The sequence below is a fragment of the Cervus elaphus genome, chromosome 15 (genome assembly GCF_910594005.1).
Source record: "Cervus elaphus chromosome 15, mCerEla1.1, whole genome shotgun sequence".
Lineage (NCBI taxonomy): Eukaryota > Metazoa > Chordata > Mammalia > Artiodactyla > Cervidae > Cervus > Cervus elaphus.
Genome location: NC_057829.1, coordinates 18837703 through 18981881, shown reverse-complemented (window position 1 = coordinate 18981881; position 144179 = coordinate 18837703). Strand labels below are relative to the sequence as shown.

Genomic DNA, 144179 nt, shown 5'->3' with positions numbered 1-144179 from the left:
ACGTCTAGAATTTGGGAAATAATTTCTCCACTTGGTTCCATGGTTTTGATCTTGGAATAGAAGAGGGAAGGGAAAAACGAGTGTGGTCATCTCCGGGAAAAAAATCCACTCGCGCTTATGCTTCAACCTTATGTTTTAAACACCTGATGCAGCAGATGTTGATGTCTGCCTCCTCACTCTGGCTTTTAGAGTCTGTGCAACAGGGAGCAAAACTGGAGTCACCTCTGTGATAGGATTATAGAAATACCAAGAGTTACTTCTTTGCCCTCAGATGTAGCCTCCCCTAAAATGCCACAGTGCTTGTAATCTCCTCTTCTGTAGGCATCTCTTTTTTGTATTAAGTATTGCCCTCTTCCCACAGATCTTTTGTAAAAATAATATCTCATTCCTTCCCAGGGGTTTGCAACTACTAACTTCTTAGTGCATCTTAGTGCAAGCTTATCATCTCTATGGCATGTGCTCCATTACTCACTCCACTGAGTTCAGAGCAGACACTACTAATCGATTGCTGGGCTCTTTTCTGTTAAACCCAGAATCTCTCTCAATTCAGGGCTTTAGACAGGCACTCCAGTTGATTGGAATTATTAATTGATCCTGTTTATCACCCCGAGCTTAGTGTTAATTATCAGACCTTTTCCTTTTGGATAGGAAAATCCTGGGAGAGGATGGAAGAGGGAGTTATGGGGGATCATGAAAACTGGGAAGAGGAAGAAAAGAGGGAGATAAGAGAACTGGGTGAAGACACGTTCTTCTGGGTGAAGACCAAATAATGTTTGTTATTAGTATTATTTGTTTTATCTTTTTTGAAACTCCCCCTTCAGTTTCTCATAGCTTTCATTATCCTTGAATTCTGTCATTCTGGGTCTTTTCCCACAGAAAAGAATTTTAGGAGAGAATTGTTCAGGATACTATAGACTGAGGTGCTGGAAGAACTGGAAAGCAGAGCAACAGCTCTTTCCTTTGCCCTGAGGAAGCTGGTTTCTGTCCATGCTTATAGGATACCTGAAGATGTCTCTCTCTTCAGGATAGTCTTTGCAAGATCCTTGAAAGTCCACACCCTTCTCTGTAACCTCTTCGGTGATGGGAACCTCATTACTTCATGAGACAGCTCATTTCATTGTTGAATGACCTAAGTGGTTAGAAAGTGGTCAGCTCACAGTAAGTCGAAATCTCTCTGCTTGACAAGTCCACCCATTAGTGCTGGTTCACAGAGCATGTCTGCTTCCTCTTCCCCCAGGTTAGCCTTTCAAGTTGTTTAAGATGGCTATCATGGACCTCCTGAGTGTTCTCTTCTCTAGGCTAAAATATCTCAGTTTTTTGACTCTGCCTCAAGTGACTAGCACTACAGCTTTTATGATCCTGAGTAACCCCCAGGTTGTCAGTGACTGTCTTATAACCACTGCTCTAAACAGAAACATGTGTAGTCTGACTTGTACAAGTCTATGGAAAGGATGTTTGTTGAATGACATTAATTACCCTTCTGTTTATGTAACCAGAGTTGTTGTCTCTAAGGCAGCTTCATCTTACCTTGTAATAAGCTTGTAATCAGCTAAGACCCTTAGATTGTTTTCACATAAGCTACTACCCATCCTGTATTCAGCTGATAGGAATTTGTAAAACTGGCTACCATACTTGCCAAACAGGAATGTGTGCTGACTACCTGCTTGGTATGATCTTGTGCCGGGCACTGGACCAGAGAGAGAATTCCTTTAGAGAATTATAATTTAAAACTTATTTATTCAACACATGCTTATCGTTACTACTGGATTTTTAGTGGACATTTTGTCAGCATCAAAATTTTATATGTTCTTAGCCTTTGTCCAATATTCTACTCTTATTTTACAGATCACTCATATAATTAACATAGATATATGCATAAGGACATTGATTACAGCATTAATTTTTTTTCATTTATTTTTATTAATGGAGGCTATTTTTATTAATTGGAGGCTAATTACTTCACAACATTGCAGTGGGTTTTGTCATACATTGACATGAATCAGCCATGGAGTTACATGTGTTTGCCATCCCGATCGCCCCTCCCACCTCCCTCTCCACCCGATTCCTCTGGGTCTTCCCAGTGCACCAGGCCCGAGCACTTGTCTCATGCATCCCACCTGGGCTGGTGATCTGTTTCCCTATAGATAATATACATGCTGTTCTCTCGAAACATCCCACCCTCGCCTTCTCCCTCAGAGTCCAAAAGTCTGTTCTGTACATCTGTGTCTCTTTTTCTGTTTTGCGTATAGGGTTATCATTACCATCTTTCTAAATTCCATATATATGTGTTAGTATACTGTATTGGTCTTTATCTTTCTGGCTTACTTCACTCTGTATAATGGGCTCCAGTTTCATCCATCTCATTAGAACTGATTCAAATGAAATCTTTTTAATGGCTGAGTAATATTCCATGGTGTATATGTACCACAGCTTCCTTATCCATTCATCTGCTGATGGGCATCTAGGTTGCTTCCATGTCCTGGCTATTATAAACAGTACAGCATTAATTTTAATTATAAAAAATAAGCAAACTGAATTTCCAAAGGAATCAGTATAGTACAGTACCTCTATAAATGGAATGTTGTGAAGTCATTAGTATTATGAGTTAGATCCATCCATAATGACACAGGAAGATCTCCAAGATCTATTGTAAAGTAAAAAGTGCAAGTCACAGCAGAGTGGGTATACTATAATCTCATTTGTGTTCTAATAGACTAAATTGCATTCAAAAAGTATTTGTATTCAAATATATATTAAAAGGTAAATATGGGTTTGAAATACACACTGTCAACTATTAATGAAAGCTTCCTGTTAGAAGAGTTAGAAAGGAAGGAAAAGAATAGAGAATGGATTGTGTTCCCCCCCACACACACATATATTGAAAGTGAAAGTGTGTGTTGCTCAATCGTGTCTGACTCTTTCTCGACCCCATGGACTGCAGCCCACCAGGCATCTCTGTCCAGGGGATTTCCCAGGCAAGAATACTGGAGTGGGTTGCCATTTCCTTCTCCACCCACATATATAGGTAGTATCTGAATTTTTACAAGCATGTATTCATTTTTTTACTTGTGTGATTTTTGAAAAGTTTTCTAGAAGACAGAGGAAACAAACCCTAAACAAATATTAGGAAAGACAAAGAATTCAAAGATGGAGAAGGTATTGTTTCCTTCTCACAAAATAAAATTCAATAGGAGGGATAATGCAGCATATAGAAAATGATAGTCTGATGCCATGGAAAGTGGTGTGGAATTTGTATGAAGGAGAGAGTCCCTTTGCTTGGAGAGAGGAGAGAAGGTCAAAAGGTAGACTGCAGTGGATGACAGGGTTTTGACAGGGTATGGCATGAGGGGGTTTTATGAAAAGGTGGGAGACACTGCACCAACTTTGCGTGGAACATTCAGTCCAGTTTGTTGAAAGTGTAAGGTTTGTGTGAGGCACAGGCAGTAAAAAGTCTAGAAAGATAAGTTGAGCCTAAAACTCTGACGCCTTTCTTTTGGTAGCTTATAGGAAATACCTCTGCGACACTTCAGGTTGATTAATTCAACTGTGATGGGATCAGAAGGTTGAGTGATTGTCATATATTGGCATTTTTCTAGGTCCTATTCAAGGTTCATAGTGCTTCCCCTGCACTTCCCCTGAACATTTGTAAATGTGTTCAGCAGCTAAATAATCTTGGAATACCAGCATGCTAAATCTCTTTTTGAAGATTTGCAGTACTGTTTGCAACTCCTTATTGCCAAATTCAGACTTAAATTGAAGAAAGTAGGGAAAACCACTAGACCATTCAGGTATGCCCTAAATCAAATCCCTAATGATTATACAGTGGAAATGAGAAATAGATTTAAGGGACTAGATCTGATAGACAGAGAGCCTGATGAACTAAGGACGGAGGTTTGTGACATTGTACAGGAGACAGGGAGCAAGACTATCCCCAAGAAAAAGAAATGCAAAAAAGCAAAAATGGCTGTCTGAGGAGGTCTTACAAATAGCTGTGAAAACAAGAGAAGCAAAAAGCAAAGGAGAAAAGGAAAGATATACCCATTTGAATGCAGAGTTCCAAAGAATAGCAAGGAGAGATAAGAAAGCCTTCCTCAATGATCAGTGCAAAGAAATAGAGGAAAACAATAGAATGGGAAAGACTAGAGATCTCTTCAAGAAAATTAGAGATACCAAGGGAACATTTCATGAAAAGATGGGCTCAATAAAGGACAGAAATGGTATGGACCTAACAGAAGCAGAAGATATTAAGAAGAGGTGGCAAGAATACACAGAAAAACTGTACAAAAAAGATCTTCGCGACCCAGATAATCACAATGGTGTGATCACTCACCTAGAGCCAAACATTCTGGAATGTGAAGTCAAGTGGGCCTTTAGGAAGCATCACTACGAACAAAGCTAGTGGAGGTGATGGAATTCCAGTGGAGCTAGTTCAAATCCTCAAAGATGATGCTCTGAAAGTGTTGCACTCAATATGCCAGCAAATTTGGAAAACTCAGCAGTGGCCACAGGACTGGAAGAGGTCAGTTTTCATTCCAATCCCAAAGAAAGGCAATGCCAAAGAATGCTCGAACTACTGCACAATTGCACTCCTCTCACATGCTAGTAAAGTAATGCTCAAAATTCTCCAAGCCAGGCTTCAACAATACGTGAACCCTAATTTCCAGATGTTCAAGCTGGTTTCAGAAAAGGCAGAGGAACCAGAGATCAAATCGCCAACATCTGCTGCATCATCAAAAAAAGCAAGAGAGTCCCCAAAAAACATCTTCTGCTTTATTGACTATGCCAAAGCCTTTGACTGTGTGGATCACAATAAACTGTGGAAAATTCTGAAGGAGATGGGAATACCAGGCCACCTGACCTGCCTCCTGAGAAATCTGTATGCAGGTCAGGAAGCAACAGTTAGAACTGGACATGGAACAACAGACTGGTTCGAAATAGGAAAAGGAGTACGTCAAGACTGTGTATTATCACCCTGCTTATTTAACTTATATGCAGAGTACATCATGAGAAACACTGGGCTGGATGAATCACAAGCTGGAATCAAGATTGCCTGGAGAAATATCAATAACCTCAGATATGAAGATGATATCACCCTTATGGCAAAAAGCAAAGAACTAAAGAGCCTCTTGATGAAAGTGAAAGAGGAGAGTGAAAAAGTTGGCTTAAAGCTCAACATTCAGAAAACTAAGATCATGGCATCCGGTCTCATCACTTCATGGCAAATAGATGGAGAAACAGTGAGAACAGTGACAGATATTTTTTTGGGGGGCTCCAAAATCCCTGCAGATTGTGTCTACAGCAATGAAATTAAAAGACGCTTGCTCCTTGAAAGGAAAGTTTTGACCAACATAGACAGCATATTAAAAAGCAGACACATGACTTTGCCAACAAAGGTGTGTCTAGTCAAGGCTATGGTTTTTCCAGTAGTCATGTATGGATGTGAGAGTTGGACTGTAAAGAAAGCTGAGCACCGAAGAATTGATGCTTTTGAACTATGGTGTTGGAGAAGACTCTTAAGAGTCCCTTGGACAGCTAGGAGATCCAACCAGTCCATCCTAAAGGAGATCAGCCCTGAATATTCATTGGAAGGACTGATGCTGAAGCTGAAACTCCAGTACTTTGGCCACCTGATGCAAAGAGCTGACTCATTTGAAAAGACCCTCATGCTGGGAAAGATTGAAGGTGGGAAGAGAAGGGTTCAACAGAGGATGAGATGGTTGGATGGCATCACTGACTCAATGGGCATGAGTTTGAGTAAACTCTGGGAGTTGGTGATGGACAGGGAGGCCTGGTGTGCTGCAGTCCATGGGGTTGCAAAGAGTTGGACACAACTGAGTGACTGAACTGAATTGAAGTTGCATAGTATATGCTCTGAGAAGTCCTGCAAGAAAAAAAAAATGTGTTTAAGTATTTAAAAAATTTTTTATTCTAGTTATAGTTTACATATCATACAATTTGCTAGCTTTCCTTACAAAATGCAATATTTCATTTATTTACAGAGTTGTGTGACTATCACCACAGGCATAGAGTTTTTGTTTTGTTTTTTGGCTGCACTGCATGTGGGATCTTAATTCCCCAATCAGGGATCAAACTTGCCCCCCTGCATTGGAAGCACAGAGTTTTAAACACTGGACCACCTGGGAAGTCCTGTGTTTGTTAACCCAGCATTTCTCAAATTCGTTGGAACATGGAGTATTTAATTTGCAGCCTGTATTTTTCACAGGGGCATTCTGAACAACAGCAAGCCCTTGGGAAATCTACGGTAGAATCGTAGATGTCTAAATGAGGGTGGCAGTGGAACGATGGAAAGGAAGGATGAATTCAACCATGCTGGAGAAAGAATAGAGAAGGCTTGGCATGCCATTTGGTTGTGGGGTCAAGACGAAGATGTGCCAAAGACTAGTCTGAGATTTTCTTACTTCTGTTATCTTCATTCATACCAAAAACCTTAAACACCAGATTTAGCTCTCTGAATGCTTGGTCACACACACTGAGGCCATCCTTGTTTCAGTGAAAGTGAAAGTCACTCAATCATGTCCAACTATTTGCAACCCCATGACTATACAGTCCATGGAATTCTCCAGGCCAGAATACTGGAGTGGGTAGCCTTTCCCTACTCCAGGGGATATTCCCAACCCAGGGATCGAACCCAGGTCTCCTGCATTGCAGGCAGATTCTTGACCAGCTGAACCACAAGGGAAGCCCAAGAATACTGGACTGGGTAGCCTACCCCTCTTCCAGCAGATCTTCCCAACTCAGGAATTGAATCGGGGTCGTCTGCATTGTAGGAAGATTCTTTACCAACTGAGCTATGAGGGAAGCATAGCTTCAGTGGGCCAGTGCAAATTGCTGGCCTGGAAAAAAAATTCCAGTTCCCTTCATACCCCTAGCCCTCATGAAATTATTTAATTAAAAATGGGATATAACACAATCAACAGAATGAAAAGGCAACCCATCAAATGGGAGAAAATATTTGCAAATAATATATCTGATAATAGATTCATATTCAGAATATAAAAAACTATATAACTAAACAGACACATAAAAAAATAATTGGTAAAGAACTTGAACAAACATTTCTCCAAAGAAGGTGTACAAATGGCCCACAAGCACATGAAAGGATGTTCAACATCACTAATCATCAGAGAAATGCAAATCAAAACCACAAGGAGATATTGTCTCACACCCATCATGGTGGCTATTATCAACAAACAAAAAATAACAAGTGTTGGTGAGGATGTGGAAAATGGTAAGGCAGTTTCTGAAAAAATTAAATATAGAATTATGATATGGTCTAGCAGTTCCATAACTCAGTTGGTAAAGAATCTGCCTGCCATGCGGGAGACCAGACTTCGATCCCTGGGTGGGGAAGATCCCTTGGAGAAGGAAATTGCAGCCCAACCCGGTATTCTTGCCTGGAGAATACCATGGACAGAGGAGCCTGGCCGGCCACAGTCCATGGGGTCGCAAGAGTCAGACCTGACTTAGCAACTGAACCACCACCATCACCACCAGGAGTTCCACTTTGGGTATATATCCAAAAGACCTGAAAGCAGAAACTCAGAGAGGTATTTGTACACCCATGTTCATAACAGCATTATTCACAATAGGCAAGAGATGGAAGCAACCCAACTGCTCACTGAATCATAAATGGATAAACAGAATATAGTGTATGCATCCAAGGGAATATTATTCAGCTTTAAAAAGGAAGGAAATTTAGACACATGCTACAATGTGGATAAAGATTAAAGGCATGCTAATTGAAATAAGCCAGTCACAAAAGAATGAATACTGTATGAAGTACCACTTGCATGAGGTACATAGATTAGTAAAATTCAGAGATAGAAAATAGAATAATGGGTGCCAGAGGCTTCAGGAAGGGGAATAGGAAATAAATGGGTACAGAGTTTTGGTTTGGGGAGATGAAAAGTGTTTTGGAAGAGATGGAAGTGGTGATAGTTGCACAACAATGTGAGCTGTTATACATAATGCCACTGAACTGTACACTTACACATGATTAAGATGGTACATTTTATATTACATGTATTTACCACAATTTTGGACTTCCCAGGTAGAACTAGTGGTAAAGAACCCACCCACCAATGCACAAGACTTAAGAGATGTGGGTTCGATTCCTGGATTGGGAAGATCCCCTGGAGAAGGAAATGGCAACCCACTCCAGTATTCTTGCCTGGAGAATCCCATGGACAGAGGAGCTTGGAGAGCTGTGGTCCATAAGGTCACAAATAGTCATACATGACTAATGTGACTTCACACACACACACCACAATTTTTAAGAAAAAACTGGATGTAGTATCTTGGTTCCTGTACTCAGAAAGATTCTAAATCTCTTTAACTGATTAGTTTATCTTTTCTACAAGTTGCTATCATTATCCAATTGGTCTGGAATTTCAAAACCTACTATATGCGAAACATTAACAAGTACAGAAAATTTGTAAAATGCAAATGTAACACATTATCCACTGTGGAAAATGTGAAAAATATAAAAACTCAAAAACAAAATAACATCACCTATCTCTATGTGAATTTAAGCAATCAAGTTACCTGGAGGTGGCGTTTTGGTGGATTTCCTTTAAGTCTTTTTTTCTAGAGTATTTCTATTTGAATCCTCAGCTCCATTTCCCACTCTTTTTCTCTCTCAGGGTACCAAGGACATGACAATCACTGCATAAGACAGATACTTTTGGTAGGTCCTCGTCCAGTTTGTTGCCAGGCTATCTGGTTAAGACAACCACTGAATAAGAATCAACTAGAGATAGTTTCTCTCATGAGGGGGATATGTGGAATGCTCATTGATCATCCAAACTCTGCCCTACTCTAACATATAAACACAAGAGGATTTGGAAGGGATTTGCCATGCCAGGAATTAATTAGATTACTGATTCCTGAAGTACCCTGGAAATTCCTGTGTCTTAGTGCTCATTAAACTTTATTGTGAGGAGTGATTTGATGTCTATTTTCCACTAGAAAATAACATGGTTTTTTACAAGATAAATGCAAGTCTTTTGTTAGATATATGTATGACAGGTATCTTCTCCCACTTTGTGGCCCCATCTTTTCCTTCTCTTAAAGTGTCCTTGAGAAACACAAATTTTATTGACTATGCCAAAGCCTTTGAATATGTGGATCACAATAAACTGTGGAAAATTCTTAAAGAGATGATAATACCATCATTTTAACAGAGTCAAAATAATCAATATTTTTCCTTTGAGGTTAGTGTTTTTATGGATTATATAAAAATTCTGTGCCCACCCCAAGTTCATTGAAAAATTGCTTGTTACCTTTATTGTTTTACCCTTCACATTTAGTTCTAAATATCCATTTTGAATTGACCTTTGTATATGGTGTGAAATAGAGTCACTGTTCCTTTTTGACATATGATAACTAATTGATCTAGCACCACTAATTGAAGACTATCATTTTCCCATTACATTGCAGTGATGCCTTAGTCATATGTGAATCTGTTTTTAGATCCTATTCTGTTCCTTTGGTCTGTTTGCTTATCTTTCTACCAATACCACTGGTTTTCCTTTTTTTTTAACATAGTGCAATTTTATTAATGTAATAAATATTGCTATCTGGAAGTGCAGGTTCTCAAAGTAAATTTTTCTTCAAAATTGTCTTTTATGGAATGCATCTTTTATTGTTATTTTAATTAAAGTATGTAAATAGTAAATACTGTGTTGAAAATGGCTTAATTTTTCCCATTCTCTGATAATGACTTATATGGGTATAAAATTTTAAGTTGACCATTATTTTGTTTTCCATCAGCACTTTTAAGATTTATCTCCATGGTTGTGTGGCTTCTGTTACTGTTGATTAAAGTAAGTTTCATTGTAACTCACTTACAGGTATAGGTATCTTTTTACTTTGGTTGCTGTTGGGGTGGTCTCATCATCCTTGATCTACAAGTTTTATTTCATGGGAACTTATCCTTGTACTTGGCCACTATTACTTAAAAAGAAAAACTTTAAATTTTAAAACAGTTTTTTATTTACAGAGTTATTGAGAAGATAATATAGTTTCCATATACTCCATATCCAGTATAACCTATTATGAATACCTTACATTGTTAGGGTTCATTTGTCCCCAGCGATAAATCAGTATTGGCATATTATTAGTATTATCTAAAATCCATACTTTATTCAGATTTTCTCAAATTTCCCCCAATATCCTTTTTTCTCTATTCCAGGATACCACATTACATTTAGTCAGCTGGCTCGTTGGATTTCTTTTGGTTGTGACAATCTCAGATTTGTCTCATTTTTGATAACTTTGACAGTTCTGAAGATTACTTGTCAAGTATGTTGTAGAGTGGACCTCATAAAGGATTAATCTGATGTTTTCTTCATAATTAGCCTGGAGTAATGTATTTTTTTGGAAGAAGATCACACAAATAAAGTGCTATTCTCATCATATCATATCAAAGGCACAAACCATCAACATGACTTATCACTGTTGATACAGTAACCTTGATCACCTGACTTGAAGAAGTGTTTGCAGGTTCCTCCAAGGTTACTCTTTCTTCCTCCTTCCCTTCCACACTGTTCTCTGTGGAAGGAAGCCACTATGTGCAGCCCACATTTTAAGTAATGAGTTAAGTTCCACCTCCCGGGGCGAAGTATCCACCTAAAGTTTTTGGAATTCTTCTGCATGTGAGATTTGTCTATTCCCCCCCATCTGTTTATTTATTCAATAATTTATTCAACTCACATATACTTTAAAACTTTGCATTATAAATCAATCATTTATTTTGTTCTTTAAGCTGTTCCAGCTTTGGCCCTTGGAAGTGGCTCTTTCAGTTGACTCCCTGCATATCCCTTTGATATACCTCCATCAATATATTTTTGTTGCTGTTGTTGTTTTATGATTTTCTTACTTTCTCAAACTACAAGATACTCCATGCTTATCTTGTATCTTTCCTGCTGCAGTCTTGGAATCAGCAATTTCATTAAGGAGTCCTGGTTCCTTTTATTGGAGAATGGCAACAGAAACCAAGATCTGGGTGTTACCGGTACTCTGCAATACACTTTTTATCTTATGTTGTCTTGCTAAAATTTGTTAATATTATCTCTTCATATAATGCTTCTCCATTATTCTTTTCATTCTTTTCTAATGGGACTTATGAACATTTTGTTGAAGAGTCTCAAACTATCCTTCATGTGAGCTTCCTTTTTTCTTCTGTTTTGTCCTCTCTTTTTCTATATCTTCTTCATTTTTTTTATCTGTGCTATGTTCTGCTGAGTTCTTCAGTAGCATTGGGTTAGCCAAAAAGTTCATTCAGGATTTTCCATAAGGTGTTATGAAAAACATGAATGAACGTTGTGGCCAACCCAACATGTTCCCCTTTATTTTTTTTTTTTTAATTTTTTAAACGACTTGCCTTTATGTTTTTATCGCCCTGCGTTCTAAACCTCTGTTCTCTGATGTCTAAGCTACTTTCAGTCCAATAGCGGGGCTGAGTTTCTTCACTCTTCAGCAGGTCAGGAAACAACTTGGGGGAAAAAAACACGAACGTTTGTAAAAGTCACATGTTCCCCTTTAATAACACTCTCTCTGATGATGTCTAGCCCTAATTTTTATTTTATTGTTTTATAACTTTCACTAGCATATTTTTCATTTCTAAGACTTCTGATCAGTTATTTTTTTCTCTCTTCCTATTGTATTTCATTCACGAATTGGCTGGTGGCTTCATTAAAGTCCTATTTCTTAAGCTGTATCTATCTTTACATACTTAAGTATGTGGGTCAGACAGTGGGTCAGCAATTTTTTTAAAAAAGATAAACATTATATAAAATGATAGTGAAGAGCCTTTCTCAGCCCTGGGTTTTAAGCAGAGAGCCAGTTCCTGTTCCCCATATTTAATCTTTTATACTCCCAGAAGCTGAACTTCAAAAGCCACTTTACTGTGTTGGCTGGAAACCCCAATATATTTGTTCTTATGATTTCTAAAAAAAATTTATACTAAATAATACAAGTTTCTGTTTCGCAATAGTAATATAAGGTTTTCTTTTAACAATATATATATATTTATTAAAGTAAATCATTTAACGAAAAGTAAAAGTAAATAATAGTGCAGAATAAAATAAAAATGACTAAAATTTGAGTGACCTAGCACTGAGCCACTGAGATTCCGTGACTTAAATGCTATTGGCAGAGCAAAGACTACAAGTAGGATCTCCTAATGCTCCAAGCCCTTACACTGGGCATTTTTGGCACAGTAACCTATACAGATTTTCCTGTGCAGCTGATGAATGTCTGTCATGGTTTGGCAGTAGGACATAGGTTTGGGGCATCATGTGTCCAGTGATGCTGAGGTAGTGAACACAGAAGTTACTGGTTTAAGGAACATGAAAATTAGAAACTTCTCAGAGGCTTGCTTGAAGGGACACAGCCACTCACACTGACTAGCCAAGGAGAGCCATCCCACATGGTGAGGGGTCATGGTTTTAAAGGTGGGGAATCCTGGATCCCCTTCCTGGCACAACGTCTGAGTCTGAGGTTTGGGGATAAATGACTTGTCTGCTCCAGAGGTGACTCATAGCAATTTGGAAATTCTCGGCTGCAGCCTGCACTTTAAGAAAAATTATTATTATCATCTCTGACTAATAACTAGCAAACTCAAAGTGAAAAATAACTCAGTGCAGATGAAGAGAAAGTTCTTTCTCTTAATCTTCATATTGAACTACAATGTAAAATAAAGCAAAAGCAAAGAAATGTAGATAACAACTCTTAAAATATTAACTGGGTAATTATGCCAGTTAACATGTAATTTTATTTGTGCCCATCACATTTTTATCTACAATAGCATCATGGGTAACTTTTATTGCTATAGACTTCTGAAAGTTAATTAAAATCACTGAAACAGAACCAACAAAAGTCCCTGCTTTTTAAAAAAATTCATTGATATTTAAATAATCAATTTTCCATTCTGAAAATTTACTCCAAATGGAAACTTTGAGATCCACGGCCTCTGTTTTTTTTTCTTTCCTGTCAACTGCCTTATCATGAGACTCTCATTGCTAAACATCCCCTAGTTCTCACTGAGGCAGAGTAAAAGGCAGGGTAGAATAGAGGCCAAGTCACTGTGTCCCCTAAGTTTCTGATTTCTGGTCCCTCAGCCTCATGCCAAGGACCACTTGTCACAACATCGGGTTTCTCCTGGCTCTCCAAACTCAGCGACTGTAGCTCAAGTGATTTCTAGATTCCTATTCCAACCAGGAGCCCTGTGGAGGTGCAAGCAGAGGTGACAAACTAGAGTGCACATGTTGAAGATTCCTCATGGTTCCTTTCTAACGGGGCATCTGGATCCCAGGGGAGCTGTCTGCACAGTGCGTGTAGGTCAAAACTGATCAGCTGATGGGGGAGCAACTGTGGAGAGTCCAGGGACCAGGGCTTGGGATGGGTGGGGAAACCCTGTCTTTTCCTTCCTAAGGGAAACCCTAGGGGGCTGGTGTATCCTTTGGGGGAAGGATCTTCTAGACTGCCAGCCCTGGGCATGAAGCTCAACTTTTACTACTATCTATCCACTTTATAAGGGCTTCCCTTATGGCTCAGCTGGTAAAGAATCTGCCTGCAATGTGGGAGACCTGGGTTCGATCCCTGGGTTGGGAAGATCCCCTGGAGAAGGGAAAGGCTACCCACTCCAGTATTCTGGCTTGGAGAATTCCATGAACTGTGTAGTCCATGGGGTTGCAAAGAGTTGGATATGACTGAGTGACTTTCACTTTCGCATCCACTTTATAAAACCAAGCCAGCACATTTCAGGACCCACCTTCTCCCCTCACAGAGCCACATAACCACTTTTTGATGAAGTATCTATGAAGTAATTCTCAGTGTATTTTGATGGAAAAGAAAGTTTAGCTGCTGCTAAATGCAACCTCCTTCATCTTTAGTAGGCTGCACAAATGCATATTTTTTTCCTTCCTTGATTTGGTTCAATCATCTTTGCTCAGAAAACTGAAGATGATAAATATGTACAGAACTTCTGTTTATAGGTCTACAACTACAGTAGCCAAATATTATATTCATCTTGAGTAAGTCCCCAGGACCCACTAATTCTACCAATTGACTGCTAGAGCAAATGTTTGGAATATGTTTCCTTTGTTTTTTATTGAGTATCAATCAATTGATCGATCTGTAAGTGTTTATTAGTCATTCCTCACAGCCATGACACAGTGCTAGGTGTAGGGTAGAAAGGTGTACCAAGCTATGAAGGACAGGGTTTAGTCTGGAAAATGAGTGATCTTCAAGTGTTCTGCCTCATCTGATGCCCAGTACCACACCCATGACTGTCATTCCTCTTCTTACGACCCGAGAGCAACATTTTTCAACATTTAGAATATTTGTTTGATAATACCTACCATGACCACCTTGCATCCTTTTGCTTTGTGCACTTGCCTTCCCTCTTTTCTTGGACTAACTGTTTCAAGAGATAGGATACCATCTAATTCATATTCCATTCTCTGTAACCTCTGGTACAGGGTCGAGCACCCATTAGGTCTCAAAAATATCTAGTGGATTATTTTGCCAGCACTGCCCCCCCCCCCAATTCTTTTTTTCTCCCTCTCTTCGCCCCCGCCCCCGAATTCTTTTTTTTTTCTTTAAGATTTTTTGATGTGGATCTTTTTTTTTTTTTCAAGTCTTTGTTGAATTTGTTACAATGTTTCTTCTGCTGTATGTTTTGGCCCCAAGGTATGTGGGATTTCTAGCTCCCTGACCAGGGATAAAACCAGCACCCCGTGCACTGGGGAGCAAAGTCTTAACCATTGGACTGTCATGGAAGTCCCTGGCCCCCCAGTTCTAACAGATGACATTTGTAAAACTGTCTGGTATTGTTCATTTCTAACATTTCTGATTCTTTTGGAACATGGTGATAAAAAAAAATTGACTTCTTTCTTTGCACATTCATTTTTAAAAATTTGTGGTGTGTTTAAATAACCAGGCCCCAATTAGGCCAACCTATTCTTGATTGACTTATTCTTGATTTTAAAGAAAAGTATGTAAACTGTAGTTTCATTTCTACAGCCCAAATTAAAATATGTCATTGAAATGAAAGTAATCCGACAAGAGTGCCATTAGTGAATTCAAAGCCAAATGTTGATAATAATGGTATTTACTTACTGAAATTTAGCAGTATTCATTCAAAAACAATACGCAGCCCTAAGTACCTTAGACCAAAGAACACAAGTAGCTTTAAGTTTCTGGACTCTAATTGGGTAGAAAATAATTTCTTTTCCTCTTATTAACTGTCTCCTTTCCATTTTATTCTATATCATTTTACGCAGGACAGCCATTTGAAAGAGTTCATGGAATCCTAAGGTCTTACCTGAAGACTGCAAAAAGATAAATCACCATTATTTACAAAAGTAAAAAATGATCCCAGTAGCTGCAACTCAGTTAAGCCTACTTCTAAGCATATCTCATGTATATATCTGAAAAATGATTTGCTCCATCCATTTGCAAATGTCTTGGCATGAGCAAGGCAATAAGATTCAGTCAAAAAGATTTTATAGAGGAAAAGCCCTGGCAGTCCAGTGGTTAGGACTGGTAGGACTCTGAGCTTTCAGGGCTGGGGTCATGGGTTCCATCCCTGGTTGGGGAACTAAGAGTCCACAAGCCAAGTATCATAACCAGAAAAACAAATGAGAAAACAGGTTTCATGGGAAACAATTCCTATCAGAATTATCTGACCTTTTCCTAGGAAGAGCAGAACCTGATTTTTTTCTCTGTAGAAAGAGGGAGGCCTCTTCTATGGGCCTAATCTGCTTTGCTCTATCATGATTTGAGATGCTGCGTTACCTAGAAAAGCACAGTCCAGTATGGAGTGACGTTGAGGCTGCAGCCCTTGGGCTCCCCATATAGCCAAAACTGCATGGGGCCTTAGACGTCACATAAGCTAATACCCTCTTTTTACAAATGAGGCAATTGGCACTCAGGGAGGGAAAGCAACCATTCTAGGCAGTGGATCCCAAAACTTACTGATCGTTGCTTATATATGCCATTCATTCAGCAAGTGCTTATTTCACATTCTGCTATGCTGGCACTGTTCTTGGTTTGGTTCTGGGCACACAGTGATGGTCAAAATATGTGTGGTTTTTACCCTTATGTGTGTTCAGCACCAAGAACAGTGCACAGTAATGGACAGGATGACTTGGGGAGGGTGGGGAAGGCCAGGAAGGGAAGGCTTGTGCTGAGATCTGAATAAGATGCCTTTTGGGCACCTTAACAGAATACCATAAACTGTGTAGTTGATAAACAACAGAAATTTTTTTCTCACAGTACTAGAGGCTAGGAAGTGCATGATCAAGGTGCCAACATATTCAGTCTCTGGTGAAAGCCCACTTTCTTTTATTATTAATTTGTATTGGAATATAGTTGCTTTACAATCTTGCGTTAGTTTCTGCCGTACAGTGAAATGAGTCAGTTACATATATGCATATATCCACTGTTTCTTAGATTTCTTGCCTATTTAGGTCCCCACAGATCATTGAGCAGGGTCCCTGTGGTAAACTGTAGGTCCTTATTATTTATCTGCTTTATATATAGTAGTGTGTATATGTCAATTCCAATCTCCCAATTTGTCCCACCCCAAAAGCCCACTTTTCTGGCTTACAGATGCTTTATCTTTTCATTGTGTCCTTACAAGGTGGAAGTGGGGCAAGGGAGCTCTCTGGGGTTTCTTTTATAAGAGCACTAATTTCATTCATGACTTTGCCTTCATGACCTAAGCCCCACTCAAAGCCCCCGCCTCTTAATACCATCACTTTGAGTATTGAGTTTCAACATTTGAATTTGGATGGGGGGACACAAAAATTTATTTTATAGCAGAAGAACTAGATGTGGGGTGATCAAAGGGTCAGGGCAGGAACCATTCTAGATGAAGAGAGGAGAACACAGGTTCTTGAGATGGGAAGGAGCCTAAGCTGCTGAAGAGGGGACTGAATTTAGTGAGCCTGGGGCAAGAGGAAGGAGCTGTGATTAAAGGGGAGGTCAAGGCCAAGTCATGTATGGGCATATAGCGGGTGGTAAGGAGTACGGATTTTTAAAAATTGTAACAGGCAATCAGATTCTTATCAAATTTAGCTTTTTGAAAAGGCATTTTCTTTGTTGTTGTCATTGTTTTAGTGCAGATTCTTAGAACTAGGATTCTGATGAGCCAGATCCAAAGATGGACTAGCACAGTTACTGGCCAGTTTCTGGGTCTTCAAGTCAGCTCCTTCCAATATATTGATTCCCTTGCAACCCTTCAGGGCAAGAAATGAGAGGAGAGAGCAGTGTCACCCATTGGACAAACAAGTTAAAATGGGCCAAATTTTAGCCACAAATACAAAAGATTTTACCTAAAAATACTATTGCAATCATCTCTGAGCAGACTGTGACACAGGTTAGCTAAGCTTGGGAAAAAAAAAAAAAAAACAAACCATCAAAGTCTTCTGTTGATGAAGCTGGTAAATTTGTCTCCTCCCCTGGTCAGGCTGGTCACCCCAGTAAGACATACCCAACCACACTTAGCCATCCCACAGAGATGAGAATCTCTTCTGATTGCACCACAGGCTGATAATCCAGAGAGTGGTAATCAGTGAGTCAGTTGCCAATCTCACAGAAATGAGACAGATGAGGACTACAGGGGCTGGACCCAAAACTGCCTTCCGTGACCTGGAAGCCTAGGATCTGGTTGTTGATGTTGAACTTCATGATACCAGTCTTCACCTACTGGGGATAAAATTGCATGGAGGAAGAGAACAGGGTCAGTATGACCTAAATGTTACCTGGCCACCGGCCATAAAAGTGTCTCAGGGATTTCACAAGTGTTCACATGCCTGGGCCTTCCCAACCAGGAGCTGAGGCTTGCAATAGACAGACAGAGCTCCCAACATCAGCACCAGGAGACTTGGCTAGGAATGCTGGCTCTGCTTCCTTATTACCTGTGTGACCTTAGGTAAGTCACTTAGCCTCTCTGGGTCTCACTTGGCTTCTGTGGACAATAGAGAAGAGAATGTGGCCTTGCCAACATCATGGGGTTGTAGTTCAAGGCCCAAAGGAAGCAAAATTTATGAAAAGGACTTGGAAAGGGTAGAGTACCAAAAAAAAAAGTCTTATTAGGCTTTATGATCACTGGGAAGTTTGAGGAATTAGGAAATTTATCAGAGTTGAGGTGGATGGTGAAAGGATGAAAAGGCTAAAATTCTAAGGATAGGCTATAGAAATGGAGATTTTTCCATGTGAAACAGAAAAGGTTGAGAGCTATAGTTGAGCCTGTGACTGGTTCTTGCTCAGACTATCATGACTAATTTCTTTCATGCCTCCAGAGGAGAAAATAAAATAAAATACATAATTAAAAGGGGGTGTTTTCTATTTCTGAAAAATGTCTTTCAAGGATATTAAACACCGGAATGTGTTACTAAAGCATGTTTGGTATTCTTTCTCCAGTGACTTTAGGAGAGATTTGTACCGGGGTATGGATGGCCTAAACATGTTTCTGGCTGAAGACAGGGAAGAAACTACAGAGGTTTCCTTTCCTTTTTTTTTTTTTCTTAGTTCATGGAATTAAATTCATAGGAATTTTTAGGCTGTAAGCTACATAAAGACAGGGAATTCTGTTCACTGATACATCCTAAGCACTTAGCATAGTACCTGGTATATACTAAGTACTTAATCAATATTCACTGAATGGATTAACAAAACACCATGAACTTGTCCCGATATTTGAAAGCAAGACAGGCCCATCCCTAGACATTCATTTGCTCTCTGCTTCACCTGTCTAAACCAGCCCCAGCCACAGAACATTGTGGGCTGGCTCTATACATCATAGCAGGGGCTTCCAACCCCAGGGACTTTGCACAGAGTGGATGACATCAAGCCCACTCTGGGTCAACTGGAACCACCCAGCTTTTATCTAGGATATCTACATATTGGGGTTCCAGATACTGTTTTTCATTTCAGGGGTAACATTCCATCCAAGTTGCCATTATAGGAGAGAGTTTTTGATGGCAAGCCCGAAATGCAGGAAAAGCAAGGAAATAGGCCTCCTTTTAAAGCAGCTTCCATTCCCAAGATTTCTTTTTTTTTTCCCCCCCCCCAAGATTTCTGAGTAACAGAAGAAGGGACTAAAGTGGTCACCCTGGTCATGTCTTTGGTGTCATCTGTTTCATAAAAACCAAACAGAGAGAAGAAAGGATCTAAATTGTTTTCATTTTCCTCCTTTTGAAGTTTCCATGGGCTGTTGATTAAATAATCATATTTTAAAAAAGCAATCTTTCAAATTTGAAAAGGCTGGGAGTCGCCAGGTCTCTGGGGAGGCTCTGATTGTATGCTTACAAGGCCATTATTGGAATTGTTCTGTTACCCAGTGGTGAATGCATTGTGACCACAATATACTCTCAGGTACAACAGCTCTTGAGCAGAAACACACTTTCTAGTTAATTATTAGGATCCAGGAAGGAGTGTGACCCCTGTGTCTAGGCCTGTTATTTGCATCAGGAGAAGCAGAAGCAGAACTGCCAAGCAAGGACTTTTTCCAAAGGCCCCAAGGTGCCAATAGACCCTTCTCCAACCCCATCTCCAGATGAAAAGGAGAACACAGGTCTGGACCACCCTTCAATGTGAGGAGGGATAAAGAGACCTCTTTGAAGGGCTTTAGGACTGGCCAGCAAGCAAACAGGTTAGAAATTCAGTTCAATACCTGGAATCACAAACGTCACCTTCTATCACATTCTGATCTACATTCACCTCTGACAATTGAAGCTCCAGCATCACAAACCATCACCCTGGGAGACAACAATTAGATGTGAAGTGAATGTCCTGCTTTTGAGAACACATCTTTAGTCCTTTCCCTTTGATTCACCACCATTCTCTGGCTGAGGGCAGCTGAGGTAGACATGTTCAGTCCCAGTGTAAAGAGGTGCAGAGAGGTTAAGTGGCTTGCTTAGTTCATGGGCTAAGGTAGGTACTAGGAGTCCAAGCGTTGGAGTGATTGCTTGGGGTCACGTCTTAGCACTTTTACTTAATTAGCTCTGTGGTGTGGGCTTTGGTGACTGAGTTTCCTCATTTGCAAAGTGAAGAGAGTAATGATATCTGCTTTATGGGGCAGTTGGTAGACTAATAGATAAGGGAAGATAGTCAGCAGAGTGCTGAGTACCCGTAAAAGTGAAAAGTGAGAGTGTTAGTCACCCAGTCATGTCTGACTCTTTACCACCCCGTGGACTGTAGCCCAGAGGATCCTCTGTCCAAGGGATTTCCCAGGCAAGAATACTGGAGTGGGTAGCCATTCCCTCCTCCAGGGAGTCTTCCCAATTCAGGGATCAGACTCATGTCTCCTGCATTGCGGACAGATTCTTTACCATCTGAGCGACCAAATGCTCAATAAGTACTAAGCATTATTATTATTACTATTGAGAACATTATTATTTTGGAGAGACACATTGAGCCCACCCTAGTCTGGTGCTTTTCCCTCTACAGTCCTCCAGTCAGCGCAGCTGCTGGCATTCCCCTTTAACCAATGCTTTCCCTCCACCCCTACCACTTATCTCACTCAAAACAGTGAAACGTACTCTTTTTAAACATTGTGGACTTTTTTGACTGCTGTTTAACATTCTGGGCAGGAATGAGGGGACCTGATGGCTCTACATCTTTGTGGCACGTAGTTAAGACATATCATCAGATACGGGGAAAGGCTGCCGCCAGAGGCTTGGGCAGGAGAGTGGAACACACATGGCTGGTTTCTCCTAGCATCAACCACCAGCCATCAGTCAAGTGGCAAGGGCAGAACTGGTAAGGGAGTCTTGGGGCTCCTTGCCCTTAGTCCTTTCCATTCACCAGCGACTTGTATCACCTTGCATCTGTGATCAGTTGTATGAGGAAGGGAGGAGTCAGGAAGGAGGGCCAGATGCTTTGAACAGGGCTCAGGGTAGACGTCTCTGAAGTGGTTCTCATTGCTGGCCGGCTGCCACCACATCAGTGCCACCTCCTAAGCTTGCATTAGAGCGTGGTGCTCAGAACTGTATGATTTAAATCTCCAACAAAGAGCATACGTGAAGACAAACCCTTCAGAGGATGTTTTCTGGGGTCCATATCTTTGCAATCCAACATCTTCTGGGGAAAACATCTGTGGACTGGGTAGAAATAGTTACTGAGTTCTTGTACAAGACAGCATATGAAAATCTCAGGAGGCCAGGTTTCATTCTCTTTCCCTGCTGCGAAGGTATACTTTGGGTTTCTCTCCAGAACTCTGCTTACTGGAGCACAGACAGGGAGAACATCATTCAAGGTCCCTGCCTTCAGGGAATTTATAAAGGATTTGAAAAAGTAACAGCATAGAAAATAAGTGAGACAACAGCATGAGGCAGGTCCCCTACATGGGTGACACCAAGGCTAAGAATGTCTCTTTTCGAGTCCTATCTCCAGATTTTGGAGGTCATTTACTAACCCACTCTTCCAAAAATTAAAATTTCTATTCTACATTTCCAAACTTCCTTGAAAAAGCAACACTGTTACTGTTATGTATTTTGATCTTTCTGGGAAAAAACTGGTGGGTATTGTGTCAATTCAATTATTGGGAAGTGGAACTTGGCTTTCCAAGTTTAGATGATGTTTTCCAGAAGGGTAGAGGTTGTTATGAGTTCCATGCAAATCTGTGCTGCTTTCTGGGTTAGCTTTTCTCTTTACAACCCACACCTGGATCTCCTCAGTAACACTAGCATCATTATTCTTGGAAGTGGAAACTCAGAATTTAAGAATAAATACTGCCAATACCTCACATATCAATATTTGTAGTATAGCTACTCGTATGCTTTATCAGCTTTATCTTAGTCAGCTGTAGGCTGCTCTGCACCACATGATGTATCAATATTTGAAAGATGTGGGCTCTGGCAATGGAGAGAACAGAGTTCATATTCTGGCTCTGCCACATCCTTACTTGGTGAATTTGGGTATCTCCTCTGAGCCTTAGTTCCCTCATCTGTAAAACACCTTAATTTTCAAGGTGGTTGTGAGGAATAAAGCAGTGAACTGAGAAAAACATAGTACAGTGTCTGTCTGCCAAATGGGTGTTCCATAATAGTAATAATTTAATAGCTAACAGTATGCTCTGTGCTTTGTGTATATCACTGTATTTAATCCTTAGTACACTCATGAGGTGGCACCAGTGGCAAAGAACCCACCTGCCAATGCAGGAGACATAAGAGGCATGGCTTCGATCCTGGGGTTGGGAAGATCCCCTGGAAGAGGGCAAGGCAACCCACTCCAGGATTCTTGCCTGGAGGATCCCCATGGACAGAGGAACCTGGGGGGGGCTATAGTTCATAGGGTCTCACAGAGTCAGACATGACTGAAGTGACTTAGCACACAGCATGCACACACACTCATGATATATATAGATATTTTATATGTGTATATATGCATATATACATAATCATTTTGTCCACTTTATAGTTGAGGAAACTGAGGCACAGAGAAATTAAATAACTTAGTTAAGATCAAAGAGCCAGGTACTGTCAGAGTTAGACTTTGGGTCCAGGATCTATGATTTGAACCCAGACCAGATGGGTCTTCAGAGCTCGTAATATCAATCACAGGAAATGGTGACCATTCTTATCAAGATTATTCAGTTGAAATATGAAATGTTTGGGGCTTTCTCTCTTTTTTTCCTTTTAGGAATTAAAAATAAATTTATTTGGTTGCTCCAGGTCTTTATTGCAGCATGTAGAATCTTTAATTGTAGCCTGCAAACTCTTAGCTGCAGCATGTGAGACCTAGTTCCCTGGCCAGATCGAATCCTGGCTCCCTGCGTTGGGAGTGCAGAGTCTTAGCCACTGGACCACCAGGGAAGTCCTTTTTTATTTAAATACTGAGAAAACTGCTCTGACGACTAGATGCACTGATTTGCTCTGTCCTTTTCTCAATGCAGAAAGAAAGCTTCCACAGTACATCTGGCATCATTTGGAAAAACAAAACTTGCTTCCTATAACTCGGTAATGTAAGCAGGCTAGTTATATGTGCTTAAAAAATCCAGGAATTTCCCTTCCAAGGGTTTTAGAAGCTGTGAGTCAGAAATTATAGATGAAGATTAAACATAAATTTCTCTTTAAAAATTCCAGGAATTTCCTAGAGTGAACTTCATTTTTTTGTACAATTAGATACATAAGTTGAAAGATTTTAAACTTAAAGACATAAAAAAGTGTGACTTGGAATGGAGATTTTGCTTTGAGCCTTAATGACCAGGTTGACAGACTATCACTTATTAACCTGGAACCTAGGTTGACATGCACCTTGTCATAACGGTGATAAATAATGCACTGATTTACCTATTATTCTTTGCCAGCAATGGTAAAGTGATCTATAGATTTGACATGATGTGTTTCTACTAGAAAGGCTGCACTTCTTCACTCTATTCATTTTAAATGGGACAAAATTCACATTGTCTGTCATTTCAGTTTGGAGAAATAGACAACTAAGGAACGTTATTTCATTAAGACTGTCACTGAAACAGAATGCTGATGCCAATAAGTATTTCTGTATATATTCTCTCTTCTTGATGAAATCTTGTTGGCATGCTGTAGAAGCTGAGTGGTAAAAAAAAAATCTTGAATATAAAAATGATAATGCCATTGTCATTATCTGGAAAAGATAATGGCAGAGAAAAAGGAGAGTCATAGAAGTTAAAGTCTTTTGAAGGGTGGGAGAAGGGTAGGGGCTTTCAAGGAGCCTGGATGGATTGGCCACCCTCCGCTCCAGTGCACTAGGCAAGGAAGGCAGCCTGGAGGTTTCCACCTACGTTAAACTTTCTTTATTCCACAAATGCACTTTGCTTCCCTGCACCTCTGGGTCTTTTTCATGCTGACTCTTTCTCCCTGAAATACTCTATCCATGGACCTTCCCCTAAGCCTCACATATTCTTCAGATCTCTGCTTAGAGAAGTCGACCTAGATTCAATTGGATCCTTTGTCCTTTTTTCTTCACTGGGGTCAAACATTGTCATTGTTTACAATTGTATATTTGTGTGATTGACTGCAAGCTCCAAGGGCCTCGGAACTAGGCTTAGTTTTAGGGATCTGTAGCCTTTGGCATAGCACCTGACACACAGTAGATGCTAGAGAAATATCTGTTGACTTCTGACATGAGTGCGTGCTAAATTGCTTCGGTCTAAAGTTCACCTTAAAGGAACCTCTGCTTAGGGCAGTGCTGCTGCTACTACAAAATAAGATCATAGGGATCTTACTTCCCCATCCAGATTGTCTGTACCAATGACACATGAATTTGGCTAGACGTTGGACTGGTGTGAAGCAATGATTCTCTCAGGCTTCACAATTTTGGCATAATCTCAGTTTGGTTTACAGTCCCTGAGATGACCAGATTCATAGTGAGATGCTGAATGCAGGAAGGCACTCAGCAGTTTTCTCAGCACAGAGGGGCACCTTTAAAAAAGGCTTGGCTGGATGGAAGAGTTGGCAAATGGTCTGTTCATCACTGAGGTTCACAGAGCTATGCTTTTTGAGTTTAGGATTCACACCCTTGTGTGTGTCCATAGTTAAAGGCAATTCTGACACTTCTTTTTCACTCCAGTGTCAGTGTTAGAATGGAAGTGAGTGAAAATGACATGACAATAGGGATAGTCTATAAAAATGTTTAAAAATATTTCTTAGTAAATCAAAATACAAATGTTAACAAGTTATTGTGACATGCCTCATGGCTGATTGATTCTCAAGTCCACAGGGTGGAAAAAAGCTGAAAACCACTCGGCTCGGTGCGTAGACCTCGAGGGCCAGCCAAAGACCCTCAGGCTGTCTCCCTTCCTTCTCACCCCCATCACAGGGCAGGCCTAAAGGGCCACTCTCCTTCCTTCCTCTTGTACTCTCCCGGTGGAGAATCAGGACAAAGCAAATCAGAATTTGGCATCAATTTGCTACTCTTTTTTAATAACACTGATCCATCTTGGAACTTTCCATTTACTTGAGCATTTTGACAATTATATTTTAAAGAAAAGAATTTATTTGTTCAGCTTTTGATCAGAATAAGCTCAACTGCCTAAAAGTAGAGACCACAGTACATCTTTGTATTCAACTGCCACCTTCCCCCTTCTTCCTCTCCCAGGCACAGTATCTTACTCTGTAAACACCTTTAGGATTTTTATTTATCTCTACCTTTTTTTTTTCTCCTCTCTCTCACTTCTTCTTCTCTCCAGGAAGGATATTGTGGGATTGGCTTCTCTTATTACAGGGCCTATTAGTATGCTAGCTTTGTGGGAACCTGATCACTCCATCCATAACACAGCCTAGGAAAGTCCAAGAACTCAAAATTCTTTCTTCAATCTGGGGAGAGGGGTATGTCCATGACAGTACCTTGTCCCATCTTCTTGAAATCCCTGACTTCAGCTTTCCTCTTTTCCTCAGAAATGCCAAAGGAAAAAGATTAAGCTGTCGAAGGTGACCTGTTTCTTTCCTAATGGGCTGAGCTAGGCTCCCAGTCCTCGAAGAGCCGTTCTTTTTCTGGAATTGGGTTTTCCCATATGAACAATGTAGCATCCAGAGCATTGTACTTGGAGTCGGAAGACCCGGTTGCAAGTTTGGACACCACCACTTATCAGCTGCGCGACCTAGGCAAGTTACTTCAGCTTCCGAATTTATTACCCATCCTCAGGATGGCTGCCTTGAAATGAGTATGCCTGGACTTTATTCCATTATTACTCTTAAAAGGGGCTGAGGGAGGCAGAGCGAGAGAGAGGAAGAGGACAGAGGGAGAGAAGGAGGGAGAGAGAGAATCTACTGACCCGTTTCCAGCGGAGGTTCAGGGAAGGCCTCCCAGGACTGGCCCCAGGCACCTTTCCCCGGAGCCTGCAAAGCCTCCTTGCCGCTGTTGTTTGCCCCTGCCCCCAACCCACCCCTGGCGCAAGGCTGGCTTGACGTGGCGCAGCTCAAAAGGAGGTGTGAGTTGTTGGAAAACTGCGAATAATTCCAGTGTCGGTCACTCCCATTTACTCTAACGAGCTTCTCTGACGGGCCGGGCAAGCCCGCCTCTCCTCGTTGGGGTCCCATCCCCCATCTGATCCCCACTCAGCCTCCTCCTTCGGGAAGGGTAGCCGCGGCAGACTGCGCGGCTCACCCCTTCCCGGGCAGCCCCCGGCCTGCGTCCTGCCCTCTGCGCCCAGCTCGCCCGGCACTCGCACTCGGACGTCCAGGAGCTCCCCCTCGGGGCGGCGCGCGGTGGCCGCCCGCGGGGTTGGCAGCGGCGCCCACCGCGGGGCGGCCCCGGTGACTCGCTCGCCCGCCCGCCCGCCCACGTGCGTGGAGAGGAGCGAAGCGCAACCAGTCGCGGCGCCCGCGCTTGCCGCCGGTGGGTGCCTCACCTCGGAGGCCGGCGGGGGCCGTAACCCGAGCCCCGCTGCCACGACCCATATTTGCATAATTCGGTCCCCCCCCCCCCCAACTCTTTCGGACTCAGGGCTGGAGATGCGAGTCGGGCTCCCCTCCGAGGCGTCGTCTTGCCGGTGGTCAGCGCGGGGGCCGCAGGACTGGCCGGAGCGCAGGCGGAGCGGGCTGGCGCACGTGGTAAGAGTGCAGCTTTCTTTTATTCTTCCTTTTTAAAGAAACGGGAACTTTTCACGTTTTTGCCGAGGGTGGGGGTACCTACAAGAGTGCTAATCTTGCCGCGACTTCCTGCCTTTCCCCTTTTATTTTCATCTCCAATTGGAAAAGAGCGCGCAGCGCCAGCAAGAAACTTTCCCAACATTTCTCTGGGTGTTTGAAGTCAGGAAGATGGCCGGCCAATTTCGAGGCGGGCAGAGGGAGAAGCAGAGCGCGGGAAGAGGAGCGGAGGCCGCTCACCGCCGCCCCGGGGCCCTGACCACCGCGCGCGCGGGGCCGGGCGGGAGCGGGCTCGCCGCGGCAGGTGAGCGGCGGGAGAGCCGCCTGCAGCGCCGCGCTGCCTCCACGGCGTGGCGCCGTGGCTCTCGGTCGCCCGCGCCCCCACGAGGCTGGGGCTGTCCTGGCTGGCCGCGGGCTAGGGCAGGGCCGGGCCCTAGAGGCAGCCCCGCTCACGGTCGCAGGCCTCGGCTGCTTTGGGGGCGGGAAAGGGGTGGCAGGCGTCCGCTTTCCAGGCTTGAGCGATTGAGACCAGCCTCCTACGAGACCCCGGCCAGGCTCTGAGCGCTCCTAAGGCGGGCCAGGGCGCGCCGGGAGATAGGAGAGGTCAGAATAGCCGACCAGAGTCTGGACCTCTGAAAAGTTTAAAAATTGTTTTGAGAACTAAGCATAAAGGTTCTTGTCGGGGCCAGTTTTTTGTTTTGTTTTTTTAACTCTCAAAGGTAAAAGTGTGTACGGTGATGGCGACTCGAAACTGGCGTTAGCGTCACCGTTTGCTATCACTCTGGTCCTCGCTGGGCTCTCCGCGGTGGCTCTTGGCCAGGGAAAGGAAGAATATTCCTCTTAATGTGTGTGTTTTGGAGTAGGGCTCGGGTGCGGGCAGAGCGCCCTTCCGGAGGGTTTTGGGGTTGGGGGACTGTGGTGGGGGCCGGTCCAGGCAGTGTGAAGGTGACGATGGGTGTTTTCGCAGAGCACCCTGTCGAGCAAACCCAGGCGCCCGCTCTTGCCGACCAGTCACTCTGTTGGCGAGGCGGACGCACGGGCGCGCTGTCAACAGGGAGGTGTGTAGCGTAAGGTGTGCGAGTGGGTGTGTGAAGAAGGCGGCGGGGGCTGGAGTGTGTGTAGCGGAAGTGGAGCGCGTGTAAGAGTGTGTGTGCGTGTGTGGCGGGGCAGGGTGAGTGTCCAAACCTCCATCTGGACGCCCCCACACAGCCGACCGCCCAGACGCGCCGGGAAGGGCGCCCGCTAAGCGCAGCAGCTGAAGGGGGGCGGGGAGCGCGCGGGCAGAGGAAGGGGGGTGTCTCCGGCTGAGGATTTCTTTCGAAGCTCCCCGCAGTTATCTGCTCCTCCGAGGGTCTACCCCCCCACCAAGGTGCCCAAAATACTTAAACAAACAAACAACCCCAAACCTGTTCCGTTTTCGCTCCTGTATAAATAGAACAGACTTTCCAAAAAAGCAATACCGCATTCACTCTTATCACCAGCCACTTCTTTCCACCAAGTAATTCAGAAAAAAGCAGTCAGCTTCCGTGAATGCATGCAGCTTTTTTTTTTTTCTTTTCTGCCTCCTTTTGCTTGCGGTTTTGAGCTGCCAAGAAAGTGAGTAGGGGTTTGACTGTAGTGTCTCGGCTCCGTTCGGTTTCTTTCCGAAGTTTAATTTTCCGGAATGGCTCCCAAACAAGGGCTGGGGAGGCGGAGCTGCCGGCACCGGATCTTCGCCTTTTTTGGAAAGTCCCGGAGAACCGGAATTCCTCCCCGCCCCGGAGGCCGCGCCGCAGCCGGGACCCGATCGCTCTCCCACAGTGGCCTAAGCCGGACCGGTGGCACGCCCCATTCCTGCCGGGCTCTGAGCCCTGCACCCGGGCTGCGGCTCGGGCCACCTGCCCCAGACCCCTGCAGGCTGCAAGCTGGGAGTCTCGAGCCCGGAGGAGCCCGCGCAGCCGAGCCCCTATGCAAATAGGCCATGTGACGGCAAAAGCCGCCAGGCCCAGCCCTGTTCCTCAGTCCATATATGGGCAGTGACGTCACGGGCATTGAGGACCTGCCCATAAATACTTAGAGCAACACTTTCCGTCTAACCGAGAGAGCAGCAATTGATTAATAGCTCGGCGAGGGGACACACTGACTGTTATAATAACACTACACCAGCGACTCCTGGCTTCCCAGCCGGAGCCCAGGAGAGAGTCAGTGGCAAATAGCCATCTTTCTTCTTAAAAAACCAGCAACTTGTTTGCTAGTTTTAGATCTGTTAGATTTTTTTTTTTTTTTTTTGAGGGGGGTAGTTGCTTTTAAGTGTGGAGGGCTCAAGGAGATACCAACCTAGGCTCAGTCCAATCCCTCTCCAAAACGGCTTCTCTGACACTCCAGGTAGCGAGGGAGTTGGGTCTCCAGGTTGTGCGAGGAGCAAATGATGACCGCCAAGGCCGTAGACAAAATCCCAGTAACTCTCAGTGGTTTTGTGCACCAGCTGTCTGACAACATCTACCCGGTGGAGGACCTCGCCCCCACGTCGGTGACCATTTTCCCCAATGCCGAACTGGGAGGCCCCTTTGACCAGATGAACGGAGTGGCCGGAGGTAAGCCGCGTGCCCCCTTCGCGAACCGGGACCCACGCAGCTCGGAGGTGGTGGGTGGGTTTTCGTGCGTGTGCGGGACTTGGAGGAGAGGTGGAAGGTGTTGACTGAACCGGATTTGAAGAATAGAAGGGGGTGCAGGAGGAAAGCGGGAGCGGGAACCCGGGCGTTGGAGCTGAGCGCGCGGGCAGATGCACCAGGTTGCCAGCGAACCGGCGTGCGTGCGCCGCGGCGCGCCCAGCCCCGGGCGGGCTCAGGGATAAGAGTATGAGGTGGTGCCCCACCAGGCTTCGGGGCTTATGCGAGCCTTCTGCCGGCGGCACCCCAGCCTCCTCAATCCCGGAGTAGGGGCAAAGTGATGGGGAAGTTCGGGGCTCTGGCGGAAAGCTGAGCGTCTGGAGAGCGGAGCGGCGGAGATGCCCGAGGAAGGCGTCCGCCTCTTCCTCCTGGGTAGAGGAGACCCGGGGAAAATCTCGGAGCGCGCACCTCCTTCGGTCTGAAGGAGCGCCCCCACCTGCGCGCTGCCCGCGAAGTTGAGGGGGTTGGCCCGGCTGGGAGGAGGAGGTGGAGGGCGGGCAACGGCGGGAAGCGGCCCCGTGGCTGCCAAGGGAGGGCCGTAGGGCACCGGCGCCGCGAGTTTCCTTGGCGGTGGCAAGTGGTCTCCTGAAGCGCGCGTACCTTCTCCGAAGCCCTGCCGCTGCCTTTGGGCTGAGGCGAGGCCGCGCAGGTGTGGGACAAGGCTGAAAAGATTGGGAAAGGAAACCTATAGACTCCTTCCATGGCAGAGCCCGATTCCCTCCAGCAGCGGGAGAGGGAGGGAAGGAAGGAACCTGGGGTGGGGAGCAGCCGGGAAATCACTGGCCCCCTTCTTTGGCTCACCTCTCAGGCTGACACCTTCGCTGCAATGACTGGGGTCAGTCTCCTGGGTAGTGCCTGCCCTAGCCGTGGGACCTCAGGCAAAGCAGAGAGAGAAGTTCCAGGCAGATGGGGAATTTTTAATACTGCTGCTTCTATTATTGGGTGTTTTCATTGGGGACTGGAGCCACAGATGGCTGTACGTGGGGGGTTGGGAGTAGCTCATCCTGCTTTCCTGGAGGTAGTTTGAATCCTAGACTGTGGCCGGCTGCCACAGTAGGATCCTGGGCTAGCCTCTTTTCACTGTCTTTGGGCCAGTTTCCCCACCTGTTGAATTCTGCCCTGGCTTTACAGTGCTGGGATCCTTGGGGTGGGACTCAAGTGAGACAGAAGGATGAGGAGGGATTCCTGGCTTCATTCTCAATGCCCCACCTCCATTCTTCTTTTCCCCTCCCCAGATGGCATGATCAACATTGACATGACTGGAGAGAAGAGGTCCTTGGATCTTCCGTATCCCAGCAGCTTTGCTCCGGTCTCTGCACCCCGAAACCAGACCTTCACTTACATGGGCAAGTTCTCCATTGACCCCCAGTACCCTGGTGCCGGCTGCTACCCAGAAGGTATCATCAACATTGTGAGTGCAGGCATCCTGCAGGGGGTCACCTCCCCAGCTTCCACCACAGCCTCCTCCAGCGTCACCTCTGCCTCCCCCAACCCACTGGCCACTGGACCCTTGGGTGTGTGCACCATGTCCCAGACCCAGCCTGACCTGGACCACCTCTACACTCCGCCGCCGCCGCCTCCCTACGCGGGCTGTGGAGGCGACCTCTACCAGGACCCCTCTGCGTTCCTATCAGCGGCCACCACGTCCACCTCCTCCTCTCTGGCCTACCCACCGCCTCCTTCCTATCCGTCCCCCAAGCCAGCCACGGACCCAAGTCTCTTCCCCATGATCCCAGACTATCCTGGATTTTTCCCATCACAGTGCCAGAGAGACCTACACGGTACAGCTGGCCCAGACCGCAAGCCTTTTCCCTGCCCCCTGGACTCCCTGCGAGTCCCCCCTCCACTCACTCCGCTCTCCACCATCCGCAACTTTACCCTGGGAGGGCCCAGTGCTGGGGCCACAGGGCCGGGGGCCGGCGGAGGCAGCGAGGGACCCCGGCTACCTGGCACTGGCTCGGCAGCGGCTGCCGCGGCCGCCTACAACCCACACCATCTGCCACTGCGGCCCATTCTGAGGCCTCGAAAGTACCCTAACAGGCCGAGCAAGACCCCAGTGCACGAGAGGCCCTACCCATGCCCAGCGGAGGGCTGTGACCGGCGCTTCTCCCGCTCGGACGAGCTAACCAGGCACATCCGAATCCACACGGGGCACAAGCCCTTCCAGTGTCGGATCTGCATGCGCAACTTCAGCCGCAGCGACCACCTCACTACCCACATCCGCACCCACACTGGCGAGAAGCCCTTTGCCTGTGATTACTGCGGCCGCAAGTTTGCCCGCAGTGATGAGAGGAAGCGCCACACCAAGATCCACCTGCGACAGAAGGAGCGTAAGAGCAGCGCCCCGTCCTCGGCGGGGCCGGCCGCCTCCAGCGCCTCGTGCAGCGGGGGCGCGCAGGCCGGGGGGACCCTGTGCAGCGGCAACAGCAGCGCTATTGGTGGAGGGTCCCTCGGCCCTTGCTCGTCTCGGACCCGGACGCCCTGAGATGAGACTCACATTGACACACCAGCTCTTTGAGGCCCCGGAGGCCCTTCGTCCATTGGAGCTGCACGACAAACACTACCACCCATTCCTGCCCTTCCCTCATTGCGTTGGGCAAAGGGCCTTGAAGGAGCCTAGCACTGCCCCCCCCCCACCCCGCCCCCTCCTTTCCACTTAGAAGCAGGTCTTAGCCTACTTCTAAAACTTAGCCCACCTTAGTCTGTCTTAGGTGGGTTGACCGTCACCCCAAAGTTATGGGGAGGCTCAGAAGGGAGTTGGGTGGGGGGGCCTCTGGTCTAGAGGGCTGAGGCCTGACCCTACTTTAAAGGGTTGTTTGACTAGGTTTTGTTGCCCCTCTCTTATTTTGACTGGTTAGTTTTTTGACTCTGGATGCCAGAACTGATTTGAGACTTTTTCTACAGTAGTTTGGGAGACGCTGATCCCTTCAGATGGGGACAGCAAAAAGGCAGAAGCAAAGCTGATGTGCACTTTAATGGCCTGGGACTGATTTGGGGGATGTTGTACAGTGGGCGAAGCATGGCCTTTACGCTGCATTCTGTTGCCCTAGAAGTGAATCAAAGCTTATCTAGTCATCTCAACCCTTTAAGCAATATGTATTATAAACTTAGAGAACAGAAGTGCAATGTGATGGGAGGGACATAGCAATACCTGCTTCTTTTTGAGTGGTTTGAGAAACATAAAGACTATTTTTTCAGTGTATATCCATTCAGATTTTGTGTATTTTTGATGTGCACTGTTCTCCAAGTTCTGAACCTTTGGGAAAAGAAAAAGTAAAACATTTATGATCTCTTGCAATGAGTCAGAGGTTAACTTATTTAAAGGGGGATGTACATATGTTCTCTGAAACTAGGATGCATGCAATTGTGTTGGACGTGTCCTTGGTGCCTTGTGTGATGTAGACAATGTTACAGGGTCTGCATGTAAATGGGTTGCCTTACTATGGAGAAAAAAAATCACTCTCTGGGTTTAGTATGGCTGTATATTTCTGCCTATTAATATTTGGAATTTTTTTTAGAAAGTATATTTTTGTATGCTCTGTTTTGTGAATTAAAAGTGTTACCTTTGTAGTCAAATTGCAGATAGGAATGTAAATAATGTTACTGGAGCTGACTTGTTTGGTTATTAGCTCTTAATAGTTGTGGAAATATAAATGATTTATTCTAACACAAAACCACTAACTAAAATTCAGATAATGAATGGTTTATGACTATAGTGTAAATAAATACTTTTCAACAATATTTTTGCTGCAGAGATTATTTATGTAAGATTTATTGGGTGTGACTTCAACAGTACCCAGTGGGTTTTAGTACTTTGACCAAGCCATGATCTCCAAGTTTTCTCTGCTAGTCTTTCCACACTGGCCCTCTTGCCACAAAGCAATCTCCATTCATAATCAAACGCGAGCATTCACTAGCATTCGGGGATTTCCCCCATGCATTAGTGTAAAAGTGGGGAGGCGTTGTTTTGACTCATTGTTCCGTCCTCTGTAACAGCCTATAGCTTCTCTCTGCTCCTGAGTGGGCTCCGGAAAATAAATACTTACAAACAAGTGCCCACTCGGAGACTACACATTTGCGACTGCTTTCAGAACCCTGACCAGAGCCTGGAACTCAGACGAGCTGTGGCTTTGTGGAAAGTGTGGTGGCGTGGTCAAGCTGGAAATGACTTTCAGGTTCCAGGATTAGTTTTACGACCACAGAAAACTTTTTGAAAAGCGCTATCGCCTCTTCTGATCAAAAATGCACTCAGACACTGCTGATGACAGCATTAATGGGTTACCAAAGGAATTACCCCAGGACTCATTTCTCTCCAGCCGTCTCCCCGACTACACCCATTTGGAAGGATCATTCTCTGCCATAGGTCTGGTGGGTCTAGAGACAAATACCCAGCTTTTTAGATGATATAGGTATACACCAGCCTTAAAATCTCAAAAGACAATCTGAATCAAATAGGCAAATATGGCCCTTCGTTGGATAATGCTTTGCAAAACAATACTCTAGGGGTCATTTTAGTACAAGCCTTTTGTAGTGATTTTAAAATATAAATTAACTGCCCCCCCAACAATATCTATACTACAATACAGATTGTGAAGTTATCGTTTTTACTCTAAAACTGGACCTGAATAATATTTAACTTCACTCACTGCCTCTGGATCTTTACACAAGTGTAATACATTGGAGCGCCCACTGTCTAGATACATCATCTGAAAACTGTCTGACCTTTGTCACTGTTACTAAGACATGGCTGATAATAGATGGCCTGTATTTTAGAACAGCAGTGACTGCTACTCAGAGAACTCTTTTTTGGCCCTTACCAGCACTAGAATTTGAAATCTGATTTGCAGGGATAATTAACCCTTATTTCTTCCCTGTTCTTATTTCAAAGATGCACAATACCTCTCATAACTACTAAGTGGAACTTTCTAAACTCTGGTGTCAGATCGTTCTGGTGTCAGATCGTACTGGTGTCATCCCATTAGATTATTTCCTAGCTTGTTGGCATAGTATCATCCTTGCTTGGACAATTTTGTTAAAGAAGTTATATATACAACAATGCCACATTTTGATAATTGTGTTTTTAATAATACTCTACTAAAACACTAAATTAAAATAAACCTAAATGAAAATGAAATGTTAGTTGCTCAGTCAGGTCGAACTCTTTGCCATCACATAGACTGTAGCCCACCAGGCTCCTGTCAATGGGATTTTCAAGGCAACAACACTGGAGTGGGGTGCCATTCCAGGGGACTTTTCTGACCCAGGGATCGAACCCAGGTCTCCCACATTGCAGGCAGATTCTTTATAACCTGAGCCACCAAGGAAGCCATAAATACACCTAAGTTTTATATGACTTATAATTGTCTTGCCAAATTTTAATTTTAGAGCACCTTCAATCAAGACAAGGTAAACAATCATTTACAATGCAACAGACTAGTCTTTTTTTAATAAGATAAAAGACATTTTGATAGTCAAATTGATTACATAGTCACTTTTGCCTTGATGTGGGTTCGGTGACCTGGCGTTACCATACCATAAGGAATATACCTTGGTGTTTTTTCAGAGCCAACTTTCTGGGTTTTACTCCTTGATTTCAACATGTTAGGTCAATCTTTAATTGTACTTTACTCTGCTTGAAACATTCAGGATACTTTTCACAGGTGTCTCATTGTTTTACTCTGCCCAAGAAATAAAGCATATGAAGCTAACACGTCCCCTCTCTTCTAGTCAATATGCTTTATTAAATAATATTATAGATGTTTCAGCTGTTACTGGGAATTCTTATTAAAAATAAACGTCCAGAGACTAATTCCTTAAAGATCATAATGCAGTTGAGATGGTTCAGTGCACATTAAAAATAGGTCTAACTAATTTTAGGTTAGGTTTCCAACTATTTGTAAACCAGGCAATTTAATTTCAATATCCTAACTGCTAATGAAACTAAGGCAAATTGTTTGGTATATATTAAAAATGGCTGTAGTGATATTTTAACAGTTCAATTCAACTTTGGGGGTGGTGGTGGGAAGGAAAGGTTACTATCACCTCACCACAAGTGCCTACAATGCTGCCAATCCAAAGTAGTTAAACAAGTTTTACAGAAAAAGCAAAGACAAGAAAACATTTAAGTACAAAGATTCTTTCCTCCAAGAATGAAAGTTGTTTTTCTTTTTTCTGCACTAGCTTATTTTCCTTAGGTTAAATATAAAAGCAGTATTTTTGTTGCAGCAAAACAGTATGGTTGCATGTTAGATAATTTCAGATGCGTTTTTGATCAGGTTGTTTCAAAGATCACACACAGGAAAATAAACTATTAAGTTTATATTATTACTTGGACTTTAGAATCTCCAGAAGACCCCCAGTTTTTTAGTACAACATAATTTTACCATACAGACTGTGAACCTTTTACAGTAATTCAAATATAGACATCATAGCAAGTAATATTTTCCTTCTCCATTTTGCAATAATCAAGTAAGATTATCTCTAAACAATTTCAAAATGCCTTTATTTTCCACAAGTACAGATTTTAATCCAGAAATGTAAACATCCCTGGATCAGAAGATTCGTTATCTATATGGGGCTTAACAAATGATTTCCTTCTTTGACACTCATTGCACTGTGAGAATCAATGGTCAGCTTCTGTGTGTGATATGAAGTTCTGAATTCAGAACAGGAGACTTACAAGAGTGGCTCTGCCTTCATGTTAGAGTTGAATAGTAATGGGCAGAGTCCTGAATTAAAAACACACTATTGCTTCTTCGGTGAGCAGAATTAGAGCACAAGATTCTACCATTTGGAATAGATCAGTGATGAGAATCCTCCAGAGATGCCTAGACTAATGCACCTACAAGGAGACAATGCAGAAGGAATAAAAGATGTCAGTTTTGGGAAAAGTTAAAGGCTGTTAGTGTTGAAAGGTCAGATAACCCACTCCTGTTGACCAACACACATTACTTTAAGAAACGGTTCATCAGTTTCACTGGTAAACAGCAGTTAGTGTAAATTCCATCCATGCAATTCAGACTTAATTAAAAAAAAAAATCAATTCCCATAAAGTAGTAGGTAAATATATAATACTCTAAATTGATATAACCAGAGAGTTAAAAAGCTTTAGAAGTATTAGACAAATTTTCATCAATGAACGGCAGTTTTTGCATTTGTTACTCAACAGAAAAGTTAAGTGATTAGTATCATTGTGCTCATTAGTCCTTGTAGAAGACAGCGTTTTTCCATAGTTGTTACCCATATTACAGGAATATAAGGAAACACACAACAGCAGCAACAAGATCATATCTAAGAGTTTATGCAGAAAGGTGCAAAGCTTTTCTGCATATTTTGTCTTTGTGTTAAGGATATTCTTTCCTCAGTGGCTCACTAAAACAAGTTAATTTTGTTTTCACCACTAATTTATTCAGAATTTATTAGTGAACCAAAGGTTCCACTATACTTACTGAACTAAATTAGATATATATTGCTGTTTTGGCCTGTGATAATTTCAGTTAGTCTTTTGAAAAGCACCTTAGTCTTTTCATTCAACTTGTTTATACTTGAAAACTTTAAAAAATTTCCTAATGTAATTTGGAAAAACAATTCATCCTTTATTACTGTCCTATTGCCAGAATGAGTTTTTGTAGGTTAGTTTTATGTACTCCAGGTTGCATTGTAACTTAAACATCATCATCAACAATTGTTACAAGTTGGTCAACTTTTTGCTACAATTCAAAACAGGTAGGTATGTAATTGATAATCATACACATTCATCACTGTTATGAAAAAAACCCTTGTGAACAATCTTAAAGGAAGTCATCATTTGCATATCTAGAACTTAATTTCAAACAAAACAGCATGAAGAAGTGCTTCAAACTCCCCCTAAGGTATAATAAATCACACCAGAATGGGACACTGTCATAAAACAACTTAGCAACCTGGAAGAAATGCACTATGCCTCTGTGAGGTTTTACAGCACAGTGGCATATCATGTTGAGTACCATCTCTTTGATTTTTAAGAAAAATCATTAAGAATTTGCTTTTCCATCTAAGTTTGGGAACAAACCTTCCTTCACTCTGAGCCTCTGTAAATCAGTGTGCGAAGAGGGAAAGGCACATACTGCTTCCCTCTCTATTACAGATATTAGAACTCAATTACCACCTGGGTAAGTCAATCAAGAGGGCTTAGACAACAGCTGGGCAAATTTTAATGTATTTATTTCTACAGTTTGTTTTTATTAAAAGTTTTGTGAAAAAAGGAATCCTATAAATAGTAAAAAGGGGGAAACGGGAGTGTTCCTTGGACTGAAGCAAATGGTGTCAATACATTTGTAAACAAGGTCAAGCTGCTCAGCCTATTAGAGGGACAAAAGATAAAACTAGTCACAGATAGCACAACTGTTCAAGAGGTTCGGAGTGGGAAGTGTTTTGTCCAAGTTTGGGTGCCCTAAAGTGGCTAGCAGTATAGTTAATTCTCAATTCTCTAGCCCTGGTCATCCGTGCCTCTCTTCCTGCAGAAAACCCACCCCAAATGAAGCAAGCACTGATTCTCTCCTATTTGAGAGGGGCTGTCCTAAGAACATTGCCACCAACAACACAGCTGGAACCACCAGCCCCTGGAATGTTAGAGCTCCTGAGAGAATTTGAAACAGTCATCAATGTTTTCCTCTACTTTTGCAGGAAAATACTGGAAGTAAAGAGGGGCACACAGAATTCAACAGCTGGCTACCAGCGTTTTACATTCAGTTGTTTGGAAGCATACTGATTCAGCTCTGGTTAGAAAATACAGAATTACTTTATTACTTCCTAAAGTACACTAAGACATAAAAGTCACTTCAGGATAATACAGTTTTTGCATTGAACGTGAACCTGAAATAAAAACATCTGCTCAACTCTCGATCTGGAGACTCAGTGGGGAAGCCCTAAGTGATCTTTTGTCACTGAGATGTACAGGTGCTTGAATTGCTTAGTTTTTGCTGCCAGCGTAACCGAGATATGGTTACTGGGCAAGGGGAGGAAAGAAAATAAATCTTGTCCTCTACATGCATAGTTAGTTTGAGTGTAATCCCTCAACTCTGAAAAAATGGATTTAATTTTCACAAAACTTAATTAGGCCGGACAGCTTACTTTAAATAGCAGCTCATCTCTTTAAACCTAGTTTTTACCAATGACTTGAACTAAAAACTATTCAAACCACTAGGTCATGCAAAGTCAATAAGTTAGAACTATAATAATAAGCAGTAAAAGGACATAAGGACACAAGTGGAAAACAAACCCTATTTACCCGGAGGAGGGCGGAGAAAACCACTTTGTGTATTTTGAAAAGGATGTGAGCAGAGGAAAGAAAATTTTCATTATGGCTTTAAGATGGAAGCACTTCAGATAAGTCCCCTGCCCCCGCCCCCTCCCCCCAATTCAAACCCCAGTGGCAGTGACAGAGGCAGGCAACAACCTAGCTTCCCCGCCTACTCCGCCCCCAAAACCGTGCCCGGTGGTTGCTATCCAGTCGCCCGCGCTTCCCAAGACTCCCGAGGAAGCGGCTACTGCCCATTCCAGTAGATCCAACACCCAGGCTGGGGGACGGAAGAAAGCCCTTGTGATGGGGTCGCGGCCAGCCAAGCCTAGATCTGAGTAGGGCAAGTGTTCGGCCCACCGCTTTCGGGCGCCGGCGGCTTCAAGGGAAGACCTTGGGACCTGGATAAGGCTCCCCCTCGCACCAAAAGTCATCGGCTTGCGGGGTCTCCAGGAGCCACACTTCTCGGGGCAGGTCACAGGCCGAGCCGGAGGCCTCCTTGGCCCTGACAGGCTCCAGCACTCGGTAATAGTGGCAGTCCCGGCCGTCGTCGGGGTCGTAGGGAGGGGCCAGGATGTCCAGGAAGGCGGCGGGCCCGTCCACGGCGTCGATCTGGTGCAGGTTGTCCCGGTGCGGCGTGAGGAAGCACGGGCCGCTGGCCTCAGTGTATTCTGCCCGCGAGCGCAGCACGCCCGGCTGTACCGCGTCCCGCTCCCGGGGCTGCAGAGGCGGCTCGAACTGCTGCTCTGGTGGCGGGGCCCGCGGCCGCTGCCCGCTGCCCACCTCCAGCTTGTCCATGCAGCTGATGCGCACGGTCCCGTAGAGCACCTTGAGGATGCCGTGCATGCCCGGGTGGTCGTGCAGCGGGATGGAGGTGCCGCTCTTGAGCAGGAACACGCCGAGGCTGAAGCCGTCGGTCTCGCAGATGTGCATATAGGTGACGGGCGGCAGGTTGGGCCGCAGCGGCTGCAGCGTGGCCTTACGCGGGGAGATGTTCAGGTCCTCCGCGCGGACCTGGGTCAGCAGGCTCTTCAGCTTGCTCAGGTTCTCCGGGAAGCCCTGCTGTATCGGCGCCTCCGGGCCTGGCGCCTCGCAGCGGTCGGAAGAGCTGCGGCCGCCCCCGCTGCCCCGGAAGGTGAGGCACGCCTGGCGGGCGATCCGTTGGATCAGGGAGGCCATGTTTTCTCGGGGCATGCCCTGCAGTTCCTCCGCGTGCCGAGGCCGCCCCCCTCCGCCCCCAGCTTTCCTCCGCCCCTTGCGGTCGCCGGCGGCCGCCACGGCTGCCCGCAGCCCGGAGCCGGGCTTGAGGCCCCGCAACTACCGGTCAGTCGGGCGCGCGGCACTACAGCCGCCAATCTCAGCAGCCACCCGCCGGCAACGGCCGGGCGTGCCCGCCTCGCGCCCCCTTTGAGCGCGCACGCGCACGGCCCACAATCCGCACTCACGCTCTGGGAGCAGGTACCGGCCGCGCGGACGGTGGCGGGCTTTGCCTTACGCCAGAAGCTCCATTCATGCGGCCCGCACCTACGACGGTGATTAGGGGTTCCCGGCGCCCTGCAGAGCATGCTGGGACTTGTGGTCCGGTATTCCGCATGCGCTCTGAGAGAGCTCCCTTTGTCATCTAGAAAAGGGAAGGATTAGATTTGTGGGTCATAAATCGACCTGCATTAAGGTTCCAAGGTGTTTGCTTCTTAGAAGAAAGGCGAACTGGGGCACAAGAGAAACAGCCAATTAACTACAACTCCCGGCATTCCTCGGCATGTTGGGGTGACGCACTTCCGTCGTCTGGTTTGTGGTGTAGTGTAGGCGCCTGGCCGTCACCGGAAACGGGCCAGAGGGTCGTTAACCTGGCGCCATTCCGCCCTAGTACACCCTCCAAGGACGTTTTCCTGTGGCCTTAGCCCTGGGAAGGAGGCTGCTGAGTTAACTGTAGCTCCTTGTGGCCGCACAGGCAGCACTGTCTGCTGAACCTCGCTTTCGTAATTTTGTTTCTGAGGAGATGAGAGGGTCACCACAGTTACTCCCCACAGCTGTCCCCAGCTGTTGTTTGCTGGGGTCTGATGACGCTGCTCTTCTGGTTACAGAGCACAGTAGGTTTTTTTGCTGGAGCTTGAGAGGACATTTGGTCACTGACTCTGTATACTAACGGTTATCAAACCTGAGTTTGCATAAGAAACACCTCGTTAGGGGAGGAGGGGAGTTATTCTAAAGATACAGCGTCCTGGTCTTCGTCCAGAGATTGGTTCTGAGGCATCCTATGAGAAACTGTTGTGAGAGAATCAGGCAAGCTCTTGATCTTAACCTTACCCCGAGTTTAAAGTCCTTTTGGATTTCCGAAGCTAAACATGGGTTTCTTACTCATTTTGTAATTGGAGTGGTTTAGTAAATTCTCCCTAATTAAAAAAAGGCATGCTCTTTCCAGTGGGCTATGTAACCTATTTAATGAGCACTCAGTATATGCTAGGCTTTGTGTTAGGAGCATTACCTAATGAATATACTAATCCTCACAGCAGCTCGTAAGAGGTAGGCATTATTATTATTCCCAGTTTGCAGATGAGAAAATAAGTTGCAAGAGGATAGTGAATTATTGCCAGGGCCTGAGCAGCAGCGCAGAAATAAGTACCGTTTGATCGAAACCAGCAGTTTGAGTTGTTGAAAGCATTAAACGCAGGATTAAGATATTGTTTTTCCAGCCTACTGTGCTAATTACAAGTTGTCTGTCTTTAGCAGACTTCACCCTTTTAAGTCCTCAATGTAGTCACTTGTAGAATCTGGAATCAGAGTAACAGACATTCTGAATTCTCCTTACTCCTCAGAAAACCTTGCGAAGCTTTATAAAAGTAAACATTTGGGGGTCAAACCTCAATTCAGAAGAACTGCTGTGAAGCCCAGAATTTTTATGTTTAAGATGCTCCTTAAGTGATTCTTAGTTATCAGCCCAGTTTGAGAACCACTGATCTGTAAATAGTGAGCAGTTCTTCATATTTAGTGATTTTGATTGAAGATAGTGATTGTTTTAGAAAAGCAGTTTTAAGGTTTATTTGTTTTCAGGGTTACCATGTCATTATTCATTGTATATGGTCAGGTACAGTGGTCCTTTGGAAGAACACAAACCGCTGTGCACTGGGGCTGCTCAGTCGTGTCTGACTCTTTGAGACCTCATGGACTGTAGCCCACCAGGCTTCTCTGTCCATGGGATTTTCCAGGCAAGAATACTGGAATGGGTTGCCATTTCCTCCTCTAGGGGAATCTTCCTGATCCATGGATCGAACCTGTGTCTTCTATGTTTCCTGAGTTGCAGACAGACTCTTTACCACTTGAGCCATCAGAGAATCCCTGTCATTGTTAAGGTTCTTAAATATACTGTCAAAATTCACCATGTAATGAAATTCCATGCAGTCTTTTTCTAAAGTGAGGAATATTTAAGAGAAAAATGCCCTCTCTCCATTAAAAACACCTAAAATAAAGATTTTATTTATTGATTTTATTTCTATTAAGGTATAATTAGTGGGAGGTATAGACTCCATGGGCTTTCCAGGTGGCACTATATCTGGGTTTGATCCCTGGGTGGGGAAGATCCCCAGGAGGAGGGCATGGCAACCCACTCCAGTATTCTTGCCTGGAGAATCCCATGGACAGAGGAGCCTCTTGGGCTATGGTCCATAGGGTTGCCAAGAGGCAGACACAACTGAAGTGACTTGTACAACACAACCCATGACTCCATAGATCACAGACTTTAGTAACATACAGGTGTATTCGATTTCCAAATCTGTTACTTCTTAGTAGTTGTCTGTACTTATTTAGCTGAAGCTCATCTATAAAATCGGAGAAGGCAATGGCACCCCACTCCAGTACTCTTGCTTGGAAAATCCCATAGACAGAGGAGCCTGGTAGGCTGCAGTCCATGGGATCGCTAAGAGTCAGACACGACTGACTCACTTTTCACTTTCATGCGTTGGAGAAGGAAATGGCAACCCACTCCAGTATTCTTGCCTGGAGAATCCCAGGGACGGGGGCTGCCGTCTATGGGGTTGCACAGAGTCGGACACGACTGAAGCGACTTAGCAGCAGCAGCAGCAGCATCTATAAAATGGAATATTAAGATACATATGTAAAACACCGATGATAGCATTTAGAGCATAGTAACTCTCTCGTAGTAGCTATTATAATTTGAAAGTTACTAAAAATGGTAAAGACCAATGAATTTAAGTAATATTCAGCGAATATTAAAATGGTATTTGCTTGTCTTGCGAATTAGCTTCAAGGTAGAGATTTGAAAAAAGATTATTGAGACTTCCCTGATGGCCCAGTGGCTAAGACTCCACAGTCCCAGTGCAGGGGATCTGAGTTTGATCCCTGCTCAGGGCACTAGATCCCACATGCTGCAACTGAGAGTTTGTATGCTGCAACTAATACCCAGTGCAGCCAAATAAACTAATTTTTAAAAATTTATGTTTAGAAAAAGATGATGTTTACTGGCTAACCATTCACCTGGTAATACCATCCCTCAGGTCCTTGCTGTTTATTGTTTGGCCAAAGAGTTCAAAATTTCCTAAGATCAGGATCACCTGGAGGTATTTGTTGAATGTACAGATTCTCAGATCATCTCAAAATCTGCATCTGAACCTTTTGCACGTTAAAGTTTTTAAGAACTGCTAAGTGTCCTTAAGGCATATGGTGCTTTTTTTAAGGCCAAAAGCAGGCTACTTTCATAATTCCTTTTTGAAACTGTCTAAAAGGACTGCTCTAATGGATGGATTCTATCCTAAGTGCTTCTGCCCTTAAGAAGCATTTTATTTGGCCTTCTGCCCCACTGTCAGTAGCATAGGCTGACTGAGTTTCTATTACCATTAACGTCCTTCTTTTTATGCTCCTTGTTCTGTTTTCCTTTGTGTTGCAGTATAGATGAAAGAAGAAAAAAATGAAGACTGAAAGACATTCAGGAAAGAGTGCAGACAAAAGAGAAGTGATAGTGAACAAATGCTAGAAGTACAAGACAGAAACAAGATTTGGGGAAAATTTGGGATAAATGGAATCTATCATTTGATAAATAGTGAGTATTTATTGGGTACCAGCATTGTTCTAGACTTTGGGGATTTGACAAGGAATATCTGAATTCCCTAAAAGGAATTTACTTACAAGTATGTGTGTGTGTGTGTGTGTGTGTGTGTGTATCTTGGGTATGGAGGTTGTTAGATAATACAAATAAATGAGCAACATAATTTCAGACATAGATAAGTTTATGAAGACAAACAAGGTGGCAGTATGATACATTTGTGTGTGTATATGTGTGTGTGTTGTGTGTTACTGGGTTGTCAGAAGTGACCAGAAGATAACATTTGAGCTGCTCCTGAGTATTAAGGAGTCAGCCATGGAAAAATCTGGTTGTCAGAGCATTCCAAGACTAAGAAAAAATAGCCCTAAAGGATATTAAATGGAGTATCAGCGACCGTGACTTTGCCCAGGTGGAAACGAGCTTTGTGAATTGTAAACAAACGAAGGCTGGTGGGGTTAGACTATATGATGACATTCAGAGTTACTGGGGAGGGATGAGGTTGGGGAGGCAAGCAAGGGCCATATTACACAAGCCTCGTAGGCCCTGGTGGTGGGTTATAGGGAGTTGAGGGCCATGGTAGTAAGTTGGATTTTATTAGAAGTGTAGTGAGAAGCTTTCAGAGAGCATTGGGTAGGAGAATTACTTGATCTGTTCTATTCTCTCTGAAAAAGAGATTGATGGTGGGTGGAATGTAACAGTATAGAAACCCCAATTGAAGGCAGTAATCTAGAGAAAAGAAAACTAGTGTAAAGATTAGGAATCTGCTTTGGAGGTGGAGCTGACAGGGCTTGCTGATGAGCTGTTGCTTTGGCAATCTCTTTCTTAAAGTATATTCTCTCCTCATATTCTTTTTCATGAGTTGACAGCTACGTGGTGGTAGGTAAGGTTGATAAAGCTTAAATCTCACCTCCAGCCCACATCTAACTATTAAATTTAGGAAAAAAGCAAGCACACAGAAGCATGAGTAAAGCTGATTTTTTTTTAACAGTTGCTTAATTAATCATGAAGCAAGAAGAATCGGAAGAACCCCCAGCATACAGACACACAGACACAGACACACACGCACGCACAGCATCTTAATTCTACTTGCTTGGTTATACCATCTCTTCCTTTTTTTGGGAACTCGGCTAGTATTTTTATCTTTCATCCTTTTTTCTCTCTGGCCTGCTTCTTTATGAGGACTCATTTTACTTAATTCACAGATAGATCACCTTCTGACTTTTTCTCAAATCATTTTTCAGAAAATTTGTCCATCTCTCTTTATCACACTCAGACCCAGTCAAAAGAGTACTAAAATACTTACATTCTCAAATGCTCTTGAGTTCCTAGCTTATATTAGTTCATTTGTTTTTTTAAAGTGGGCAAGAAGATTTCCTTTTTTCCCAGTAGTTCTTGCCAGCTTATTCCTATATCTGTCTTTTAATTTACTACAGAACATGGTAAATAAATTGATAAAAATTTATACTTTAAAAAAATTTATACTTTTGAACTCAATTATATTTGAAATATTTGGGGTTTCTAGTGTAGCTTTCAGTTTTTAAGAAATTTAGCACATATTTTTCACCCATTATCATGAATGAATGTCAAGTTGTAAGAAAAAATAAATCATTGTGAAGGCAGAAGAACTGGTTCTCGGCGTGGCAAACATATGTATTCTTTTTCATCTCATTTATCTAAAATTATAGCAGTATAACTCTCTTAACTCTGTCCATCTCCACTAAGGTCTTATAAAGTGACTCTGCTTCATTCTACTCTGATTTAACGTTGTGTGGTTATCTATGGGCTCTTTATTTAAATATGCTAAGCCCAGGAATTTGTAGTGTTCAGGTCACACTTTAGGTGTTCACATTGCACTAAAAAAATGTAGAGGTTGTGATGTGTGATGTAACTTTGTTTTTTAACCATATGATTCTAGACACTGATGTATGTAGGGTTTGGATAGAGAAGGATTTAAACTGATTTCTTTTTCTCTTCTTTGCCATTCAGGCAATGGGAAGCAAGGGAGAAAGAAATTCAAAATTGGGAGCATGCAAAGGGAGGTTGAGGAGGAAGGAAAAAACAGATGTGTCTTTTGGAAGTCAATAATGGAACGTTTTTGCTACGCGCAGTCTGAAGCACTGCCAAAGGCTAAAGAGTAATGGAGTAGGTAGACTATCCCTTCTCCAGGGGATCTTCCCAACCCAGGAATCAAACCAGGGTCTCCTGCATTGCAGGCAGATTCTTTACCAGCTGAGCTACCAGGGAGGCCCTTGCTAAAGGCCAGGTATCACCTGTTTTTGGAGGTGACTTAAGATGATGACAGCCACCTTACCAATTTAATATTAGGAAGGTTTTCCTCTTCTCCCTTAAGTAGTTCAATTATTGTAAGACCCAAAATAGCTCTGAACTGTAAATTAAACCTAAGCACCCTTTACCTCTCTTAATTAATTTTTCCCCCAATTTCATGCTTCTTGTTTTTCTTTCCCTTTAAGAAGACATCAGCTATCTCCACCTCCTCCGCTTCCCCATCTGTCCTTTTTCTCTTGGCTGAAAGAAAGACTTTTTTAAACTTTATATTTATTTTAATTAATGGATTTGAATCGCAAGTAGTGAAACAGTTGATGTTCATCTCCAAGAGGCAGTGAAAGGGAAAATCATCCTCTTTAACTTGGCAGAAAAGAAGTTAAACTGGATGTTCACTGCTGGTGCCTACCTGAAAAATGACTATGAAAGGGGTCAGAGGAGCACTCCAGAGTTGTGTGTTCTTTCACGGAACAAATGCTATAGCCCAGAATCAAGGGGAGTGAGGATGGAACAACTCTTCTAATGAAGTCGTGCTTTCCTGGGAAATGACTTTCTCAATTAGTCATTGTTGCTTAATGACTTATGATCCATTGATTTAGGATCACATACCACAGGGAAAAAATATCAGGATGCAATTCAGCTGCTTGGATTAACTCTGATTAATAAAATCTACCATAAGTTTATCATCTTTTCAGTTGGGCAAAGTAAACAATAAGTTTTTTAAAAAGATGTACTCCCTCGAGTGTTCACCTGAGAATACCTCCTGGGACATTTGACTGACTTTATATAGGGACACTAACTATATGTGTTGCTTTGGAGGAGTAAAATGCTACTAATCAAAGTCTTTTGAAGATAAACAAACAAACCAAGAATCTTATCCAGTTAGATGGACAGCATTTAGAAAAAGCCTGAGAAATGACAGTATTATTTGAAAGAGGAAAGCAGGAATCAAGGAAGAAAGAAAATAGACTTGCAGGATACCAGTTTTACTTCTGGTTCTAGCAACCCAGTGGGTGACCAGAAGTCATTACACTTCTTGGAACCTTAGTTCTCTTATTTATAAAATGAATAATTTAGATGATTTACTACATTTCTTTCAGCTTAAAAAAACCTATAAATTTAAAATATTATATGAAATTAAGTAATATGATTTCATCCTGTGAAATACTGCAGAACATTGCAAAAGACACATTTTAAAATGTATTTTTAAAAACAACACGTGAAGAGAAACTTCAGTAACTTGTATACAGTGATATCTGATTTCTCCTTTGTGTCTCTGTTGTCTTTCTGAAGGAGATTATCTTGAAATTTCCTGAGTATGTTATTGAATAAAATGAGCATGAGCTCTTGTTTAACATTATTGTTATTGTTAAGCTTCAAGAATTTTTAAGGAAAACTTTTTTTTCATTCTAAGCATAAATTATGCAACAAGAGTGCCATGTATTGCTATTGGGAAAAGCAAAAGAGGCCTTGAGTTAACTACTCATTTCAACAGGACCTGCTGTGGTAATTGACAGCTAACATCATAGCTCTAGAAATTTCTGTAAGGCAGCAGAGCTTTAGTTTAATTAGGTAATTAGCCCTGGTCAGCCTATTATGAATGCACAAGCAATTAGCAAATGCATTTGGGCTGCTAAAACCTATTTTTCTTTTTTGTGTTCTTTTGCTTTCATTAACAACTCTAGCTACTGAACAATTTATATCTTCACACTAACAATCAACGTTATCATCAAAGTCTTTGCAAGCCATAAAGCAGTGAGACCTGAGGTTGGTTGTGCAACATTAAATGATTATGTTAAGTAATGCCATTTATTTGCCTACCCATACTGCTGTTATATTATGTTAAACAAATAGAACTTTTAAAAGAAGTGCACACTCCTTGATTTTGATGATTGCTTTGTTTGTCAAAACCAAGGAACTAGTAAGAGATGTACCTCAATTTGGAGTTCTTTCTCAGTGACTTTCAGCAAACTGGAATAAAAGGAAACAATTCCATAAATCTACCAAAAGCAAGACCCTCAAAAAACAACTTTTTTTTTTCCTTTTGTGGCTTGAAGAGTCTTATGTTTGGAAGGGCTTGAGATAGAATTCAGTAAATGAAAGCCCTCACTTGGCTATCTTTTCCTGTTTGGGGACAGTTTTTAGTCTCATGGATGACAGAAGGAATCATTATGGTTTTCCTCACATTCCTCCACTGTAAGTCTTTCCAATCCAAAATGGCAGAAAGGAAAAGGAAGAGAGGGGAGTAACAAAAGGAAGAGAGGAAGCTTTCATTATTGATGTTTTGGATTGACTAATTCTTTGTGGGAGAGCAAAGTTACCAAAGAGGTGGAGGTCATGTTCCTAAGACTTAATGTTACTAAGTGTTAATGTCAAGAAGGCATTTGTGTTGTTCTGGTTCTGAACATGTGAACTGAAATACTACATTATATTTCAATCAGAAATGGGTTTTGAAAAATGAACATTTTAAGTTTCTATGGGAAGATTGTTTATCTACAAAGAGATTTAATTTGCCCTATCAGTAATTAGTCTGATCCCATTAGAATTTACAGAGTCTGTAATATACAAAGTGTTCTTACAAAGATGCTGTCCTGCTTGTTAATAATCTAGTAATATTTGGGTGAAATAAACCCAATGTTAGGAAATTAGCTAGCCAGGAAATCAGTTAGGAAATTAGCTAGTTTAGGAATTAACTGAAGGAATGTGTTGCTTACTATTTAAGCAGAATTAGGAATGTATAAACAGAATTTTTCTTCTGATTGGAATATGAACATTGGCTTATAATTTCTTATCTTGAGGCATCCCATCTGGCTGGTCTTAGAAATATTTTTTTCCCCAGCAATAACTAGCAATTAAAGTTTCAGAAATGCCAATTTTAATCAAAACTCTCATTTCCAAAATAGAAAAACTTTTCGTGAACTATATAAAGCCTCTTCGTTTTATTCAATTGACTGTTTTGAAAAAGTAATTTAAATAATTCAGAGCCAGAATTAAGATGTTCCAGAAATGCTTAGAAAAATAGTTCAAATCCTTCCAATTATGGTCATTTTTACTCTTACCATGGGCACAGTAATTTCACTGGTATTAATGTGTTTATCATTCAAATATCAACTTTAACAGTTAGCTCATGTGAAAGCAGGGTTTCTCAGTTTCTGCATCATTGATGTTTTGGATTGATAATTCTTTGTGAAGGCTGTTCTGTGCATTGTAGAATGCTTAGCAATATCCCTGGCCTCTACCTTCTAGACAACAGTAGCACCAGTTGCCCTCTACCTCACCCCACTGTAATAGCCATAAATATTTCCAGTTGCCACCTACCTCACCTCACTGTGATAACCATAAATATTTTGTTAAGGGGCAGAATTGCCCTCAGCTGATAATAATATAGAATAAGACCATGACAGTTTCTTTATTTAAAAGTATTCCAATGTTGAAATAATTAAATGTGTTGAATTTGGATGTCTAGATAATCTTTAGTCAGTGAAGTCTTAATAGAGATAGAAAAATGAATCAGACCCCTGCTGACCTCCAGTTTGGAGTGGTTTGCGGGGGCACTGGAAGAACACTCCTGCTCGCAAATGCCATTTGAGTTTCCCTAATGGCTTGCTAGGAATCAGAGGGAGAAGGCAATGGCAAGCCACTCCAGTACTCTCGCCTGGAAAATCCCATGAATGGAGGAGCCTGGTAGGCTGCAGTCCATGCGGTCGCGAAGAGTTGGACATGACTGAGCGACTTCACTTTCACTTTTCACTTTCATGCATTGGAGAAGGAAATGGCAACCTACTCCTGTGTTCTTGCCTGGAGAATCCCAGGGGCGGCGGAGCCTGGTGGGCTGCTGTCTGTGGGGTCGCACAGAGTCGGACACGACTGAAGCGACTTAGCAGCAGGAATGGCTTGCTATAGGATTGGAAGTTTGCATTTTTAGAAATTTATTCTTTCCATCAAGATGCAAATATTCCTAAGAGGAGAATCTCTTTACACTAAAACCAAAAGTTTAGTTTTCAGCTTAATACTAGCATGTTATTAAATGTATACCTACTTTTTTAACTTATGGCAAGGTCTTCCAGGAAGAGGACCCAGAAGAAAACTACCTTGGGATTTGAGAGTTGGTGGGTGAATGGGAAGCAAACACCATGTGTGGGAAAAGGAGTGATTAAAGGGAGATGGAAAACACTAAAAAAAGATCCTCTAGACCACATTTTTAGTGGATCAGGCTGAGTTGCTCTTGCCATGTTTCAGTGTTTGTTTTCTTCCTACTACTCCCTGTATCTTTAGATTCCATTCTTTTTCTTTTTTTTTTAGAAGCAGGGACTAGTAGTTGGTTGCTTTGTTTTGTTTTGTTTTTAATTTTAGTGTGCATTCTTTGCTACTCTGTGTTGGTAATCGCAAGTTGATTTTTAATTTTTAAAAAGTAACAAGTAAATCTAAAAGTCTAAAGAAGCACTGATTAGATTACCTGGCATTTAAACTTACCATCCACACTGATGGAAGAGGTATGAATGATGCCAAGCTTGATTTTCCCTCATTGTTCTCTGGCATTGTTGCCCATCAGTGACTGACAGTTTCAGGCCTACAAGAGAGCTGCCTGGACCATCTAGCATCACTCAGTGTGTACCAGAAGGGATGGCCCTGTTTGTGGAACTCAACGTCTCATCAGTAGTTGCTCAGGCTGATATGAAATTAAAAAAAAGAAACTTTCTAGGAACTTCCGTGGTGGTCCAATGGCTAAGACTCGTATGTTGTAACTAAGAGTTTGAATGACACAACTAAAGATCCCACATGCTGCAACAAAGATCAAAGATCCTGAATGTTGCAACTAAGACCTGGCACAGCCAAATAAATAAATATGGGGAAAAAAAGCTTTCTAAAGATTAAAATAATGCTTCATTAAAAGGAACTTTCTAAAATGTAAGAGAGATGGAGTTCTGATGGCTAACATGCTGAGGCCTGTTCCAATATTTTCGTAAGTGCCTTAGTAACTTCCACACTGAGCTTCCATGTAGCTAGAGGATTTCAGTTATTCAGGGTGGATTTTTGTCTGTTCCTTTTTGTTTTTTTTTTTTAAATGAAGTTACTATATCGTGGCACTCAGACAAAGACCAAACCTTTAAGTATAGGTTCTCTTTATTTTTCTTTTTTTCATCCAGTGCCATCTGGCCTGATTTCTTCCTAAAGTGAGGGAGCCAAAATACATCACAGGTCACAGCTAAATTTAGACGACAGGCATCTCCTTTGCAGGGACTTTCAAAGAGCCTGATTTATTTATGACCATTTCACTGCTCACTATGTAAAGTTATGGATGCCTTGACTAGTTACTGATCTTTTGTCTTCTAGTGGTTAACCCAACCTGTTTTCAAAAGTCCAGTTGAACTTGAAAGTAAAATCAAATATTTTTTCTTGTTTGTTTCACCAGTACTTGGCTATAGTTTAACATTCTACACTGACCTCCCTTTCTTTTTTTTTTTTTTTCTTTTTAGGTTCTTTGCCTCAAGCTCGACCAAATGGTTCCTCTTTTTTAGTTTTGACTTAAGCATATTATGTAAGCAGTTGTCTTAATATTATACCTGATTGACAAATTTCATTCTTAACCCTTTCAGCATAATTTTTCCAATTTAGTATTATGTTTTTCCCTTTATTCTCTCAACTCAGATTTTCCCACAAACTTTCACATAAAGATAGTGTTTTATTATTGATAATAGTAATAATAGTACACTAATACTGATGGCCATATGTATTCACCTTTTAATAATTTTCTTTAGCCTTTTTTCTTCTTAAAAATACAGGAACCTATGAAAATGATCCCAGTCCTGCTTTCAAATATTTAGTTTCCTTGTTCCCCTTAAGGTTGTTATTGTTTTAACAGTATCAGACAAATATATGCATTTACAATTCCAATAGATAGTCATGATTTCACAGAGTGATAATCACAGATAAGGTAAAAATATTGAATAGAAGTTTCGATTGTTTCAAAGAAATAGTAAACAGGAAAAAAACTTTTAATGATTTTGAATTCACATTACCTTTACTTACCTTACCTTTTATTCCTTATTGTTAGCTACCCAGCCCTTATTTATTCAGCCCTATTTATTACAGATATTGGTAAGTAACTACCAATTTTTTTAAAAAAAGGTGAATGGAAATCAGAGACTGAATATGAAAGCTGCTGATCTAAACTAAGTAAACCTATCTTGGCCATATCCAGGACAGTCAGAATCATCCTATACTGTTTTTAGGTTATATTTGTCTAAACATACACAGTATGTATTATAGAAATTATCTGGTGGTGTCAACAGAACAATCATGAAATACCATAAACCGGAACAAGTGGTCTCTTAGCTATCTTGAAACTCCATAAATTTTGCAGCATTTTTCTAAATATATTACTGATAGAAAGTATTTTACTTAATAAATTATTGACCAAAAAATCTCCTATGAACATATTAGAAGGCAACACTGAAGAATATATTTGTTTTAAAAATTTCTAGAAATGAACCCGCACAGTTTAGTTCTTTGAAAAACTCCTGCTTTGGGATATGGATTTTATTGGGATTGAAGAATATGGTCACCAAACTTATAAGAGGTAAAATGACAGACATCCTCTGAGCTTATGCAGACTGTGGGGATCCAAGATGGTGCTCACCATTGTGGGCAGGGATGGGAGAGGGAATTCATTTACTGGATTATACATTTCTTGAGGACAAAATCTATATCTAAGTAACATGCTTTTAGCAGAACCCAGAATAATGCCATGAAGATCTTAACATGTGTTAGTGTCTGAGGGGCTTATTCCTTTTGCACCCTTTCGAGCAAGCACATTCTAGAAAAGATAGAAGAGATAGATGGTAATTGGGGAATGTTCTGGGAAAGTGAGGACAGCACTGCAGGGGGAGAGAAAATCTGGTGCAGAGACACTGATTTAATGTATAATTTGCCCAGGTGGTGGAAGAATGGATTCTGAATGGCTTTCCCTTTTTCTCTATTAAAAAAGAGGTCAAGGGAAGATAAGGGGCTTCCCTGATGGCTCAGCAGGTATAAAATCTGCCTGCAATGCAGGAAATATAGGAGACATGGGTTAGGTTCCTGGGCCGGGAAGATCCCCTGGATATGGAAAATGGCAACCCGCTCTAGTATTCTTGCCTGAAAAATCCCTTGGACAGAGGAGCCTGGCAGGCTACATTCCGTGGGGTTGCAAAGCGTCAGACACTATTGACTGACGTGGGGGTAAGATAAACAGTCTGCTGGCACTGTCACAGCCCTCCTCTCCTTTCTCTGGTAAGGGGTTTGCGTGGGGAAGCAATCTGACCTTGGCTGTAGACACTGACTAAGAAGAGAGCACTCTTGCCCCATGTGAGTTACTGCCTAGGGGATGAGCTTTACCTGAGGCCTGGAAAGGGCCTTAGGAGGAGACTGCACTGCCTCATATCTTCTGCTGGTTCTTTGGACTACACAGAGAACCTAGGAGCTTTCCTGGGCCCCTCTTCTGATTAATCAGGTGATCTGGGAAGGCTGCTCTGCAATGGCCAGCAGTGGATGCTGGGGGAATAGAGCCCAGGCTCGACAACTTTGATTTCCTGAGAGATTTTAACTAGAGGGAATTATCTACTTAGTCCTTATTCTGCCTTTAAAAGAGAGTTAGGTGAAGTGCCAAAAAGGATCATCATGGAAATGAGCACATTAATCACTGTGGAGACCTCAGAAACTCTCAGGTTTCAGTTATCACACCTCTTCAGAGCTGGGTGTGGTTTGGGAAGATAGCACCCTGGGACTGCATTTGGTGCAAGAAAGCAGTTTGGGGGAAAACTGCCTAACAATTCTCCTTCAGTGTCCTGCAGATGAACTTGGTTGTGCTGCCACTGTGGTCTCTACCCTCCCACCTCTTTTCACCTTCCATCTGCGCAGTGCCCTCCTTACACACACCCAGAGATGCTCACTGTATCTCACTCTTGACTCAGTATTTGGCACATTTCTTCTGGAAACCCTCTTGTTTTGGTTTTGGTACTACAATTCTCTCCTGACCTTGAGTCTCTGCTCTTTCTGGATCCCCTTCATACCTCCTCTCCTCTGCTTAGCCCTTAAATGGTGCTATTTGGTTCAGAAGTCCTTTCTTGCCCTCTCCTGGGACAATGTCAGTCGTTCTCTACTTCTTTCTGCTTAACCTTATGTACTTAATCTGTTCTCTGATCACATTTCAGTGTTCCCTAAACTCCATGGAACCCCCTGATTTTTGAAGTGAATCTCTATTAGAATATAATTTGCTCAGTCATTCCTCCAGCTTTTATTAAATAACTGTTTTGTGAAAGGATTGTACTAAACTCTGTGGAGAGAAAATAGGGGGCATATAATCTCTGATGGGGAGATTATAATCTATCTTGAAACAGAACACACAGAGGCTAGAAAGAGAACAGAAAGAGTTTATGGGGGTTTGTATAACATTGTTACATATTAGTAAGGACAAACAGAGGCTCCCAAAATACATGGAAGTCAACCTTAGGCAATATGTGTTAGAAAAAGCTTTTCTGATGCTATGCAAGTTGACCTCCACTAAAGAACTGGGAAAACTTGATAGAAAGGAGAGAGCAGAGGACTCCAGTGGAAAAATGTGATGCAAAGACTCAGCCCCTGTTCTTGCACTTGTGCTTCCACGGAAGAGTTACACATTTTTTTCTGTTTTGGCCTTGTGTGGATTATGTAGCCCATAGAGGCAGAGAGTCTGGCTTACTTAATGGAATTCTCTCCAACCTCCTGGTAATCCTGCCTGAATTTTCCCACCAGAGCGTCTCCTTTATGGCCTCTCCCCTGATACAGTCAACAGTGTGTGTTCTCTCCCACGCACACATTTGTTCTGCTGGGGAAAGCCCACAGCTACGCACTGCAGCTGAAAGCCAGGGACAGGCTGCAAATTCCAGTTGACACATTTTATATTTAAATGTGCAAAACAGACTTTAGGTAATAGTACAATGTTGGTGTTTTGTTGTTGTTGTTGTTCTAAAGCTAAAACAAAGAGAATTTAATTCCTAAATGAACAGCATTAATGAAAATAAATTTTCCATGTAGCCACTGTATCTGTCCCATAAGACAGTCTATCATGAAGAATGTAGGAAACCTGGTAGATGCAACTGTTTTTATCTTGGCCCTTTGGCATCTGGCTTCTAGTTATTTGATTTACAAAGTACACTTCATATTGCAGTGTTTCTTTTTGTCTGAGAAGAAAGATATTTTTGGTATTTCTTACTGGTTGGAGAATTTTCACATTTTAGCAGGTGACTGTTTTTAGCATATTAAAATTGCTTTAGTATAGCAAGAAATGCTGTTGGTAGAGATAATAGATTTATATAGCACTGGTCTTCTTTGTACTTCTGGATATAGGATTTGGGACTGTGCTTAGATTTTAGCGAGCATGAGGGGAGAGGTTAAAGAGGAATCATTTCACGCAATGAAAGTGGTGAAAGAAATGCTGAGGGTGTGAAGAAAAGTGCCTGGTAGACTTTTAAAAGTTACTGATTTTACTCTTACCAAGTTGCTTTTGAAATAAAGAGGCAGTCCTTGTGTATAGCAGCTCCCTGGGGGTCAGAAGAAAGATGAAGTAATGGTGTATTTGTCAGAAACAGTAAGTGATAGAGAATTCTATTTTATGATTGTGATTCATAGTCTGATAGTTCATACTCTCTAATAATAGCTTGTACTTAGAGAAATTTTATTCTTTAAATTGCTTAGATAATCTCAGTGACAACAGGCTTTCTCATTTACATGCTTCATTTACCTGGTATCAATATTACTGGGGAATGGAGTTCTACAGGAAAATTTGTTAGAAAATCCATTAAAAGCAAAAAAATCTGTTCTGAGTTACTAGAAACTCAGAACTTCCCACCACTGACTTGGTCATTTATTCATTCACTAAATGTGTATTAAACACCCTCTCCATGACTCCAGGAGTTGGTGATGGACAGGGAAGCCTGGCATGCTGCCGTCCATGGGGTTGCAGAGTCAGACACAACGAGTGACTGAACTAACTGACTGACTGAAACACCCTCTCGATGCATTAGGTACATGTCTGTGAGTGAGTTATATAATAATGATATAATAATGACAAGACAGGCAAGATTGCTGTTTGTGTGGAACTTACTCTAAAACGGGGGAATAAACAATAGAAAGGAAAGAAAGGAAACAAAGGAACAAGATAATTTCAAAATGCCCCAAGTACTAGGATAAAAATGGCATAGTGAAAGTAACTGGGTGACTACTTTAGTCTGGAAACAAATCTGCTTGGTGAATGTAGCATTTGAGCTGAGCCTAAAAGACAAGAAGGATCCAGATCCAATTAAGATCTGGGTAAACATTCCAGGCAGAGGGTCTAAGGCAGGAATAAACTTGGCAGCTTGAATAAACTAGTTTTGGGGCATGCTAACTTTTAGTGTATTTTAAAGATACTTTTTATTAATAATTCATACCTCCTATCCTTTACATCCTCTCTTTTCCTGATGTTATTCTGTTTTCTGTTAACTATCTTAATAGATCATGCTCAGAGAACTCTCCATCACTTTCGTGATGGTATAGCCTAGGAAGGACCAAAGCAGACAGGCAAATTTATCAGCTTACATACACTTTGCAAATAGGGATTGGGCAGCAAAGAGGAGGCTGTGGGCTCAAAAGAGTGTTGACATCTATGGACCCTACTTCTTTCTCCTTGCCCGGATTTTAAAGTTTAGCACCCGGATGTGGATCCAGGTGCTTAGGATTAACATCTTCCAACTCCTCTCTCTTCCATCTCCACATGCCAAGGTGAACTCTTTCTGGTTCTTCATTCTAAGTTAACAGTTAAGATGAGTAGACCCATGCAAACTGCTTGTTTCATTATATCATACACTTAGGTAGAAAGAGACTCTCTCCTAGATTTTTCTTCTCCTCTGGTCTATTAAAGGGGCTGTTACTATGAAAACATTTTAATAGAACCTGGATGACTTGAGGAGTATCACATTTTAATCTATAGAAAGTAAGCAAACTTTTTCCCCAAAATTCATTGGCATTTTCCATTGATTGTTAGTGGATGAAAGTTATTCAGAACTTTGTCCAAGGTCTTTGTTATGTGGCAAACATTTAGGCACTGCCCACTACTAAGATTTCTTCAATATTTTAGAAAAGCAACCCCAGGTTTTCCACTTGGTTCAGATAGTAATGTGCAATCCAGTTGTACTGCTTATACCCTGGACCTGACTCTCTTGATGGTGCTGCTAGAATATTGGACAGTTGATAAAAGAACAAATCAGTCAAGGAGGTGTGTATGAGTGAGTCAATGAAGATAAATGATCTTTTATTGTGAAAATAATATCTAGTCACTATTTCACAACTGAAAAATCCCCCTCTCTCCCATACCCACTAGTCAAGCTTCTCCTAAATTTAATATTCAACATAAAATAGTTCAGATCTTTGGGGGCCTTGGGACTTCCCCAGTGCCACAGGTTGTGATGTGTCTTTTCACACATCTAGACTGGGGAAACCCCACACTGGGCAAAGAGCCAATTTTAGACCTAGCAGCTTATTAAAAGATTCAGAATCTAAGGAACCACAGAGAGACAATTATAGAAAGGAGGCATATAGGGAAATAATGCCTAAAGCTGGCACTCTGACCAAGTTAACAATTAGCTTAATATCTTAAAATGAAAATAGACTTACAGATTAAGAGAACAGACTTATGTTTACCAGGGGGAAGGTTGAGGGAGACGGAGAGTTAGGGAGTTTGGGATTGATACTATACACTGCTATATTTAAAATAGATAACCAACAAGGACCTGCTATATAGCACAGGGAACTCTGCTCAACATTATGTAACAACCTAAGTGGGAAAAGAATTTGAAAAAGAATAATTACATGTATAACTGAAAAAAAAGGAAAACGACATCTTAGAGGCAGGGGGATCAATGAATGAGGCAGTGTGAAAATTGGGGAAAGATGTTAGTTCGCATATGTGGAAGGGAATTGTATGAATAACAATTTTGGGGAGACTATAAAGTCATTTACCTTAAATAACCCGAGGAGATGGTATATGATCTGTGAGATAAAATCAGTCTCAAAATTTATGGTTGTACCACTTAGGAACAAAACCCAACTCTAATTGTGAAAGGGGCTCTTGGAAATTAGCTGGGTTATCTCTGGCTTCAGCTGTAGAAATGTTTCTCAGGGGCTCCCTGAGAAGCTGTTGATTTCCCTGATGGCCACCTGACTTCCATCTAGCCGCCCTTGTGGTGCTGGAGTGCTCATTGTTGGCGGTATGTGCGTGAGACTATCATCCATTGGCTGGGAGATGAAGTTGGTACGAAAATTCTTCATGTCAAGATGAAACTGTATTCCTCTAATCTGCAGCCAGGATTCTTCCTTTGACATAGAACATGTTTTCTCTCCTTTTTTCATGATCCATTCCAAAAATATTTGAAGAGTATGACTTCTGTGTTTTCTCTTCTGCGTGCTAAGCATATCAGATAATTCAGCTCTTCTTATGTTTGTCTCACTGTTCTAATCACTGTCAGTCTTTTTCTGGACTAACAGTTTGTGGGCGTCCTTCATGAAGCCCCAGGCTGGAAATAGAACTTAATTCTCTGGATAGGGTCACTCACTCTAGGTTAAGACCATTTGCCTATTCATCGTGCATAATGTGACCTGTCTTGGTGAATGTTCCATATGAGCTCGAGAAGAATGTATATTTTGCTGTTATTAGATGAAGTAGTCTGTATATATCTGTTACATCCAGGTGATTGATTGTGTTCTTGAATTTGATTATGGTTTTCTGCCTGTTGAATCTGTCCATTTCTGATAGGGGATGGTTGAAGTTTCCAATAGTGATAGTGGGTTTTTCTGTTCTTCTTGTTCAATTCTTGGTTCTTATAGTTTGACACTGCATTGTTAGGTACATACATGATAAAGATTGTTATGTCTTCTTGGAGAATTGATCCCTTTATCATATGCAGTGCTCTTGTTTATCTCTGCTTACTTTCCTTGCTTTGAAGTCTGCTCTGCCTGAAGTTAATGTAGCTGAGAAAGTAAAAGTCACTCAGTCGTGTCTGACTCTTTGTGACCCCGTGGACTATACAGTCCATGGAATTCTCCAGGCCAGAATACTGGAGTGGGTAGCCTTTCCCTTCTCCAGGGGATCTTCCCAACGCAGGCATCGAACCCAGGTCTCCTGCATTGCAGGTGGATTCCTTACCAGCTGAGCCAGAGGGGAGCTCTTTTTCATTAGTGCAATCTTTTTAGTGCTTTCTTTTCATTAGTGTTAACCTGGTGTATTTTTCTCCATCAATTCATTTTTAATCTGTATGCATCTTTATGTTTAAGGTGGGTTTCTTTTCAACAACAGTTAGTTGGTCTTGTTTTTGAACTATTCTAACAATCTCTGTCTTCTAATTGGTAATTTAGACCATTGACATTCAATGTGATTATCTATATAATAGGATTAATATCTACATATTTGTTACTGTTTATTTATTGCCCTTGTTCTTTGTTCCTACTTTTATTTTTCACTCTTTTTCTGCCTTGTGTGGTTTTAATTGAGTATTTTTATGTGATTCCATTTTATCTCCTTTCTTAGCCTATCAGTGATACTTCTTTCTTTTAGTGATTGCCCTAGAGTTTGCAGTATACATTTACAGCTCATCCAAGTCCACTTTCAAATAACACTATAATACTTCACAGGTAGTATGAATTATAATAAAATAATCCTGTTTTCTCCCTCTCATCCCTCATATTATTGCTGTCATTCATTTCACTTATATATAAGCATGTATGTGCGTACATGCTAAGTCACTTTCAGACCTATATACTTTCATTCTTTCTGAAGAATATCATTTAACATTTCTTGCAAGGCAGGTGTATGGCAACAAATTCCCCCCAATTTCTGTTTGTCTGAGAAAGTCTTTGTTTTTTCTTTCATTTTTGAGGAATAATTTCTTAGGATACTGGATTCTAGGTTGGCTGTATTATTTTCTCAACACTTTAAATATTTCACTCCACTATTTGCATGGTTTCTGAGGGAAGTTGATTGTTCCTCTGTAGGTAAGGTGTCTTTCCCCTCTGGCTTCTTTCAGGATTTTTTCTTTATCTTTGATTTTCTGTAGTTTGAAAATGATATACCTATGTGCAGTTTTTGTTTGTTTTTTTATATTTATCCTTCTTGGTGTCCCCTGAGCTTCCTGAATCTGTGGTTTGCTGTTTGACACTAATTTGAGAATATTCTGTCATTGTTTCAAATACTATTTTCTTTTTCTTTCTTTTACTTCTGGTATTCTCATCACATGCATGTTATACCTTCTCCGTTGTTCCACAGTCCTTGCATGTGTGCTAAGTTGCTTTAGTCATGTCTGACTCTGTGCGACCCTATGGATGATATCCTGCCAGGCTCCTCTGTCCATGGGATTCTCCAGGCAAGGATACTGGGGTGGGTTGCCATTTCCTACTCCAGGGGATCTTCCTGGCCCAGGGATCGAACTCATGTCTCTTATATCTCCTGCATTGGCAGGTGGGTTCTTTACAATTGGCACCAGGTGGGAAGCCCCACAGTCCTTGGATATACTGTTTGTTTTCAGTATTCGTTCTTTTTGCTTTTGAGAGATTTCTATTAAGTTATCCGCAACCTCAGATTTTAGAAGTGTGTGGAAAATTATGTTAAAAAGATATAAGCAGTGATTTGCCCCAACTAGTTGGGAGTCTGGCCTAAGACCTTCTTATGCTAAGTCCTGCTAAGGCTCTGTAGGCATATGAAACTTGGGACAAAAATTTGCCATGTACTTTTCCCCTTGCCAAGGTAGAAATTTATTTAGGGCTCTTTTAAGGTACTGCCCTCATACAAGAAGGAGTAAGTGAAAGGGCATTTTAAAGGGAACTCTGAAATGGGGTTCAGGGAAGCCAATCTCACTGACCATCAGCAGAGAAATATTAGCTCTTGGAGTTCTGGGTAATAAGAATGATACATGGAAGAAGGAAAGGGGAGATGGGGATGATAGTTAAAGAATATGTAATTTCTTTTTGAGATGGTAAAAATATTCTAAGATTGACTTAAGACGGCGATTGTTGGATGTACCTGTGAATATACTAAAAATCATTGAATTACACACTTTAAATGCATTAAATGGGTCAATTATACAGTTATGAATAGTATATCAATAAAGCTTCTTTTAAAACTTAAAAAAAGGAATAATACATGATTTTCTTTGGCAAGATTTTATATAACCAACATGTAGCTGTGCCTGACAACTTCTAGAAAAAATATATGTGTGTCAGTTGACATTTTAGACATTTAACCATTTAAAATCTTTTCTATAAAAAGATTTTTATGAGCATTTATGATGAACCATAGTAAGTAAACCAGGTCTAAATACCGTTTTTCCAATTTACATATATTTGTATCTTTTGTACTTTTGTATCTTTTTAAATCTCTCCATATAATTTAAGTAAGAGACATATCTTAGTTTATAAGAATAGAAGCCCAAAATTATAGTCATTTTTTTTTAAATAGACAAAGCTCTTCTACTTTTCTGTCAAACTATTTCATGATTTCTGTAGCTCTTCTTTAAGCTTCTGGTACCCCTTTTCCTGTGACTTTAGTAGCAGTGTATGGGGCTCCTGTTATAATTAATGAGGCACCTCACTGTAGACTGGTTGTGGGTGGCTCAGGGGAAATAGAGAATCTTTAAGTGGTGAACCTGAGCAGCCTCAAAGCCTTTTTTCACCGTGACTGAGGTTGGATTTTTGTGACCACGTGGACTTCATATGTCTAGTTCTACTAAGGCTGATGTAGCGGCATGGAGTATGATGATAAATCAGCTTGACCTTATCAAAGAGTCGCACAGTATCCTAGTGATAACTGGGAACTGATAAAAGCTTGATGCTGCTGCTGGTGAAATAAGCTTATTAATGAAAATTTAGAACCTAGTATATATGCTAATAGGAATAGCATTTAAAAAAAAAAGAATAGCATCATGTCATTGAGGATGCCTTGGCTTCAAAGGAAATAAACAGTAAGACTTTTAAATAAAGAAGAATTTATTATTTCACATAATAAAAACCCTAGCAGTAGGACAGTTTCAGGATTGATTAATTCAGTGGCTCAACAATGACACAAGAACCCCAGTTTCTGTTTTACTGTTCTCAACATGTTGGTCTTTTCCTAGGTTTATCCTCTTATTGTTGCAAAATGGCTGCTGGTGCTCTAGGTACCATATCCTCAATTCACTGAGATATGGCTGCTGGTGCTCTAGGTATCATATCCTCAATTCACTGAGATGAAGAGAAGGATGGTTTCTCAATTAGTCTCTTTCAAAAGAGGAAAACTTTTCCTAGAAGATCATTAGTGGATGTCCCCTCACAAATCATTAGACAGAATGAGTTATGTTGCATGCTCATTCCTAAATAAATTACTGATTTGAGAAATGAAATTATTATAATCGGAATAGTTTAGATAGGTAGATAAATATGAAATGAAACAGAAGTATTTTCACTGAACATGTGGCCCCATGAAGGGTGATAAAGATCAGCGTTCATTTAGCAAAGAAGAGCTGGTGCAAATATTTGTAGGGTGGACAACCAACACTATCTGTTACAAGTACTTTATGCTTGAGCAGCACTCCTCCTATCTCATTTCATAAGATAGTTTTATGGCACTGAAAGAGAAAAGGTAATTTGTTTTATACCAAATTATCATTGGAAACAAAATGGACATACTCTACATAAAAATAAAAGTCATATTTCTACTTTTATCTAACAGCAGAAAAAAAATCTGAAGTTTTTCATTAAGATAGAAAACAAAAACAAGGGAACACGAAGACACTATTCACTGAGTACTCAGCTGTCATGTTCACCCTCTTTACTCTTTCTTCCTTGCTGATGAAACTTGATTTCTTTTGACAGTACTAGACTGAAGGCTGAGGCTGAATCATGATTATCCAAGCTTATTATAGTAGATTCATTACTAGATACACACGTTTCCTTGCTGTTAGTGGTGTCCAAATGATACAATTCTGGTCTATAAGTAGAAATCCTCTGGGGATGAGGCTTCTGGGAAAGTTTTCATTTTCTGGTTTAAAGGGACAAGTGTTAGAAGAGAGTTTACTGGGACCTTCCCTTTCCTCTTCTTCCTACTGTGAATGTAAGTATGATGTCATCAACTCTCTTTGCAACATGGATAGCAGTCATGGGGAAAAAACATTCACATTTGCAAATGGTAGAGGAAAAAGGTGAAAAGATCCTGAGTCACAAGACCAAGACTTGAACTACCTATTTTCAAATTTCTGGTTATGTGAGATGACCTAATGGCCTCGTTATTTAAATGACTCTAGATGGGTATTCCATTACTTAATCCGTACCTACTTAGTACATTCTAACTGGTACATGAGCAATGAACAATATCTCATGTAGATATTACAGCTCTCCTGTCACCTGTCTTCCCCCACCATTTATACTTTGACTCTGGGTTCAGAGAACCTGAATAACTTGCCCATAGCTATATAGCCCTTCAACACCATCTCACTCAGATTACTCCATTCTTATACACCCTCAACACTTTTGGTTCTCTACTTATTTTTATACCTATTTATGTTTTCTTTCCCAACTATGTTTGAATCATCTCCTGGACAGAGGCTGAGTCTTGCTATTTTAGTGTGCATTCCTGTACCCAGCATAGGGAGGGCTCCCAGTGATGGGGAAGTTAATGACTACTGTGGCTTCTCTTCTTTGTCTCAGCCAGCAGGGAGGGGAGTAAATAAATGACTTATTTTAGGAAGATACAAACTTAATACCTTCTCTCAATTGGAAAACAGAAGATAGGGAATATCCTATGGAGATTTCTTTCACTAATCATCACAATTGGATGTAATTTAAATTTTGGTTGCATATCAATATTTCCTTTTTTTATGAACAATTTAGATATCTGATATGTTGGTATCCTTTAATGATTAGCTTGAAACAAAGCAGTTTTAGGGAAGCACCCCCATGTATTTGAGTTGTATCTGGCAGATGTGGAATAAGGGAACTTTGTAGCTTAAGGAGGATCTCCAGTGGACATTGTGTTTTTGAGGGCGGTTGGATTGCTACAGCTAAAAAATTCCCTTGCATGAGTTTGTCAGTTTCAGGGGATTTTGGTCATGAATCAGTGAAGTGGAACTTTCAGTTAAAATGAGAATCTCATGGCTTTTTTGCATCTTTGCTCATAGTCAGGGTATAGCACCTTGGGTGTGTTAATGTCCATCACCCATGTTGCTGCTTAGGGCACAAGCTCTCTCTGGGTTGTTCTCCACATCCAAAGCCTCAGCTGCTATTTCTTTCTCTATGAGCACAAGTGCCTTTTGTGGCCACAAGATGTAACTCCAATACAGTGCTTTATGCTGATGACTGTGGGTTTTCCTTAAGGTAACTGTGGGTGGCCCCTTCATTTATTTTCTTGCTTCCTTTTTGTTTCTGTAAATTCTGCCCTCCACTTTCCCCTGAAGCACATGCTGTTCATGTAATCTGAATGGCCATTTAGAGGAAAGATCAGAAGTTTGTTGTTTCATTAGGAACATAAATCAAAACTTTGTGTTCACACTGCAATCTGAGTGAGTCCAGGAATAGCTTTGGGATTGCTAAGTGTCTGGAGAGCACTGACTACACAGACATGTTTTGAAGCTGGCTATAATAGTTTCTACAGCTGTTAACAGTTTGCAGAAGAATGGCAGCATTATATATCAGCGATTAAAATGTGCATGACTTGCATTGCACAGAAGTCAGATTGGGATAGAATCAGATTTTTTTTCTTCTGAAACTTGGCCAGGAAAGTCTTCAATAACTAGAGAAATTCTTTTCACTGCTGAAATCAACATGAAGGACATTGTGTTATTATAATTGCTTATAGCTCACCATGAAGGTTGTCTTTGTATGAGTGGATGTACGGGCTGTACTGTTTTGTTTTTATTTATTCTGCATTCTTTATTCTAATGTCCTTTCCTTTTTCCTGACCAGAAAGATTGTTATTGAGCCCTTTACAAAGCTGAAATAATGCAGTGTGTTAAAAAATGTTAACAATTCAAAGAAGTTATAAAAATTTATAACTTGGCTGAATGCTTGGGAAATTTCTGCATATTTTAATATAAATAGGTAATGCAAATATTTGTTCTTTGCATTGAGAGGTGAGTCTCTGTTTTCCAGAAGGCTCTGTTATTTAAATTAAGTTCACTTGATTGTATTGAAATAAGGACAACTTCCATTTTGAGTGATGGCAAAGATTAAATACCACAGCTGTTATCAAATACAAAAAGCTTAATAAGTTAGATGTGTTACTGCATCATGGGGTTAAAAAAATTTCCAGAAATAGGAATTGCTTCATGACTAGAATTCTCATGACAGTAACTTACTTAGTAAGTTTTTTAAGATTTCCAAGTAGACATTGAAGTTTTGCATTCAAAAAGGACTACCTGCATCATCGATGTACCTTGTCAGTTTTACTGTCTCTTTAAAGAATTAACTGACAGACTTAATTCAAGGTTGGAGTTGGTGAGATATCTTGGAGAATCTGTATAAATAAAGGAAAAAGTAGAGTAAAAATCAGAAAAAAATAAAATTGTGAGAGGAGCTCCTTCTGCTGAGCTATAACATCAAATTATACACATTTTGAATGACCATGGATCAAAGGTCTTTGCTGAAGGATTAAGATCTAAAGTCTTAGATCTTTCTGATGAAGTATGCCAAGGCTTACCTTGACGATGAGAAGCCAGAGTACCCAGGTGGCACTACACAGGGAAAGCCCACCTAGCGGAGTCAGTTTCTAGAGGTGAAGTTGAGATTTGATCCTGAAATCAAGTCCTAGACCCAGGACACCCAGCATTCTGGACAAGTGACAATAGACTGCTTCTTCATAGGCCATGTAGACTGTTGAGTCAGCTTGATGCTCTGAGAAAACCTCACCATGGACCTTGAGAGGCTCCCTTTGAAAGTGCTAGTGAATTCTCATATCTCACTTTGTCAGCTCCTCATTTACTAGCTAATGCTTCAGCAGTTAGCTATCAGGGTGATAAGGACCGAGGGAGACAACAGGAGAGTATGAAGGGAGTCTCCTAGAGTGGTTGGAGTGCCCCCCACAAACTTTCCATACCACCACACAATTTTACCCAAATAGGCGTTGGCCATCATCCTCTCACTTCACACTGATGGCATAGGTTCACAAGCATCGTCTTCAAGGCCAGTCTGCAACTTGCTGTTTTCCTATGCCTCTCATAGGCTTGTGGAAACTAAGGAGACATCTGGAGGAGTTTACTTTTCTTGGGAAAAGTGATTTGCCTAGGAATTAAATCAGTATTTTCCAGGGAGAGCAATGTTTGAAAACATTGAATTTTCACTTTCCTATACTAAGTGGCCATACTTGATTGAGAAATAAGATCAAGAGCTGACATTTTTATTGAGTACTTATGATGTGCCAAGCATTGTATTATTTAAAAACAGAGATGACAGCTAAGTAGCATGACCAGCAGAGTGAAATGTAAAAGTAGTCTGATGGACGATAGTGCATAGGCCAGAAATGAACTGGAAAATAAATAGGAAAACTAGATTTAAATTCAGGTTTCTCTAGACACTGAGGGTTCTTGGTATACTTTCCTCTCATAAAGCTTGATTTTGTTATAAAATAAGAGTAAGTACCAGCCTGGAATTTGTAACTGAGTTTGATCAGTCAAGAAGATGGCCCTAGAGCAGTGGTTTTGTTTTTTTCTTCTCAGAATCATGAACTCTTAGAATCTAAGTTCTAAGTGTTCTTGCTCAAGAAGCACATACATGTATAAATGCAAACAAAATGTTACACATGATTTCTGGGGTTACCAGCTCTCCTGGAGCCAGTCTTCTTATGTAGGCAGAATTTGACATCAGTAAAGTCTGGTAATAGGTGATACCTTTAGATCCAGGCAGAGAGGGTGGCAAGTTCAGAGAGAGCCTAGCAGGAGTTTCACAGCTGTAGGAGGGGGATCAAGCAAAGAAACATGTTTCATTGAGGTGGGAGCTGCTGCTGGGAATAACTAGCTGTAGGTGTTGGACCCTTGGCATGGGTACTGAGATTTAGTGGTATAATGCCCAGCTGGATACTCTTGAGCTATGAAAAGGAGCCAAGAGAAAGCATCAAGAATCATAGGAGAGAAGAGCAACTGAAACTGGGCTAGTAAGTAAAGGCTGGGTCACCAAGAAAGTTCAGTAACCAGAACTAGGTCTAGAGCTGACTTGGGTGAGCAAAGGATTACCCACCAAGATTTTCCTGTCTGTGAGATAGTTGGCTTCTGGCCCTAGTAGGGGCTAAGCCCTTAGGCAGAGCAATGTGGACCTGTCTCTGGGAATCTGGTAGGTAGGAGGGAGCTGGGCAAAGAATCTGCCTAGTTATTGCAACTCTCGTGTTATCCCTCTTCAAAGCTTTAGTTTTTTTGGCCAAGGATGTGCATTAATTACCATTTTAAAATCTTTTTAGCACATTAACTTTGAGACCAGAGAATGTTCTTTACCTTTTATACTTTTCTCATCTTGAGGTTTTGTCCATTTATATTCAGTTACCTTTAGCCTGCCACTCCTATACCATCAGCAAGTTGTGTTCTAGTCTTTCACTGGGATAACCACTGATTTTCACAACTTGATGTTCCTCAGCAGAATAAAATGTTGGAAGCATTTGTTAGTCTATCAAAATATATTGGGAATTTTACTAGTCTGTAAAATCTAAATACTGGGAACTATTGGATTATAGTATACTTGATTGGGTAAAGTAGGTACTCAGGAATATTTATAGTTATATTGAATGAATGATTAAATGAGATATGAATTGTATCACATAAAGCTAAGGGTTGAGTTGTCCACTACATGTTTACCTCACTTCGAAATCTTCTCAGAGGATAATGCTAAGATAGGTTGAAGTTCATATAAATGTGGTAAATTAATGGATTGTACCACGCTTGATTATTCAACAGAGTAGACTAAGTGGTGGTACTTTCTTTGATGGAGTTTAGTATATTAAAATAGTGCTGTTGTGTTTGTTAAAGTGGTGCTTGTTTTCAGCTATTATTTGTTGCTGGAATTTCAAAAGAGAACTTGCATAAAGGAAGAGACCATTTAGCTGATAAGGTAAATTGGGACAGGAGAGACTCCCAGTTCTTCTTCACTCTGGAGGGTACTCTTTCCATAGAGTGAATCTGTAGCCTGAATCATGAATGCATGCGTGCTAAGTTGCTTCAGCCATGTCCCACTCTCTGTGACCCTATGGACTGTAGCCCACCAGACTTCTCGTCCAATGGATTTTCCAGGCAAGGATACTGGAGTGCCATGCCCTCCTCCAGGGGATCTTCCTGACCCATGGAGTGAACCCACATCTCTTATGTTTCTTGCATTGGCAAGCTGGTTCTTTACCACTAGGCCACCTGGGAAATCATGAATCATGAATGTTTAACAGAAATTAATTAATCTGATTTAGGAACTTAAGTAAGTACTAGCTGAAATTTAAGATGTAAAATTTGAAGTCATGAGTACCATGAATGTTAGAGGAAAAAAGAAATGGGGTATGAAGGAGAGTTATAATTCTGCTTGGAAGATCAGGCCAAATAGTGCAATAGAGCTTTTGTGCTTGAATTCATGAGTTTTCTTCCTCAAATAAAAGTTATGAAAAGCAGTTTTTTCTCTCCTTGATGGCTATATTTAACAGGAGAATAGTTGCTCAAATTTATTATTTGGCCCAGTAGAAAAAAGCACAATGTAACTCAAAGTCTAAATCAATGTAATTTAAAATATAATTATCTGTGTATGAGAGTGTCCATGGTAAGTGAGATGAATGTGTTCTAAAGAAAGAATCAGAATCCAGGGATTGGGAGATTCTTGTTAAATAGGAAAGAATCAATAAGTAGACAAGTTTCCTCATTAAGAGATGATCGCTGCATTTCTGAAATAAATGATAATTTAAGTGACTGAAAAAAATATGGCATTCCCCATGGAGATTCATAATGTCTTTTAAAAAAAATTATTTTTTTTACATTTTGCTTTGCTGGGTCTTTGTTTCTGTGCTCAGGCTTACTGTAGTTGCAGTGAGTTGGGGGCTACTCTTTGTTGTGGTACATGGCCTCTCATTGAGGTGGCTTCTCTTGTTGTGGAGCCAAGCTTTAGAGCACATGGGCTTCAGTAGTTGTGGTGCATGGGGTTAGGTCCCCTGCGGCATGTGGGATCTTCCCAGACCAGGGATCAAACCCATGTCCCCTGCATTGGCAGGCAAATTCTCAACCACTGAAGTACCAGGGAAATCCCTCATAATGCTTTTAAGTGGCTGATGTGTATGTATGTTTGTGCACATGCACGCATGTGTGTGTGTGTATGTGTCACATACCACAGAGTAGTCAGATAGGAAGAAATCACGAGAGACAGAGGATGGAGATCCATTGGGTAGAGGTAATCATACTTGACTCATCTCTTCTTCCCCATTAGCACCTTGACTCCTCACCACCTCTCAGTGCCAACACTTTCTACCCAGGTGAGAACCCAGTTACTTCCAAAATAGGGCAATTTTTTTTTTAAGATTTCTTTTTTATTTTTTTTAAATTTATTTATTTTAATTGGAGGCTAATTACTTTACAATATTGTAGTGGTTTTTGCCATACATTGACCTGAATAAGCCATGGGTGTACATGTGTTCCCCATCCTGAAACCCCCTCCCACCTCCCTTCCCATCCCATCTTTCAGGGTCCTCCCAATGTACCAGCCCTCAGCACCCTGTCTCATGCTTTGAACCTGGACTGGAGAGCTGTTTCACATATGATAATATACATGTTTCAATGCTATTCTCTCAAATCATCCCACCCTCGCCTTCTCCCACAGAGTCCAAAAGACTGTTCAAAAGACTGTTCAATACATTTGCTGTCTCGCATATAGGGTCATCGTTACCATCTTTCTAAATTCCATATATATGCATTAGTATACTGTATTGGTGTTTTTCTTTATGACTTACTTCACTCTGTATAATAGGCTCCAGTTTCATCTACCTCATTAGAACAGATTCAAATGCATTCTTTTTAATGGCTGAGTAATATTCCATTGTCTATATGTACCACAGCTTTCTTATCCCTTTGTCTTCTGATGGACATCTAGGTTGCTTCCATGTCCTGGCTATTGTAAACAGTGCTGCGATGAACAGTGGGATACGAGAAATTTTTTAATCTTGTTTTCTTTTTAGCATCACTTAAGGGTAGGGATCAGGACAGAGGGAAAGAATGAGGTGAAATTTTGATGTGGGCCTTGGGAAATGGCAAAATTTATGTGAGGTGAAATGTGCTATAAAAGGAAGGGTATAAATAAAGTCCTATAGAAGTTCTAGAGGAGAGATTACCTTTATGGGCAATCAGGAAAATCTTCAGAGAGGAGGTGACATTGAAACTGGGCATGGAAGGATGGGTTGAATTTTGATAGGCACGAATAGAAGAACATTCCAAGGGGAAGTACACAGCCCAAAGGTATCATGGCAAAAAAACAACAACCCCAAAACAGCAAATACTACAAAAATCTATTATTCCAGAAATGATGTGTGATTCAGTGTAGCTGGAGATAAAATGGGTACAGTAGGTACAGGCCAGGTTATAAGAGACCATGAATTCTAGTTTTTATTTAATATACAAATAAACTCCTCACACAACTCACCAAATATGAATGTCTGTCTCCTAAAACTTATGCTTGAGAGATTGATTTCTTTTATAAGCAAACTTTTTCTAAAAGTAGGGGCATCTTTAAGGCACACACCCATCTCTTAGTGTCTTAAAGGCAGGGGCTTGGCCAGCTTAACCAAAGCTTAAACTATCCGTGAGGTTCAGGAGATCCTTAAATACTTTGAGATTTTAAGATGCTATATGTAGTGGTTTACTTTTTCTTTTTTTTTAATTTATGTCTTTATCACGTGATCATTTACAGGGTAATTGTGCCAGGTTATATTTTCCATAAATGACCAAGTTTTCCCTTTCCATATAATCTTATTACACAGTGAACTTGACTTTCCTCCTGTTGAGGGGTGGGATTTGTGTTCTCCTCCTTAGACTGCTTGAGATTATAGTGGAACTGACACCATATGACTTCTGAGGCTAGGTCATAAAAGGCCATGCAGCTTCCTTCTAGTTTCCTTGGAATGTTGGCCTTTGGAGCTCTGAACCCCTATGTAGGGATTCAGGGGTCTCCATTCTGTGGGGAAGCCTAGGCCACATCTGTAGGCTTTCTGGTTGAGAGCTGGCATCAATCTCCAGAAATATGAACGAACAATGTCTCAGATAATTCTTGGCCACAGAGGTTAAATCTTTAGGTCCTTCCTGTTGAGGTTCCAGATGTTACAGAGTAGACCAAATCACCTCTGTGTGTCCTTTCCAAATTCCTGGCACATAGACTCAGCATAATAAAATGGTTATTTTATGCAGCTAGATTTGAGGTAATTTGTTATGCTGTGGTAGTAACTAGAACAGTAAGCAGTGATGGCCTTCTCTAGTTCCTCTTTCTCTGTTCAGCAGGTTCAGTTTTATAGGGAGGGAATTATCATTGGTTAGAAGGCCCTATTAGGGGATTCACATATATTATCTCAATCTTCCTAATAATGTTATGAGGTTAATATTATCAACCATATTTATGGAGACATAGGCTAAGAGAGGTTAAGTGATTTGTGTAAGGCCACACAGATAGAAAGCAAACCCAGTTTTTCTAGCTCTGTTCTTCAAAAGATTTCTTCAATCAGGTGAAGCCTCCCTAGGCTGGATGAAAGTTCCCATGGTATCATATGAACAATGAATTCTGCTACCTCTGTCACCTTCCCCTCAGATGGCACACTTGCTAAGCACCTGGGCCAGGAGCTGTGAAGGAGGAGAAGAGAGACATGCCCCCTGATTTCAGCAGTGATAAAACATTTTGGTGGCTAAGCTAGGCAGCTGTAAGTCCCATGGAGAGACAAAAGCAACCCAAGGCAGTCTCTGATCCAGTACTGTAGCCCTTCATAGAGGGGTACGGTCAGTTTGGTGTTTTGGGCAAATAGGTAGCCTCCCAGTTATCTCTTTTCTAACTGGTGAAAATGGGAGGCATCATGTGCCCCATTTCTCTCAGGTAGTCTTGGTTTATGCCTGTTGTCCCAGGGGAATTATCAACAAAGCCTTATTTTGGACAATAAATTACAAGGTCTCCTTAGGGTGGTACTTTTTCAAATTGGACTTTTCAAGGGAATGGGGTGAAACACTATTGAATAACCTTGTGAAATGGTGTGAAGGCAGTGACTAATGGCCCAAAACAAGTAGTAGAGTGCGGTAATTCAATGAAAAACTTGTCCATTTATTGTAAAGCAAAAAAAGAATAGTGATTTTGTTCAACATAGACAAACGTTTATTGGACATCAATTATATGCCACAATTAAAAATCCAAATTGACAATAACAAACAACAAAACCTCCTCAACAAACCAAACAAGCCACAATTGAATTGGCCATCTGAACTGACCTCATTGGTTTGTGTCTGGCCAGAATGGCAAGGACAGTCCATATCTTCCTTGGGGTAAATGAAGTATATGAATGTAGTACAAGGACTAGGCTTCGTTTCTCAAAGTGTGGTCCACAAACCACGGGCATCAAACTCGCCTGGAGGTAGTGGGGGAAGTAAGAATGCAGAGTCTGGGCCTTCATTTCCAGACCTTGAAATCATTCTTAAAGGATGGGCCCAGAACTTGGCATATTATAAGTTCTCAGGTAATTCTGCACCCTAACGTTTGAGGACATCTGGGATTTGATGCTTGGAATCAACAAAGCACTAAGGCCCTAGAGAAAGTTCATTATTTGGAGTTTATTATTAGTTGGTTTGTTATTTTAAATGACAAATACATTTAGAACTTGGGCAAGCAGATTAGCCCCGGGGCAGTGTTAGCCTCTGTCAGCACTGTTGAAAGAAGTTGGCCTTGATTTCAAACTGCTTCCCCATGTTAGGAGCCCTGTGAAGATAAAGAAAGGACTGCATCATTTTATTACAAGAAAACGGATTATGTTTAAACATCACTCTTGTTCTCATTATAACTTCTGTCATTGGGATTAACTTTGTAGTGGATTTGTTAAGTGTTCTCTAATAATATTTAGGAACTGCAGAAAAGAGGGGCGGTATTGATTGGAGTTTGGCCCATTTTTCCCAATTCTAACAAAGTTGGGTAGAGGGGAGAGCAGTACAAATGGTTTCCTGCAAGTTCAATGTGGAGTAGGTTGAATAGTCACTTTCCCTGGATATTTGTGAAAGAGACCAGATATTAGAGCTAAAACAGCTTTTTGCGTTCATCACACCCAATGTTTGTATTGTATAGATGGATAATGGCTGGAATAAATCCTGACTCTGGACATGACACTTACTGTGTATTCTTGGGTACTTACTTGTCATCTCTGAAATGCAGGATAATAACAGTGTCTGCTTTTTGTAGTCTTGGGGAGAATAAATGAAATGAGGGCATGAACATGAAGTGCTGAGCATAGCGTTTGGCACCGGGGTTAACATTCCTTCCCGAAGTGCTGTTTATTATTGTTAGCTAAAGTCACAGAGCTAGTTAATGCCAGAACCAGGCCTAGACCTGGACCTTACATCTACCTTCGTTTTCTGTAATATCTGTGGAGTTCCTGAGATCAGTCACATGAGATACCTGTGTGTCTCCACATCATCAAATGCTATTTTAAGACCTTCTTTCAGAAGGGCCCCAGGACAATGAGCTCTGGCTGGCTGCCTTAATCCGCACAGTCTGTTCTCAGGGTCATACGGCTTCTGTGCTCTGGCTGGTCCTCTGTCTGTGCCCCACAGGGCCCTGTACTGCTGGCCCCCTGACTGCTCCTGAGCTGTGTGGTGGTATGAATGGGCGACTGAGGCGGAACATGCCTGAGCCATTTTGTAGGGAGTGTTCCTCAGAAGTGAGATAATCAGGAGGCCTGGGAAGTGTGGGGGCAAAGTGTGTGGGTTCTGAGGACAGACTGTCTGGTTCTACCTGGCTGTGGGGCTTGGCTAAGTTCCTTGCCCATAAGAAGATCCACAGTCTTCTCATTTGTAAGATCTGTAACAAGAATGCCTACATCACAGGACTGTTGTGAGGGTCGGTGACTAAATTCACACAAAGCAGAGAGCTTGGCCCACTGTCTACAAATGGTGGCGTATTGCTAACTTATAATAATGCTTCATGAATCTAGAGGGGAATTAGGATATATAGAATGTCCTGATGGAAGGGATAAAAATCAGAACAGAGAAATGTAATTTGTAATGAGTAATATAAAAGTATTTTAAATATCACTGAAAGGTAAAACTGAAATTGAGAACTAGTTAAAAATATTGTATGGCCATTGATGAGATCAGAGAAACTGGCAGTAACTCTGCAAAGGAAAAGCCGGAAGTGCCTTCTACATATTCCTGCTTTCCAATGTCCTCCCCTTACATGCCCACATCTCCCTCAGCATTTACTATGGGTATTTAAATATGCCAAAAGTTTCTCTCCATGTTTATAGGTCTACAGTGTAGGCACTTTAGAAAAATTTTAATTAATAATATATTACATCAGTGGAAATTATTAACATTGATACTCTTCAATTATATAGAAACCTGCTGGCCACAGTATAGTAGGCAAGTGAAATGAATTACTAACTACTAACTCTCTTTAAAAGAATTGCCGCTATAGGTTAACTAATGTGGATAATGACTGACAAAACCTCTGGCTTCTTAAAACTTCTGCCATGTTGGATATTTATTGTATTAGCCAGCATGGGACAGATGATGCTGAGATGACGAACAACTGCCAAACTCAGTGATTTAAACAGCAAGATTTCTATCTTCCTTATGAGACAGGCCCTTACCAGTTTGTCTGAGGCCCTGCTCCAAATTAGCCTCCCTGGGGACCTTGGCTGATGGAGCAGCCACCATGGGACATGTTGCCAGTTATGGCCCAGGGAAACAGCCCAGGCTTTTGAAGCATCCAATTGGAAGTGGCACCCACCCTTCAGCTCCAGCATCACTGGCAGAAGCGCGGACACACTCCACTGTTCGGAAGCAGAAACTGTAAAAGTACAGTCCTACTCTGTTTCTGGCTAGAACTACTCTAATACTACATTTACACATGTCACTAGTTATAAACTTCTTGAATGTAAAAACAGTGACGTTCTTCGTTATCTTTCTCCTGACCCCAACCTCCAATAGAAAGGTGATACATGTTAGGTAGACATTAGAGCTTAGCTTGTGATAGGGACAAAATGGGAAAGAGGGCCAGAAAACTTGATCTCCTCTTCCCACCCCATCTAATGCATCTCTCCTCCCCTTGAGCTGGGATCCTGTCTCTGGAATTGATTATTTGGATGATCCTGAACAATCATCTAGTGACTCTAAACCTCAGTTCCTACAGCTGGAAAATGGGGATAATATTCAGTTCAGTTCAGTCACTCAGTCGTGTCCAACTCTTTGTGATCCCGTGGACCACAGCATGCCAGGCCTCCCTGTCCATCACCACTCCCGGAGCTTACCCAAACTCATGTCCATTGAGTCATTGATGCCATCTCATCCTCTGTTGTCCCCTTCCCCTCCTGCCTTCAATCTTTCCCAGCATGAGGGTTTTCTCAAATGAGTCAGCTCTTCGCTTCAGGTGGCCAAAGTATTGGAGTTTCAGCTTCAACATCAGTCCTTCCAATGAACACCCAGGACTGATCTCCTTTAGGATGGACTGGTTGGATCTCCTTGCAGTCCAAGGGACTTTCAAGAGTCTTCTCCAACACCACAGTTCAAAAGCATCAATTCTTCGGCACTCAGCTTTCTTTGTAGTCCAACTGTCACATCCATACATGACCACTGGAAAAACCATAGCCTTGACTAGATAGACCTTTGTTGACAAAGTAATGTCTCTGCTTTTTAATATGCTGTCTAGGTTGGTCATAACTTTCCTTCCAAGGAGTAAGCGTCTTTTAATTTCATGGCTGCAGTCACCATCTGCAGGGATTTTGGAGCCCAGAAAAATAAAGTCTGTCACTGTTTCCCCATCTATTTGCCATGAAGTGATGGGACCAGATGCCATGATCTTGGTTTTCTGAATGTTGAGCTTTAAGCCAACTTTTTCACTCTCCTCTTTCACCTTCATCAAGAGGCTCTTTAGTTCTTCTTCACTTTCTGCCATAAGGGTGGTGTCATCTGCATATCTGAGGTTATTGGTATTTCTCCTGGCAATCTTGATTGCAGCTTGTGCTTCATCCAGCCCAATGTTTCTCATGACGTATTCTGCATATAACTTAAATAAGCCGGGTGGCAATATACAGCCTTGACGTACTCCTTTTCCTATTTGGAACCAGTCTGTTGTTCCATGTCCAGTTTTAACTGTTGCTTCCTGACCTGCATACAGTTTCTCAAGAGGCAGGTCAGGTGGTCTGGTATTCCCATCTCTTTCAGAATTTTCCACAGTTTGTTGTGATCCACACAGTCAAAGGCTTTGGCATAGTCAATAAAGCAGAAATAGATGTTTTTCTGGAACTCTCTTGCTTTTTCGATGATCCAGTTGATGTTGGCAATTTGATCTCTGGTTCCTCTGCCTTTTCTAAATCCAGCTTGAACATCTGGAAGTTCACAGTTCATGTATCACTGAAGCCTGGCTTGGAGAATTTTGAGCATTACTTTACTAGCATGTGAGATGAGTGTGGTAGTTTGAGCATTCTTTGACATTGCCTTTCTTAGGGATTGAAATGAAAACTGACCTCTTTCAGTCTTGTGGCCACTGCAGAGTTTTCCAAATTTGCTGCCATATTGAGTGCAGCACTTTCACAGCATCATTTCACAACATCAAGGGGATATTATTACTCCCTTGTAAAGACTGAATCAGATGGCATGTATAAAAGACACTGGTCATCTGTGGCTCTGGCCATTTCCCAGTGGGACCTCACTCTGGGGCTCTTGGGTGTCCATCATTGCCTGCTGAACTGTCCCACTGAAGCCAGTCCTCAGGCGAGGCCTTACCATGCTCTCAGTCTCTGACCTTTCCCCCACGTGTCTGGCAAGTGAAAGTGTATTTTCTTCCTAAGCACCTTAGAGATCATCTAACCTTATGGTATTCAGACTTAGAAGAGGTAGCTGTACCTCCAAGTTCAGCTTTCCCCAACCCAAGAGCCCTAGAGTACATGCAAAGAATTCCACTGATTCTAGAGTAACCTCATCTTACAGAAGAGAGGCTGAGGCCCAGAGAGAGGGGGGAACTGAGGATCTCGTAGATGGGCAGGACTGGGCTTGCAGCCCCCTTCACATGAAGGCTGATCTAGACTGTCTATTTTGACAAACCTACCTGGGAGAAGAAGGTGACCAGAGATGAAAGTTGGGGCGGGGAGGTTGGTTATTTCTGATGACTCATGGATATGCTCATCAAAGGGCAAAAGCAAGTGTGTGTGAATTTTTTTTCTTTTGAGTCCCTAGGTAACTCTAGTCAGACATCATAAGATACAAAATCTTACCTCTAAGCTACTGGTTTGAGTGTAGTACAGTCTGTTAGTTACTCAAGGTCATTATTGTATGATGGGTTATCAAAGGCCTGATGAAGTGTGTGGGATTTTTATGAGCTTGTTTTTGTTATAGTAGAATGTCTAAAGGCCCCTTGTGTACAAAGTGCTTTGAAAACTCTAATGGGGCCCCATAATCACCTGCATAATTATGAAGATCAAATTGTGCTGAACAAACTTGAGAGCTATTTTTGACCAGGTTTGTGGATGAACAGAATGCAATATTAAACGCACACATACACATATACACACAACTTTTTTTTTTTTTTGGTCTTCCCTTTCAGTTCTGAGCACAACAAAAATCTCTCTCAAAACTGAAGAAAATTGCCATTCTGATGCATTTTCCCACTTTGTGTAGAAGTGAAGAAGTTTTCTTTCTCTGGGTTTAAGATACAGAATGGACAGACTATATACTCAGTTTCAAAGTAGACTTGGTTGCAATAAATGTTCATATATATATATATATATAATACACACACACACACACACACACACACACACATATACAGTGTAGTCAGAGTGTTTCAATTTGTTTTTATGTCTGTCCCCCACTGCCCCACAGTCAACATATACCCCTCAAGAGCAGGCCAGCCTTACCGGATGTCCTTCTATAGAGATGCCTGCTGCTTTCACTTGCTGTCCTCAATTTTCCATCTTACTCTAGGAAACTGCAAGTTTAGAAAAACAATGGACTGTTTCCTTCCTCTTTCTTTAAACTAAGAGGCTGAGAGAAGGACTTCATATTAATTACTCACAAGCCAGACTTGAGGATAAAGGTCATTATGAACAGTCAAATGGAACAAAAGTTAAGAATCACAGGTCTCAGTGGGTCTCTAGCCCAGCTAGGATCAAAATGGCATCTGTGCTTTCACTAGGGTCCTTGTCTTAACCAAAGGTTTGCTTAAGCTTTGTATTTCAGACTGATGTTTGGAATCTGAGCTTCCAAAAAAAGTTCACGAATATGTGCATGGAATGGGGTAGGGTGGAGAACTAACCCAAAGCAGGCTTAAGTTGGGTTAAGTCTTCCCTTCTAGGGCCTTGGCCCCCAGGTGACCCAGAGTTATCATTGTTATTATCAGTTTTATAAGAACATTTCTTAGAACCCCAGATTTAAGAATGCTCCTCAGTAAGCGGTTAGGATGGTTTTTCCTGACATTTTAAATTTCCTATTTGTTATATCCTTTGGCTGTGCACTGTTTTCTTGTGGCTAGACAGTTTGTGGCCAGGAAACTCTCATCTGTTGAGTGATAGACATCCTGTATAGCCACTCATCATGCTGAAAGGGAGAAGGAAACCACCTTTCTAACACTTCTCATTGGGCTCCTTAGTAAGTGCTGTTTATGCTGTAGAGCAGCTATCATTCTTTTTATAAGCCAGAACTTCTCTGTCACACTTGATATTCACAGGGAAGAGCCAGAAGTCACAAAGCAGCAGCAGTTGGCCTTGGGGGTGATGAGGGAGGGTACCATGAGAAACGGTGATGCAGAAAGTGCCCCTAAAACCTTGCTCAGTCAACAGACTGAGACTGAAGACCCCTTAGGGGGTCTTCCAAGGGGACCTTAGACATTTTTGCTGTAGTGGGCCCTTTCCTCCATAAAACTGATATGTATAAGTCAGTAACTATATTTGATAACTATGTTGACTTGAAGATGAATATATGAATGTTACAGATCACAACATTTCTTTCCACCTGAAAGTTTATTTTTTTATTTATTTTTTTTTTTATTTTTTATTTATTTTTATTTTTTTTTATTTTTTTCTTATTGTATGAAAGGATATTAAAAGATTTTCATGGGTCCCTAAATGTTTTGTGGGTTATAGGCATTGTGCCTGCTGTACCTAATGGATAAATCAACCCTATCAAGAGGAAGCAGAATCTTCCTTGGTACAGTTTGAGAAAACTGAATATTTATGAATTAGTGCAGTTTCATTACTTTAAATGACAATGCTGGTTCTAAATGGGTTTGGTTCATAAAATGGAACAGGTGAACTAAATGTGTATACAAATCTAGAAGTCAAGGTCTCACTATTAGCAATAGGCTGGTTAACATTTCGAGTAAATTTTGAAACTTTGGTTTGGGGGAAAAGCCAAAAATGTTATAAATATTTAGGTGGTAGAATCTCGATTTTGCTACCCACACAATTGGGTAAGCTACTATACTCCTTGAGCAACTTACTTTATTTTTCTATGCCTTAATTCTATCTCTGTAGTTCAGTTCAGTTCAGTCACTCAGTCGTGTCCGACTCTTTGCGACCCCATGAATCGCAGCACGCCAGGCCTCCCTGTCCATCACCAACTCCCGGAGTTTACTCAAACTCATGTCCATCGAGTCGGTGATGCCATCCAGCCATCTCATCCTCTGTCGTCCCCTTCTCCTCCTGCCCCCAATTCCTCCCAGCATCAGGGTCTTTTCCAATGAGTCAACTCCTCGCATGAGGTGGCCAAAGTATTGGAGTTTCAGTTTCAACATCAGTCCTTCCAATGAACATGCAGGACTGATCTCCTTTAGGATGGACTGGTTGGATCTCCTTGCAGTCCAAGGGACTCTCAAGAGTCTTCTCCAACACCACAGATCAAAAGCATCAATTTTTTGGCGTTCAGCTTTTTTCACAGTCCAACTCTCACATCCATACATGACCACTGGAAAAACCATAGCCTTGACCAGACAGACCTTTGTTGGCAAAGTAATGTCTCTGCTTTTTAATATGCTATCTAGGTTGGTCATCACTTTCCTTCCAAGGAGTAAGCATCTTTTAATTTCATGGCTGCAGTCAAGGTCAGGGGCGGTGGCTGAGAGGAGCTTCCCCACCTCCGAGGTCAGGGTCGGCGGCCGAGAAGAGCTACCACACACCCGAGGTCAGGGACAGCGGCCAAGAGGAGCAACCCCACCTCCAAGGAGCGGCTGCTGCGGGGTGCAGGAGGGCTGAGAGGAGCTACTCCACATTCAAGGTCAGAAGGGGCGGCCATGAGAAGATACCCTTCGTCCAAGGTAAGGAGCAGCGGCTGCGCTTTGCTGGAGCAGCCTTGAAGAGATACCCCACGTCCGAGGTAAGAGAAACCCAAGTAAGACGGTAGGTATTGCGAGAGGGCATCAGAGGGCAGACACACGAAAACCATAATCACAGAAAACTAGCCAGTCTGATCACAGGACCACAGTCGTGTCTAACTCCATCTCTATAAGTGAGACATAATCATGGCTACCTCATCAGGCTACTGGGAGGATGGAATGAAGTCATGTTCATAAAGCACTTAGTATAATGCCTGGAATATTATAAATTTCTGATATGTTAGTTATCATAATTACTATTATTATCATATCATAAAGTGTTGTTATCATGTTCATCAGATGGAAAAACTCAGACTTCTTTATAATTTCACTGGACAATTTTGCTCAACTCAGAGAGGTATTATAGTAAGTAGTTAAAAGGATTTATTTAAAAGTAAAAGAAGGATTTATCTGAGATTAGAATTAATCAATAGCATGTGAAAAGAGGGCTTTTCTGGTGGCTCAGACAGTAAAGAATCTGCCTACAATACAGGAAATACAGGTTTGATCCGTAGGTCAGGAAGATCCCCTGAAGAAGGGAATGGTTACCCATTCCAGTATTCATACCTGGAGAATCCCATGGACAGAGGAGCCTGGCAATCTATGGCCCATAGTGTCGCAAAGGATCTAACAAGACTGAAGCGATTTAGTACGTGTGAAAAGAAGCATGAGAAGTGACATGGAAGGTTCAAAGATAATTAGAATATAGGTCCTGCCTTCATAAAGAGTATTTCATTGTTAGGGAGACAACACATATTCAGAAAGGTTCAGAAACAGTCTAAAGGGTAGTGGGGGAACTTGGGGGCAGCTGGGAAGGGAAGGTGTCTCAGATAATTAAAAGCCTACTCAGGGACTTCTCTGTTGGTCCAGTGACTAAAACTCTGCCCTCCCAATGCAGGGGGCCTGGGTTAGATCCGTGGTTGGGGAACTAGATCCCACATGCTGCAACTATTGAGTTTACACACTGCAAGAAGATTAAAAATCCTGTGTGCTGCAACTAAGACTCTGCTGCTATTAAGACCTGGTGTAGCCAAATAAAACAAATAAATAAACAAAACCCTACTCAGTAGGTGAAGATTCCTTCTGCACATCCCCAGGAAGAGAAGTTGCTTCAGACTTTTTAATCAGCAGCATCCATCACATCCTATCTAGAACTGCCAATTTTCAGTTTGGCAAATGTCATATTTTAACCAGATACAGAGCAAAGGTGGTTTGGTGCTGCCCCTACCACACTGGCAGAATCAAACTAGATGAGCATAGAATTCTTTTGTGTCTGACTGGAAGCAGGACAGGGAAGGCAGCAAAAACAAAAACACAAGGAGTATTTGGCCTTTCTAACAGTACTAGCGATTACATTAGTGTTAATGTAGTTAACTTACATAGTAATTACTTTCATAGTAATTTTAAGTATTTTCACATTTTAGGTTCTCACTATTAAAATTATATACTCTACAAGGATTGCAACTGTTATTTTCATTTAAGAATGAGGAAACAGCTTCATCGATTTGCCTCATATATTTGAGACCTTGAGGAGTGGAGCTTAGATCTACTTTCTCTTTGTTGAATTTCCATGAAATCTTCATGTTGCTGATAATAATGAGAGAGTATTTGTTGAGCCTCTGCTATTTCTTAAAGCTACCTTATAAGGTGAAGCTTCTCAATTCCATTTAAAGTTGAAGAAACTCCAGCTCATTATGGTCAAGTAGCTTATTCCAGGTCCTCTTTCTAATGAGTTGAGATCTTACTCTAGGTTTGAGATCTTACTCTTCTCCACACCTTTTGCTCGTTACTTATTGGGATTTGAGTGGATATAATTTTACTTTAATGAATAGTGGGCCATGGGAAAAACAAGTAAAGATTCTTCTAAAATAATATCCAGTTAATACTTCAGAAAGATGTCTTTGAAAATAATCTGCAGTGATTATACAAATGAGTTGAAGTGTGTATTTTTCAGAAATTAGGTTGAAGCCTCGGGGAAACAGTGTTAATCTTACCCTTAAACTTGATCACGATAAGATTATGTATGTGTCCTGGAGGACTTAGATCTGAAGGTCTGAGCTAGACAGTGTTGACCTTTGTTTTTACCTTGCTGAGTAGGGTGAGATGAACCTGCACTTTAAGCCCAAATTTGGGAACAATTGCTACTCCATAAACTAACTGACCATGGCCTCTGCATGGGGTAGTCTGAAACACCAAGTTCTCTGCCATACATCTTATGCAACTTTCAGTGTGGGTAGTGTTGAATCTGAGGCTTCCTGCCCTTCAGAGCAAGAGGAGGTTTTAAATGGTGAGAGACCTGTTGTGAATTGCTCTTTTATGCCTGGACCTCAACCTTGTCCCCATTTTGAAGAATTTCTTTTTTGCAGTGGCTGGCCTATATGTTAAAATAGCTCCTGCTTCCTGCCTCAGTGATATTTTTTATTGCTTTTATGAGCCTAAATTTCATTTAAGCTCATGGGTTTGATAAACAAATAGTCATAATTTTGAGAAATGAAAATTTTAGTGAACATCCCAAGTCAAATTCAGTTTTAAAAGAGCTCTGCAATAATTCTCATCAAGTATATGGAAGCATTGGGTTAAGAATGCAGCTAGCTATTTATTACTGTTTTGTATTAGCTATTGGAAAATACCTAAATTATAACTAACCACCCCCACAGTTTAGGATTGATTAAACAGCCCATGACACTTTTTTCACACATAGGTTGTCTTAGGAGTAATTATGATGACTTGCACGTTGGATTGAGGTAATTATTCCTCACTCTTTCTAACTCCCTCTCTGCAAATGTCCTAAAAATATCCTAGCATCTTGCACTATTTTTTCTTATATTTAATAATGGATACAGATACACCAGAAAAGTTAAAACAATTGTTAGATTTGGCTTGGTTATTTCAAAGGAATAGATAAATCATCATGCTACAACATGAGAGAGGAAATGACAGTTTTTATCTTTTATTCAGGTAGCCTATATTTATATGAGACCACAAAATGTTCCTGACAGGATGTTATTGATTGCATTTACCCAACTGGGGCTTAAGATGTATTTTTTTGCCACATCACAGGACATGGTCTTCTCTTTTCATTCTTGCCTGAGAATAAAATCCCAGGTCTTTTGGACTCGCCCATGAAATTCTGAGTTTTCGGAATAGAGATTTCAGACCCCTTGACATTAATTATTCTAATTCAAGCTCCCTTCAGTCACACTTTCTTCTATTGAAGACCTTGAATAATATAATAGCTCCAAGGAACTAAGTGAAGTTCAAATATTCACTGTAGTAATAAAGGTCCTCTTATAAGTGTTTTATGTTTATTAGCTCATTTAATCCTCACAATGACTTTATGAGGGAAGGACTATTTCTATCTTCACTTTATAAGTGAGGAACCTGAGACACACTGATAGTAGGCCTTCTCCCTTCCTTCCTTCTTTCCATCCATCCATCCAAGTAAAAAATATTATCTGAGCACTTAGTATGTGCTGTGTAGTACTGTGGGTACTGGAGATGGCAGTGACACAGCTATGTCCATGCCCTCAGGGAGCTCAGACACTGTCCTAATACTGCCCCAAGTCACACCCCCCACCCCTAGGAGCTTCCCTAGGTTAATGCCACTCAACTTCTAATCCACGTGGATAATCTCAACCCATCTTCCATTTCAATTCATTTAAGGAATTTAAAAATTCAAAGGTCTATATTTTAGCTATTATGACTGCCTCAGAACCTGTATGTGCCCCCAAGTAGAGTCTATAATATATCTTAGGCACCGTGGTGCATGGTCTTGCTTTCTGTGAGTGGTCACAAAATTCAGTGTAACTGCTGGACTATCTTTGTTACAATGAGAGAGGGAGAGATACCTGGGACACAATTGGGATAACTTTAAAAAGAATATTTTATCTTACCTGATGCATTTAAAGCAAGTTTAGTTTTCAATGAATATGGTCTGGAAGCTGACTTAGGATTTCCTGAATCACATCTGCCGTTTGGGATTGGAGCATTTAACTCCCAAAGCCATGGATCATGCTAACTTTGGACATCAGCCTGAAATTTATTAAAATATTAGCCCCTATCTAGAAAATTTCTAGATATTTTAATTAGAAACAATTGAGCTCACTCTTTACTGTCCAGTTTCCCTGCTTCTCATGTTACACTTTTCCTCATGTCAAAGGGATATGGGTTAAGTCATGGTTTTTATATATTTTTAAAATCTGGCCTAGAAAAGTACAACTGGGGATACACTTACTGTAGATTTAGTGGGATATATTTATATGGTTTTCAGTCACTTCCGTACTATAGCTTGTTATCCTGGTATATGTACATCTTCCAGGAAAATTTTTGTTGCTCATTGTGCCAGCTCACCTGACATCATAACACAGAGACTCAGGGCAGACATTCTGTCTTGATATTAATGTGTCTGGTGGTCCAGCAATGGAAGCATGTGGATTGATGAAGAGAAACAAGATTTGAGATATATAGAGTTGGAAGCCCATCAGTGGATAATTCTTTTAAACCTTACACTTGTACATAGCAGAAATTTGATAAAGATTTTCCCAAAGTTCACAATAATCCTAAATGTGCACATAATATTGCTGTCAATAATAAAAACAAATTTTGACTAACTGTTTTAAAAGAAAGACACTTATCTTTCTGTTCTCTCTATTAAAAACATAGAAAATCGTTGTCATAGGAAGGGGGTAATAAAAGAATATGCAGCGTAACAATGTGAATATCATATAGGCATATCAGGCAGTTAAGAAAAATATTATGTTTTTTTGATTTTGTGATGCTTACATTTGTCAGCTTAAAATTTTTTTCAGTTTGTTGTTATTTATTTTCTAATTCTCAATAGATATTTACTTTTGTCCCTAATTTCATTTGTAGTTTATGTTCTTCAAGAAGACCCTTCCCCCACTTATATTAGTTTCTGTCCTTTCAAAGCCTGAATTTACTATCCAAGAATGATTTGATAAAATACAAAGCAAGATGTGTGTGTGTGTGTGTTTGTGTGTGTGTGTGTGTTTCTGTGTGTGTGTGTGTGTGTCTATGTGTATAAAACTCACCAATCCTGGACTTTTTGTTGATTTTTCATTGTCAAATAGGAGAACACTGAAAATTGAAGACAGTTACCCCCGTCTTCTCTTTATCATTTAAAATATTCAGTGTCACTATATCCTAGGCATTAAAATATGATATTTGCTTTGTTCTTTGCAGTAGTCAGGATAAATCACTGGTGCTTTAACAAAGAGCCCTTACATGTCAGTGGTCTTCGCATTAAAGGCTTATTTTTCATTTGTGTCACAGGCCTTTGCTGCTCCATGTAGCCATTCAGTGACCCTCACTTCTTCCATCTAGTTTTCTACACTGATTCTGTTGCATCTGGGCAACCAATGGGGTAAGAAAAAGAACATGACTAATTGTAAGAGTGATCATAAAAGACTAGGCTTAAAAGTGGTAGTGTCATTTTTGTCCACAGTCCGTTTATCATAACTCAGTGATATCTCTTCACCTAATGACGGTGAGAAATTGCTAATATGTCTTCTTTTCTAAAGGAAAAGGAGAAGCATGCATTTAGGTTAGTAGAAGTGTTCTCAACCATAAGCTTCAATAGATACATAAAAAAAGAATTTTTTAATAGATGAGAATGGTTTCTCAGGGAAATTGTCACAGCTCCCAAATCCATGTGAATTTAATTGGGAATGCCTTTGTACTTTGGTGAAAAGAGTATGGGATTTGAAATCAGAATACCTGGTTTTGTGTTTTTCATAGCTCATCACTTATTAACTCTGTAACTTTGCATGAACATACTTTTCATATAAATCAGTTTCATTAACTATAAAATGGTGATGATACTAATACGGGTTTTACCTACTGCATAGGTTGTTTTCAGGGTCACCTGAGGTCAAAGGAAGAGTTTATTGTATTCTGTGAAGTGCTGTTCAAAAATAAGTGCCCCTCTTTCCTCCTCCCTCTCCTCTTTGGTCCATATTCCACTTTCACCATGTTGCATCTCCTGACTATAAGGAGGACCAAGAAAGATGCTAATGCCTACATTACTGGAAGACTAAACATTATTTTCAGTCTTCCTTCAGACACTGAATATTTATTTTATATATAAAAATGTATTTTAATTCCTGGATTTTCTAGGGAGGGGACCAAGATGAAATGTATTCCTTTTAAACCAGTGTTAAAAACAAATTAGCAAATTGTTAGCATTCCCAAGTGTTGACTTATGCCTCAGCTCCTAAAATTCAGTGTGAAAAATCTTAGTGTCCTTAAAGTCACCTGTTTCCTTCTATGGAAGGAAGACTTTTAGAACGAGGTGATACATGTATGGAGTATGGTCTCTTGAAATATTTTCTAGGGGAGAAAAGCAGTAGAGGATAGATGTACTACCTCGAATTTTCCTTGCCACTTGTCACTGAACAAGTAGTATACTTAAATGGAGTAGAATTTTCTTATGAAGATATTTTATATTTTAAATATCTTTGTCATGAATTATTGATTAACTATCAATATGTATATATTAATTTCAACAAGTCAAAAGGGATTAATTCATTTTTACCAGTGTAAATTATTTTATAGGCCTTTGGGCGTCTCTCTTGGTTATTTAAAGAACTTCCAAAATGTGTACAAAAGATACAATTTGTAGAGATAATGGGGAGTTTGTGTGTGTGTTTGTGTGTGTGTTTTCTTTTTCACAGTTTCCTTCTTTGCATCCCCCTACCTGTTGTATCAGTGGAATTTATTACTTGAGGAGAAGGCTAAATTAGCTGATCCCCAAAATTGAGTTGAGTTTGTGGATTTATTTTTTAAAGTCTTCACAGTTACAATACTCTCAAAAGCTGAAACTTTTACTTCATGAGCTAAGCTTCAAAAGCTTGAGTCTGGAGGTTTCAATGCATACAGTTTATTCCAAAGCACAGAGTAGGAAGGAATGGCTTATGAGTGTTTTCCCACCCAAGAAAGAGCAGGTTTGAACAGGAGTCATTCAGGAGGATAATAGAGGTTAGAGGCTGGTGAGAGCTGAAGCAAGTACTTAGTGTCCTGTTTTCCTCCTCCTGAGACGTTGGAGAACCTAAGGATAGGTTGGATAGGTTAGGAGGGGATGAATTTGGGAACATGTAACTTGCTTAACCAGATAGTCAACACCAAAGTCAGATTGATGATATCCTTTGCAGCTGAAGATGGAGAAGCTCCACACAGTCAGCAAAAACAAGACCAGGAGCTGACTATGGCTCAGATCATGAACTCCTTATAGCCAACTTGAGACTTAAATTGAAGAAAGTAGGGAAAACCACTAGACCATTCAGGTATGACCTAAATCAAATCCCTTATGATTATACAGAGGAAGTGAGAAATAGATTCAAGGGATTAGATCTGATAGAGCGCCTGAAGCACTATCGACGGATGTTCGTTACATTGTACAGGAGGCAGGAATCAAGACCATGGAAAAGAAATGCAAAAACACAAAATGGTTGTCTAAGGAAGCCTTACAAATAGCTGAGAAAAGAGAAGTGAAAGGCAAAGGAGAAAAGGAAGGATACACCCATCTGAAGGCAGAGTTACAAAGAATATCAAGGAGAGATAAGAAAGCCTTCTTCAGTGATCAGTGCAAAGAAATAGAAGAAAACAATAGAATGGGAAAGACTAGAGATCTCTTCGAGAAAATTAGACATACTAAGGGAACATTTCATACAAAGATGGGCACAATAAAGGACGGAAATGGTATGGACCTAAAAGAAGCAGATGATATTAAGAAAAGGTGGCAAGAATACACAGAAGAACTATACAGAAAAGATCTTAATGACCCAGATAACTATGATGGTGTGATTACTCACCTAGAGCCAGACATCCTGGAGTCCAAAGTCAAGTGGGCCTAGAAAGCATCACTACAAACAAAGCTAGTGGAGGTGATGGAATTCCAGTTGAGATATTTCAAATCCTGAAAGATGATGCTGTGAAAGTGCTGCATTCAATATGCCAGCAAATTTGGAAAACTCAGCAGTAGCCATAGGACTGGAAAAGGTCAGTTTTCAATCTAATTCCAAAGAAAGGCAATGCCAAAGAATGTTCACATTACCACACAACTGCACTCATCTCACACTCTAGTACAGTAATGCTCAAAATTCTCCAAGCCAGGCTTCAAAGTACATGAACCATGAACTTCCAGATGTTCAAGCTGGATTTAGAAAAGGCAGAGGAACCAGATATCAAATTTCCAACATCCATTGGATCATTGAAAAACAAGAGAACTCCAGAAAAACATCTATTTCTGCTTTATTGACTATGCCAAAGCCTTTGACTGTGTAGATTACAACAAACTGTGTAAAACTGTGAAAGAGATGGGAATACCAGACCACCTGACCTGCCTCCTGAGAAATCTATATGTAGGTCAGGAAGCAACAGTTAGAACTGGACATGGAACAACAGACTGGTTCCAAATTGGGAAAGGAGTACATCAAGGCTGTATATTGTCTCCCTGCTTATTTAACTTACAGGCAGAGTACATCATGAGAAATGCCAGGCTGGATGAAGCACAAGCTGGGATCAAGATTGCTGGGAGAAATATCAATAACCTCAGATATGCAGATGACACTACCCTTATGGCAGAAAGTGAAGAGGAACTGAAGAGCCACTTGATGAAAGTGAAAGAAGCGAGTGAAAAAGTTGGCTTAAAACTCAACATTCAGAAAACTAAGATCATGACATCTGTTCCCATCACATCATGGCAAATAGATGGGGAAACAATGGAAACAGTGACAGACTTAATTTTTGGGGGCTCCAAAATCCCTGAAGATGGTGACTGCAGCCATGAAATTAAAAGATGCTTACTCCTTGGAAGGAAAGTTATGACCAACCTGCATATTAAAAAGCAGACACATTACTTTGCCAACAAAGGTCCATTTAGTCAAAGCAATGGTTTTTCCAGTAGTCATGTATGGATGTGAGAGTTGGACTATAAAGAAAACTGAGCGCTGAAGAATTGATGATTTTGAACTGTGGTGTTGGAGAAGACTCTTGAGAGTCCCTTGGTCTGAAGGAAGATCAAACCAGTCAATCCTAAAGGAAATCAGTCCTGAATATTCATTGGAAGGATGAATGCTGAAGCTCTAATACCTGATGCAAAGACCTGACTCGTTGGAAAAGATCCTGATGCTGGGAAAGATTGAAGGCAGGAGGAGAAGGGGATGGCAGAGGTTGAGATGGTTGGATGGCATCACTGACTCAATGGACATGAGTTTGGGCAAGTTCTGGGAGTTGGTGATGGACAGGGAGGCCTTGCGTGTTGCATTCCATGGGGTCACAAAGAGTCAGACATGACTGAGTGACTGAACTGAATTGAACTTGCTTCTTAATGAAGCTCAAGAGAAAGAAAGCAGTTCTTGTAGGTAAATCTCCCATTCCATCATGGTTCTATAGCAGCAAGGTACAATAAAGGCAGCAGAAAAGTCTAAGCAGAGAAAGCCTAAAGCAGCATACTAAAATGCCTTACAACCCCAGGAAATACTAGATAGTCAAAATTTTTTCATCCCTCTGAGATAGTTTGTAAGAATGGTTTTTTGTATTTACTATTTTTTAACATGTAAAATTCATAATTGCTACAAATGTGAATCTTTTCAGTCTAATTTTTCTTTCTTGTGTTTAGATGTCAGATGACCGAAAAGTCTCTCTAGTCCTCTGTGTGACCTTTGAGGACTCATCAACCTGGAAACAGAGCAGGATGCTAGTGTTTCAACCATGGATGCCATAGTAGTAGGTCCCCAGGGTCATAAAACAAGCTCCCTAGAAGTCACTGTGGATGGATGCTCGTGAGCAGGGTTGACATCACCTGGTACACACTAGCAAGGCCCTATCAGTTGTGACATTTGGTGTCTGTTCTGATTGGTTGATGCTTGTACCCTATTGCTTTTTAAACATTTTACATGTCACATCTACTAATAACCTTGGCCATGTGGTGGGAAGTTTCAACAATCCTCTCTCCCAGCTTGGATCACCCCATTGTTGTTGTTGTTCAGTCGCTAAGTAGTATCTTATTCTGTGACCGTATGCATGCCAGACTTCCCTGTCCTTCACTGTCTTTAGGAGTTTGGATCAGCCCATAGGGATAAGGAAAAAAGAAACGGAAGGGAGCATCCTGGAATGACTGATGATCCGCTTTCAAGAACTCTGGAATAAACCAGTGACTAAATATACCTTGATTGTTAGGCTTAAGTTTTCCTTTGTCAGTGAACTGATTTAAGTACATTTACAGTGAATAAAGGGAACTTGACTTTTTTTACCATGTGAAATTCATAACTGCTGCAAATGTGAATCACTGTGTTCTGGCTTTCACTTCTCATATCTAGATGTTGAATGTGCCCCAGAGCCTCTAAAGCCATCAGACATTAGGTTGGGGAGATCCGAGGAGGGGACACTCTCCTTCTGTAATTTTAGGGAGTGGGCCTTAGGGGGGACTCAGTGGTGATATTACTACAGTGGAGTTTGACTTATAAGCTGGTGTAAGTCAGCTTACCTTTCTACATTGTAGAGATTGAGAATTTCTGTCAACCAAGCCCCCTAACAGATAAGAGACTGAATAATATGTTTCTTTCACATGGGTTAAAATCAGGAAACCTCAATTTCAAATAGGAAAAACAGCAAGTGAAAGAAGAATAAAAACCAAAACAAAAATAATAGAAAGGAAATGGACTTATGTTCATAGCTTACCACAGAGTTAATCAAAAGGGCTTAAATAGTTTTCTGGGGAAGGGATTTCTCAGCATGTTTGGGAATGAATTTTTAAGAATATTAAGAAGTACTATATGTATTTTGAAACTATGCTTGAAAGTAGCAGATAAATTCAGGGGAATTTAAGGCATGATCTTTGTGGAAAGATGCTCATTCCTTTAAAAATGTTTTATTTGCCTACACAGACTAGGTTGGGGTCATGGGATGTCACTGGTTAGGGCTTTTGAGACATGAACAACCAATTCAGAGATACATTCATCAGATCAAGGATGAGTGCCTCCTGTGAAAGCAAATTGAACATTGTTAGACATTGGAATGAGTGACTGGACAGAGTGATCAAATCTTTTTTTCAGGAAGTTATGAAAACCAGGAAACATTTTCATTGGTCTATTTAGATTACTTGAAGGTGGTAGGGACAAAAGAAGAAATGAGGCAACTGAGTCAGATGTAATGAGCATTCTGGGTCAGTGCTGTACGAGGTTGTCTTTAAATAAGAACTACCTATATTTGGAATTTAAAACAATTACAGAATTTTTACTTTAAGTATTGGATGACAAAAATGGGTAAAAATGGAGAGCATGGGAGAATATGACTAACATATGGAGCAAGAGAAATGGTCTCATTGGTTACAACATTTGATTTAAAGAGTCATAGTTTTTGAAAATTCCATTGGAAGGTAGTTTATTAGATTGATACAAAATATCATTTGACTCTGATAATGCTATTCATCACAATCTGGGGTGTTCAGAGAATTTGCTGCACTTAAAAAAGGGCTTGTGTAAGTTATTGGTTATTCAGTATGTCTAGGTTTCAGGGTGATTTTTGTAAATTTATATGGGATCAGAGTCATATTGAGGTGATACTTGAGAAAATTTTTTTTTGCAGGGGTCCTGTCTATTTAAATAATTTGATTCAAAAACATAAAATTAATAGAGCCATTTAAGGCATAGGCATTTATCAATGAAGATTGAGAATAATGTGTAAAGAGGTGGTACTTAACATATTTTTTTGTTGTCCATTCAGTGCATGTGAAATTCTTAATGGTGTCTAGGCACCATATCTTCCCATTTAGGTTTAGAAACTACCTCTCTGTTTTCTGTTTTGTAAAATACGCAATTCCTATCTAACTTCATATCTCCCATGGTGGGGTAAAGTTAAGAAATATGTTATTATTCACAATGCCATCACTCTTTGGAGCCTGTTAATACTGAAGCAATATGGATCAGTTTCTAATAATCATTTATTTAGTGCTGGTCGTATCATTATTCATAGCACTTCATCCTCCATCATCTGCCTATAAATATTGGCCTCCGAGGATGCTTAAGGATCATTACTATCCTCTTTTGCTGATGACCACAAATGTCAGTTTTTACCCAGAATATACAGAAAAATGGGAACAATAATTCATTTTTTGGTCATGTAAAATTTGCTGTTGGCAATTTTATAGTATAAATGTAGAATAACAGATTTTTCAACCATGTCTTCTCTTGATTGCTTTAGGCTGCATTCCTAGCCATCTCTTTCAATGTTGATTCTATGGGCTCAGTGAGAACAGTGGTCACATTCCCACAAAAAGGCCAACCTTGGAAAATACGATGCGCTATGATCTGCTGCAAGAGTGTGTGGCCATTTTACTCTGTTTGTAGAGTAAGTCTCCAAAAACCTTGGAGGAGTGAGTGAGGCCACTCCTGAAGACTTGCTGACCTGCGGCAAGGAACATGTGGGAGTAGGGTAATCACTCTCGGGCCAGCAACGAGGGTGGGCACAGGGTAAAGGTTGCCTGCTGCCCTGGGGTTCTGTACACTAGAGGCAGCACTGCAGTGGTAACACCGACAGACCCGCAAATGCCAGACTCAAGCCCCAGAGTAGACAGTTATTCTCAGCCCTGAATGATCCTCTGTCCAAGCTGAGCAAATCATCCAAAACCAGTAAGCCAGCACCACTCTGGTAGCCTAGTCTTATGGGGCTGGGCCACTTGCCTGGGTCTAACAGTGATGCTATGTACAATGTTGTAGATTGGGGAACACTGGAGAGATCATGTATAGACCATCATACTGTTGACTTACAGCAGGAGATTCTTCAGCCCTTCCCTTTGCAGTGGGCTGTCAGAGTGAAGTGGTGTAATTACCCAAAAGACAACAGCAATATATAATTTTTTAGGGAAGCATGTGTATGTGTGAATTCCCTTAATGCACATGTGTACACATACACATCTGTATATGTAAATACATATGTATGTCCATCAGTGCTTAGCCACTTCAGCCGTCTCTGTTTGCGACCTTGTGGACTGAGCCCACCAGGCTCCTCTGTCCCCGGGATTCTCCAGGCAAGAATACTGGTGTGGGTTACCATGCCCTCCTCCAGGGGATCTTCCCAACGCAGGGATCGAACCTGTGTCTCCTGCACTGCAGGCAGATTCTTTACCGCTGAGCCACCAGGGAAGCCATATATAAATACATGTAAAGTAATATAAATGCACTCAATATGCCAGCAAGTTTGGAAAACTCAGCAGTGACCACAGGACTGGAGAAGGTCAGTTTTCATTCCAATCCCAAAGAAAGGCAAAGCCAAAGAGTATTAAAACTACTGCACAGTTGCACTCATCTCACACGCTAGCAAAATAATGCTCAAAATTCTCCAAGCCAGGCTTCAGCAATACATGAAACATGAACTTCCAGGTGTTCAAGCTGGATTTAGAAAAGGCAGAGGAACCAGAGATCAAATTGCCAACATCTGATGGATCATCAAAAAAACAAGAGAGTTCCAGAAAAACATCTACTCCTGCTTCGGTGATTATGCTGAAGCCTTTGACTGTGTGGATCACAACAAACTGGAAAATTCTTCAAGAGATGGGAATACCAGTCTACCTGACCTGCCTCCTGAGAAATCTGTATGCAGATCAAGAAGCAATAGTTAGAACTGGACATGGAGCAACAGACTGGTTCCAAATCGGGAAAGGAGTATGTCAAGGCTGTATATTGTCACCCTGCTTATTTAACTTATATGCAGAGTATGTCATGAGAAACACTGGGCTGGATGAAGCACAAGCTGGAATCAAGATTGCCAGGGGAAATACCAGTAACTAAGCAAAGAGGAACTGAAGAGCCTCTTGATGAAAGTGAATGAGGAGAGTGAAAATGTTGGCTTAAAACTCAACATTTGGAAAACTAAGATCATGGCATCTGTTCCCATGACTTCATGGCAAATAGATTGGGAAACAGTGACAGACTTTATCTTCTTGGGCTCCAAAATCACTGCAGATGGTGACTGCAGCCATGAAATTAAAAAACGCTTGCTCCTTGGAAGAAAGGCTATGACCAACCTAGACAGCATATTAAAAAGCAGACACATTACTTTGCAGACAAAGGTGCATCTAATCAAGGCTATGTTTTTTCTAGTAGTCATGTATGGATGTGAGAGTTGGGCTATAAAGAAAGCTGAGCACCAAAGAATTGATGCTTTTGAACTATGGTGCTGGAGAAGACTCTTGAGAGTCCCTTGGACTGAAAGGAGATCACACCAGTCAATCCTAAAGGAAATCAGTCCTGAATATTCATTGGAAGGACTAATGCTGAAGCTGAAGGTCCTATACTTTGGCCACCTGAAGAACTGACTCATTTGAAAAGACCCTGATACTGGAAAAGATTGAGGGTGGGAAGAGGAGACGACAGAGGATGAGATGGTTGGATGGCATTACCAACTCGATGGACATGAGTTTCAGTAAGCTCCAGGAGTTGGTAATGGACAGGGAAACCTGGTATGCTGCAGTCCATGGGGTCGCAAAGAGTCCGACATGACTGAGCGACTGAACTGAACTGAATATAGATGCATATTTTATTTTATTACATATGTATATATAATGTTTATTATATATAAAAATGTGTATGAACATAATTGGGCTTCCCTGGTGACTCATCAGTAAAGAATCTGCCTGCCAATGCAGGAGACATGGGTTCAATCCCTGGGTCTGGAAGATCCCATGCACAAGGAAATGGCAACCCACTCTAGTATTCTTGCTTAAGAATTCCCATGAACAAAAGAGCCTGGCGGGCTACAGTTGATGGGGTGGCAAAAGAGTTGGACACGACTTAGCAACTAAGCAACAATGACAATAAACATAAATAGACATGTCTTTTACACATTTATCTCTTCCATTTGGTAGAAGAATTTGGCCTCACTTATTCATTTTTATTCATTCATGTAACCTATTTATTGCAAAACAACCATTTTCATGTTTTTAATATAATAAATCATTTCAATATGTGAACTGATGGTATTAATATGGCACCAATCTTCATTTCTTCACTTCTAAAGGGAGCCAGATAGGTATACTTACAATGAATACTGAGTTTTCTTTGCAATCATATTTTCTTTATGGCTGATACTTTTGTGTAATTTTGTGTAATTTGGAAGATTTCTTATTAATTTGACCAAGCTTGTCTAGTCTGTCTCCTTTCAGTATATAGTACTTCTTGTTATATTTTCAAGAGAATACTTTATAAAGAAAAATTATTCAGCAAATAAAGGAAATGAAAACCCCAATGGATATTGTGTAAGAATAGAATTGTATCATTACGAATGAAATATTTTTTCCTATAAACAAAATGAGGAACCAGACTAGAAAGAATTAAGTATGCTTAAATGTGCTGAGATCTTGGAAATTTAACTCTAAGAAGAACACACATCACTGCATATGTTTAAGGGGTATAACTTTCTTATTCTCTACATTCACTGAAATTTTGAGTAGTACCAAATATGTTTTGATCTTTGTGACCTTTGAACTCAGTGGTAATGGAAGAGACACCTGGAAGTATCTTATAGCTGTGGTGGCTGTATCTCAAGTATGAAAAGAGAGTATATAGGGTCAGTCCACTATGGACTTCATGGTGGGCCAGTGGTGAGTATGAGCCTTGAGGACTGGGCAGTAGTTTGGAAATTGGGGTAGTGGATGTAGTGGAGGGCTGCCCAGAAGCCCTTCCAGCAGAACATCCACATTGCCCAGCTGCAGGGGAGGTTGACTACTGACAGATCTCAGTGTCCCTCTCTGAGAACTGCCCTTTGCTAAGGGTTATGCCACCTGCCTGAGGGAGTCACACCTGCAGTGACTGGTCAATGTGGGATAGAGTGCACAGCCCCTGGATACAATTACGACATCCCTGAAGGGCCATCGGCACTCTAGAGTGTCACATGGGATCATCTGAGACCTCAGCTGTGGAACTTCATCATGGTTTAACTTCTCCCTTTGCTCAGTCCTGCACCCTCCCCTTCTCACAGTCTTCCTGAGAGGTCCCCAAATGTCGCCCTCACACAAAGCTCAGTGTCTCATTGTTTCTGGGATATTTGATTTAGTACAATGTTAGGCTTTCCAGGCAGAGGGTGCCTTTGGGAAGTAGTGAGATGTCCAGTTTGGCTAGTGTGTTGGGTTGCGTGTATGGGCAAAGTGAGGCAGAAGTTTGGGGACGATTCACTATGGCCGAGAAGGGGCAGGGTTGGGGCCTGAGGAGGATTGGCATTTCTGAGCATGGGGCAGCCTTATCGCCAGTTTAGGTCAAATTACCAAATTTTTCTTTGGTGTATCTCAGGGACTATATTATAATAAGAAATGTAACTGAAAGAAGTCAGTTTATAATGTGCTCACTTTAGGTGCAAATACCATCCCTCATAGCTCAGTTGGTAAAGAATCTGCCTGCAATACAGGAGAACCCAGTTCCATTCCTGGGTCGGGAAGATCCCCTGGAGAAGGGAAGGCTACCCACTCCAATATTCTTGGGCTTCCCCTGTGGCTCAGCTGTTAAAGAATCTGCCTGCAATGCTGAGACCTGGGTTTGATCCCTGGGTTGGGAAGATCCTCTGGAGAAGAGAAAGGCTACCCACTCTAGTATTCAGGCCTGGAGAATTCTATGGACTATACAGTCTATGGGGTCACAAAGAGTCAGACGCGACTGAGTGACCTTCACTTCATTTCACCTCACCTCACCATCATCAATGGGCCATTCCTTTTTGACTTTTTTTTTTAATTTAAGAAATAAGATAGATTTGAGCATACTCTTCACATATGCAAACTCCACATGCATTTGTAAAATAGCTGGAAAGTGTTAAAGCTATTGTCTCTTCCCTTTATAGTACTTATCCCTATTTATGTTGCAGCATGTAGGATATAGTTCCCTGACCAGGGATCAAACCTGAGCCCCCTGCATTGGGAGTGGGATGTCTTAACCACTGGACCACCAGAGAAGTCCCTACAGTACTTATAACTATTTATGAAAAACCTATTACATACCAGAGATTATTTATGTTATTTCTGGGTTTCACAACAACACTTCAAGATAGTATTAAAGTCCCAATTTTAGGGCTAGAGAACGTGAAACTTGGACAAGATAAGAGACTTTCCTAGTGAATTAAGGGGTGGAAAAGGGATTCTATTCCAGGTTTCTTTAACTTGGAAGCTCTTGCTGTTCAAGTCAGATGAGCTGGTCCCATGCAGCCCATGATCTGGGCCTCGTGCTCTTGAGTGCTGACTCATTAGGCCTAAGTGATGACCGAGACATGTGCTTATTAACCCTCAAAATCATCTCTTCAGTTAACTGAAGCAGTTGTTCAATAGCTTAGCAATTGACCCAAACTATTCCTTCTTTAATAATGATAATAATCATAGAAAACACTTTAATTTTTATAGTTTTCAAAGCCCTTTTTATGTGTCATGCTGCTTGAGCTGTGTGTTAGGTAGAACACAGCATGATCCCCTTTCTACACATAGAGGAACTGAGGGTCAGTCAAGTTCATGTCCTGACATTTACTTGGCTTAAAAGGGGCAAGACCAGGTCCTGAGGCCTGGTGGTCCCTTTTGTGCTCTGCATTGCTCTTCTTAAGACACTAACTTAAGGATCTGAGAAAGAATGGGAGGCTCTAAGGCAGATGCACCTCTTACTTTCCTTGACCTTTGTTGAACTACAATGCTCTGTAGAAACACTAACTATCTTTTGTCTGTGAAAGATTCACCAGCCAAGAAATAAAAATGGCATGTTTGAAGTGATTAAAAGTGAGGTTCGACTATATTTGCTGGGTAGATACTCGGATTCTGGCACCCTTGTACTTGACTATAATTATCTCTAATTATCATTGCATTCTGGTGGATGCTTTCTACTTCTATAAAATCCTGATCTTTTCCCCTCATGTCACCTGGAGGGCCCTTTTTTCTAAACTCCCTAGGATTGTCACTTAAAGTTGACTGCCATGTCTCACCGGCAAAAAATTCCCAGGTTATTGAAACAAGCACTTACTTCTCTATACTTGGGCTTTCTGTATCACTGCTTACCTGGCACTTTGTACTTTAAGAATTAGAAAAAAATTTTTTTTCTCTTTCTGATCTCATTTTATCCAACAACAATGATTTCTAAGTAATGTGTTTGTGTTGAATTCCTGGCTTAGCCACAATCCTGCAGGAGAAAAAATTCAGGGTGGGGACTCTCTATAACTCAGAAAAGTGGGATATGCTCAGAGTAGCTGGGATGGGGGTGGGCAGAAGTGTGGGGAGAGATGGGAATAGCAGGGGAGGGACAGAAATGGCTTTCGTGAGAAAATGCTTTTTTCTGGCTCAGTCAGACATGGAGGTTTCTCTGTTGAGAGAAACTTCTCCTTTTTTTTACAAACTCCATGAAAGTGAATTGTGTGTGAGGGAAAAATGATCTCACACCTTGCTCTGCATTCCATGAAGTAAAAACATCGTGGTGGAAAATTAAAAGGAAAGCAATTTGATTTCTCTATTTCCCTTGCCATATATTTTCAATATTACTAAACTGTTGGACCAAGCCTGCTAAGTGTCTGTCCTTGTTTACCTCATTTGTCATTTCCCAATGACTTTTATTTAGCAGCTTGCTAAATATAATGCTCCCTCACCCTGTTTTTTGTTGTGTTTTTTTTTTTTTAAACATGAAAGATAAGATAGGAAGTAGTGACATAATTTCTCTGGATTCACACTGCAAGTTAATAGCAAAGACTGGGGCAGGATAAGATCTCAGACCCACTGTTTCCCAGCTCAGCTCTAGGGCACAAATACTAGAAGATGGATCACGCCACCAGGGTGAAATGTTTATCAGGATTAATAATTCAGTTACATAGAAGTGGGCTGGGCAAACCCCAGCCAAGAGTCAGATCTGGCCCACTGTCTGTTTTCTTGTGGCCTGACCTGAGAGCTAAAAGTGGTTATTTGCATTTTATAAGATTTTTTTAAATCAGAAGGAAAATAGTATTTCATAGCACATGAAAGTTATATGAAATTCTACTTTTGTGTCCATGGTACAGTTGCATTGGAACACAGCCACACTTGTTTGTTTATCTGTCATCCTTGGCTGCTTTTAGGCTATAATGGAAGAGTTGAGTGGTTATAACAAACACTTGAAAAGCCTAAAATAGTTTATAATTTGTAAAGTAGACAGCCTGCTAAGCCTAAAATATTTATTGTGGGGCCCTTTACAGAAGAAGCTTGCTGACCCTGGATATAGAAGATTCTGAGGGATGAGGCATATTAATTTTTGACTCATGTCTAAAATCCAGTGTCTGTCATCAATGGGAAGCAGAGAAGGGTAGGACAGTAGATGAATCTTCTACAGGAAGATTCCAATTTTTCTCGGAGTGTGTTTCATATGAATCCCCAAGTACATAAGGACTCCTCCTTTTTTTTTTTTTAAAGTCAATTCTGAGTTTTTCAGTTATGGGAAAGGAAAATGGTACTCAGAGAAGCTTAGTGACTTCCTGGAAGTCACATAGCTGGTCAGTGGTGTAAGTCCAGATCTTCTCTTTCAATTCCAGGGCGCTTTCCATTACACCATGCTTGTGTAAATTGGGGTAGCCAGAGAGAAGCCAAGGGGGAGAGTTTTTCCAGGCCTGTGTCACCAGCGTCTCCCCTAGTACGCCTTAAACTGTACCACTCTTGTATTCTTAGTATGGTCTTCCTGGTAGCCCTAATGGCCCATGTGGTCACATCTTATATTATCAACTAGAGGATGAGTCCTTTGGACAAAGGGTTTTCAGATTTAACAAGTTAAATATATAATATCCAGTTAAATTTGAATTTTAGATAAAAAAATGCTTTTTTAGTATATGATGTCCCATATAATATTTGAATCTATTTGCATGAGGTACATTTGAAAGTTATATTAAAATTGTCTGTCTGTTGCTTATCTGAAATTCAAATTTAACTGGACATCCTGTATTTTAACTGATTATCCTTCTTTTGAGAGAAGGGATCAGGGACTTCCACGTTCATTGCACTATTATTCACAGTAGCCAAGATATAGAAACAATCTATGAATTCAACAGAAGAATGGATAGAAAAGATGTCATATGTATTCACACACATATATAATGGATATTATTGGATATATATATTCCAGTATATATAATGGAATATTACTTGGCCATAAAAGAAGGAAATCCTGCCATTTGCAACAATATGGATAAATCTGGAGAACATTCTGTTAAGTGAAATAAATCAGATAACGACAAGTACTGTATGGTATCACTTATATGTAGAATCTAGAAAAAAGAAGAAGAAAAAAACCAATCTCATAGAAACAGAGAATAGAATGGTGGCTGCCAGGGGCTATTAGAGGGGAAGATAGAGAGATGTAGTTCAAAGGTGTGAACTTTCAGTCATAAGATGAAGTTCTAAGGATGTAAATACATCTAATGTACAGAATGGTGACTATAGACAATAACATCATATTGTATACTTGAAATTTCCTGAGAGCAGATCTTAAGTGGTCTCACAGCAAAGGACGAACAAACAAAAGCAATTAAATGAGGTAATGTTTTTAAAGCATTTAGCTTGTTGCCCGATATAATGGGATTATTGAAATGCCTAAGTACTACTCATAGACCCATCATTTTCATTGTGTCCAAAAATTAGCCTTCCAATTTGAATCAGTACCTTCCAATAAAACTTTCTGTAGTGATAGAACAAGCTTGTATTTGTGCTGTCCAGTATGTGCTTATTAAGTAGATGAAATGTAGCAAATATGACTAAAGAGCTGAATTTTTGTTTTAAAATTGTTTTAGAATTTAAGATTGTTTTAAAAATTTAAATTAAATTTAAGTGGCTATACATGGCTCATGGCTACCATATTTTACTGTGTACATCTACAGTGTAAACATAAAAGGAGCAAGTCATTTCGTAAGATCACTGATGCCATTTGAACATGTCAACATAAAAGCCATAAAAATAGAACAAAATCAGAATTATCAGCTGTTCATGGTTTTAGAACCTGACATGATATAGTGTATACAATACTCATAAAAATATTTCTTGACTGGAGATAGCAGATAGATCGAATTTATATATGTAAATACATAAACATACACTTACAGGGAATATTTTGGATAAATTTATTTTAAACCAGATTATCTGGATAATTATCTCAATTTCTCATTTTGCTGTGTGTGTGTGTATGTATTGCTCAGTCATGTCTGACTCTTTGCAACCCCATGGATTATAGCCCTCCAGGCTCCTCTGTCCATGGAATTCTCCAGGCAAGAATACTGGCGTGGGTAGCCATTTCCTTCTTCAGGGGATCTTCCTGACCCAGGGATCAAACTCAGGTCTCCTGCATTGCAGGCAGATTCTTTACCATCTGAGCCACCAGGGAAGCCCTCTTTTACTTTGGCTTATATTAACATGAGGACTTCTTTGCACCTTGCCCTTCCAGTGTCCCTGGTAAACAATACTCACCAACACGACATTTAGTCCTGTTGAACCCAGTGGGGCCTTCCAATCCTCAACTAGACAGTGGAGGAAGGTATGACCCATTGACTGGAAATGGCATATGAAGTAAAAACCATTTCTTACCCTGGAGTTAGACACATTCTTTTAAGGAAATGCTTGGGTAATCTGGAAAGAAAAAAAAAAAAGTTATGTATTAAAATGATAGCATATCTGCTGCATATCTTCTGATTACTCCCTTTTAGATTCAGGGTTCAGCCTTCTCCTCCTAGCTCTGTGCCCTGGGAGGCTGATCTGTGGACTGCCTCCTTGCTCTGGGCTTCCTGTTCTGGGCTTCCTGTTGTAATGGGCCAGTTGGGGAGGCATCAGCAGGAGATCTGGCAATCAGATAAGAGTGATATTGGAGTATTTATTCCCCTAACTGCCTTCCTGTGGGGACAGTGTGGATTATATGGGTCCCCATACTATGAATCATAGCCTGTGCCTCCTGTTAGGGACCCTCTCCTCACAATTATCTTTCTTCTTGGAAACAGCTCCTTCCCATTGCCTCTTCAGGCCTAGGGAGAGTCAGGGGAGTCCAGCCATTGCTAGCCCCAGAGGTTACTCTATTCCTTGTTTCCTCACACCTTGACCACTCCTCTGAAAAGAGTCTCTTTATCATAAACTTTCCTCATATTACACAATCTGAGTGTGCCATTATTTTTTGCTGGGACTTTGTCTCGTGTATCTGTGAAATAGTATCTGGATGCCCTCTCTCTGGGGCTTTCTTCTTAGGGACAATTGCTATAGGGATAATTTAGGACATTGCTCTTTAAAGCAGTTGTTTAATCTCACTTCCATACCAGACACCAACTCAGACCCCTCTGGGGTGAGTCATTCTATTTGTGTGGGTGGGGTTAGTTAAACTCTCTAAAGTGTAAGAAAGATTATCTTGATAATGGTGATAGAATTTTCTCAAAAGTCCAAGTGCATAGGCCCCAAATAAAATAAACACCCAAGAAGGCCTGGGCATTTAGATGCCTTGGACAGTGACCCACAACTCAGCCCCTCCTTTCTGGGCAGGATGTGGTCAGAGTACTATATACAGTTAAGAAATTTCCCTTCTGAGCTTCTTTATCCTGTAGTTTGGTGTGGACGAAATCAATTCCAAATAATACCTAGAATTTGAGTGCAGAATTAGTAGAAGAGTTTTGGAAGAATCAGAATAACATATTAATTTTTCTTCTGCCCCAAAGATTGTTAAAAATGGTTCTTTACAGAATTCCCTTCCTTTATTTTGGATTGAGTTTTTTTGGCATGGGATGATACACTGGGACTCACGTGGACTTCTGCCTTTTCAGTATCATTCTCGTAAAAGTGCTAAAGCCCCTTTCCCCCCTCATGTCCCTCACATCCTGAAATACCTTTCTACCCAGAAGTTCTGTCACAATTCCAGAAATCACCATTATTAGCATGATAACCTTAAGGGTATTACGGAGTGCTCCATTTTGCTGGGTTAAGGCATCATTTTGTGGGAAAGGAGATGATGTCTTGTCAGGATTAAATGTATATGGTTTAATCTGTGTCCATCTAGTATCCTCTAGTGCAGGGAGAATGGAGTAATGGGAGTCCTGGTTGGGAAGGAGGTAAGCTAAGGTGTGAGGCATACAGGGTCACTCAGGAATAGCAGACCTGCTCTGGGCAGCACAGAGGTAAATTAGATGACCAGGGAGCTCTGGATGCCTGAGTGTGCTGGGTGTAGTTAACAATGTCATCAAAGGATGAACTCTGCTGAAACATGAAAACACAGTCTGTGTAACGTGTTTGGGTCAAAGCTTAATAAATATACTTCCTTTTCTCCTTCATTCATAATGTGGCTGAAAACTGTCCCAGATATCCCAGATTGTCAAAGGATACCTAAAGATGTGTCTGATCTTAAAGAACTAAACTGGTATGATAAATCAGAAGCCAGAATGGCAATCATCTGTCAGGCTGACGAATTAATTGATAGTGGCTGCGTGAAATGTCATGTTGATAAGGAGTGTGAGGTGGCATCCAGTCTTAATGAATAAGGATGGCACTGTTGATTAGCAATGGGCTTGTGGGCTTGGTAGGGGGAGGTGATGTCTGTGCTGCTCATTTTCCAGGCCTACCAAGGGTCTTTCCCCCCTTTAATCCATAATAAAACTCTAATTTCTGGATGTTCAGGGGCCTTAGACTGACTTCAGAATCCCTAGTATTTGCCTCCTGGGAGTTTACTGTCACTGGGTTAGTTTATGCATGGAAGGTATATTTGCATGAAACTTTTCATTTTTCCTATGATTACGTCTGTAATTTGGCTTAGATGCCAGTGGATAGTTTGGGGATTTCAGCTGAGGTCTAATGGCCCAAGGGACTAATGGCCCACTCAAAAAGTGGCTGATAAGGGACAAATCTTCATATGCTTGTTTTCTCATTTCACACTTCCAAACTAGGTCAAGTCTGAGTGAAGCCCTTGGAGACATCCTTGACTCTTCTCTTTCCCCACGCAACCTGTCAGTAAGACCTGATGCTGATATGACCACTTTTTATCACTCGCACTGTCACCACTCGTCTACCCTCTGCTGTCTCTTACCTTGTCTGCTGTCGTAGAGTCCCATCCGGCTTCTTGCTCTCACTCTTTCTCCCTTCAGTCTGTTCTCCATGCAGATTTTGAAAACATAAAAATATCACTCACCTGCTTAAAATCCTCAGTGGTTTTGCAACACACTTGGAGTAAGATCAGAACGCTTTACCATGGCCTCAGCTATCCACACAGTCTATGCTTTGGCTCCTGCCTGTCTCTTTGGCCTTATTTTGTGCTACTCTCTTCCCCTCTCGTGCTCTTCAAGTCACCCTGGCTTACTTTCTGTTCCTCTGTCTTATCAAGCTAGCTCATTTCCACCATGGCCCCTTTGCCAGGTATGTTCTCCCCATAGATATTCATGAGGCTTTCTCCTTCATTCATCTAGGTCTCCTTCAAATGTTACTTTCTTACTTGGCCCCTTTATCTGAAGTGACACCCCCCTCCCCATGTTACTCCTCATTTTCTAACTTTATTTTTTTGTTGTTGTTCATTACTACTGGCTATTACATTGTTTTTTATGTGAATATTTTTTTTTTTTTCTGGAATGTAAGTCTTTGAGACAGGGACTTTTATCTTTAATATTGTATCCCAATGCCTAGAAGAATGTCTAGAACATAGTAAGTATACAGGAAATATTTGTCAAAAGGGTGAATGGATTTTTAAAAGTAAGGGATCTTCTTTAGGCTGTGGGATTGCATATCAAGTCATGTGGATGCTCAAGATAGCGGCGCTTGGGGAGATGAGGCAGCAGTCCTTGGCAAGGAGTGTGGCACCTGTTTGGCCAGGTCCAGACTGATGGGCTGATGCAGGAGCTCTAAGGTAGCCAGGCCATGAGAAAGGACAGAGCTTCCAGGGAATTGTGAATCGATGCCAGAATCTAAGTAAATGAGCACAGCAGCAGCTATGGATTCCTTACTCAAAGAGGTTAGTGCTGAGGCACTTTCTATTTCAGATGGAAAGCTTCTTAAATGCTTATAGTTGAAACAAGGCCATGGCGTAGGGCCTGAGTAGGTTCTGAAGTTGAGCTTGAGCTCAGTTTAGAAATGGTAAACTGATTCATCCAAGGAGAGAGGAGATAGAAGCCTACCTGCTATGAAACCATCATTGATCAATCCATTTAATTCTGCAGAGTCTAGGGAGAGACTCAAGCCTTCCAAAACCATCTCCTGACATACTATAACCCCCACCTTGCAAACACCCCCCCCCAAAAAAAACCCACAATTTTTAGGGGAGATGTCATGGTGCTGATAGTCCCCAGAGACCAGTGAGTTCTGTGGCCCACTCACTTCTCATGTTGGGGAACTCCACTCAGCAGCAGGGGCCTCTGTGCTGGCCGGGAATCCCCACTGCCACCGTCTCTATGGGGCTGAGCTGCAAACTGCTTTTCAGATTTAGCACACAACCTCATGAGAAGGCAAAGTTGTATTGTCTCTGATGAGACCCAGGGCAAATGATGCTGAAATATCTGGGAAATGGGAAGATTACTTCTAGAGGTTGGAAATGCCCTCTGGAAAATGCTCAAGCTGGAAGTGTAGCAGGCACTGGCTTTTGTGTGTCCCCATCCCCAATTCTATTTGTTGATTCCTAATATTCTATACAGAAAGTACATTGTTGTGTGTTCATAACCTAGCTCAACATCTGAGGGTAAGTAGAAAAGAGACTTGGCGTGGCTTTCAGAGGAAGTAAGGTGAAGATTCTTCCCCACCAACCTAGTAAGTAAACCGCTTAGGCCTTTCATGACTCAGAAACCACAGACCCCAGCCAGCATGCATTTATTCATTCTGGTCTACAAATATTGATTGAGAGTCTATTGTGTGTGACTAACACAGTGCTTGGGTTGAGGACGTAATGGTAAAATAAGATTCACTCTCTCCCCTCAAAAGTACTTAATCCCACTGTAGTGTGGTAATTCTACAATATGGAGGGCAGTATAATCTAGTAGCTAGGAATGTAACAAGCTGAGTTTTGTTACTGTCTCTATGACCTTGGACAAGCCCCTTCCCTTCTGTGAGTTTCAGTTTTCTCATCTATATTTCAAGGAAATTACCCATATTGTGGGATTTAATAACATAATTAACATTAAGTGGTTACTCATGTGTCAATAAGTGTAAGTTATGATTCTGGTTATTATTTTATGATAAGAGTAGAGAAAGTTGTGGCACATTTTTATATTGAAATGCCATATTTCTAGGCAAATGTATTTCTATTTCTGTTCAGGGCCACTCCTGGAAAAAATTAGAGTAATAGAGAAGCTCAATCTACTGAGCTTCTCTCAATAGATTGACTGATTCGAAGGAATCCAAGCAAGATATACATGTAATATTGTCATTGATTTAGAGCATTATCCTTCTTAGAGATGTTCACATCTCTCCCAAAGAATGATGTTATTTCAGATATCAGTAAAAACTGCTTTTTATGGAAGTAATGAAAGAGTCTGATATTTATGTAAGTAGGGACAGATTGACAGACTGGTCCAAGAAATCAGAAAATGGAAACTTGGATCATAACAGAAATGACAATACAAATCTTCAGAGACAGAAAGAACTATTCAAATGCTGGGATAATTGACTGTGAAAAAAAAATTATCCCTACCTCACACTACATACACAAGCAAATTCCAGATAGAATTAAGACCTCCATATTAAAAGGAAAATTTAAAATTTTGAGGAGAAAACAGAGAACACTTAAGCATAGGGAACTATGTTTCAAAGGGTATATACCAAAAAGAAGAGGTTCTAAAATATGACTATATTGAAATATTACACTTCTGTACCAACAAAGAAACAATAAACAAAGTTAAAATATGAGCTGCAAACTGAAAGAAGATATTTATAATTCCTGTAAGTAACAAATAATTCTTTATAAAAATTTGTATTTTTGATTCCTACAAGTCAATAAAAAAGATAATCCAAGAAAAATGGACAAATAGTATGAATTGTACAGTTGCAGAAAAAGAAAGAGCTCAATCTCATTAATGACAAGGGAAATTCAAAGTAAAATCATAGTGTGATACCATTTTACACTTCTCTTGTTGTTGTTCAGTTGCTAAGTAATGTCTGACTCTTTGCAACCCCATGGACTGCAGCACACCAGACTTCCCTGTCCTTCACTATTTCCCAGAGTTTGCTCAAACTCATGTCCATTGAGTTGGTGATGCCATCCAACCATCTCATCTTCTGTTGCCCTCTTCTCCTCATTCCCTCAGTCTTTCCCAGCATCAGGGTCTTTTCCAATAAGTCAACTCTTCCCAGTAGGTGGCCTAAGTATTGGAGCTTCAGCTTCAGCATCAGTCCTTCCAATGAATATTCAGGATTATTTCCTTTAGGATTGACTGGTTTGATCTCCCTGCTGTCCAAGGGACTCTCAAGAGTCTTCTCCAGCATCACAGTTTGAAGGCATCACTTCTTCAGCACTCAGCCTTCTATATGGCTCAACTCTCACATTCAAATATGACAACTGGAAAAGCCATAGCTTTGACTATATGGGCATTTATCAACAAAGTGATGTCTCTGCATTTTAATACAGTTTAGGTTTGTCATAGCTTTTTTTCCCCAAGAAGCATCTTTTAATTTCATGGCTACAGTCATCATCCGCTGTGATTTTGGAGCCCAAGAAAATAAAGTCAATCACTCTTTCCATTGTTTCCCCACCTATTTGCCATGAAGTGATGAGACCAGATGCCATGATCTTCATTTTTTGAATGTTGAGTTTTAAGCCAGCTTTTTCACTCTCCTCTTTCACTTTCATCAAGAGGCTCTTTAGTTCTTCTTCACTTTCTGCCATTAGGGTGGTGTCATCTGCATATCTGAGATTACTGATATTTCTCCTGGCAATCTTGATTCCAGCTTGTGCTTCATCCAGCCTGGCATTTTGCATGAGGTACTCTGCATATAGGTTAAATAAGCAGAGTGACAATGTACAACCTTGACATACGCTTCCCAATTTTGAACCAGTCTGTTGTTCCATGTCTAACTGTTGCTTTTTAGAGCTGCATACAGGCTTCTCAGGAGACAGGTCAGGTTGTCTGGTATTCCCATCTCTTTAAGAATTTTCCATAGTTTGTTGTGATCCACAGGGTCAAAGGCTTTAGCATCGTCAATGAAGCAGAAGTAGATGTTTTTCTGGAGTTCTCTTGCTTTTTCTATGATCCAACAGATGTCAGCAATTTGATCTCTGGTTCTTCTGCCCTTACTAAATCCAGCTTGAACATCTGGAAATTCTCAAATCATGTACTGTTGAAGCCTAACTTGAAGGATTTTGAGCATTACCTTGCTAGTGTGTGAAATAAGTACAGTTGTACAGCAGTTTCATCATTCTTTGGCATTGCCTTTTCTTTGGGATTGGAATGAAAACTGACCTTTTCCTGTCCTGTGGCCACTGCTGAGTTTTCCAAATTTGTTGGCATATTGAGTGCAGCACTTTAAAAGCAGCATCTTTTAGGATTTGAAATAGCTCAGCTGGAATTTCATCACCACCACTAGCTTTACTCATAATAATGCTTCCTAAGGCCCACTTGAATTCACACTCCAGGATGTCTGGCTCTAGGTGAGTGACCACACCATCATGGTTATCTGGGTCATTAAGGCCTTTTTTGTATAGTTCCTCTGTGTATTCTTGCCACCTATTCTTAATTTCTTCTACTTCTGTTAGGTCCTTACCACTTCTGTGCTTTGGCTGCTTATCTTTGCATGAAATGTTCCCTTGGTATCTCTAATTTTCTTGAAGAGACCTCTAGTCTTTTCCATTCTATTGTTTTCCTCTTTCTTTGTAAAAACACCTAGTGGAAGTATCAAAAACGGGCCTGGTCAGGGCAAATATCAACTGGGGGACCAATTTGGAGTTGGAGGAAAGAAAAGAGTAGGCAGTGGTTTGGTGTTGGAAGGCTTAAAGATTTCACCAATATGATAAAATGTTATTGTTAAATCTAGGTGGTTGATAGTATATACACAAATGTGTATATATTTCCTTATGTTTGATGTTTTAAAATTTAAGAACAAATGGAAAAGAACTGTCTCCCTTTCTTGATGCTGAGACTGACCTTCCCTTCAGCTTTTCTAATTAGCTTTCCAGATTGGTAATAAGTGTAGGGGTCAGTTTGTTTCCAGCAGTACCTGTGGATCTGCAATATGAAGTTTAGCTCTTTGTCATGTTCTCTTCTTTGCTGACAACTGGGTTTATCTATATAAGGGATGTCAGGTATGGGTGTCGCTTCCCTTCACAGAGGTGCTGGCTGCGAGGTAAAAGGGCCTGAAATACAGTCTGTGTCATACTCCCAGGCTATACCCCCTGGCACAGGGCTGCATCCCTTGTCTGGCCACATCCTATCAGAGTTCTTACTAATTCAGATGCCTGTGGAGGAGCCAATTTTTTAATTTGATTGTGTAGTAGGTGGTACCTTTTTCTATTTGTACAAAAGCATCCTAGAGTAAAAGCAGACCTGACTTAGGATATTAAGGCTGCTTCTAGGGTATCCTACCCCTGTTGGGGTAGGTGTTAACTAAGTGGGGTCAAAAGCATGCTTACTCTGCCCAGACAGCCAGAGAAGATGGAGGAGGGTCCAACTTTGTTCACTAGTCTGTACTTCAGTTAACATTCCTCAACATTCCTTAAATCTGCAGCACATGGGAGCAAACCAGGTCCTACTCACCTTCCCCCTTCTAATCCAGAAGCACTCACGTGCAGACCAACTAGCAAATTTTTTTTTTTTTAAATTTGAGGGCATTTTCTGATGACCTTGAATGGGAAAGCATAGTTGATGAATGATGAATTAGGTCTTGGCTGGGAAGGCAGATTGTAGGTGCTGGATAATAGCTATTTGGGGTGAATTGTTCTGACAATTAATTTCACCTGGTGTGTTTACTTAGCATCTGCTTTGGATTAGATATTACATGAGACAGACTGTAAAATAATCTTCACAAAGCTGATTAATTAATGGTACTAACAGACATAGCACACCTCCATTTTCATTCCCTGGATTGGGAGAATGACAATGATAATCTTCACTCTTCATATGTAGAAACAGCAAGAGATGAGATGAACAATGAGCTATTGAGTACAAACATATTTATTGGGTTGGCCAAAAGATTCAGGTCTTTCCATAACATTTTATGGAACTTAAAAGCTGTAACTTAAATTTGGTACAGTCCAGATTTGGTAAAAAGTCAGATTCACTCACTTGTCCAATTTTCCTTCCAACCAGTCATCCATGAAGCATTCATTGAATCCCTACTGTGTATTAGGTGCTATAGAAGAGTGCATAATAATTTTTTTTTCTTCTCTCAAGGAAGTCAGACACTCAGATAAGTTATACTCCAATGTTTTAAAGGCAACAAGAGAAAGGAACGCAGAAGACTGAGGTTCTTAACTCAGTAGCTGGTGAGGGTATGTGCATGAGTCAGGGAAGACTTCTCAGAGGAGATGATTTCTGAGCTGGATTCAAAAGGCTGAGTAGGGCCTGCAATAAGGAAAGGCATTTCAGTAGAGGAAGCAGCCTGATCAAAGGTGCTATGAATGGAATCTTTTGGTTTTTTTGTTCACCCACTTGCCCTTTTTCTTTTCCTGGATAAAACTCTTTGGGGAATTCCTTCACCTGTGTGTGGAACAGTCTTAGTGGAACTGCCAGTGTCCTGAAATCTAAGTTTGAGGCAGCTGAGCCAACCTAGGGCTGTGGAACTCTCTTGCCCAGAAATTTGATTCTTTAGCCCAATTATTGCAAAGACGGAAAATGGTTGTTGTAGGACCCTGAAAATATTGTTCATAGCTACTGAATGGGTCGCAATGCTCTGGTTCTCAACTTTTCTGTCTTGTTCTGTAGTTTTTCCCTTCAGACCTATGAATTATCTCACATTCTTCCAATAAAATCTTTTTTGCTTATTATCCAGAATCAGTAGCTGTGACTTGAAACTACCAAACCCTAACTGATACAAGAAAAAAAAATCAATGGTGGAAGCTATAAATAGAAGTTTAGAAAGTTTACTCTTTATCTTCCACAACCTTCCAAAAAATTTCTTAACTCTTCAGAGGTAAGAGGTAAGAAAGAGAGAGAGAAGAGAAGGAAGGAAGAAAGAAAAGAAGGAAGGGAGGGAAGGGAGAAAGAAGAGAGAGAGAGAGAGAAAAAGAAAGATTGATTGCTTTATCAATTACGCTGTGATCAGCCATCTTTCCCAGATGGACATGTGATAGGAAGGTACATTCCTGGGAATGACTGGGTTTGCAGGGAGAATCCCATTGGTATCATTTAAACCTCTGCCACTGCCTGGCCTCTGTCTTACATAGAATAGCTGTTACAAATAGCATTCAGGGGAAAGAAGCTGTTTGATGGCGCCTTCACACAGAACCCAGGAGGAATCCACCGGGGACCACTCCGCATTAACAATTTACCTGACTGGCCCTCAGGGCAGAAACATAAATGGTGAGGATGTCAGATTTTGAGTCTGTAGCTGACTTAGCTTCTTAGCCTCTAGCCTGTAAATTCAAGGCATATTGTTGAAGAGGAAGCAATAAAGCCAGGGAAAACTCTGGCTTTTTCATTGTATTGTAATTATAGAAACATCTCTGATACAAATTATGACTCATTTACTCTTCAAGGCAATTAGCATCTGAACAGCCACCAAGGAAACACTTTCTAGGCTGCAGAGCAGTATCACTTGGTGCCCTCAGAAAGCCAGAGCCTCCAGGTCATGAAGAAAGAGGCTTTGCTCAATGTAGGAATGTGGAGAGGGTTCCCCTCTTCATAGTTGTGGCACCTAACTGAAAATACTTGAGTTCTCTTGATATGTTATTGGTGATTATAAAACTTTATTGTTTATTTTTATTGTTGTGTGTATTGCTATTCTCAGAGTTTCCCTGAAGAAACACCATGGCAGTTTAGTTTGCAGGGAAATGCCTTATGAATTTATGTGAATTCTTTTCACTTAAATTTTTGCTTTCTTTTCCATTTGCCTGTTGGAGACAGCCAATGGAGGATTTCCTCTGACAAATTTATAGAATGTAGTATCTGAAAGAAAGCAATCAATCACAAATTCTGTAGTAGCCCACAGGGGAGGATAGTGTCATCTTCTTTACAATCAAAATGAAAAAACTGCAGGTCAGGGACCGTAAGTAATTTTCTGGGCCCAGCAAGGATTTAAACCCCACCCTGTTCAGCCTCAGAGCTCCAGGCATTAACCATCAAGCTACATTCTCTGTAAGATTATACATGCTGAGAAAATCCATCTGCCTTTCATCAGAAAACAACCTGGATAAGGAATTATCTCTCTGTAGTGTTAGGATGCATTTTTACACCTTTTGCAGTAGGAAAGAGAGGATAGCACCAACATTTCTGGAACATCAACTGGATTAGAACCACCAGGAGTAAAGGGAAAAATGCAGGGTAGTCTATTTGAAAATGAGTTTTGAGTGATTTCCAAGGCCTCTTACTCGATCCAGTTTGTGCACCAAGTCGTACATAACAGCAGTCAGTGCCAATGAGAGTCAGAGATCAGCGTTGGCAAGCACTACCTGGCTCCCCACCTGCCTTGCAGCAACTCCCAAGCTCTAATGAAATGATGCATCAGAAAGGTGCCCTGAGTCACTCCTGAAGTCTGTCCACACCAGCCTCTGCCACCCCCGCCCCACAGAGACCACATTTACTAAGATCACCGAAGATCCTCCAACTCCTAAAGCTACTCAGAAGTTCTTGGTGCCTCTTTCTGATCTCTAAGGTGCCTGATCTGATGGACCACTTCTTGAAGCTCAGTGTGGGGAGATCCCCTGGAGGAGGGCATGGCAACCCACTCCAGTATTCTTGCCTGGAGAGTCCCATGGGCAGAGGAGCCTGTTGGGTCACAGTCCACAAGGTTGCAAAGAGCTGGACACGACTGAAGCGACTTAACCTGTATGCAGTATCCTTTCCAACAAGCAGTAGCACCCCTGCGGGGCTGTCTTCTCTTTTAGGACATTTCTAAGATAATTCTCATAATTGGGAGAAGCTCCTAAGGGTTCTAACTGATGTTGATGACTGTGTTAATGACAAAGCAGGACCCTGAGCGATCCCACTTGTCCCAGTGTGTTCAGTATGCAGGAATTCCTTGAGATTGGTTCAATGGGAAATCTTAAGAATTTTGTAAATGACTTGATTCTGCATAAAGGTTGTTCAAAAAGAGTGCTTGACACACATATCTACTTATAACCCTTTGCCCAACTGTAAATGTGCTGTATAACTATGCTTATATCTTGAACTTTGCTATATAGATTTTTGGGCTACCCGGGTGGCTCAGTGGTAAAGAACCTGCCTGCCAGTGCAGGAGATGTGGGTTTGATCCCTGGGTTGAGAAGATCCCCTAGAGAAGGAAATGACACCCACTCCAGTATTCTTGCCTGGAGAATTCCATGGACAGAGGAGCCTGGTGGGCTACAGTCCATAGCGTTGCAAACTCAGACACAACTTAGTAACTGCACATGTCGTACACAGTTTTGCCATCAATTTAATGCGAGCACAGTATATCTTTCCTTACTTTTGCTCTGAGAATCTACCAGTGTCCCAGTTGTTTGATTGTGATGAAATGACCATGTTTATCTCGGTTATGCATTGAATCACCTTGGTACTCTAATACTCACTTCTTTTGCTTTGATTTAAATCTTAGTTAAATCTTGGTTTGCCCCCTTCTCCTATCTTCCATATGACAATGTCAGCATCCAGTCAGGAAAACAAAAATTATACAAATTCTTTAAATAGAGAGAATTTGATAAAGAATTAAACAGGTATTAGAGGACTGAAAATATACAAAGGGGAATAACGAAGTATCACAGAAGTCTTGCTCACAGGAAGTAGCTAAGAAAACAAAGGGGAGAGGTTGGAATGATTGGGAACTTAGAAGCTTAGTGAAGGGGCGTGAAGACCAAGGCCACTGAGGAGGGACAGTGGCCAGTTGAGGCAGGTGCCTCTGAGGGATTTCTGAGAGGGTAGAAGAAACTCTAGGGATGGAACTAGCAGCTATTGCTAGGATAAATGCCATAAACTAGACACAGAAATTAAAAACAAAACAGGAAAGAAAAATTGCTTCTCCCTTTCCCTCTAGTCTCCTTCTGCCCCCATGAGCCACACCTTAAAGACTTCATCTGGCAAAGGTGAAATATGGTTTTCCAGATCTGAGCAAAGCAAAGCACAGAAGAATAGATTGCAACAACAAATAAGAACTTAATAAATACATGTCTCTGACAGCCCATTATCCATTCCCTCTCACTTCAATCTCCTGAACTTTTTTCCAAGAAGCATCATTTGTTCAGAATTTTCATTCTCTAAATCTATCAAGTCATTATTCCTAACCCATTAAAAAAACCCTAAATATACATTTCTTTCATGACATCTTTTTTGACCGGAGGAAAAAGGAAGGTTGTCCTTGAGCATTGTCTTGCATGCACTGCTCTTCAGCGTCCCTACCACTGTTTACAGTGATGAAATCCTAATTTTACAGCTGTGTTTCCTTTGTGGTGAAGGGTATATGTATATTTGTTATTGACAGAATGATTGAATACAGGCTTGCCTTGATTTACCGCACTTCACTGTGCTTTACAGCTACTGCAGTTTTTGTTGTTGTTATAGTTTTGTTTTGCTTTGTATTGTTTTTACCAAATTGAAGGTTTTTGACAACCCTGCATCAAGCTAGTTTATTGTTTATTGGTGCCATTTTCCCACGGCATTTGCTCACTTTGTGTCTCTGTGTCACGTTTTGATAATTCTCACAATATTTCAAACTTTTTCATTGTCATTATGTCTGTTATCATCCCTGGTGGCTCGCACAGTAAAGAGTCTGCCTGCAATATGAAGTTCAGCCCCTGGGTTGTGAAGATCCTCTGGAGAACGAAATGGCAACCCACTCCAGTATTCTTGCCTGGAAAATTCCATGGACAGAGGAGCCTGGGGGGCTATAGTCCCTGGGGTTGCAAAGAGTCAGACATGACTGAGGGACTTCGCTTTAACTTCTCTGTGATCAGTGGTTTCTGATGTCACTACTATAATTGTTTTAGGGCACCACAAACTGTACCCATATAACATGGCAAACTTAATTAATAAATGTGTGTGTTCTGACTACTTCACTGAATGGCTGTTCCCTGTCTCTCTCCCTCTTCTCAGGCCTCCCTATTTCCTGAGACACAACAATATTGCTATTAGGCCAATTAATAATCCTGTAATGGCCTCTAAGTGAAAGGAAAAGTCACATGTCTCTCTTTAGGAAAGGAAGAATTACTCTTTAAATCAAAAGATGTAAATGATTGTTAAACTTAGTGAGGAAGGCATGTCAAAACTTGAGATAGGTTGAAAACTTAGGCCTCTGTACCAGTTACCTAGGTTAGGAATGTGAAGGAAAAATTCTTGGAGCAAATTAAAAGTAGTATTCCTGTGAAGACATGAATGATGACAAAGTGAAACAGCCTTACTGTTGATATGGAGGAAACTTTAATGGTCAAGATAAAAGATCAAACCAGTCACAACATTCCGTTTAGCCAAAGCCTGACCTACTCCAGTACTCTTGCCTGGAAAATTCCATGGATGGAGGAGCCTGGTAGGCTACAGTCCACGGGGTCACAAAGAGTCAAAAACGACTGAGCGACTTCACTTTCTTTCTTTCTATAGTTCCTTTTGAAGAAGCAAATGGCAACCCACTCCAGTGTTCTTGCCTGGAGAATCCCATGGATGGAGGGGCCTGGTGGGCTACAGTCTATGGGGTTGCAAAGTGTTGGACACGACTAAGCAACTAACACACACACACACACACACACACACAACCTAGAGCAAGACCTAACTTTTGGGACTTCCCTGATGGTTCAGTGGTTAAGAGCCTGCCTTGCAGTGCAAAAGATGTGGGTTCAGTTCCTGGTCAGGGAGCTAGAATCCCACATGCCATGGGGCAACTGAGCCCGCCATGCCACAACTACTGAGCCCACAAGCTCCAGAGCCTGAGCAACCCTAGCAGAGAGCCTATGTGCCACAACTAGAGATTGTGTGCTGCAGTGAAAGATCCTGCATGACACAACTAAGACCTGACACAGCCAGATATGTAAATAAATAAAGAGGGTTTTGTTTTTTTTTTTAAAGACCTAAATTTCTTCAGTTCTGTGAAGGCTGAGAAGAAAAGTTTGAAGCCAGCAGAGGTTGGTTCATGATGTTTAAGGAAAGAATCATCTGCACATCATAAAAATGCAAAGTGAAGTAGCAAGTGCTGATACAGAAGTGGTAGCAAGTTACATAGACGATATAGCTGAGATAATTAATGAAAGTGGCTACACTAAACAACAGATTTTCAATGTAGATGAAGGAGTCTTATATTGGAAGAAAATGCCAGGGCTTTCATAGCTAGAGAGGGGAAGTCAGTGCCTAGCTTCAAAGCTTCAAAGGACAGGCTGACTCTCTGTTAGGGACTAATGCAGATGGTGACATTAAGTTGAGTCCAGTGTTCATTTACTATTCTGAAAATCCTAGGGACCTTAAAAATATGCTAAATTGACTCTACCTGTGCTCTATAAATGGAACAGCAAAGCCTGGATGACAGCACATCTGTTTACAACATGTTTTACTGAATACTTTAAGCCCTTTGTTAAGACCTGTTGATTAGAAAAAAGATTTCTTTCAAAATATTACTGCTCATTGACAATGCACCTGGTCACCTAAGAACTCTCATGAAGATGTACAATGAAATTTATGTTTTTATACCTGATAACACAGCATCCATTTTATAGCCCATGGATCAAGAAGTAATTTCAACTTTCAAGTTTTATTATTGAAGAAATACATTTCATAAGGCTATAGCTGCCATAGATAGTGATTCCTCTGATGGATCTGAGCAAAGTAAATAAAAAGTCCTCTGGAAGGGATTCACCATTATAGATGCCATTAAGAATTCTTGTGATTCATGGGAGAAGGAGGAGGTTATTGTTATTAATAACAAATATTAAATATCAACATTAACAGGAGTTTGTAAGACGTTGATTCCAGGCCTTATGGATGACTTTGAAGGGTTTAATACTTTGGTGCAGATGTAATAAAAATAGCAAGAAAACTAAAATTAGAAGTGGAGCCTGGTGATGTGATTGGATTTCTACAATCTCATGATAAAACTTAATGGACAAAGTTTGCTTCTTATGGGTGATCAATGAAAGTGGTTTCTTGAGATGCAAGCTATTCCTAGTGAAGATGTGAAGATTGTCGAAATGACAACAAAAGATTCAGCATATTACATAAACTTAGTTGATAAAACAGTGGCAGCATTTGAAAAGATTGACTCCAATTTTAAAAGAAGTCCTGCTGTGGGTAAAATACTATCAAACAGCACTGCAAGCTGCAGAGAAATTGTTGTGAAAGGAAGAGTTCATCGATGCAGCAAGCTTCATTCTTGTCTTATTTTAAGACACTGTCACAGCCATCCCAAACTTCAGCAAGCCACCCTTGATCAGTCAGCAGCCATTAATATTGAGGCAAGACCCTCTACCAGCAAAAAAGATTACAACTCACTGAAGGGTCAGATGATGGTCAGAGTTTTTTGGCAATAAAGTACTCTTCAATAAAGGCATGTACATTGGTTTTTAGACATAATGCTATTGCAAACTTGGTCGACTACAAGGGTAGTGTAAATATAACTTCATATGTTCTAGGAAACCAAAAAAATTGTGTGACTCATTTTATTTATTGTGATATTTTAATATTCACTCTATTGTGGTGGTCTGGAATAGAATCCAAAATATCTCTGAAGTGTACCTGTAGTCACCTCTCAGCTATGTGCAAGCTGCTTAATTATCTTTACAAAAGCACTAATGTTTCACTAAATTTCATCCAAATGATGAAATTAAGTCTGATCCTAAACAGTTTGAGTCATTTATGGTTTAGAATAGCCTCTTTCAAATAAATATTCAGTCCAAATCAAGTGTTGTTATAGTTAGCCACTGTCCCATTTAAAATATCAATTTCCTGGTTTCTGTCCTTTTCTCAGAGTTTTTCCTTTCTCCCCTCTGGGATCTTGGGCTTGCCTGTACAAGCACTTCCATTGCAGGAAGTGCTCCTGCAGGTGAGGGTACATGAGTGGAAAGGAAATTGATCATCTGGGGTGGAGTCAAATTTCTCAGCAGGGCTCAGCCATTGGTTTCTTGCTGGTCTGATCTCAGATGCTGGTGATGCCTGCTGTTCTGACAGGTGGCTCTCTTAACCCGGATGATACCTGCTGATGCTTTCTTATTGAGCATGTTGGGTGGCCATCAGTTGCTTGACTGAAGTGTACATGATGTGTACACATACATGATGGTACACTCTAGCTGGAAAGTGTCAGGGCATCATTGGATAGTACCACTTCTCTTTCCTCAATCTTGGAGAGCAGTCTCCAGGGATACCACCACTCTTCTTCCAACAGTGGAAGTCTCTGGGACATAGCCAGCTGGCTTCTGCTGCTCTGTCACCCTGTGCCAGTCTCAGGCATTTTATTTTGGGTTCATTTCTCATCCTCCTCCTGCTGCCCTCTGTTATCACAAGGGGCTGAACCTCTAGGCTATATTGCCCAGGCTCCTAAGTCAGCAAATGGGAGTGTTGACAGGAGACTGAAGGTTGTTTATGGCATTACTGGCAACCCTGGGTTGTCCTCTGTGACTCCAAAACCATTGGAAGGGTGCTCTGTGGTCCCCAGACCCTGCACACCAAGAACACCACCTCAATCCTTTGTGTCTCCATCCTAGAGCTAGTTTTCATGTCTATTTTGCTAATTTCTAATTTGTCTGTTTGACTTTTGACTCCTTCATCACCTGTATAACCAATTCCCTTCTTAATTTCTTTTGTAATAAATACCCAAGTGCCTTGTTTTTCTTTATGGATAGGCCCAGCCTGGCCTGGATCAATGGGAATGTTAGGAACCCCTCCACATCCAACTTGGCTCTATGGAAAAAGCATGGATGATCTTTGCTGATTCTCACTATGCTGCTGTGCCAGGGCAGGTTGACAGATCCTGTCACCCAGGAAACCTCAGATGAGTAACTGGCTCCAGCTCTAATACTTTGAAAATCACCTAAATTCAGGGGAGAAATGTCCAGGAATTGCAGTTTCCCATGCCACCACAAGGTTTGCTGGGGGGAAGGTCAAGATGCAGGAAGCTCCACTGTGTCCTCTCCTTTTGTGGGTGCTTTTATTTTCCAGGTGGAACAGCTACCAACTCAGTTCTGCCTTGGTCACACCTTGATGGGGATTAGGTGGATATGACTCTGAGACCTCTGTCTTCAGTAACTCCTATAACTTCTGCTTGACCAGTGAATGAGGGGCTAACAGGCTGGTCAGATAACCTGAGGAAGCAAGAAGGAGCCTCAAAGAATATTTTATGCTTTATGCTATACATGTACCTATATAAGACCTGCCCAGAACCTGAAGTATTAAAGTATTCCTAGAAAGCTATCATACTGATGTGTTGGATTAGGAAAATGAATACTAAACGAAATCTTATAGGGGCAGAAAAACATCACAACAGGAAAACTTTCAGCCTTATAGGAATATGAATCTCAGAGAAAAGAGAAGAAAGATCTTTTCCTCAATGATACTGTATTCCTAGATATTTCTAATACCATCTGGTAGAAGTTAACCTCCTTTCTCAGTGACCTGCACCCCCATCATGCTAACATATGTTTCCCTGAGACTAAACTGTAGTCACAAAAGGACAGAAATGGTATGGACCTAAGAGAAACAGAAGATATTAAGACGAGGTGGCAAGAATACACAGAGGAACTATACAAAAAAGATCTTAATGAACCAGATAACTATGATGGTGTGATCCCTCATCTAGAGCCAGACATCCTGGAGTTTGAAGTCAAGTGGGCCTTATGAAAAAAGCTAGTGGAGATGAAGGAATTCCAGCTGAGCTATTTCAGATCCTAAAAGATAATGCTGTTAAAGTGCTGCATTCTATATGCGAGCAAATTTGGAAAACTCAGCAGTGGCCACAGGACTGGAAAAGTTCAGTTTTCATTCCAATCCCAAAGAAAGGCAATGCCAAAGAATGTTCAAACTACCATACAATTGCATTCATTTCACATACTAGCAAAGTAATGGTCAAAAATCTCCACACCAGGCTTCAACAGTACATGAACTGAGAACTTCCACATGTACAAGCTGGATTTAGAAAAGGCAGAGGAACCAGAAATCAAATTGCCAACATCTGTTGGATCATAGAAAAAGCAAGAGCGTTCCAGAAAAACATCTACTTCTGTTTCATTGACTGCACTAAAACCTTTGACTGTGTGGATCACAAAAAACTGGAAAATTTTTAAAGAGATGGGAACACCAGACCACCTTACGAAACTTGCGAGACCTGTATACATGTCAAGAAGCAACAGTTAGAATCAGACATGAAACAACAGACTGGTTGAAAATTGGGAAAGGAGTACGTCAAGGCTGTATGTTGTCACCCTGCTTATTTAACTTATATGCAGAGTACATCATGTGAAATGCCAGGCTGGATGAAGCACAAGCTGGAATCAAGATTGCAGGAGAAATATCAATAACCTCAGATACGCAGATGATACCACCTTTATGGCAGAAAGCAAAGAGGAACTAAATAGCCGCTTGAGAAGGTGAAAGAGGAGAGTGAAAAAACTTGCTTAAAACTCAACATGCAAAAAACTAAGATCATGGCATTCGGTCCCATCACTTCATAGATGGGGAAACAATGGAAACAGCTACAGACTTTATTTTCTTGGGCTCCAAATATCACAGCGGATGGTGACTGCAGCCATGAAATTAAAAGATGCTTGCTCCTTGGAAGAAAAGCTATGGCAAATCTAGACAGCGTGTTAAAAAGTAGAGATATTATGTTGTCAACAAAGTTCCATCTAGTCAAAGCTATGGTTTTTCCAGTAGTCATGTATAGATGTGAGATTTGGACCATAATGAAGGCTGAGTGCTGAAGTATTGATGCTTTTGAACTGTGGTGTTGGAGAAGACTCTTTGAGAGTCTCTTGGACTGCAAGGAGATCAAACTAATCAGTCCTAAATCCTGAACATTCATTGGAAGGACTGATGCTGAAGCTGAAGCTCCAATACTTTGGCCACCTGATGTGAAGAGCCAACTCATTAGGAACGACTCTAATGCTGGGAAAGATTGAAGGCAGGAGGAGAAGGGGAGGACAGAGGATGATATGGTTGGATGGAATCACTGACTGAATGGACATGAGTTTGAGCAAGCTCTGGGAGATGGTGAAGGATAGGAAAGCCTGGTGTGCTGCAGTGCATGGGGTTGCAAAGAGTCAGACATTACTGAGTGACTGAGCAACAACAACAATAGAGAGACATTTATTGTTTTTTCATTTCTTGCCCAACCCCGATATCTGCCCATGGCTTAATCACTAACAGTTACATTGAAAACCAGAGTGGCTCCATGGAACCTTAAAATGAAGTCATTTGGGTAAAATAAAAACAAATACCCACTAAACTAAAAGAAACAAATCCCATTAGTTTTAGCTCTATATGTTATGCTAGACACAGTGGATTAAAACTGTGACACCCAAATTTATCAAATCCAGGCCTTGCCACAACCCCTTTAGTTTTATTTTTATTGTCTGAAATTCTCCAATGATTCAATGTCACTTTTTCTCTTTGGGACCATTAATTCTCATGGTTAGATAGAGATCAATAGTCATAGTTAGAAATTGGCATCTTTGGAGGAGAAATATGTTGTGCCTCTGTTTATAGATTGGATGGCTCCCCAGTTAAGAAAATGGTGTGCTCCTTCATGATTGTATTCATTGACAGTACCCCAAGCATTATTTTATTCTGTTGTGATGATTCTGACAGTCTCTTGTAGTATCTTATCTATCACCAAGTTTTCTTTCCTCTCCTTTAATGTTTGATCTCTGGAGTGGAACTTTATTTAAAAGTCCCTGACATGAGAAAGAATGGCCATGGCCAAGCCCTTCTCCTTGGGCATGAAGGAAAGTGGTCAAGTAGCCAAACACCAAAGTCAAGGACCTAGTCTAGTGCCTGCCCCTCCATGGTATGGCTTCCGAAGTAATCAGTCTTAACTGGGGGCCTGTGTGATAGTAAGGATTTTGATCTTACAAAATCTTGGCAAAGTTGGCAGTCATGTTCCTGAGCATGGTCACTGCCTGATGCCTGATTCAGAAGAAGAAAGTCTTTAGAGTTACTCTTCTGGGAGGGAAGAATTCATTTTATTCATTTATCTTTCAATAAATATTTTTAAGTGCCAGTAATAGAGGATGAGATGGCTGGCTGGCATCACCGACTCAATGGACGTGAGTTTGAGTAAACTCCGGGAGTTGGTGATGGACAGGGAGGCCTGGCGTACTGCGATTCATGGGGTCGCAAAGAGTCAGACACGACTGAGCGACTGAACTGAACTGAACTGAATAGGTCAGATACTATAAAATGTTTTCCCTCAGGGAAACTGTATTTGTGTGTGTGTAGACAAACAATAAAAATATCCACAAGGACACTATCTGTTATCCCTCTATCTTTTAAATGGTAATAAATATTATGGAGGACAATAAAGCAAGAAAGGTTGTGCCAGGGTATGTGAGTGGGAAGAAAGTTGCCTTTTTAAACAGAGAGGCCAGAGAAGGCATCACTGTCAAGTTGACATTTGCTCAGAGACCTAAAGGAAGTACACGGATAACCCACGCAGGTATTTGTGGGAATAGCAAAATGCCAAGCTCTTAGTGTAAAAGGAGGCTTGGTGGACCTTCCTAGAAGCCAGGTTGGTGCAAGCCAAATGATTAGAGGAGAGAGTGGTCAGAGGTCAATGAGGTAATGGGGACCAGATTGGACAATCTCTTATTTGGGGTCTGCTAAATATTGTTATTTTATGTAATACAGAAATTCTTACTAATCATAAGTTTGGACTTATTAATTTTTGTTCACTGTATTTCATGGCTGGTTTATTTCTTAATCATATGTGTTTTATGCATTTTAAAATGTTATTTTAAGAAGGAATCTGTGGACTTCAACCATCTGCCAAAAAGATTCACATCACAAAGAAGTTTAAGAATTCTTGATATAAGGCCTTGAAGTGATAGCAGGACTTCAGCTTTTGCTCTGAGTGAGATAATAAATAGTCATTCTGGCTGCTATGTTGAGCATAGACTAAAGAGAGACAAGGGTAGGAACAGGGAGACCATTTAGGAAGTTATGACAATAACTCAGGAAAGATGTGATGGTGGCTTGAACCAAAGTAGCAGTAGTAGGTAGTGGGAGGAGGTCAAATCTTAGAGAGAGTTTAAATGGGATTTCCTGATGGATTGGATTGGAGCTGAGAAAGAAAAGAAATCAAGGGTGACCATGAGATTTTTGGCCTGAACACCTGGAAGGATGAGTTTGCCTTCCTTTGAGGTAGGGAACTATGCAGGGGAGTCAGGGAAGTGGGATAAAGAAAAATCAGGTTTAACTTTTGGACATCTTATGTTTGAAATGATTATTATAAAAATCCTGGTGAAAATGTCATTAGGCAAGCTGGAGATATAAAGCTGGAATTACTGGGAGAAGTCTAGCCTGAAATGCAAAGTTGAGAACCATCAGTTTATACCTGTGTAACTGGATGAGATTGTCATTGTGGAAAATGGGACACAGGAAAAAGAGATGAATTTTGATGGCTATGACCTGGGGCAATGTAAATATGTAGGATTTGTGAGGAGGAGAAGCAATCAGCCAGGCAGAGTGGCCAGTGGTTTAAGAGGAAATTAGGAGAGTCTGATGTCCCCTGAACCCTAGAGAAGAAAAGGTTTCAAGAAGGAGTGGTTAACTGCTACAAGCTTGTGATATGTCAAGTCAGGTGTGGAGACAGTTGGTCGTGGATGTAGCAACTTGAAAGATAGTTTGGCCAAGGGCTGGGACCAAAGTCCCATTGATATGGGTTCAGGAAAGAATAAGGACAGAGTAATTGGAGACAATGGGAATAGTAAACCCATTTCAGAAATTTCCCTCAAAGGGAAACAGAAAATTCAGATGATAGCTGGACAGGAATATGAGCATCAAATGATTATTTTAAGATGGGAGACATTTCAGCCTATTTGAATGATGACAGAAATAATTTTAAAAAAAGACCACACAAATGATTCAAGCATCATTTTTGAAGCAGTGTCTTAGGTAATAAGAGACGGATAGCAGCTAGCGGAAGAGCAGAGGGGTTGACCTTAAATAGCACCTGAAGAACCCATGGTAATAAGTGGGAAAGCACTTATAGCAGAGTATATGGGCAGAGTATTGAGGGTAGAGTTGATAAAGAAACCTGCAGAATATCTTTTCTGATTGCCACTATTTTCTCAAGAGAAATAAGAGGCATGGGAGTCAACTAAGAGTAAGAATGGATGGAGAGAAGAGGATGGAGGTATGAGAAGAGAGGAAAAGGAGTTGAATGGTTGTATAGACCTGTGGAAAACTGAATGGAATACAAAATGCAATGGAATTGTCAGGTAGCATTCAGGGCCCTCTTGGGATTCATTTCAAACATTTAAAATGGATGTATTCATAATGTTGTATTTTTATCTTGTTATATTCAAGTCTTTGGGTATAGAACTGAAGTAGGTGAAGAGTTAGAGTCAATCAGGATTGGGTTTTGCCATGTAAGTAAGATGAAAAGAGGACCAAGCCAGAGAACTGAGGGCAGACCCAAGGGAATACTTGATTAACTATGGAATTTATGTAAAGTAATGAGCCTGTGAAGGTGGTATGGACAGTAAAAAGGTGGTAGAATCCAATGCAGATGGACATTTTTTCAGAGTCAAAGCACTAGAGGAAGAGAGTTAAAAAGATAGGAAGTGGGGGACAAAGACTAGGATGGTTAAGTAGAGATTATGGAAGGGACATGGCTATTGGTAAGGATTAGGTTAAAGTGTGGCCATAAGAAAGAAGGGCTGATTTAGGGTGGAGAGTAAGATCTCAAGAGGGAAGGAGATAAGCCTCTTGGAAGGATCGTCTACTTGGATACTGAAATCACCAAGAATTAGAATTAGGTCAGGAGTAAAGTTGACAATGGTAATAATTAATCCTGGAAATCAAATCTTCACAGAGTAGGAATGGTGGTGACCATGGGTCTTTAGATACCTGCATCAAGTAGAAGATTAAGTATAGTCTAAGGGTATAATATTTACAGCTGGGGCTGGGATAGGATCTTTTGCCTGCCAAGGCAGTGACAATGGTCTTTTTTAGCACCAACTCTCCTCAGCTATGTCTCTGGGAGATTTCTTCATCAAGTGGGTAGATAGAGGAAGTATATAATTTATTTTGTTTTTTTCTTTCAGGCAGATTTTTGCCTTAATTTTGATGGTTCTTCTACTTTTTCATTGTTCATTAGGGTGAAAGACACTTTGTGAGTGATGGTGAGGTTTGACCTAACTTTCATCCATAACAGCCTTTTGTATAATCACCTTCTAGTGGTGCTACTATGTGACACTATTCTAGCCAAAGAAATCTAAGCAGAAGTGATTGAGGGAGGTTTCTGAGAAAGTTTTTCCTTTCCTGAGAAAAAGAGACAGATTCAGCAATCATTTCCCTTTTACCCCTTGCCCTTCCTGCTTCTTTTCCTTTTTTGCAAAGCAGATGGTCAGCCTCAAGGTGCAGCAACCATCTTGTAATCTTAAGTGACAGTATGAAGCTCCAAGTGCGCCCCCACACAGAAGGTGGAGAACAGAAGTCTGGGCCCCCAGTGCCACTGTTGAGCCACTGCCCCAGCTCTCAACTTCTACATCTGGAAATTTTCCTTGTCACATATTCTTGTTATGTGAGATAAATACATCCCTCTTCTTTGAAGTCAGCACATCAATTTTGATTTCTCTTATTTGTAACTTGTTGCTCCTGTAACTCGTAAAGCTACTTTCTTGTGAAGATAGAAATGCTTGTCAGTTGGATTTAAGAGGGAATTTCACAGACTTATCTGTAACTATTTTGATATGACTGCCAGCCAAAACTGTTTGCTTGACTCTTCCTCTTCAAGTTACTGCCTTAGTTCACTGTCAGATTTCTTTTAGGGGTATCCCACTTATGCTTTCTCTGCTCCTTCACCTTCCACTGTGTACCCAAAACTGTTTGCTTGACTCTTCCTCTTCAAGTTACTGCCTTAGTTCACTGTCAGATTTCTTTTAGGAGTATCCCACTCATGCTTTCTCTGCTCCTTCACCTTCCACTGTGTACCAGGCCCCCAGAGTTGATGTCTAGGTAACTTTCACAAGCACCGTCATGACTAAGATTACTGATGACCTCATGGCATGCTTTTTGGTCCTTATCCCTCTCGAAACCTTTATAGGGATGTATCAATTGGAGAGTCATGGGCTTCTGCAGTACCATTTTTTTTTTCCTAGTAGAAATTCTCAGCCACGGAATTATTTTTTTGATCCCTTCATAGTTCTTTGTCATTTGCCTCTCTCTCTTTCTTTCTTTCTTCTTCTTTCACTCTAGGTTTTCCCAGGATGATTTCTTATACTACTAAGTCTACCTGCTTTCAAGAGTTCAATAATTTATAAATTTATAACTTTATTCCATACCGCTCCCTAGAGCTTTAGATTGCTATTTCTAACTGCTTTCAGAATACTTAACTTCAAATATTACCAAAAATGGATTTAATCACCTTTTCCAGAAATCCTACCCTTTCCTTCCTATCTTGTTTTTTTTATCACCACCATTCATCCAAGTACTCAAGCAAGAATCTTTGAAAGCAGCTTCAACTCTCCTTTCTCTTTCTCTAATTTTTTCACGTATGATTGGTAAACAGCCCTATTAATTGTGCCTTGGAATTATTTCTCAAACATCTCCTCTCTTCTTCATCCTCATCACCTCTGCCCCTGTTCAGCGTATGCATGCTTAGTGGCTCAGCCGTGTCTGACTCTTTGTGACCCCATGGACTGTAGACCACCAAGCTTCTCTCTCTATGGGATTTTTCAGGCAAGAATACTGAAGCAGGTTGCCAAGCCCTCCCCCAGGGGATCTTCCAAACCCAGGGATTGAACCCAGGTCTCCCACATTGCAGGCAGATTCTTTTCTGTCTGAGCCACCAGGGAAGCCCAGTCATGTTTCTTTTTCAGGACCTTCCCTATTTGTGTATGCTTCTTTGGCTCACTTCCCTTGGAGAAAGTTTTTCTCTTTAGGTTCCTTTATCTGAGGAGCCATCATCAACTTTTATAAGACATACTAGTCCTTTCTCCAACTTGGTAATCTGCTAAGACAAAAAGACCTGTGATCAAAAGTAGCACAGAGTAGCTTGAGACTCTTGTTAGTGGAGGCCCTTTCTAGCTTTGAACCCCCCAGTTTGTATCAAGAGCTTGACCCAGAAAAGCAATATGAAGGGAGAATGACTTGAGGGCTCCTCCAGATCAAATCTAACCCTCTATCAAACCAGATCTGCAGAGAGCTAGATTATCAAGGGTGCTATTCATGACTTCACAGAGTCCTCCTTCACTCAAGAGACGTTCCTGTCTCGTGTTAATACCAAGAGGAGTGAGTCGTACTTCTCTTGAGCAATCTGTGACAAATATATAGAGCAGTTATTTTTAACTCTTGGTTTGTAACCCCATCTCAAATGGTTCATTTGACCTTTTTTTTTTCCCATTCCATTCTTCTTTGGCTCCACATTTATTTTATTCCACTTTATGATTCATATATCCTTGAATGCTAGTTTCAATTTTCTCTGGAACAAGGCAGGAAACAAAGATTAAAATAATTCATGTCCAATCTATGTCCCTGGCTATAATATTGGCTATCCTAATCTACCTCATATCATTCCTCCTATATATCCTTTACTTACTAATGTTTTTTATCCTTAAAAGCATTTAGTAGTTCTCTTCCTTGATCTTTAGCAAGATATATAAAATCCTCACAATCTTCCTTCCAATCATGTTTTCCCAATCTTGGCCCCTAGGCCTCCCCTATGCGCTCCTTTACAGTTATGCCAAGCCACTCACTTGGAAATGTATATTCATACCTCTAAACTTCATTTTGTTCAAAATGGTGAATATAGTTGTTTAGGTATATGTGCTATGCCTGCTACTTAGACTCATAACTCAAGACCCATCAAAAATTACCTTCTCTGTGGTGCCTTTCCTGATGCCTTCTAAAAGAGTTTTTCTTTTCTATCAATGTTCCCATAATACTTTCCAGAGTTTTTTCCTGATAGTAATTATCACACTGTATTTAATGATTTGTTCCTTTGTATATTCCTCAATCATTTATTTTCATTTATCTTTGTACACTTTAGTCTTGCAGTAGTATAAGTGCTTCATAAGAGTTTGTTTTGATTGTGCAAGTGAACATTACAGTGTTTTTTAGTGAATGTCTATGACTAACATTTCACCATCTCATGTGATACCATGGCCACATGACTTTCTGGATTTGTGAGTGTTGCTCAGTTACAACAGTAAATCATTTCTTTTAAAAAAAGTTTTGATTCCAATAATAGATTTATTGAGTCATAATAGTCATCTCTAGGTCAAAATGACCAGAAGACAGTATAATGACAACGCATACTATCTTTTTGGCATCCCACCATTCTGTCTTTAAAAAAATCATTCAGTCAGTCTATAATAGAATCTTATTGACTACAAGGATAATGGGGATTCCCCTCCTGGCTCAGAGGGTAAAGAGTCTGCCTGCAATGTGAAAGACCTGAGTTCAATTCCTGGGTTGGGAAGATCCCCTGGAGAAGAAAATGTCAACCCACTCCAGGATTCTTGCCGGGAAAATCCCACGGACTGAGGAGCCTGACAGGCTAGAGTCCATAGTGTTGCAAAGAGTCGGACATGACTGAACAACTTCACTTTCACTTTCTTTCACTTTTCACAAGGTTAATGAGAAATTAGCGATGATTAGGCTTGTTGAATTAAAATTGGAGACACAAGGGCTGTTATTAGGGATGCTGTGTTTATGGTAGATAACTGCATGATGAATCATTAGAAACTGAGGGGTTTTTACAAAAATATATTTCGTGTGTTTATTAGCTAGACCTCAGACATCATACATATTAGCTCCTGTTTGCCAGCAGTTTGCTAGTTATTTAATATGTCTGTAGCTTATTTCCTTAACTAGATTGAAGGCAATCTAAGATCAGGGATCACGTCTCATCTACTATAGGCCATAAACTAAGCATACTGATTCCAGAAGACCACCTGCCATAGGTTTTTGAACGTGTGCATGATGTAGGAAAGATTCTTACTGTGTTGTGGAAAGGGTTCTTACTGTATTGTGGGAACACAATCTAGTTTAAGTTGCTCTGAAAGTGGAACATCCCTCTTCTTCCTCTGCTGTAGGGCTCAGTGAGTTTTGTTTTGTTTTGTTTTCTCCCAGTTTGGTTCCATGGGAAGTCATCTGACCTTAGGCCCTGGGCAGGTGCTAGTGGGCACATGAGATCTTAAGGGTTCTGGTCCTAAATGCAAAGGCAAAAAAGCAACTAACTGATAGACTTTTGTCAAGTCAAACAGTCTGCTGTCAAAATATATCCAAGAACCTGAACATACCCAAAAGACTCACAACGAGGATTTTCTTGACCTTGACCAAAGTACTTATGGCATTCACGCAAAATGATATCCTGGAGTCAAAAACCAGGAGACATTAAACAAACATTTTCTGTTAGATGTCAATACACGCTTTTAAGAAGAGCTGACCTAAAACGTGAGGATGTGCTTTTAGCAGAGCTTGCCTTGTAAGGGTTTCAATGCTGTTTAGCTCTGGTATTGTAAAGCATGTGAAATGAAGCACACTCCCTGAATCTATGACATCAGGAAAAATGGAATAAAAATACATAAATACACAAAATCCATCTGTTAGTGCAAGAAGAAAACATAGATTAAACCAAGATGATAGAGTTGGCTCCTTTGTGCATTCAAAACAAAACCCACTTTAACGTTATTATGCCAGTTTGAATCCCCAAAGGATCAACTAGTAATTGCATGGTTCTAGTTATGAAAAGAAGAGTATTTAACATATATATTTCTTAATTGGTACTAGGCTGCAGGCATCCTTGGGAGCCAGTCTGCTTGTAGTCTCTGATTTGTATTTTTTTTTTTTTTTTTTAGTTTTAGTAGAATAGGGGTTGGCAGAGTAAAAATAGGCTCATACTAATTTTAGACAATTTGCATAGCATTCTTAGAACATGTTCTCTCTTAGACTTTCATGAAATGAACAACTGAGCCAAGGAGAACAGGACATAAATGAGGCATTTTTGTGGGGATCTTTCACTCTTTGTTGGCATAATACATCTATAAGGCATACTTGAAATAGTCACTTGGAGGGTTCTTACTGTAGGTGTCAAGTTGATGCTTCACTGTTTGTTAACCTTTTAGGTAAGGTTAAGTTAGAGAGGGAGCTTCCAGTGCTTCTCTATAAGGTGTTGGTAATGTATTGAGTATGTAGGACAGAGCTCAATGTGATGAAAATATCTCCGTTAAATTATAAGGGTCAGGACTACAACCTTCAGTTCCCCTACCTGGTATAGGCATGTGGAAGGAGAGTGGCAAAAGGAATGAATGGATAGGTTAAACATTTTGAGGTTTTCTGATCTTTTTTCCTGTGCTTTTGAATGAAGTGCAACAAGCACCATCACATTTCTAATAGTAGGCATAGAGGTATGTGTGCCTCCCATATTCAGAAGTAAGCCAGTCCTTGTTTAAGGTAGGAAGAATCATGTAGAAAGGTTAAATATTACACAATTTAGTTTTCAAAAGAAAATACCTTTGCATTTTCAAACAGTGCGATTTTTCTGTTAATTTAAAAGAAAGCAATCAAATGCCTCACTTAAAAAAAAAAAAAGACTTGAAATATCTTTTGCTCTTTATGATGCTTTGAACCCTCTTTAGGAAGCTGGTACAAAACAATACTGAAGTTAACACTATTCACCCAAACATAGGACTTGTTAAATGCCTTAACCATGCCTAAGAAAACTCACAGTCTCTTACCTTATTCAGAGATCAAGGACACTAGTAGTTGTATACAAAATGCCAGCAGGCCAAGAGGTATTGCTGTGTAGCATTCATTCCACAGTGAGAGTTTGGCCCTCCTCATCTGTCTATCTACATATAAGATAAACTTTTCTCTAACTCAAATCCCTCAATGCCAATCCAGTTCTAATTTTGTGAAAATTTTGTCAAAGCTGTTCCTGGACTGGAAACTTGCCTGCTGAGTTTTAGCCCAAGGCAGATTTTAATGGCCAAGTTCTACAGGCATCAAAGGGAGGAGGAGCTAGCACAAGGGTGCTGTCTCTTCCTGAACGTGACAGGCTGCTCTCCTGTGAAAACTTCATACAAGTATCACAAGTGAGGAGAAGCTGGAATATCTCTGACAGGCAGCCTGAAGCTTAATCACATCTTTTCCTTCGGTGATGCCACCTCAGTGCGGGCATTCCAAGCCCTTAGAAGTTTTCAAATGTCCAAACTGATCAAAGCGTTTGCAAGTCAGAGCTAATTTCACCTACACATGTGCCTTCAACATGAGTTGTACCTTTTGTGTATTAATTTACTTCTTTTAAATTTGGCTTTAGCCTTGATTATTCACTCATCATTCATTTCCCCCTTTTTCTTCTGCCAGAATGAGACCCATAAAGACAAAGGATTGAGTTGTCTGAATTGCCTCAATTCTGAATTACTGTGAAGACATTTGAGCTTTTCACTAAAGGTTTTTAATGAGAAAACAATTCACTGTCAGACTGCCCAAGTGTCACTTACCCATTGTGTTTATCCTGAAATGGGCATAATTTTAATTAAGTCAGGTTATAGAGAGAGAGGGAAGACTTAGTTATTAAATTTTTTGGTGGTAAATGCTAAGAGGTGTAATTGGACCAGTTATGCTAAAGGTCACCTTTTTACTGGTGGGGTTGATTCAGAAGTAATTCCCAACCAGAAAGGGATTGACTAAAATCCACACATTGAAGATTGGTAAAGGGACAGCCACATACGGAACAGCTTCAAGGCCAAGTGGCAGTTTTGCTCTGCTTAACCTCCCTGAGCTCAAGGAAGCCAAAGAAAGGAGACTCACTTAGAGTTGAGGCTATCCAGGTTTTTTACCCCCATCTATGTGTGTGTGTTGGCATCACAGTGTAGGGGGTGAAAAAGAGGCTAGAGGAAACATATCCCTAAGGGGGCCATGACTCAGGCAAAAGGTTAATACATTTGGAGAATGGTCAAACAGAACACCAATCACAGACACCTCTGCTTCCTTCCCCACCAACCACCCACACTAACCAGCTGTATTTTCATATATTCTGGGGCATCTGCAGGAAAGAAAGACAATACACATTGGGAATAAATGTTCTCCTCCTCTAGGTGTTGCCTCCTGACATCTTGGTTGCCTTTGTCTTCAGCGAGAGCGGACTCAGTGGCTCATCCCTGATTCTTCACTGGAGAGTCCTATTACGTGGTACAGTGTCTTGCAAAAACAAAAGTTATCTAAGATAAAGTCCCTTCTAGACCAATTGAATCAGAATCTCTGGAGATTCTGCAAAAGAATCTGTTATTAATAGCATATTAATTAGCTGCTGTTGTTAATAGCATCTTGGGTGATTCTAACTTACATCCAAGGCTGAGAACCAAAAAACCACAACCTTACACAATGCTATACACCCTAGATGCAGAATAAATGTAGTATTGCTGAATTAAATCATTTTTTTCCTTCTATCTGTTCAATAGCTAGCTAATTCAGACATTTACTAAGGGCCAGTCATGTCTGGGTCCTAGGTTAGGCAGTGAAATTCTCACAGTTTAATGTGCTTGAGAATTACCTGGGACCTTGTTGGGACACGTGGTCTGGCTCAGTAGGTCTGGGGTGGGGCTGAGTTTCTGTGTGTCCTACAAGCTCCCAGGGGATTCTGGAACTGCTGGTTCATGCACCATACTTTGAATACCAAGACTAAGAAGGCTCTTTTCCTCTTTCCTGCAGCAATTTCTTATGCTTCTTCCAGTGCTGATATAAAGCCCATTTAGACAAAGACTACCCACTTTGGGTCTACCTCTTTTTTTTTTTTTTGCCTCTTCTTCCTATGTCCATTTCCTTCACATCAAATTTTAGCCTCTGAAAAGAATCAACACCTAAATATGCTTTGTAAGGACAATGATAGCAGCTTTGCTTTAACTATTTAGTTTTCTCCCTCCTACTCCTCTCCCACACCTGCCCACTCCTGCTTTTTGACTGGGTTATAAAAACTTAAGCTAAGGTTTCAATAAAAAAATTTCAGGCATCCATGAGGCTGCTTGAGAGACAGAGTTTTAGAGTGTAGGGAGGGGCAGGAGGGTCAAAAGTTAGACGAAGCCTCTAAGATCACACCATAGCAAGAATAGATGACATTTGTATTATTGTCTAACAGCTGCTTTGTGGACTGATGCCTTATCTTTGTCATTCTAACAAAATTGTGACTGCAGTGAAGCCGTGCTTTTTCCTTAGCTTTCCCTATCAAAACAGTTAATACACTGTTGCTTACAGAAAAATTTATTATACAGAATTTGAGCAAACCCTAAAAGTAGAGCCCTGTTTGCCTATCACTCAGCTCCGACAAGCATCAATTCATGTCTGGTCCTGCTTCATTCACACCTCTATGTGCTTCGCCTGAGTCCTAGACATCAAGTTCATTACTGAAAGCTGTTTACGAGCTAGGCACTATTTGAGTGATTTATGTATTTAATCCTCACCATACCCCCATTAGGGTCAACCCAATATTATCATCATCTTACAGATGAGGAAACAGAAAGATTAAATGACCTGCCCAAAAGTCACAGGCTAGGAAGTGATAGAGTTGGTACTTGACCTCAACAGACAGTGCAGTCTGTCTCTGGGGAGAATGGTCATGAATCATTGGACTGTACTGCCTAGCTGATCAAGCTCTGAGAACCCGAACCACCTTTTCCTTCAGGGCCTCAGCTTCCTGTGAAAGGACTGGAGCTAGTGATATTTCAGCTCAAGATTCAAGCCCCGTGTTGGCAGCTTGTCTGCGGTGTTGCTCCTCAGGATAAATGAGACAGCTTTCCCACTTGCACTGTTTCTCCCAGGACCATTGGTGGTGAGCTGGGGGGGGTCCCAGGATGATCAAGATTCCTGGCTTTGTGCTCCTCAAGATTGTTTGATGCTTAGGTTGACTACAACATTTATGGCACAGAAAAAGCAAAATAGTACAGTATGATTCTATTTATGTGAAGAAAAAAAAAAGCTATATAACAATATTTGTACCCAGACATATAACAAGTGTATACACATAGATGCATACCAAACACATATGCACAGACACCACATACTGTTTACACAGATGTATACACATAGACACAGGGGTAAGTCTAGTATTAGACTTCTATTGAATAAATACTTTTATATGCTTTTAAAAACAAACAGAATTAGTCAGTGCTCTTTTTTCATTGTTTCTTCTATTGGTTTAAAGTTATAGACTCCAATTCTATTCTTTTATTCTTTACAGTTCAGTTTTTATAACATACACATGAACATATATTTTTCTAATAAAGATAAGAATTAATCAGTCTATATTCCTCTTTGGATGAAGATAATAATCTTTATTTCTCCTTGAACTAACTCCACTTTTAGTGTTCATGTAATCCACAAGGTTACTTCTTAACTGCTCTGACAGCTTTTTTTAAAAAATAAATACTTATTTAGAAAAAATAAATAAATAATTACTTAGAATCAATTTGCTTACTGTATTCTTATAAAGTTTTCTTACATCCCACTCCTTTCATCTGTGTTCACTTACCCATTGTTTGGAGTACATTCTGTAGTATTTCTTTAGAAGATCATCTGTGAGTGCTAAATTTTCTGAGGCTTGAATGTCTGAAGATTAAAATAACTTTTTTTTGCTCTTAAAAAGTATGGTTTTGGTTTTTTTGGGGGGGAGGATTTTCTTGAGGTTCTAAAATTTCACTATGATATCTATAGATCGAGCTTTTAAAATATCCTATTGGATACTTGGGTATTTTGTGGTTGTGGTGGTGGCACATATTCAGTCTGAGGTTGTTTATGTTTCTTTGGTTCCGGGAGATAATTTCCACAAACATTGCCTTCCTTCCATTCTCTCTGTTCTCTTCTTAGAATAGTAAACTTCCAGTTACTATCCCTTAACCCTGTACATTCTTGTTGTCATTTATAGTACTTTTACCTACTGGATTTGATCCCTGGGGTGGGAAGATCCCATGGAGAAGGCTACCCACTCCAGTATTCTGGCCTGGAGAATTCCATGAACTAAGTCCATGGGGTCGCAAAGAGTTGGACACAACTGAATGACTTACACTACCTATTCTATACACCCCACAATGCATTGTCATTGCTTTCTTTAAATGATTAGAAGTATTTTAAAGAAATCTATACATATATGCCAGAGAAGGCAATGGCAACCCACTCCAGTACTCTTGCCTGGAAAATCCCATGGACGGAGGAGCCTGGTAGACTGTAGTCCATGGGGTCGTGAAGAGTTGGACACGACTGAGCGACTTCACTTTCACGCATTGGAGAAGGAAATGGCAGCCCACTCCAGTGTTCTTGCCTGGAGAATCCCAGGGACGGCAGAGCTTCGTGGGCTGCCGTCTGTGGGGTCACACAGAGTCGGACATGACTGAAGCGACTTAGCATACATATATGTACGTGTATGAAAAAGTGTTTAAAGAATGTTTGATATACTGACATGTTTTCTCTTTCTGGAGTTCTTAACTCCTTCTTGCAGAACCAGATTTTCTTCTGATGCAACTTTTATTCAGCCTACAGAACTTCTCTTTCCTTTTCATGTAGTGCCGGTCTGCTGGAGACAGATTCTTTCAGCTTTTGTCAGTCTAAAAATGTATTTTACTTTTGAAGGATTTATACACTGGATATAGAATTTGGAGTTGGCAGGGATTTTTTTTTTCTTTCAGCACTTAACGATGTCATGCCAATATCTTCTGGCCACTATTTCTGATGAGAAGCTAGTTGTAATTATTTCCTTAAATATTTCCTTATTTGAAATAAGTCCTCTCACCCACTCTTTTGAAGCCCCATTTGCTTTCAAGATTTCCTGTTTTTATTTGTTTTCAGCAATTTGACTATAATGTGTCTAAGTATAGATTTCTCTGTTTTCAGCTTGGTTGGAGTTTGCTCATCTTATATCTGTGAGTTGATGCCTTTCAACACTTTTGGAAAAGTTTCAACCATCATCTTTTAAAAAATTTCTTCTATCGCTTTGTCCCTTCTCCTCTGAAATCCCAGTTGTGTGTGTGTGTGTCTTGTTTGTGTTGTGAATATTTCCCTGCAGATTATATCATTTGTCTTTTGATCTTATTCATGGTGTCATTTTTCATTCTGTGCACAGATTTGAATTTGGATATCACTGAATAAGAATACTATAACTCTTTACTGGATTTTAAAAAACTTCAGGGTTATGAATGTCCAACACATAAAATTGGGTAGCATATATATGCCACTGTCAACTTTTAAATAGTTTAATATAGTTAGCTGAGGCATGAGCACATAACCTGCCCTGTTGTAGTGACATATTGAAGGCAGTTTTAATTCTGGGTATCTTTTACATTTTCAGTAATATTGAAAATGCTTATTCATTTATTTATTGGAACTCAGTGTAAGACTTTGTTCCAAACAAAACAAAAATATCTTTCTAAAATTGCTAAAAAGTCATTGGTCTAGATGGTACAAACTGGCATCAAGATTGCTGGGAGAAATGTCAATAACCTCAGCTATGCAGATGACACCACCCTTACGGCAGAAAGTGAAGAGGAACTGAAGAACCTGTTGATGAAAGTGAACGAGGAGAGTGAAAAAGTTGGCTTAAAACTCAACATTCAAAAAACTAAGATCATGGCAACCAGTCCCATCTCTTCATGGCAAATACATGGGGAAACAATGGAAACAGTGACAGACTTTATTTTCTTGGGCTCCAAAATCACTGCAGATGGTGACTGCAGCCATGAAATTAAGAGACACTTCCTCCTTGGAAGAAAAGCTATGACGAACCTAGACAGCATATTAAAAAGCAGAGACATTACTTTGCCAAAAAGGTCCATCTAGTCAAAGCTATGGTTTTTCCAGTATGTATGGATTGTGAGAGTTGGACCATAAAGAAAGCTGAGCGCTGAAGAATTGATGCTTTTGGATTGTGCTGTTGGAGAAGACTCTTGAGAGTTCTTTGGACTGCAAGGAGATCAAGCCAATCAATCCTAAAGGAAATCAGTCCTAAATATTCACTGGAAGGACTGATGCTGAAGCTGAAGCTCCAGTACTTTGGCCCACATGGTGCAAAGAACTGACTCATTGGAAAGACCCTGATGCTGGGAAAGACTGAAGGCAGGAGGAGAAGAGGATGACAGAGGATGAGATGGTTGGATGGCATCACTGACTTGATGGACATGAGTTTGAGTAAGCTCCAGGAGTTGGTGATGGACAGGGAAGCCTGGCATGCTGCAGTCCTTGGGGTCACAAAGAGTCGGACATGACTGAGCAACTGAACTAAACTGAACTGAGATGATGCTTTGGGGGTTGGGTTCTGACTGGTAGTATCAGTATTTATATGAAAATCTGTTTTGATCATTGTTTAGACTTGTTTTAATTGAATGAGCACACTTTTGCTGCTACTTCTCTGTGATAGGAACCTAGTTCAGTATCTTCAGTGGCTCACTACAGACCCATCTCTTCTCAATCCTAGGCTATTTCTCTGCCCTAAGAAGCTGGTGTGGACTCTTGAGGAAGATTTTCTTAAAATTTCCTGACCTAGTAAAGAACTCTAGGTATGGCAAAAGGCTCTTGAGATTAACTTTTTTTAGATTATAGAACTTTAAAAAACTGAGTTAATATTTAGCAGAAGATGGCTGTATCCCTGGGTAAAGCAGAAAACGTAGGACTTCCTTGGTGGTCCAGTGGTTAAGACCACCCTGCAGTGCAGGGGATAAGACCAGTTCAATCCCTGGTCAGTGAGCAAAGATCTCATGTGCCAAGGAGAAACTGGACCCAAGCTGCAGCTAGAGAGTCCACGTGCCCCAACCACGGAGCTGGAACACCACTGTTAGAGAGTCTGCACACCGCAGCGAAAGATCCCACATAACACAACTAAGACTCATTGCAACCAAATAGCTAAATTTTTTTTTTTAAAGCAGAAAATGTCCCCAATTTTAATGAACATATTTAAGTTAAGTTAGTCGCTCAGTGGTGTCTGACTCTTTGTGACCCCATGGACTGTAGCCCTTCTGTTCATGGGATTCTTCAGGCAAGAATACTGGAGTGGGTAGCCATTGCCTTCTCCAGAGAATCTTCCCAATCCAGGGATTGAACCAGGTCTCCCACATTACAGGCAGATTCTTTACCATCTGAACTGCCAGGGATATTAATGAGCTTTTATGACTGCTCTTGCTAAATTGAAATAAAATGATTCCTTTAGAGTGCTGGGTACCTAAGTTGCTTTCTGGACTATTTGATTTGGAACCATATTATTTAGATAAATTTACCTATGAAAAAAGAACCTGGTTCCAAATTTATCCAGTTCTTCCTTTATCCAAAGATCAGGGCCTGATTTACTATAGCACTAATGAAATTGAAGCCCCAGCATCCCTTATCTGCATCCTCAAGACAGTTAAGAGTTGCTGGGAGTTTTAGAGTGTTCTGATGGGGAGAAGAGCCAGGTAATAATCAGAATGCTTTTCATTTAAGCATTTCTGGTAAAATACCTCAGGAGAAAGGATCTAATCTCTAAATTTCCAGTGTTTGTGTGTCTTTGTGATTTATTTTCTCATTCTACATTGAAATTCATAGGTGACACTAACTTAATAATTAAAAGTTTGTTTTCTTTTCACAAGGAGGGCTCTCTAAACTGTATAAGCCTTATAGATTCTTATCCACCCCTGATACAGAGAATTATTTTTTAATATTATAATATCAAAAACAATATTTATATTATGGTTTATTTTCTGACTATAAAAATACAAGAGGGCACCAGTATCTTGCATGGTGTCATTGTATGTATTTAAAATGGCACATTCTCTGAATAGATGTACTCCGTGAGAACATAACTTGGAGTTGCCCCATGTCCTTGGCCTTCGTCCACAGGATGCATCCCATAAACTGCATGTGGCAATCCTGAGGTCCCTGTAAGGATTTAGAAAATGCAGAGAGGTTTATAAATGGAAATGAAGATTATTCATAATCCCACCCCAAAATAACCAGAGTTCACATTTTGATTTACAGTATTTTCATACACATACACACATACACAATTGGTATCACATTGCATATCACCTTTTTTGCACAGCATTATATATTAGATATGTTCCTAGGTAGTGAAATACTCTTTGATAAGTCATTTATAATTGACCACAGAATAGTCTATCATAGGACTATTTCTTAATTTATTTACAGTCTTCTAATATGGGTCATTTGAGTTGGTTTCCACTTTTTCTATTTAATTAAATAACATTGCATAGAACATCTCTATGCATACATTTTGATTCCCGCTTTTGAGTATTTCATTATGGTAGATTCCTGGGAAAGAACTATGGGTCAAATGGTGTAAAGTTTTATTTTAAAGCTTTTAAGACATGTTCCCAAGACAATTCCCTGAAACGTATCACATGTGTGGGCTACCATGACCTCATTCTTCTCCATGCCTCCATGGCATAGTATTAATAAAGGCAGTGGGTCTTATTCACATAAGTCCCTTAGTTTCTGGTAATCCTCTGTAGTGCTGATTTGGTTATGTGGATTTAAGCTAGAATAACAGCTCACCTAAGACAATTTAATGTCTGGCCTGCGTTTTCTGAAACTATCTCATTTCTCCGCCCTGGAGGAAAGCAGACACTCATGTCTGACAGTGTCAAAGTAACACAGATCAAGGTATTGATCAGGAGTGGATATGTTGCTTTCCAGTGAAAGGATAAAGATGGAGAAGCCAATCTATTATGCCTTTATCAGCGAGCTCCCTGGAAAGCAGTGGGCTAATGATACAACTTATAATTGCCGATTTATTTTAGCTAGAAAGTAAACAATAACTCATCGTATTGTCATGGCGGGTGTTATGAGGATACTGTTGAGGATGGCAGGCTCCAAATTTGATGTTATTCTCTTTCATGTACGTTTTTAAAAAAGAGAAACAAACACCCGTCTTCTCTTAAATGGCAAGCATAGAATGCTCTTCACCCTCTCTGTTGACCTCTGAGAACACACACATTGGTATTTGATTGGAATTCTGTTCTGATGACCTGATTTTTGCCAGTGTCAGGGCTCTGTTTTCTCTACTAGATTCTGTAGAGTTAATTAGAGGCTAATTGGTGCTCTTGCTTCCACAGAATGGAATTATAAAACCTTAGATAACCTGAAGATGCATTTAAAATCCTGTAGTTCAGAGTTGTGAATCTGTAGCCTCCAGGCTGAACCTGCCCTATAGATATGTTTAGGTTGGCTTAATGTATGTGTTTTTATACCTAGGGATAATAGTTGCTGTGTTGTGTCATTTAATTCTGATGATCTTGACCTTATGAGGTGAGTATTATTATTGTTTTTATTTTAGATGAGAAAACCAAGACCTAGATATGTTAAAGAACTTGCCCGATATAGAATAGAAATTTTAGAAATGATGTCTTTCTACGTTGTTTTGTTAAAATGAGAAAAAGAGAACTAAATATTATAGTGGTTGTGAAAAATCTTCATTGTCTAATCTGTTGGCTGGGAAGATTTGCTAATTGAGAATCCTCTTAATTAGGCTTGAGTAAAAAATTGTATGCTTCAAAGCAGCTGCCAGAATCCAACCATAAATCACACCCTTTTCAAAGAATCTATAACATGTATTTATTATATAACATGATGGCCAGAAATATTATTGCTTTTTCTTCCTAAAGTGTACAGTTTATAAGGAAGAGGAGAGATGTTACTTTCAGTTTTAATTCAGTTAATGAACAAAGCCAGGAAATTCACAAGCCTCTGAACTACGTCCTTTATTGTGGGTTTTTGTGATTCTGTAGTTATGTGACATCAGGCAGTTAGTCTTAGCTCAAATCTCCGAACTTCTTTGCTTTATGTAGATTCCATTCAGACTGTTGCCAGAGTTCATCTAATGTGTTTTGAGGTTGAACATTTCTGAGACTTCTTCAGGACCTGAAATGGGTTGCTTAGACCAACTGCCTTCATGATTAGCCTTTTTATTCTAGGCACAGGGAAGAAGACCCAGAACTGGGGGCTTTATACACATTTGATGGCTATCATAATAGTTAAAGTTTTCTATATGGCAGGCACTGCTGAAAGTCTTAGTGTGGATCATCTTTATTTTCATGTAACCAGTATTTTCTGCACTGAACTCTGTTACTATGTCAGGAAAATATATATCTTAACATAATCAAAGCTCCAAGGTAGGACAGCTCTAGGGCTGGTTAATTTGGTGTAAAAACAGTGTCCTGAGTGACTCAAGTTCTTTCCATCATATCGTTCCAGGCTGCCCTTCTCAGGTGGTTAGATTGGTCCTCAGGGGAGATAGCCTGATGTAGCTATCGTCATGGCTGCTGAAGTTCCTGCCATCACATCCTGTCATGACAATTTCTAGTGAAAGAGAAAAGATCATTACTTTCTCTCTGTGTGTCTTTTTTTTTTTTTCAATCCAGTGTAGAAACCTTTCCAGAGACCCTCTGCATACATCCCTCACAACTGATTGGCCAGAATAATGTCACTTGTCTATTCCTTAGTCACTCACTGGCAAGGGAAATGGGGTTACCATTATGGGCATAGTGAAACACTGAACTGTGAGGAGGATTTTAGCTGAACAAAATCAGGGTTCCATTAATAGAAAGAAGGGGGAATGACAGACAGGTCATTAGGAAACCAGCAGGGTTTCTTAAAACCATTTTGAGATGGGCTGAGTTTCTGTTGTTGTTGCTTTACCACTGAGCATGATAGAAGCCCTTCCCTAAGCAAATGGGTCAAATTCCATGCTGCAGGACACCCAGTTGGATTTCTAGGGGCTCAGGATGAGCCAATGCCTCCTTCAAGCTGAGACAGGGCAGGCAGGGTGGATTATCCCACTGAACCGGTAGGCCCAGGAGCTGGAGCCCTTCATGCTGGCTGTTGACTGGCAGTTTCCTGGTGCTTCTTGCTCTGCTCAGTGGCAGTGCCAGCTGGAGAGCGAGCAGTGGCCCCACAAACTGATGCCGAGAAAGAGCTGAACTCACACCCTCCAATAGCTGATAAGCTCTCCCTCCAAAAGCCAAGAAAGGAGATGGGTCTTCCTCACCCCACTTTGGTGACATGTTTTCTTCTTTGAGATTTGGCCATGAGGTTCAGTTTCAACTTTCATCCAGGTTATCATTGGTAAGGAACCCAATTATAAATGCCTCATTCCTATGCTCCATGGCTGGTTCCTTCTATATACTACAGTTGTCTAGACTTCTGGACGGAAAGTCAGTATTTATATAGGCTATAATACACACTGCAGTCTGAGTCTGAATCCTAACACCCACAGCTACTAGTGGGAGGCTTGAGAGTTACTTAATTTCTCTATATCCTAGTCTCCCCAGCTATAAAATGTAGATAATAATAGTATTTGTTTCTCAGAGTGGTATTACCTATGTGTATTTAAATGAAAATGTATAAAATATTTAGAACAGGGTTTGACATGTAGTAGACCTCAAGGAATAGTAACTATGAATATTATTATTTAGGAAATATGGGCGTCCCTTGTGGTTCAGACAGTAAAGAATCTGTCTGCATGGCAGGAGACCCAGGTTCAATTCCTCCGTCAAAAAGATCCCCTGGAGAAGGGAATCGCAACCCCCTCCAGTATTCTTGCCTGGAGAATCCCATGGACAGAGGAGCCTGGCGGGCTACAGTCCATGGGGTCACAGAGAGTTGGATACAACTGAAGAACTAACACTTTCACTTTTCACTTTAGGAAATATGCAGAGTTCTAGAGCGATCCATCAGTGACCAATCAATACTCTGTAGTAGTCAGTATCAAGATCTAGAATCAAACAAATAGGTTTCTTCTAATTTTGGCTGACCCACTAATCCTCAATTTTGCCCCCAGAAGAATGTCCTATAAATGTAAAATGAAACTGTTGTGAGGATTCAGTAAAATAGTACACCCAATGCTTAATTAAACTGAACTACTATTAATAACATTCCAGTTTTCAGTGACAGCATGCCTTTGTTCTGTCAGGAATAAGTATATCCACATTCTTGAGCTCTAGATTTGGAGTTTTTTCCTCTTCCTCCTCTCTTAGTTCAGGCCTCCAGAGATCATGGAAGTTTATTTAAACTTCTGATTTACAAACTGGCTGTCAGTGCCCTCCTCGTAGACTCTTCAAAGCCGGAGCCTAATTGGGATGCAAATATCTCCCCTGGTAGCCAAGCTTTGCTTCTATCACCAGGGGAAGGGTCTTGGCCATCCAGGGCAAGATGTTTGGTAAAAAGGACCCCTCCCTGGGGCTCTCCACCTTTGTGGGGAGAAAAGGATGATGATGTATGAGACAGCGATGCTTTTGGAGTCCAAGGAGGACATGACAGACAGAATAATATGGGAGGAAACTACTGTCTTCGTAATGGAGACTGATGGCCTCTGCTTGTCTTCCCGGCTTTGTTAGGGTTGGGGCTGAGCTGGGCCTTCTTCATTTTGTGGCAGGTTGGGTATGGCATCCATGCTGCCCGCAGGGGTAGCCTTCAACCAAGGTGGGGGTGGTGGGAGAAACAGACAGAGGGGGTTTGTGTGGCATTGAGTGCAGGCCTCAACACCTCCCCTTAGCTCTGACATGCCTGTTTGTCAGGAATGACAGGCCTCATTTGATCTGTTCATAAGTGCAAGCTTTTGG

At 40.9% G+C, this 144179-nt stretch overlaps 2 protein-coding genes and 1 long non-coding RNA gene across 5 annotated transcripts; 2 read left to right on the top strand and 1 right to left on the bottom strand.

Moving 5' to 3' along the window:
• The first annotated feature begins 26310 nt into the window (after positions 1-26310).
• Positions 26311-32989, top strand: EGR2 (early growth response 2). Of its 3 annotated transcripts, none has more exons than XM_043926003.1 (3): positions 26311-26564; positions 29065-29173; positions 30484-32989. In XM_043926003.1, the coding sequence occupies exons 1-3, from the start codon at positions 26466-26468 to the stop codon at positions 31731-31733; spliced, it is 1458 nt and encodes a 485-aa protein (XP_043781938.1). In that variant the 5' UTR covers positions 26311-26465; the 3' UTR covers positions 31734-32989. The 3 variants fall into 3 exon arrangements, with proteins under 3 accessions (XP_043781938.1, XP_043781939.1, XP_043781941.1); XM_043926004.1 differs by having other exon boundaries at positions 26448-26564; positions 28965-29173; XM_043926006.1 differs by lacking the exon at positions 26311-26564 and adding an exon at positions 28687-28964.
• A 1676-nt stretch (positions 32990-34665) lies between these two features.
• ADO (2-aminoethanethiol dioxygenase) lies at positions 34666-40073 on the bottom strand. Its single transcript, XM_043926007.1, has one exon. The coding sequence runs from the start codon at positions 39717-39719 to the stop codon at positions 38907-38909; it is 813 nt and encodes a 270-aa protein (XP_043781942.1). The 5' UTR covers positions 39720-40073; the 3' UTR covers positions 34666-38906.
• A 3356-nt stretch (positions 40074-43429) lies between these two features.
• Positions 43430-90800, top strand: LOC122709530. The gene is made up of 4 exons (XR_006345546.1): positions 43430-43578; positions 80144-80361; positions 85711-85801; positions 90056-90800. It is a non-coding gene; the product is annotated as an uncharacterized LOC122709530 (long non-coding RNA).
• Positions 90801-144179: the final 53379 nt, after the last annotated feature.

Coding starts and splice junctions, on each gene's coding strand:
- EGR2 (XM_043926003.1), top strand. CDS start 26,466: ATGCGAGTCGGGCTCCCCTCCGAGGCGTCGTCTTGCCGGTGGTCAGCG. Junction 26,565..29,064: donor GGAGCGGGCTGGCGCACGTG/GTAAGAGTGCAG, acceptor TTTGTGCACCAG/CTGTCTGACAACATCTACCC. Junction 29,174..30,483: donor GATGAACGGAGTGGCCGGAG/GTAAGCCGCGTG, acceptor TCCCCTCCCCAG/ATGGCATGATCAACATTGAC.
- ADO (XM_043926007.1), bottom strand. CDS start 39,719: ATGCCCCGAGAAAACATGGCCTCCCTGATCCAACGGATCGCCCGCCAG.